The sequence below is a fragment of the Arvicanthis niloticus genome, chromosome 7, assembly GCF_011762505.2.
Source record: "Arvicanthis niloticus isolate mArvNil1 chromosome 7, mArvNil1.pat.X, whole genome shotgun sequence".
NCBI lineage: Eukaryota > Metazoa > Chordata > Mammalia > Rodentia > Muridae > Arvicanthis > Arvicanthis niloticus.
The window spans coordinates 75,712,093-75,856,271 of NC_047664.1; the positions used below are offsets into that span (position 1 = coordinate 75,712,093).

Consider the following 144,179-nt stretch of genomic DNA (forward strand, 5'->3'; position numbering starts at 1 on the left):
GAGTCTGTAAAAGTCACTTCTTTCCCTATACAAAACCTAGCTATTCGGGAGGCTTCCGTTTTGGTGCGGTGTTTTTTTTTGTTTTTGTTTTTGTTTTTTTTTGTTTTTGTTTTTGTTTTTTTTGTTTTTTTTTGTTTTTTTTTGGTCTGCTTAGCTAAATTTCTCAGAGAACTAAAGAGAAATGTGTAATATTGTCAAACCATCACAAGTCTGATGGGTGGATCCTTTAGTTGAAACCATTCGTTTTGCAGATGGGGCCCAGATTTCTCCATGTATCATCCGTTTTGCTTTGTGCTAAGATTTTATCGATATGGAAGGAGGGAAAGGCAGGCGGATTTCCCTACAGAAGGTATTTAGAGAATTTGCAGTCATTTCAAAGTAAGACACACACACACACACACACACACACACACACACACACACACGAGGTTGTAGCATGAGAATCCTATCCTGAGCGCTGCACGTCATGAAACTGGGAGAGATTTGATCCATGTTCTTTGGGAGAAACTATCTGGAGGTGTCATGGTAGCCGATGAAAAACTGACACTCTAGCAGCTAAAGGTGCCCAGGCTGCCAAGGTAGCTGTCCATTCTCAGCTGAAGTCTTCTCTGTTGACAAGGAAGAATGCTTACTTCTACAGAGAAATTTCTTCCTACAAATATGTTTGAGCCCAGCTATGTATAAGGTTACTTTGTTTTGGGAGGGTTGTTTATTTGTTTTGTTCGAGATAGTATTTAATAGTTACTGTAGCCCAGAATTAACCTCAAACTCCTGGGAGTCCTCCTGCCTCCACTTCCCAAGTGCCAGGATTACGGGTGTCAGTCACCAAACCTGGCTCAATATATAAGGTTCTATTGTAAACCACAAAAAGATGCTGACAAGGACATAGAGTTAGCTTTTAAGAAAGGAAGCACCAAATAAAACATAGGGCTGGGTTGTAACTCATAGGTAGAACTCAAGGCCTTGGGTTCTAGCCCAAGCACAGCCAAGAGCTTCTTAAAAGAAGAGCCAAGCAAAACTATTAATAGTCATAACACAAGACAGAGCAGAGTCCACAGGGAAAAAGTATTAATTGCAAAAGTAGCAACTGTTTGCATCTAGACTAGAGGATGAAGGAAGGGAGACACATGGGAGAGAGACTTGTGTTTGAGCTCTGAAGAGCCAGTGGGCTTTAAGAGACTCACAGGTGTTGAGAAGGAGGCTCTGAGGATGAGAGAAAGCCAGGCTTCAAGAGCCAAGCACTGTGAGAAGGAAGGAAGGAGGGAGGGAGAGAGGGAGGGCGGGGAGGGAGGGAGGGGAGGGAGGGAAGGAAGGAAGGACGGAAGGAAGGAAGGAAGGACGGAAGGCAGGAAGGCAGGAAGGAAGGCAGGCAGGCAGGCGAAGGAAGATGAGGTTCAGACTTCAGTAATTGTCATTGGAAGTAAAATGGGACCTTAGGCAGAACTGTGGGATGTTGGAAAGATCAGGAAGGAAGCTTGAATCCTGCCGTACTTTAATAACCTGTGTGAGCACGGATCTGTCACTTCACTATTCTGAGCCACAGTTTTCATGTCTGTACAAGGAAGTGATAGAATGTTCTGTCTAACGTGCTCTTATGGCCGGGGAACTTAGGGCACACTGCTCTACATGGTTCTCAGCACAGAGCAGCTTAATGACGTCACTGCTTTCCCTACTGTGTGCCACTCTGGCCCTCTACAGTCTCTTTTGAACCACTCCTCTTTGTCCCCTGCCCTTGATATCATACTGTGAGTGGCATGGGGTCCCCATGTTCATAGGTCCTGATCTGTTTTCAGGGTTCTGCGCTTTGCCCGTGTTATTTATCCACATAACATCTTGGCCATCAGAAAAGGGCTCTGCCCCTTAACTAGAAGACAAGCATTTCAGATTTCAGCCAGGCTCACTTGCCTCCAGGGTATTCTGAGTCCCAAAGAAGGACCCGTTCTTCTTCCCAGCATCCCAGAACCAGAAGGTGTCATCCCTGGCTCAGACCCTCCTGGCTATAGGGAAATGGCACACAGTTCTCCAATAATGACATCACTGAGCTCAGTCCATCTGTGTATCACGCCTCCCTGCCCTCCATCGTAAAGTGTGCATTTATAACACTTCCTTCCATCCCCACGCCCAGGACAAAGCTTTGGGGAACCGAGAAGGCAGTTCCAGGCACTGGCAAAGTAGCTCCACATCTCAGCTCCATCACTAACAATGACAGCTAGACAATGACTCAGTCGGTCCCTCTGTGCCTCAGGTGCTTCCTCTGCAAAATGGGGCAGCAGCTCCGGCTTTCCAAAAAGTGCTCACAGAGCTTGCTTGAGATAATGGAACAGTGAGAGTGAGAGCTCTAAGAACCTGATGGGGAACAAATGCTTCTATTTTACTGGAAATGGAACCTGAGCCTTGTGCATACTAAGCACACAGTCCATCACTGGGCCTCATCCTCACCCCAGTCCATAGGCAATGCTTTAAATGTCCTCTACCTATGCATTCTCTTCAAATGGGCACACTGAGGCCCAAAACAATGAGCTTCAAGGCATGCCTCTGAAAAGACAGAGCAACAGCTTAAATGGGGAACTAGATCCATGGCCAGGTTACACATAATTAGATCAAGACAGCCTCTCTTTCCTTCTATTTTACACACACACACATACACACACACACACACACACACACACACACACACACACACACACACATCCCAGTGAAGAGCACCTCTATCTGGTTCAGTCCTCTTTTTCCCTTCACCTCCCAAAAGTTCAGGTGTGTCCAAAAAAAGTTGTGGATTGGGTCAGGCTGGGGTTTCCTACCCTCCCCTGCTGAATCCCTGAGCTGACACATTCACCTTCCCTTGAGTGCCCTGATCTCCTTAGCAAACAGCGGTGAGTGGACATCCAATTAATAACTAGATGAAAAGATAAGCCCACACCTCCCCTGGGACATCATTTGCCAGCTCAGCTTCCCAAGAGTAAGGAAGTTACCAAAGGAAATTACAACTCTTCTTTTGAAAAACAGGACTGTTTCTTAATCCTTGTCTGTCTGTCTGTCTAACTTACCTGCAAAACAAGTGAGGTGTGAGACTCCATCTGGCCTGGAGAGGAGGAAGCTGAGAAGTTCCAACCTCCACCCAGATAAAGTAACACGCAGCAAGACAGGGCAGAGCCCAGGTCAGCAGCCCCACTCTGCCCCATGGAGGGTGCAAAGTGGATAATGTCCTTAGAACTCTCAGCATTTGCAGACTTACAAAGGAGACAGGCCCTTCATTGTGCCTGTATAATACAGTTAGGAATACAAGGCTTAGACCCAGCCCTTCTTTAACTTTTTAAACTGATTTGAGATGGTTATCCTGTGAGTTAAGGGACTATAGCAAATTCATGGCTTTGAGTTTATTGCTAGGGTGCTTTCTATATTTTATTTAGAAATAGCTGAGAGGAGTGAACAGACAACAGTCCAGGTTACCTTACATGGATGGTTGGTTTTCAAAACGTCAGAAGTCCACAGAAATGACGTTACAAACACTTCTATATTAATGTTCATTTTGATTAGAGACCTGTCTGCTCCTGACAGCTTCCTGTCTTGGATTCTAAGAAGAAATTGAGCATCTTTGGAGTTATTCCAGCAGTGGGGAGACAGCCATTAGGCAAGAATTGCCTCTTTCCATCTACAGACAAATTACTGTCCAGAAAAGGACACACTTGCAGAATAGTCGACTGATTTTACCTGCCTAGACAGAGTAGTCAGCCCTTAATAATTCTGCATCACTAAGGTCTGTCAGATGATCCTGGGCCAGAAGGCTGAATACTTGATGCTCCAATGTTCTGTAGTATAGAGACTGTCCAGTGTTCAGCAGTCTCTATATATTGGCTAAGTTTTAGAAGCTATGCTTTGTGCTTCCCATAATTTCAGTTAACTCAGTCATTCTGGATTTCTGACGGGGTTGAAAACCTATAGTCTCATAGCCAATCCTGGCTATTCACTTTGAGAGAAAAGATCTGAGTGGATGGTTTTCAGCTGAAATTCATTCTAAAGCCAAGAAAAAAGCCAGGTTCAGAACTAAGTGTGTTAGTTAGGAGAGATGACAGAGGTTCTGGTTAGTCAACAAAATGATGGACTGGGTATTAGGACTATCTTGTATCTCACTGATACAAATAGGCATAATTAAGCTCTAATTGTATTTAGAGAGAAAAGTTTTATTTTAACAGGAAGGGTGATATGTAGGAGGAGCTAAGGGGAAAGGAGTACCGAGAGGAAGAGATGGAGTAAGGAAAGGAGAAGAAGAAGGAGAGGAGAAGCTAGATGATGAGAGAGAGAAAGAGAGAGAAAGAGGAGGGGGCATGGAGGCAGATGCTCACTTGTCTCCACCAGTCAAAGATAGTTTACATATCTAGGTTGGGTATTGGGTTACACTTCTGATTGAGCAATACCAAACTTATAAAGCCTTTGATTAACATTTCAAAAAAATCGTATAAAAGCAAAATGGAAAAGGGGGCATGAGATAGGGGTTTTCTAGGGAGGGGAAATGGGGAAAGGGGATGGCATCTGAAATGTAAATAAAATATCCAATAATTTTTAAAAAAAAAAAAAGGGGGGGGGGGAGACAGGCCCTTGATGTGGAGTTCCACCTGTAGAAGATGCTGAAGGCCAGATTGGAGGGGACTTAGCCCAGTCCAATAGCAGACACTACTCCCTAACATCAGAGACTTCCTCTAGGACCTAAAAGTAACTGGGGAGTACTCCAGCAGACCCCACCCTCCTAGCCTGTTCTAAGTGACCTCTGATGTGCTGAGGCACAGTTCCAAGAAATTGGACCCAAGCTGGCAGTGCCCTCAAGTCATTTTCACAAACTTTCTGCCCTGCTGATTTTACCTTTGACCCCTATTGTCCGGTCCTCATACCATATCCAAAGAGGAAATCAGGCGGCTGACATCCTTAGTCCTGTGAATCTTAATAATAGCTCATCCTCACAGAATAAGCAAAAACTGTTTCATTTAAAAGGGAACTTGTGCACTTAGAAACAGGCTCCCTCTCTAAGCAGATGAAATTCTGCATCCAGAATGCAACACTTGCTGAGTGCCAACATCCTGAGCACCAGCATCCCTGTGCGGGGAGCACCAGCATCCCTACGTGGGGAGCACCAGCATCCCTGTGCAGGGAGTAGTCCACTCAACTGGAACCTCCTACGCAGCCACCTCATCTCTTCCTGCATCTGCATGTCTTCACTGAACCCACTCTACTGAATGGGGTCATTCTGTTACCTCTGTGGGAGCTTTCACCCCAGGGCCTTTCCTCCTGACACCCCTTGTCTGGAAGTCTCGTCCCCAGATTTCCTCTTCTTTTCTCTCCCCCCTCCCATTTCCTTACCTATCTTGCTATTGTGTTTGAGTAACGTTCTCACCCATCTCTCAGTATGTCTCATGGATTTGGCCATGTTGTTTTTCAGTCCTAGAAATGGAGCTCAGAGCTTTACACGAGCTTAGGTAAGAGGGCTGTCTATGGTCAAGGCAGCCCATCAGTCTTACTTCACGCCCTCCACACCACTTACTAGCACAACACCCTGCGTGCACACACTGTGCTTATCGTACAATCTGCAAGCAGCAGAAGGCAGGGAAAGTGTCCTGTTGCTCCTGGCCACAGTAGCTGAGGATGGACTTGATGGATTAGAGGATTCCAGCAGTCACAGATACCCTCTGTCCAGTAGCTGCAGATGCCCTTGGGTATAAAACCATGCTCATTTGACAGCTGCTGTGGAACACAAAGGAGATAACAACATGCTATGACACTGAGACTCAAACATAAACCTAGCATTCCCCAGAAGCACGGGGCCAGAGAGGCAGTACCTGGTTAGCAGGGCCCCAGCAGGACCTGGCACATGGCAGGAAGTGAGGAGCAGACAGTGGACTTGAAGCCGTGCCTTCTGCTGCCATGATGCAGGAGACCCTCTTCCTCCTTCTCCTCCTTCTTCTCCTCCTCCTCCTCTTCCTCCTCCTCTTCCTTCTCCTCCTCCTCCTTCTTCTTCCTCCTCCTCCTTTTCTTCCTTCTCCTCTTCCTCCTTCTCCTATTCCTCCTTCTCCTCTTCCTCCTCCTCCTCTTCCTCCTCCTCCTCTTCCTCCTTCTCCTCCTGCTGCTCTTCCTCCTTCTTCCTTCTCCTCCTCCTCTTCCTCCTTCTCCTTCTTCTTTCTCCTCCTTCTCCTCTTCCTCCTTCTCCTCCTCCTCCTCCTTCTCCTCCTTCTCCTCTTCCTCCTTCTCCTCTTCCTCCTTCTCCTCCTCCTCCTCCTTCTCCTCCTCCTTCTCCTCCTGCTGCTCTTCCTCCTTCTTCCTTCTCCTCCTCCTCTTCCTCCTTCTCCTTCTTCTTTCTCCTCCTTCTCCTCTTCCTCCTTCTCCTCCTCCTCCTCCTTCTCCTCCTCCTTCTTCCTTCTCCTCCTCCTCTTCCTCCTTCTCCTTCTTCTTTCTCCTCCTTCTCCTCTTCCTCCTTCTCCTCCTCCTCCTCCTTCTCCTCCTCCTTCTTCCTTCTCCTCCTCCTTTTCCTCCTTCTCCCCCTCTTCCTCCTTCTCCTTCCTCCTCCTCCTCTTTCTCCTTCTCCTCTTCCTCCTTCTCCTTCTTTTCCTCCTCCTCCCCCTCCTGCTGAGAAACATCCAAACATCCTGGGGGTAGGGGGTAGTCACCATGACTGATGACGGCTCTCTTCTGACCTGCTCTCATGTCCATCCGTGTACTCCAGACTCTACCCACACTGACTTTCAGACCACAGGGCCTTTGCATCAGACCTGCCTCTGTCCTCCACACAAACCACCCTTCCTCCAGTATCTGCATCAGTGCAGTGGGGTCCTGAGCAGTTCCTATGAAATGATCTGTAATGGCTCAGGACACAAAGATCAAGTTCTCAGCACAAAGGAGAGTTATTTGCCCCAGAGGGACCGGAGGACCGGGAATAAGGCACAAAGGTGGGAGATAGAGGATGAGGTAAAGGGAACAAGGGAAAGGGGGCAGGGGTATTTGTCCTGGGGAGGAAGGGCTGCCTCTGGATAGCGAGGAGACAGTCTTGGCCTATAGGAAAATGGCCATTTATAAAGATACAAGGGGAACCCCTGCATTAGGATGAGGAGTTTAATTTTAATTGGGCCTGTTTATTAGGTAAACCAAAGAGGGCTTTTGATTGCTGGAGTTCAATATTTTGGTAGCTGGACCTTGGTAGTCAACCTCAGGAGGAGAAATTGATCAAATAAGGGAATAGGCTTTGGCGAGTAGCTTTAAAAATGTAGTGTAATGGTTTAGCAAGGCAGAGGCAGTGGAGGAAAAGGGCCACACTGTCACATCTGCCACATCTGCCACATCTGCCACACTGGAGCAAGTCAGAGTCCCTTTACCCCAGGCTTCGCAAGACCACCTAGTCCAACACAGGTGCTTGGTCCAGAAAACCCATCACTCTGTAGCTTCTAGAGCCTGTCACAAATTATTTTACTTTTAGGTACAAAGATGAATCATTGACTTCTCTGTTTACGTAAATGTTTATGCTAAATAAAAACTACGGGAAACGATTGTTCTTGGACTGAGTTCCTGCACCAGATCCCAGCAAACCATACTAAAAACCAAAATGGAGTTGCTCATGCTAACTGCATCACCAAACTGAAGAAACTAAGTTGTTGGTGGACCTGCCAAGCAACCAGCCAATGGAAAGCTGACAAGAATGTCCCTGAAATGACCAACTTTAGATGCAGGATAGTGATGTTTCCTCTTCGATTTTCATTTATTTAGTTGTTTATTTTATTTGGGGAAGGAGTTGAGACAGGGTCTCTCTCAGACTACACTCAGTTCTACACTAACTTCATTATGTATTCCAAACTGGCGTCAAGATCAAGGCAATCCTTTTTTCCTCAATTTCCTGGGTGCTGGGGTTGCAGCTGGGCCCAGTTACTTATCTTTTATCTGTTTCCTGACCTGATTTTACAGGGAAAGTGATCCTTTGTTCTCTCTCTCTGCTCTCAGCAGGTCATCCACCCTGGCCCATTCTTTGTGCTATTTAATGGAACAAGCATTGCCTAACCCTTTCGTCAAGATAAAACCAACCAAGAGCTTTAGCAGAGCAGGGCATGGTAGCACACTTCTGTAGCACCCAGGAGGCTGAGGCAGGAGGATTGCTGCCAAACTAGAGGCCATCTTGCAATAGTACAGCGATTTTATTTTGAAAGGCTATAGGCCTGTCCTCTGAGACCTGAGAAAATGGCAATGGGTGTTTGGCTTGTCTAGACTGGGGCTGGGATCCAGGGCTGGGGTTTCAACAAGATGGGGGTTTGGGGAAACCAAGGTACTTTGGATTCCCTTCCTGTATTCTAGGAAGCTTCTGGAAGCCTCTGCCACTCCCTCCCAGCTGTTTAGCCATTCCCTCTACAGCCCAAGTTATAGCTACCAGAGACTCTCAGGCTTCGCCAGGGAGGCTCTTCTTGCTCTCCTGTGGTGCTCCTGCCACTTCACAATACTTCCACCTCACACCCACCTGGGAGTGGTCCACTGCCTGCTCACAACTCAGCATCCATGTGACTCCATTTGCCTTCTCCAATTTGAGGGTTAATGTCACTCTTTGCAGAAAAATCCATCCTGGCCACCTACTCTTCGGACAATAGCAAACTCCTACCTCCACACACCACTGTGTTTACCAAACCCTACTGCACCAGCATCTCCAGTTCATTTACATACGGTCGTCTCTCCTTCCTCAAAGTCATGTCACATCTGCTTTGTTTGCTGTTGGATTCCAAGAGACTAGCACATAGTAGTTGCTTGATAAATGCACTTTAAGGGAAGTTGGATGTATTTTGCTCTTTCGGTCAGAGGGTTGCTGTTAGCAGCAATCAGTTTCAGTATGAAGAAAAGGAAACCTATGTTCTCTGCATTAATCTGATTGACAGGTGACCCAGGAACAGAGGACAGTGAGTCACTTCATTTGACCACTTAGAAAACAGTCTTTGTAAGAGCCCAAGATTCAGTGAGGCTTTGTAGTGTCCTGGTTTTCCTAGAGAGAATGTGGGACAGACAGAAAAACTCACCTACTTAGTCACCCAGCCAAACTAGTTGGGTAGGGCAAAGCCCACTGTGCTTGTCTCATCTGTGCATGGGGGCTGGACCCTAGGTGAACACAGATCTGGGAAACTGAATCATCCTGAGAATGTAACATCTGCATGGGTTCCTGTGGGGGCAGGGAAACGTCTAGTCATCAGTATAGGATCCCAAGCCTCGCCTTATTTCCTTCATGTTTAAGTATGTACACCATACTGCTCACAATAGCCACCAGGCTGATGCAGCCCAAATACCCCTCAACAGATGGACAACCTACAGCATGTGCATATACTATATACTATATACTATATATTATATTCATATAAAGCAATATGTATATAATATATATATAATCTGTATGTGTATAATGTCATATCATATAATAATATAGCATCAGCTATAAAATGAGAAGAACCCAAGAGTTGGTTGCAATGGATACCTGTATTTAGGGAAATAGAGGAAGGAAGTTCAAGGCCAGCCCTGACTAAATAGTAGTTTGAGGTCAGCCTGGGCTACATGAGGCACTGTCTCCAAAAGTGGTGGCAGGGAGGCAGGATAAAACCCAGTTAGCTTCATGAGTCTCCTGAGTCTTAACGACCTCCTTCCAGAATGGACTATTTCAATTCTGAGGAAATGTCTGTACAGTGTTACCTACTTGGTTGCATTAGAGATCAAACCTGCAGCCCTCCTCATGGCAGGCCCGTGCTCTATGACCAGCTGGCACCCCCAGCGCAAGTGTTTACTTCATCTGTCTGTTGATTGTTAGGGGTCTTTCTGGGGAAGGTGTTTCAAACCCTTACCTCTCAAGTGGTGGGGCCTACTGGCATGTTCTGTCTTATAAGATAGCATCTCACAGTGTAACCCAGGCTGGCCAGAAACTCACTGTGTAGTTTAGGCTAGCCTCAAACCCTCAGCAATCCTCCCACCTTAGCCTCCCAAGTACTGAGATTATAGGTGTGTAGTACTCTGCCTGGCTAGTTGTTTGCTTTATTTTTTTTTAAGATTTTATTTTATTCATATGAGCACACTGTAGCTGTCAGACACACCAGAAGAGGACATCAGATCCCAGATGATTGTGAGATTCCCACCACATGGTTGCTGAGAATTGAATTCAGAACCTCTGGAAGAGCAGTCAGTGCTCTAACCACTGAGCCATCTCTCCAGCCCTGGTTGTTTGCTTTAAACTGGCTCGTTTTTATAGCAGGTGAAGTTCATCTTAGTTTCTCTTTTAAAGTCCATGCACATGTTTGTCCATGTGAACGTCACATGAATGTGTAACATTGTCTGTTTTCGGGTAACTGAGCCCAAGCTGCCAATGGCCTGGTCAAAGCCACAAGGTAGGCTCAGGTTGACTCCATGGCCTTGCTGTCCCTGAGCCACCATCCACTGAGCTCTAGAAGTCGGGTCTGGAGAACCTCGGAGTGTCTTAGGGAATGGGGGGGGCGGGTAATGTGTTTGGAGTGGTGGAAAAGCCAAAGCAGAAGTGTTTGGGTGTTTTCCATCTCAGTGTGAACACAGCTCAATCTTCAGCCTCTGAGCTGGTCCTTCAGCCTCCACTGGGACAAGCCTCTCCATCCCTTCTCTCTGAGAACAAACCAAGACATAGATGAGGGATGAGGGTGAAAAGTAGGCTTGAAAAGAGAGTTGGTGGGTGTGCAGTATGTACTTTAATCCCAGCACTTGGGAGGCACTGGCAGATGGATCTCTGAGTTTGAGGTCAGCCTAGTCTATAGAGCAAGTTCCAGGACAGTCAGAATTACACAGTGCAATCCTGGGGTGGGGGGGTGGGGGCAGAGACAGAGAGACAGAGAGAGGGACAGAGAACAACAGAGAGAGACAAATACAGAGAGACAGAGAGAGACAGGAACAGAGAATGACAAAGAGAGGGACAGAGAACAACAGAGAAACATACAGAAACAGAGGGAGACAGAGAGACAGAGAGAGGCAGAGAGAGACAGAGACAGAAGTAAGGGGAACAAGAAGGGGAAGAGAGAGATGGGGAAGGGAATGGGAGGGAAAAAAAGAACAGGAAAGAGAGTTGGAAGACCTCAAGACACTGGCTCACAGTCTGGCCCGCACTCTTCTTTTGTGGACGGGGCTGGGGGGTGGGGCGGGAGGTGTGCAGTGAGACAGGATTTCTCTGTGCAATCTTGACTGTCCTGGAAATGACTCTGTAAACTAGGCTAGCCTCAGAGAACCGCCTTCCTCTGCCTTCCCAGAGGCCTCTGCCCACCCCGCCCCATACGCTTCTAAGTCATCGAAACCCTGAGTGACTCGGATGAAAACATGTTTTGAAGGAAGAGCCTATTCAGGGGCGTGTCTCTGTAGAAGATCTCAAGGTGTCGTCATTCAACTCGAGTGCTGGTGGGCAGACAGTGACAGAGAAGGATGAGAGCGAGGGTGGTAGGATGACACGGGAACAGAGTGAGCATTCAACATTTCAAACGCTCAGCGGCTCCCGGGGAGACAGGCTACAGTGAGAGGAATACGCCATTCATCCATGTCTGCGCTTGCGCGGCTTCTCATCTTTCCTTCAAAGCTTAACACCTCTGGGAGATGTCGCCACCTTAGCAGGGACATGAGACCTGACTTCAGGGGACAGAGATGCCAGCAGTACACTGGACTCCAGGCAGCTGTCTAGAGGGTGCCCGCAGTGTTGATGAGAAAGCATCCCCAGATCGACACAGCACGGAGGGGCTGCACCCAAATGCTGCCACTCCCTTCCTGTCTGGCTGCTGCCTAGGTGAACACACGTGGAAGCCATTCAGAGCTGTCCTCACTTCTTACCCACCGAGGACCAAGCCTGTACTTCTAGCCCAAACATGGGGAGCATTCATTCCCAGTCAGATAGGGAAGGCTGGGCAAGGTAAAGACGCTAGGCAGAGGTCCCAGGCTCAGTAAGTTCCCAGGGTCATCAAAGGTGAAAGCATCCATAGAGACTAGGAACAAATGTGTCACTCCCCATACCAGCAGGGTCCAAAGTCATCTCTGAAGGCGCCAAAGCCTCTGGTCTTAGTGAAGTTTCAACCAGCTCTGAACCTCTAAGGATCCACACTCTCGAAGGCACGAAAGCAACTGACATCTGGGGGAAATTGTATTCAGCTGTGAGATAAAGCGCGCTGTATTGACGTTTGCTTCAGAAGTGTTCAGAGCTTAGCCTTTGAAGGGCTTTCCGTGGCCTTTCTGGTGTTTTAAACACAATATTAAATACGAGTAAAATATTTATTGGAGACAAAGATAAAAAGAGTTGGGATTACGTGGAACAGCCGAAGACGTGCATGGGAGAAAGGTTGAGGCGTCTGGGGTGTGCATAGTAAAGGAGGGGAAGGGTCGCTTGGTGCTGTGATGTCTCCACAATCCTTCCTCCTGCTTCCTGTGAGCCATTTCCAGAGCACTGGTTAAAAGTTCAGGCAGCAGAGACACAAGATTCAAGTTCCTGTTCTGTCCTCTGGCTGAGAAACAGAGGACAAAGACAGAGCCTCTCTGAGCCTTACTCACTCCTCAGTGAAAAGCAGATATTATAACTGCATTTGACTACTCGCCTTGAAGGTTGGGCATAGACTTTGGCCAAGAAAAGTGGCTTAGGCAGTCTAGAGCTCTCCAAGGGCTGTTGTGCTGAGTTTTTATTGTTTAAAAATTTATCATCATCATCATCCCAACCAGCCTTGGTACACATGCATGTAAACTCAACACCCAAAAATGGCTGAGGTCGGAGGATCAGGAGCTCAAGGCCTGGCTACATATCTAAAAGAAAAGAAAAGAGATGGTATAAATAATAAAATGATATAAATAAATAATAAAGCACTTCTCTAGAGGAAGGCTATTTTATGCCCTAAATTCCTAAACATCTGTTTAGGCAGGTCTGCTCACAGACACGCTGACTGTTCCCCTACAGAAACAGCTGGCTACTTCCACTTCTTTGAGCTGCAGTACAAAGGTAGTCATGGAGGCAAGCATGGTGTTCCAGGCCTGCAACCCTACCACTTGACAGGTCATGAGTTCTAAGCCAGCTTGGACTCCATACTGAGTCCCTGTCCTAAAAAGAAAAGCATCCATGGCATTGCCCTTCTGTTTTCTATGACCGTTTACAGGCAATCGATTTTCATGCAATTACATGTTTAGTCCCAAATACTGACTAAGGAAACCCTGTTCACGTCTGCACAGCAGTGATAGAGTCTGAAACCTCTTGCTAGCTCACTCCTCTCGGTGGGAAGGCACCACACATTCTCTGAGATGAATCACAAGAGACAGTATGGCTGTTCTTCTCTAGGCCCGATTCATCACAGGCTCCATGTTACATTGCTTTACATAAGTACACACATACACACACACACTACACACACACACACACACACACACACACACACACACACCTCTACTCCCAGCATCCCTGGAGGCACCTCTGCAGCCTGTATCCATCTAGTCACAGGGTAGCCATTCCTTCTAGACCACAGGCTGTCCAAATGGCTCCCGTTCCTCTTTCCTGTCATTTATGAGACCTGCAGCAATGCTTTTGGGAACCTAACCATTTGCCAGAAAGTTCTCGATAGTTCTAAATCTCAGCTGCTGCACCTCACGCCCCTCCCTGCACACGGGACACTTCCCACTACCACTGGGATTGGTCCCATATGCTCTTCGCCCCGATCCACTGGGGTTTAAATGTGTTTCCTAAAGAACCGGAAGTGAGGAGACAGAGCTCCGTGGGCCTGCGTTCACTGGACACGCCGTGCCTGCGTTGTGTGTAGAGTGGCAGAGCCTGCCAGGGTCTGTGTCTTTGAGCTACGTGGCATATACAAATCTCACCATGTGCTGAGAAGAAAGGGGGAAGAGCCCATCAAGCAGCCAGACGTGAAGCCATCTTAGTGCAGATTGCCTAGTGACCTCTTCCTGAAATGCCACCGCTGCTCAAATGGTTCAGAAAAGTCATTCTCAAATGACAGAGGTCACCCCTCCAAAGGGCCACTTCCAGAACACAGCACAAGCGATGCCCTTTGACAAGATATCTAGAGAATGCCTGAAGTGTAGCTTATGCCCAGGACTCAGGTAATCAGTCCTGAGACCCCAGGATTTGTACGGAGAGAACTGCCTGTCCACTCCGCACCTGAAGGCAGCCGGGAGGCTACCCACAGGACTATGCTCTGGATACCTTGCGATGCTGCACTCCCGGAGGGAGGACCCATAGCAGGCCTCTGTGTCTTCTTTTAAAGTGCAGTGGTGGGACATGGGTCAAAATCCTGAGCTCAGGAACTTAGAGTAGACACCCAACCGCATGCAGCCTTTTCTCATTGGTAAAGTTAACACAGTAACATGGGATATGATGTTTCTGAGGAGGGTTAAACAAACTTCTGTATCCAAAAAGCTGTCAATAATACCTTCCATTGGAATTAGCGAGAACTGTTATCACTTTTAAATTAATTAATTTAAATGCATTTGTTTATATGTTTTATGTATATGGGTGTTATGTCTGCATGTACATCTGCACACCAGAAGACGGCATCAGATCCTGTAGTGGTTGTGAACCACCATGTGCATGCTGGGCACTGAACTAAGGACCTCTGAGAGAGTGGCCAGTGCTCCTAACCGCTGACCCATCTCTCCAGATCTGTTGTTACTTTTTTTTTTTTTTTTTTTTTTTTGAGTTAAAGACAGATCTTTATTTCAAACTCTGATCCACCAAATTAGCATTTCCCAGAGACCTTTACAGGCTTCACTCTTTTTTGTTTAGGTGCTACCTTTGTGGGGGCCTTGGCAGCAGCCATTGCTGTCTTCTTTGATGCCTGCTTAGCCTTTTTTGCTTCCTTGGCAGCCCTTATAGCCAGCTCTCACTGAGCTTTCCTGACTTCTGGTTTCTGATTCCTCTTGGCCATTATATCAGCAAGAGATGCACCAGTGATGGCTTGCTGGAATTTGACTGCACCGCGGGTTCTTTTCTTTTGAATTTCTTCCGACTGTCCTTTCTTGTGTTTTCTTCTGTAGAGGACAGTCCAGTTTATCTGCCAAGGATCCCCTTTGGAAAGGAATGCGGACTCACATTTTGCATTAAGAAACTAGAAAACCTTCCCGTTGGTCCTGGCGTAGCGCCCGTGTCCCGGGTAGATCTTGTACCCGCTGATACTGCACAGCTCGACCTTCATGGTGATAGATGTCGGCCTGCCGGGGGAAAGATGGCGAAGAGCCAGATCTGTTATTACTTTTAATGTGTTTGTGTGTGTGTGTGTGTGTGTGTGTGTGTGTGTCTGTCTGTCTGTCTGTCTGTCTGTGTATGTGTGTGAGTATATGAATGTGTGTATGTCTCTGTGTGTGTGTCTGTTCAGTCTGTGTGTGCATCTGTGTGTCTGTCTGTTCAGTCTGTCTACGTGTGTGTGTGTCTGTGTGTGTCTGTGTGTTCAGTCTGTCTATGTGTGTGTGTGTGTCTGTGTGTTCAGCCTGTCTATGTGTGTGTGTCTGTGTGTTCAGTCTGTGTGTGTGTGTGTGTGTGTGTGTGTGTGTGTAAGAACAGGCACACATGTGCCGCAGCACACACGTGGGGACCAGGATAACTTTCAGGAGTCAGTGTTCTCCTTCTACTGTGTGGTTCCTAGACATTGATTTCAGATCCTCAAGTGGGTTGAGGATCACCTGCACTCACCTGCTCAGCAGTCTGAAATTGTGCCATTATGACTAAAGTAGCACTGGATCGACATATCATAGAAACTCCAGAACTATGAATTAGGAACTGGGGATGTCACTCAGTCGGTAGAGTGCAGAAAGAAAAAGAAGGGGAAAGGAGAAGGGAGGTGGGGGAATTAACATGACTAGGCCCTAAGTTAGACCTGAAATTTTCCGTGATCTTATGAAACTCAAGATGCTGAGAGTTCTCTTGCTTTGTCTGCTTGGGCTGGGGTGCAGCTCAGTGCTAAAGCACATGCTTGACCCATGACAGGACAGCTCCATCCTCAGCACCAAAACAAGAAAATGAAAACAGCAAAGGCTCTCTCTCTCTCTCTCTCTCTCTCTCTCTCTCTCTCTCTCTCTCTCCCTTGTATCTGGGCATGGGATGGGAGCACTTTCTGTAGAGGCCAGAAAGGGGCACTGGATCTCCTGGAGCTGGAGTTCCAAACAGTTGCAACACACCTAATGTGGGTTCTGGAAAGTAACTAATGTCCTTTGGAAGAGCGGCAAGCATTCTTAACCACTGAGCCATCTCTCCAGCCCCGAGCAAAGGTTTTATGCAGCTACTAACGAAAAGAGCCAAGAGGAAAAGTCAAATGTTCCTCTTTTCAAAACGAGTGATAAGTATTGATTCAGCACCTACTATTTGCAAGACATTTAAAATTCCCTAGTCTTGTTCTCTGTGTCAGTAGAGGTTTTGGAGGCACACATCCCCTTTGGAAATGCAAACGCATTGCATTAGCCAGTTGATGGCGAAATCAAGATGGGGAATCCCAGTTTGGAACAATGTTGTTGCTGGACTCCGGTTACATTGTATTCATCTGGGCTGTGACAGCAAGACAGTCTGGGTATGAAGCATAAGCATCATCTGCCTTGGCAGCCACACCCCACACAGGGATGGTTTCTAGCAGTGAGCAAAGGAAGCTGCCGAGCTATTAGAGCTGCTGAACTCCCAGGAAGATTTCCACAGGCAAAGGAGAAAGAGCGGCGCCTTGTTTCTGCCTGAGTGGATGGTAGAAGGGACAGCAAAGGTAGCGAGATGAGACACAAACCCATCGGTAGGGGCATGGTCTCCTCCCTGCCTGTGAGCCTCTCTGTTTGGCCAAGCTTTTCCATCTTACCCCTGGCTGAGTGGAGAGCAGAGGGTGCCAGAGACTGAGGCAGACGCTCACCGCCACCTCACCAAACCAGCCTTCCTTTCAGCGTCTGTCTCTTCTCCCTTTGGTTTTTTTGATCATCTTGCCCTGGGTTTTGTTCCAGCCACTCTTCTGTTGATAGGCAGCTGGTGATCTGCGTCATCCCAGAGGGTCGTCCATCTCTCCGGCCTTCTTTCACGTTCTCAGGGAAGGGGGGCCTTCCTTAATGACCACCCTTTTAAGATCACCTCCCTGCTGCTTCACAAGACACAGGTATTTGCTTCGTGCTTCCTGCAGCTGTGTTCCAGTTTTAAACTGTCCCTTTGCCCGCAGACTTCCGTCCCTTTGTATTTTTGAAGACACCCAACCTTTCCTATGGAGCTCTGACTTTCAGTGGGTGTCTTTTGGACACAGTCCTTCTGAGTTTCTCTCCTGCCTGCACAGAGTCAGAGAGCTGTTCTGCTTCGCCTGACAGATCAAAGGACATTTTCCCGGGCCTGTTCAGACTTTCTGCCCGGTGTTCATAGGACTACCCAGAGCACAGCTAGATGGCGCTCATGCCCACACATTTCTGAGGAACGCTGTGCCAAGGAAGAAGTTTTCCATTAGTCTCCCATCTTGAGCTTACAGCTTTGGGGGGGAGGGGAACTCGAGCACATGAAATAACTGCAACGAAGCTGTAATGTGTGCATTTTATAATCAAACTGATGCCTAATGAGTCGGATGCAGTTCTAAATCCCCAGTGCCCTGCCACACACACCTCGACCCAAGACACTGATACAGAAAAGGCACTTATAGACTTGGTAAACTTGCCCAAGGCAGAAGGTGGTCAGAGATGGAAGTCAACAGGCATTTAGCACCAAAACCAGACTTAATAGCAAGGGACTGGTGGGAGGATGAGACCAAGAGAGGACACTGAAAGAACAGTTGCACCGCGAGTATTGGGAAGGCACAATACTGACCTTCTACACAAAGCTTTGTTCTGCCTAAAATTATTTCACAGCCATAAACTACTATGTGTATTTCAAATATGCAATAATTTTTCTAAAAGCCCTAAGTATAGCTTGATGGTAAAGCACTGGCCCACTGAGTAAGGTCCATGGTACATGTTCAAATCCCTGAGTTACAACAGTAATAATAGCTGAGTGTGGCAGTGAACACCTTCAATCCCAGCACTCAAGAGTCCAGAGTTCAAGGTCCACTTGGACTATGGAGGGAGACAGTATCTCAAAACAACAATAGCGATAATTTTTATGAGACTGAGTATATAGAACTCAGCTCAACCATGATCAAAGGTGGATCTGGCACACATGGGTCTCGAACTTTATATAGCAAGAGAGGAGAGCTAAGAAAAAGACATCAAAGTAGCAATGTAAGAGTACAAAGTCAAACATGCCCTCAAATTGTTTTGTTTACTTCTCTGCCCAGCTTGTCCTCAAACTCCTGGGCTCCAATGGGCTCTTGTCTCAGCCCCCTAGGTACCAGAGACTACAGCTGTATGTCACTGTGCCCAGCTAGTGGATATTATTTAGACTTAAAATGAAATCACAACAGATTACACCTTTTTTAAAATGTGGTAAGTACCATGGACATAAAATCCTAGAAATTGACATATTAGGTCTGGACTGTCTGATTTTTGTTTGCGTAATTTTTATGTGCATCATTTCTTTCTACGACAACAATTTCACAATATAATTTTCACGGAGCGAAAAGAGAGCAATCTAGGCGTGTTTTTAAATCTATGTTAAAAATAACAAGCAGCGCAATAGTAAGAAAAATGATCTCCTATTGGCTGGAGCAGTACAATCGTTCAATGGAATTACTCTCTATTGATAGTAACTTGGCAATGTGTGTTTTGTCACGTTCACTATCTTTGAATGCCACTTTTTCTGCTATCACCAGATTTCATCAGGAGGTGTAGCAGACATACTGAGAAGACATAAGAAGGTAGTCTGGCCTGCACAAGAACAATACTTCACAATCTATGGATTACACCAGCTGTGTGCTCCACAAACACAAGAATTCCAGTCAATTCTATTTCTGCTTTGATACCCATTTTAAAAGTGTGGTGTGTGATGGTTGTACATATTTGCATGTTAAGCGAACTAGGCCAGATTCAGAAGACAAATATCACTTTTTTTCTCATATGAAGAATTTGCATTAAAAACAGAAAGAATTAAAAACAGAAAGGAAGCAAGCAGGAGGAGGAGAAGATGGGTATAAGCAGTGCAAACTATATACGTGCGTCAGAGCATAATAATGAAGTCCATTCTTTTATATAACTAATATGTGCTAATAAAAATTAAAAAAATAATTTTATGCATCAAATAGTGGATATTTTTCTGAAGATAATTTCCATCCTGACGAGACATCAATGAGAGTTAAGTACTGTGCTTGTAATTTCATACAGTTGATAACCGAAAGAGCATTTGGCTAGTGCTTCTTCTCCGTTCTCTTCTCTGCTCATTTCCAGACTCAAGCTTTGTGGGACACACTGAACTTATAACAGGACCCAAGACTCTCCTGAGGATGCACTGAGCATGAGTGCTGCTGAGTCCACTTCTACCCTCAAAAGATCAGCAACGTTTTTACTCTGAATGAAGGTCAATATGGACAACACATGACGGCCCTGTCGATCTCAAATAAATGAATCTCCAATTCTATTCCCCCTGGCTCCCCTGAAGGCCTCATAGCCTCTCCATCACCCCCTGCCTCCCTAAGGAGTGATGCTAGAGAGGGAACCCAGTGGAAAGAGGTAACATGCCTACTGTATCACAGGTGAAACCTTACTTCTCATTGTTGGTAGACATTTGCAGGTTAGGTGATCACTTATAAAGCCCCTTCTGGAGTCTTGGAGGTTGTTCATAGCCACTGATGGTTCCTGTCATTTGCTCTTCTTGATTGGAATACTCTGGCTGCAGTAAAGGTGACCAATTGCCACATGGCATTGTCTGATAAAACTCCACATAGGAGACAAGCAATGGGCTGGACCATGAGGCGTTGTAAGATCTAGCACACAGAGATTTGTGAAAGGCCAAAGCCACCGTGTTTCTGCAGTCTGCCAAAAAGTAGACATATACGTGTGTATATGGATGTTGAATGTGTTCTCCTGCCAACAAAAACATGTCTCCATCCGTAGCTTAGCCACTACTTCATGTGAGCCAACTACGAGGCATTTACACATCACTGAAGAATGAGAAGGGAACTTTCTTCCTAGCCCCTTCCTCGAAGCCCAATCAGCAGACAGTCATTCCTGAGACTGGAGTGAGCAGAGCCACAGGCATTTGGCACACATGTGTGCACTGCCTGCTTCTTTCCAACCTGCGGTTCCAAGAATCAGACACAGGGGCTGGGAGGGTCAAGAAGTGGTCTGAGACGTATTTGTAGACCAGGAAGTATAACCCCGGAGAAAGGCTGGTCAGCTGGGTGCCTGGAGGAGATCCACACTCCGTTTCCAGCCCCTTTTCTGTTGCATTGAGGAAAGAGAAAGAAATTCCTGCCCCACACTTTCTGGAAGCCTTAAAGTTGATCTTGGCTGTTTCATTGGCTGGTGTCTGACAAGCTCCATTTGATCTTCAGTGTTCTGGATTATCAGAGAAAGTCTCCCCTAGAGTGAAAGGACCTTAGAGGCCACTTGAAGGAACTCCAGGATCAGGCCAGTGTCATTATCAGTCATGGGCCGTCATGGGCACCCATGTAGAGTCACTTAGCCCTCCAGACTTTATCAAGAACATTCTTAGAGACAGAATAACACGGATCCTTAAGGTTCCCAAATGTCCAGACCACTGATGTGTGTGTTTCCCTTTTGATTTCCAGTAAATTTATATCTAACTTATGATAATCTATTGCTTACACAAATTTCACACCAACTCTACATCTCAGCCATGCCGGTTCTACGTGATTAGATACACCAGAGGCTACACCTGTCCACACTTGTCACTAGGCCAGCCTCCTGCTGAAGGAACATCTGTGTGGTCCTGAGCAGGACCTTGAGGGTGTGCAGGTGGAGAGGAGCCACTAAGACTGGCCAGAGTGCATCCCTCTCAGGCTATGGGTTAAAGGTTTAGCTGCCAGCAGTTTCCTGGATCATAATTGTTGCAGCAACACCACTGGTTAACTAGCTCTTACTTTCCTTTTGGGGTGCTCACATGATCCCATGTGATTACTGTTCAGAGGTGGGACTGTAATTTAGTGTTGGAGCATTTGTCTGTAATGTGTGAGACCCTGGGCCATGCCAAATAATGCTACTGTCTCCGAAGAGCTAGATCCTCAATCCCACCTTGGTCTCTCTCCAATTGAGCTTCTTCTCTGAAAGACAAGAGGACATGATCCCCACACTTCCTTGAGGATTCATATTTTCATATTCTTCAGCAGCAAGCACCATTTATTCTCTTGGAATAAGTAAAAAGTTCCCAGATAGAACTCTAAGTGACTTGTTACAATAACAAGTTCAAATAAAATGGAAAAAGTGTTACTTACCAAATTTTATACAAATGCCCCTGTTCTATTAAAATGGCTTCAGTGTTTCCAGTGCGAGAGAGACAGACAGATACATACGTAGGGTGCGAGGGATGAGGTATTGCATGAGCTTCCTCTTCACTTCAAGTTGGCCTAATTCAAACTGTGCCCAAGTAGAACTCAACATTGGGGTCTAAAGGGACAACTGAGCAGTTAAGAGCACTGGCTGTTCTTGCAGAGACCCAAGTCTAACCACGTTACTAAGTGCTGAGATGTAGTGCGTGTTAGCTTCACGCATGCCAGCTAAGTATTGTCACTGAGCTGCACCCCAGCCTTAACTCGATCACCTATGAGCTTGCTATACTGGTCATGTCCAGAAATGTAGCAGTTTGATTTGAGAAAAGGAAGGCTTCTATCAACCTATGTGTGTTGGCAGATAAGATAGAACCCCTAAACTTCGCGGGAGGGGGGTGTTCTAATTAACCTTTTGAACATTAAAAACTCTAAAACAAATACATTTCCCAATGATCCTATGTTAATTCTGTGCCCACCCCAACATATTGACAAGAAATCTGGTTGTCAGTCAGCTACAATCTAAGCAAGTCTGTTGTCTGGCCTAGCCTGTCTATACTACACTACCTCCTCTAGAGTAGAGGGCTACAGGGGCATCGCTGAGCCTCTGGTAGGTTCTTTAAGGCTGTGCCTAGGGTAAAAGTAGAAATGGTTCTTAGCCTACCCGGGTCTTGAATGTTGACTTTTTTTTTTTTCTTTTTGAGGTAGCCCACAAAGCCTGGAACTCACTCTGTAACTCTGACTGCCTCAAACTCAAGGTGTTTCCACCTTCTGGGTGCTGGGATTGGCCATGAGCCACTGTGTCCAGGTTGAGAATGACTCCCCCTCCTCTTCTACCTCCTCCTCCTTCTCTATCTCCTCTTCCTCCTCCTCCTCTTCTTCCTCCTCCTCCTCTTCATCCTCTTCCTCTTCTTCTTCTTTCTCCTCCTCCTCTTCCTCCTCCTCCTCTTCTTCTTCTTCCTCCTCCTCTTCCTCCTCCTCCTCTTTTTCCTCCTCTTCTTCCTCCTCCTCCTCTTCCTCCTCCTCCTTCTTTGTGTATTTGTGTTCCCTGTGTATTGTATGCATAGGTGTTTGCATACGTGTGTAGAGGCCTGGCATGAACATTGGGACCCTTCCTTAATTGCTCTTCACCTTGCTTTCAAAGTCAAAAAGAAGGAAAAAGTGTGACAATCATTATTGCTACAAACCCTATGTACTGTCAAGATCATTAAAAACAACATTCATTCATGCCACCTAAAGCAAAAGCACTTCACCCTGTTTCACGAGTCAGGGTGGCGGGGTAGGGAGGTCAGTTTCGACAGTAAGTGGACTACGTGATATGATACTGAAAATAAGATCCAACATGCCGCTGTCTCTATCACACAGGTCTTTCGTCTCCCTTTCTTCTCCCTGCACCTTCTCTTCCGTGGATCTCCTTCTCCTGCTTGTCTGGCTCAGTCACCTTCCAGTATCATCCTTTCTCATGAGGAATGAAGAATTGAAAGAGCACGAGTGGACTTTGGGAAGGATGTGTTAAGGATGGTTGACAGAGTAGAGAAGACAGATCTGGGGCAGCTCTTGAGGGACCCAAGCTTGGCGCGGACTGGCTGGAGCTTTGAGAGGTGTTGATGGGGGGCTCCTCCAAGAGCCATTTGTAAACATCGGTGCTTCCTGACTGCTTCCCAAGTGCCTTGCCACGATTCTCTGCTGTAAAATGAATTATTTCAAAGATAAATGTAAATAGTGAATTAAACTGGCAGCTCCTGGATCCTCTCTTACCCATTGAGCCACTTCCCCAGCCCCTTACAATTCCTAATCCCTTCTGCTACCCTAGAAAGAAACCGAAGCATGCAAGACATGTTACCATTGTTTTTAGCACACATATAAAATCCCACTGAACTGCAGAAAAAAAGCATTTCCCTGCTGGCCCTCCTCAAACCCTACTGGACGACTCACCAAAAAACAGAGACAGTGCCCTAGAGACACGCACAGGAGCACAGGACACGCTGGCTAACTTAGCCTACCTGGTAACAAGAATTCTCAGGGACCTGGCAAAGTCTCTTCCTGCATTCCTACAGATACCCTCCAGAAACTTCTGCTTTCTAGCTAACATTTTTTTTTTTTTTATCAAAATGAGCTTGGCACTAATGAATCCATTTGTCAAGCAATATATAACTTAAACTTCCTACCTGGTAGATGTCATGCTGATTTTTTTTTCCCCTCTACATTGGGTATAATGATGGGCAAGCGTTTCTGGGTCTCCGTATATGATTTAAGAGGCCAGATTCCTCAGAAGCATGGTGGCGAGCTAAAGAAACGCTCTGCAGACTTGGATGGTGTCCAAGATCTTAACACAGATCTCCCCCTCTTTCTTGGGATGCCATCGTCTTAGAGGAGCTTTGGAATGTGTTAATAATTCTGTAGAGAAATCGTCCAGGATTACCTACTCATGACTAATGAAGCTGTCAACCTCTATTCCTTCCCGCTGTTTAATAAAGTCTCCCAAGGACTAGCTTATGAAGATGGATAGCACCGGAGCGCCATCCCCAAAACTGGCACAGCATCAACCTAAGCAGAGGCCAGCTTGCTTCGCACACCACTTTAGTTTTCATTATGCTTCAGAATAACATGTTATTAAATGGAAATGAATTTGCCATTAAGGAGCAAGGAGCAGATACTACTTAATAACCATTCAGTAATGGTCCGTGGGTTTTTTTGTTTTTTTGTGTTTTTTGTTTGTTTGTTTGTTTGTTTTTTGTTTTTCCTTTCTAACTTCCAGCAGCAAAGGGAGTACATGTCATTCTGGATTCAGAGAGTTGGATTTTCTAGAACAACCTTAAGTGGAATTTTACTCACCAACACATGATGTGTCCTAAAGCTCAATTTGCAAAATTCTGACTTTGAATTTATCAGTTAAAATATGGAAAATTAGGGACTGGGGAGAGGGCGCCCTTGATAGGCTAACTGATCATGCAGGAGGACTTGAGTCAGGCTCCAGTGTCACAGAAACGTGTGGCGGCACACACTGGTAATCCCAACACTTAGGAGGAGGTAGCAGGAGGATCCAGAGTTCAAGGTCATATTTTATACACAATGAGGTCAGCCTGGGATAATAAGATTCAGTCCCAAAAACTAAATTTAGTAAAATTGAACTAGCCTTTTTTTTTTTTTTTTTTTTTTTTTTTTTTTTTTTTTTTTTTTTTTCTTAAACTAAAGAATTACACGAAATGGGAATTACAGGGTGACTTGGGGTTGCTATTGATTTGTTCTTAAAGATGTATTTTACCTTTACTTATGTGTGTGTACCTATGTGTATAGGTGCCCTTGGAGGCCAGAAGATGGACCTTCAGTTACAGGTGGTGATGAGTTGCCTAATATAGGTGCTGGGACCCGAACTCCAGACCTCTGTAAGAGCCACAAGCGCTATTAACGGCTGAGTCCTCTCGCCAGTCCCAGTTGGTTTATTTTTGTTTTAGTTTTTGAAAATGTATTCCTTTTTTATGTGCACGGGTGTTTTGCATGCATGTCTGTCTGTGCACCATGTGTGTGCCTGGCATTCTCAGAGGCCAGAAATGTGGGGTTTCCTAAGACTGGAGGGAGTTACAGATGGTTGTGAGCAGCCATGTGGAGGCTGGGGAATTGAATCTGGGTCCTCTGCAAGAGCCCCCCATGCTCTGTACCAATGAACTAACTCCCCGAGACAAGGTCTAGCTGGTCTCAAACTCACCTAGCCGGGATTGCAGGCGTGATACTCAACTCAGCTGCTCTGGGGATTACTAATAATTCAAAATATCCTGGACTCCCTCTCCTCATCTCTCGCCCCGTTCTTATGAAATAAAATAAAACTAAATATAAAAGAACTCCAGAAAGATGACACAGAACCATGTAACCCTACCTCCCACACTTGTCACTGTTACTCAGTGTGGACATTGTAACATGGTTGCCTCAGATTGCAAGCAATGTAACAGATTGATGTCAAGTCTCCAGTTCCAGCACCAGCATGAATTTAACATGGAGACTTCCAGGATCCATTTTAAAACCCTGCTTCATCTGTGGCTGTCTATAAATAATGTCTGGGTTTTCAGTCTTTTCACGCCACTTATTATTCTTACAGATGAATTCTGAATCATCTTGTCCAGATCCCTGGAGTCCTTTCTCAGATTTTTATTGGAGACGGATTAAAGAACTGCATTACTTTGGGAAAGACTGACATCTTTATACTATTCGTTGTTCCCTCCAGGGACAAAGTATGTTTTTCATTTATTCAGGCTTCCATTATACTATGTCCCTTTATAAAATATTGTTATTCCTTCTTGTAGGTCCAGCACAAACTTTGCTAAATTATTTCTAGATAACTTATGGTTTGCATTGACGTCGAAAAAAGGATTTTACCTTTGTATTGTATTATAATTTCTTGTATTGTTGTTGTTGTTACTTTTTGTTTGCTTTTTAAGATGGTCTTACATAGCATAGGCAGCCTCAAAGCCACTATGTAGCCGAGGATAACCCTGAATTTCTGATCCTCCTTCCATTGCCCAGTGCTAGGATAATAGGTGTGTGCCACTGTCCCCAGCTCTTTATTATAACTTGTGACTCATTATTATTGATATGACAAAAAGACAGCAAAATTTTAAAATATGTATTCTGCATCTGATCATATCACACTCGTTTTATGTCTGAAACTACCATTTTTCAATTGCTTCCTTTCTATTCTCTTTCTAGACAGTTATGTGTTATGTATAACACTAAAGATTTGCAAATAATGATTTCTTCTGCTTCCTACTGGCTCCACTCCTATCAGGCCTCAGTTTTCTCATCTATAGAATGGGAAAGCTGATTTTACTGACTTCATAGCATTGTTATAAGTAATGATTAGGTTGTATTGCAAGCAAAGTGTTGTTTTTAGTACATCATAAATATTCAATAGGCAGTAACTGATGTTTTTAGCCGGATGGAAGACACCCAGAGGCCTGACTGCCACCAAGCAGCATGGGGGCGGGTGGCTCCCAGCCATTTGTAGTTTCAAGAGATCCAGAGCCATAGTCTGATTACTGCATGCACATGGTTCACAGATATTTATGCAGGCAAAATACTCTCACACAGAGAATAATTAAAACATTTTTTAAAAACCACATTTTTTGATATTTTTCAGTGAGTCAAGGCACACACCATGTCATGCAGAGAGAAGACCTGAGTCAATTCCTAGACCTACATAAAGGTCTAAGTAGAGCATTGACTCTACTCTGACCTCCACTCAAGTGTCACTGCATCTGTGCCCCACCCCCATCATATACATACATGAATAATAAGATAAAATAATAAATTTTTAAAAAACAAAACATGCACGCACAAACAGACTTTACCTGTGAACTTCAGGCTGGTCTCACAGTCTTGAGGCTTTTTTTTCACTTCGTATTCCCCGTGCACTGGATCTGAGTTTCCAGTTGGGTTTTTGTTGCTGCTTTTTTGAAACAAGGTCTCACTGTGTAGCTGTGGATGGCCTGGAACTTGCATGTGGAGGCAGGCTGACCTTGAACTCTGACTCTTCCAGCGTTGGCCTCTGAAGCACTGGGATTAAAGGCATGTGCCACCAGCCTAGGCTTCAACTTAAGCTTTCAACCATCTTCAGCCCTGTCTAGTGATTAGATGCATTTGACTTTGTGAAACAAACAAATACGGCTAGGTGTGGTGTGCATGCCTTTCATCTCGGCTCTCAGGAGGCAGAGGCAGTTGGAGGGGAAAAAAAGGTAGAATGATTTAGTCTTAACAAATCAAACTGGTTTTTAAGAATAATCTCTCTCTTTTTTTTTTTTTTACTTTTTTTTAAGTCTGCATGTGTGTGTTTGTGTGCACATGCACAGGCTCGTGTACATACATGCAGGTGCCACAGAAGTCCCCTGAGTTAGCCCAGACGTGATTTGGGAGTTTTTGTTTCTGAGATGAGCTCTTAATATGGAACCCAGGCTAGCCCTGACTTTGCATGGAACCTAGGCTAATCTTGACCTTGCATGGAGCCCAGGTTAGCCTTGACCTTGCATGGAGCCCAGGTTAGCCTTGACCTTGCATGGAGCCCAGGTTAGCCTTGACCTTGCATGGAGACCGGAAAGCCCAGAACCTGTGACTCTTCTACCTTAACTGCTCAGGACTGAGAGCAAAGGCATACACTCCCACTTTTCTGCTTATGTTTTGAACATAGTGCCATTTGCCATGTTGCCCAGGCTGGAAGCAGGGGATCATTATGCCTTAGTCTTCCGAGTAGCTGCAACTGAGGCGTACTACTGTACTCAGCTGGGAACCGTGACTGAGAAACGGGACCCAGGCAAGACATGGGCAACTTTCAGGGAGAGGAAAGCCTGCGAGAAGACCTGGGTTCTTGCCTGTTCCCTCCCCTGTTATTTAATAGCTGTGTGGCTTTTACAAGTTTCTTTACTTTTATGGGCTCCATTTTCTATTGTGTTTAGAGTGTGTGTGTGTGTGTGTGTGTGTGTGTGTGTGTGTGTGTGTGTTCTATTGCATGTGTATGGCTGTTAGAGGAAAAATTGCAGGAGGCAGTTCTGTCCTTCTACCATGTGGGTCCTGGGGATTGAACTCAGGTCGTTGGGCTTGGCAGCAGGCGCCTTTACTCACTGAGTCACCATACCAACCCCCATTCTCTACCTTTATCAGGAAAGAATACATTGTCTCTTCTAGCTCTAACACTCTATGATTACCACTGAGCCAGAAGAAACTTAAATTTCCCCCATGAAAATCACCATTCAGTCATTCATAGCCAGTTACAAGCTTAAATTAGGAGTACCAAGTCTTGGCTTTCCCTTGGTTTAGTCCTCTTGTTAGGGAGTTCTGTGGTTGGCATGGAATCCAGACCCTCGATAGATAAGACTTAAACCTGTGCAGCCTCTTGCAAACAATGAGTCTGGGGATGTCGTTGGGGTGTGTCCTCACGTTAGGGGTAGGTAACAGCAGCCCTATTCAACACCAGGAAGAAGTTGCTAAGCAAGCAAACTGAAGGTTACAAAGCCTGCAGCTGCCACAGATCAAGCCAAGCATGAGGTCAGAACACTGGAAAATTAGGGTGGGCCCATGGAGAATTCTGAGAGCAGAGGTCAGCCACAAGCTGAACATAGAGTCAGACTGAATGCCCAGAGGCTAAGGAACCTACCATTCCCAAAGCCTCGATGGGAAGGTGAATGTCTGACAACCTCCCTGGTGAAGAGAAAGGGAGGAAGGGTCCAGTCAGTTAAACCGAGCTCCTCACCCACTCGCCCTGCCTGCTTATTCTCACCTAACTCCAGCACCGGGCTGGAGACCTTGCCCTGTGTGAGAGGAAATAGTTGTTGCCTCAAACTGACCTTGGCGAGTTAAAACCTCAGGGGTCATCACACAGAATAAACCTAGTCTCAGAACAGATGTTTCCCACCCCTGGGGTGAGCAGAAAGTGTCTCCAGAAAAGAGCAGAAGAACAGTGTTCATAGGAGCAGCTTTGGCTTAGTGGGATGGTGATGAGCAGTAAAGATGCCAGCAGCCAATGGCTGGGCAAAAGGAGATGAGGCGGGACCTTTAGATTAGCGGGAGCAAGGAACTGAGAGGGGAGAGAAGAAATGACCATGAAGCAGTGGAGACGGATGGATGTAGGAGCTGCAGGAGATATCAACCAGCCATGTGAAAATTTGGATGGGTGGCCACTGGCCACTTCTCCCACTAGGCCTGGGGTAACAGGGGAAGGTTTAGGAGTGCCAAGGCTCTGAGCTAGCCAAGGCGTTTCAAAAATAAGCTAGTGTGTGTGTGCGTGTGTGTGCGTGTGTGTGCGTGCGTGTGTGTGTGTGTGTGTGTGTGTGTGTGTTTGTGTGTTTCATTTGAGGATCTAAAGAGTTCCTGGGCAGGTGGCTGGAAGTGCAACCTGTGGGGAGCACAAAGTGGTACAGCCAAAACTCCATGCTACAGGGAGTACTGGTGTCCAGTTGGCTTTCTCCATTTTAGTCAATCTGTGGGATAGAGTCACCACATTCAGGGTGAGCCTTTCCTCCTCAGTTCCCTTTCTGGAGATATATAGACACACCCAGAGGTGTGTCTCTAAAAATTCCAAAGCCTCTCAGTTGACAATAAAGATTGACCACCACAAATAGAGAGTAAAAGGTAATTCCAACTGCAATGCCTGACAAGGACTTCATGGTCATTCAAAGACCTACACAGAGTAGATATTATTATTATTATTATTATTATTATTATTATTATCATTATTATTCAGCCATTGGTACTTTCTTAGCAGAGAGTGAGTAAGTGGCACTCTTCCATCTCGGTTTCCTCTCCCGGTCTCCGAACGAGCAACCCTTCTTCTATCTATACAGAGTCAGATCTTTGCATTTCTGTGTTCTCACTGTGTAAATGGCTCCCCAGCAACACACAGAGTCACAACCATCTTTGATCCCAGCAATCAGGATGCAGATTACAAGTGTGAAGCCAGGCTGGGATACATAGTGCAACCTTGTCTCGAAACAGTAGCAAGAGTTAATAATGAAATTGACAAAAGTTTAAAAAAAAAATAAGTTACTAGTTAATAAAATAAAATGTAGCAAGGGTAGCATCCCATAATGCCATAATAAGTCACAATGGGTTTTAAATAAATGTCTTTAAGTAGAAACACATCTAAAGTTAGGTTATGTTCTGACTGATGGGTGAAAACTGAGACCAGAGGCTGGAGGAAGAGAATCTCCATGATTTCCTGGAGGAGTGAATATTGTCTACTGCCTGTGCCTCTATACCACGTGACTACCTGAATACTAACGAGGATGGACTGGCCTGGGCCTGTATCCAGACCCTGACTTGTTCTAACATTATTTCTAGGAAATGTTTTAGGGGGCTATTGAATGACTGTTGCAAAGAAAAATAAAAAAAAAAAATCTGGAAACATTTTCAGAATTTTTATTTCTTTTTTATAGGCATAGTCATCCTAGTTCACTTAGGACCGGATGTTCTGTTACCAAAACAGATGAAAGGCGGCAGCTGTGCAGCAACAACACTGCCTCGCCATTGTTCATACTGCACATCCCACTGTGGATTGCCTCTGCAGACGCCTCTGCAGAACACCAGGCCCAGGGCAGAGGCGAGTGGTCAGAGGGTCACAGAGGGGTCGTCAGCCTCACTCAAGAATGTAGGGAGTCCCTCAGGTCATAACAGAACAGGACTTTTCCTTGGCGTTTAGTGTGGACGGTTTCTGACCCTGTGGCGACATCATCCTGACTGGACTTAGAACCTAACAACGCTATGACAAGGTTAGAGTCAAGCAACAGCAGGGGAAGGAGATGGGTGCCGGGCAAAGGCTCCTGCTGACTCTGAACAGTCGCAGCCTGTACACTAAGCCTGTGTGTGTGGGAGCACCTGGGCCTCTTCTCAAACTTCTCATGTTGTGAGGATCTGAGGTCAAAGGTTAGCTGTTCTCTCCTGGGTCCTACTCAGGCTTCAGTCACCTGGAACTCATTCCTCACAGATATAGGCTTTTGGGTTGTTTTTTGTTTGGTTGGTTTTTGTCTTTGCTTTTTTTTTGTTTTGATTTTTCATGACAGGCCTGGAACTCACTCTGTAGACCAGGTTGGCCTCGAACTCAGAAATCTGCCTGCCTCTGACTGGCAGCTATAGGCTTTTGATCGCTAGGCATTCCAAGCCACAGTGTTTTTCTTTTCAGTTCAGTTGAAGTACATTTCTTTTCTTTGTGTTTAAATTCGTAGGATAAATAACTGTTTTCTTCCCTACTCCCTAGACTTTTAAATACCACACGTTCTAAAGGCCCAGATACTCCTCTCTCTTAGAGAAAAGAGCTTCAAGGCCAGCCAGCAAAGCCTTCCTGTGAGAGAAGCTTGCGACCTGCCTCCATTTGGGCCTCCCAAGCGTTCCTCAAGTCCAGCTAGAGAGTTTGTGTGGCCAGTCCCAGGAGGAACTCACAACTGGGGACCAGACTCGTGTCACAGTTTCCTACTTGGAGACACCCTTTCGCACACAGGGGTCAAGAGTAAGAGCCTCACACATGCGGGCTTGAGAGGAGCCTCTGGAAATAATTTCTTAACAAGTCTTTTCTCTCCCCTGAGGCCGAGAGAGTTTGATCCCCAGACCTTTCAATCCTTTAGCAGATGTCATAAACCACAGATATATCCCATTTTAAAGGACATCTAAGTGACTAACCCTGTCCACTGGCCCCAGCTGGCCTGGGCAGTCTGCCAGGGCGGGTGGGAAGTGCATGGGGAGAGCGCTGCCTCCACCCCTGAGAGACTGTGTGAGCAGAGGTCCTTCCTGGCTTGCAGCCCCGGCTCATGCTCACAGCACGAAGGCCCTCCAGGCTCAGCCTTGTGCTGAACTCCGGAGCCAACAGGAGGAGGCACATGCAAAATAACAATCCAGTTTTCCTTCTTTCTTCTTCTCAAGTTATTGTCTTTGCAAGCATTTCCAGGATATATTCAAGTGCGTGTGTGAGGTGGGGGTTGGGGGGCAGGGTGGATTTTGCAAGAAGGTAGGTGGACGAGGCTGGGCACTCAGGAAGCTTCCTGTCATCTACGTCAAAAACTCACTGCAGCTTCCTCCCAGTCAGTGATGGACATAGATGGATGTCTAAGACCATTGAGGGCCTGAACAGAAAGCGTCACCATGTTTGAGGGCCTTCTCTCCGTGACCACCAGCATTACTGCACACTTGAATATTTCCCAGTACAACCTAGGCATGCAGGGTAAGGGCTCTCTGATCACACAGGGGCCACACATGCAGCCAGATGATAGGAAAGGGTCATCATCTGTGTGCTGGAGTCCCCAGCACTGAGAGGCCCTGCTTTCTCCTGTATCCTGCTCAGCCTTGGGCTACCTAAAGGTCACCTCTCAGCTTCTCCTTTTGACTCTAAATTAGCAAGATTTGCTTTCTCACAAAATACAAATGCTTTCAGTGCAAGAGAGTATTTCTAAAGTGCTTACTATGTGGCCCGAGAGATGGCTCAATAGTTGTCTTAGGGGCTCCTGTGTGCACACTGCGTGTGCATGTGTATACACACGGCTACTTTAACAAAGACAGCACAGCTCTCCACATACCGTGTGCTGCTCGCTGGCTATCTATCCTCTGTCTTAGAAATCTCTCTTCTTATGGAACTTGTCTTAGTCTGTCTATATTAGCCTGAGTTTCATAAGTTAAATTTAATTGGCTAGTCAGGGTGGTGACTAGCCAGGAATCCCAGTACTTGAAAGACATAGACAGGAGGATTGAGGAGAGTTTAAAGTCAGTCTTAAGCTACCTAGCAGGATGATGTTTCAAAACAAACAAACAAGTTGGCTTAAATGCCAACTGAAGCAGGTAGGGGTGACAGCTGTCTTTTGTACTGGAGAAAGTGTTTCTAGATATTTCAGACTGAGTAGATTGCCTGTTACTACAAGGGGTAATGGAGACTCTGAAACCAGACTTTTGAACCCTGCAATTCCTTCCATTTTTGAGTTTCGTTACTTTGGGCCAGTTATTCAAACTGCCTGAGGCTCACTTTGCTGATCTGTCCGGTGAGAATAATAACAGACATACTTTACTTGGTTGTTTAGAGGAGTCAGTGAGTTAGCATCTGTAAGACAATTGAACTGGGACTTGAGTACACAGCAGGTGCTTAGTCTCTGTTAGAAAGTAATTTATTTGTAGCAGGGCACAGTGGCACACACCTTTGATTCCAGCATTCTGAGTTTGAGGCCAGCCTGGTCTATAGAGCTAGTTTCAGGATGACCAGGGCTACACAGGGAAAAACTGTCTCAAAAAAACAAAACAAAACAAAACAAAAACAACAACAGAGAGAGAGAGAGAGCACAAGTGCTGCTGAGAGGGGAGGAGACTGGAGGGAAGACTGTTGACTTGAATGAAGGGACCTTTATTATTTCTTCAGCAAATGAAGAATATTCAGCAAATGAAGGGTCCTGAATGATGACAAGAGCCTCTCCATCTCATTTAAACCTTACCTTGGCCAATAGTCCCAAGGACGAGGAAAGAACAGGCAGGTGACCAAGCAGTGTTCCTGCCTCTTTACTTCTCCCTCCCTGGAGGATGCAGGTCCCCTTAAGTCCAGGTCCAGCCTGGTTCCCGGGCAGGACAAAGGCTTCAGGACACCCTTTCCTCACCCTACAGCAGACCACAGGCATGGTGCTCCCAGACCTCAGAGCCACCCCTATGGTGAAACTGTTTTAAGGCTAGCTCCAGTAAAGATGACACAGAATGGAGCAGGAGCAGGAGCAGGAGCAGGAGCAGGAGCAGGAGCAGGAGCAGGAGCAGGAGCAGGAGCAGGAGCAGGAGCAGGAGCAGGAGCAGGAGCAGGAGCCCTCTTCCCAGAGAACAGTCAACTCATGCAACCAATCCAGGAAATGTAGCAGACATTTTTCTTGGGAGCCCTGTATGCATTTCCTGAGTCTATCAGGCCACCCACCCATGCTGCACTGAGACCTGGAGCCTGGAGTATGTATAGTGGGTTTCTAAGACACTAAGATTGGCCACATACCTTTTTTTAAAAAAGATTTATTATATATATACATACATATATATACTGTAGCTGTCCTCAGCCATGCCAAAAGAGGGCATCAGATCCCATTACAGATGGTTGTGAGCCACCATGTGGTTGCTGGGAATTGAACTCAGTCAGTTGAAAAGAACAGTCAGTGCTCTTAACCACCGAGCCATCTCTCCAGCCCTGGCCACAGCTCTTGGCTTACTCCTCTCTATCTTTTGCCTGTGAGTGGTTCCTGGGGAATGATTGACAGGCATTGAGTGGATCCTTGAATATTCATCTTCTTCTTTCTTTTTAAATTTATTTTCATTTATATGTATGACAGTTTTCCCTGCATGTATGCAAGCTCACTGCATGCATGCTTGGTACCCAGAGGTAAGGAGAGGGCGCTGGCTCCCCTAGAACTGGAGTTCCATGGTTGTGAGCTCCCGAGTAGGTGCTAGAAACAGAACCCTTAGTTCCTACAAGAGCAACGAGTGCTTGTAACTGTGGAGCCCTCTCTCCAGCTTCAGATGCATGTTCCAACTGACACGCCCTAAGCACATTAAGCTGCTTCACGTGTACAAACAGGATTAATTCATTTATTTGGTTTTGCAGTGCTGGGAATAGAACCCAAGCGCTCATTCATGTTAGGCAAGCACTCTACCGCATAGAGCTATAAACCCTCAGACTGGGATCAAGATTTACATTAGAGCAGGGGTTCTCAATCTTCCTGTGACCCTTTGACACAGATCCTCATGCTGTGGTGACCCCCATCCACAAAATTATTTTCACTGTTACTTCATAATTGTAACTTTGCTACTGTTGTGAATTATAATATGTTATAAATTGATATACAGGATAGCTGATGCATGACCCCTGTGAAAGGGTGGGTTGATCCCAAAGGGTCAGTGACCCACAGGTTGAGAATCTCCGCATTAGGGGAACCTGGAACAGATCAGAGAAAGTGCCCAGCAGTGCATGTTGTCTCCGGAAAAGGCACTGACGTCACCCCTGGCCATCAAGACAAGCCCCTACCTTCAATTCCAAGCTCCAGTGTGAGGCTTGACTTCCTTTACTGTTTCAAGAGGCCCACTTTGGATCTCCAGGAACCTGGAAGCATGCCTACTGCCCGCCACCCTGGGATCTCGCAGTTACATGACACCTTTTAGCCAGTTGCAATTTCCCAGCTAGGAGGTCTCCAGACAGCCTATTTTCCTAGATTGCAAGACACGGTTGCTCTTCCTGCAGCTTCCAGAAAGGCCTGCTGACAGAAAGGTCCTGAGCAGTCATAGTCCTCAGAGCCAAACCCATCCCGCAGGCCCTCAGGACAGTTCTGATCACCTCTGTTGCCTTTGAGTGGGGATTTCCTTTCAAGGACCCCATTCAGAGGCTCTCTGGAAGCCTTCTGTCCTGGTGCAGTGAAGCAGAGCTGCTTTTTTTTTTTTTTCCTACCAAATGTCCCAAAGGGAAATGACATTCACCAAGAATTTGGACAAACTTTTTTTTTTTTTTTTTTTTTTTTTTTTTGAAAAAGAAATAGTGCGAAATTGCCCGGACCCTTGTTCCTCAAAGCATCTCAGAAGCAAACTGCAGGAAGTGGTGGATTCCGACATAAAGGACATCGTTTGCCTGCCTTATTATCTCATTCTCCAGCGGGGCTGACAGGACAGCTGCCTGTTATTACGGAGCACACCAGGAAGTGATTTGCTGCCAAATAGAAGAAGAGGGAGAGAGGGATTAGTGTGCTCACGCCACACAAACGGACCTCTTGCACCTGGTAGGCACGCAGTTCTGTTCGTCATCTTCATAGGGTATGTTTCTTAAATCCCATTTACAGAGAAACAAAAACAACCCCAAAAGGCGCCTTAATGTCATTGTAATTATGATAAGCACTAGCAACCATTTTTTGGTGGTTTTGGTCTAGGCTAAATGGACTGGCGGTAGCCCTCTGGTCTCATCACACACTAATCTCTTCCTTGGGTTCTGTGATGTGAGGAATTTTTACCCTTCCAAGTCGCAGACCTAACGGGTTCTGCAAGATCAGTAACGGCTTAACCCTCCTCCATGGGCAGTGTCTCCAGGCAATAGAGATCTCCCTGCAAGGTGGCAGAGCACCAACTGAAGTGACATTTCAAAGAAAAGAAGTAATTTCCTCCTCTGTTTCTCAATTTCTAATACAAGGTGGGGGGAGGGGACAAGCTCCTTGTGCGGTATCAGACATCAGGAGCCCACAGCCAGGGAAGACACAAAAGGGTGACAGAAGGCCTTAAATGGCCTTCTTGTTCACAGCAAAAGTGAATTCAGTTCCCTCAGGCTGATCCCCAGGGAAGACTCCGATAAGCACGAGGCTGAGCTCCTTTAAGATGGCTGATAAATTTCATGAAATGACTCTTTGAATTACTAAAAAGGAAAACGTTGGGGGCTGGGATGTAGCTCAGTCGGTCGAGTGCTCACCTAGCATGCACAAGGTTTGGTCTCCAACACCAAATAAACCTGGTGTGGTGAATCTTGCCTTTAGTCCCAGCATTCAGTAGTTAGAAGCAGGAGAATCAGAAATTCAAGGTCTTCTGTAGCTGGCCCTGTAGCAATCAAATAGGCCTATTTATTGAAACAGAATTTAGGTTCCAGCCCTTTTACACTTGTGAAAAACTGATTAGTAAAACAATTTACTTTTTCAAAGTCTGGCAAAGGGCATGGAAATATCAGGAAACACTGGGCAGAGAGAGGTGCACAAATAGTTCCAGAGCCCCCCACCCCCTAACATCCAGAGTCCTGAAGGTAACACCTCAGTTCACAAGGCTCCATGTGAGGGCGTCTCAAGCGCACCCTCTTTTTTCCATTCTCAAACAGGGCTTTCCCCCTGGTGTGGGCACGGAGAACCGAGGACCAAACCTATGTTGTGAGGATTGGCTAGGAGCTCTCCCATTGCACCTTTAAAATTTGTATTCTGAGGCAAAGTCTTGCCAAATTGTCTAGGCTAGCCTCAAATCTGCTGGATAATCCAGACAGGCCTTGACCCTCTCCTTTCAGTTCCCCAAGTAGCTGGAATTACAGGCGTGCAACACAACACCCAGCTTTCAAGTATTTTCAAACACCCATGGTGTTCATCTTTGTTTTTGTTTCGTTTAACATTCAGTATTTACTTGGGAGGAGGGGGTTCGCGTCTGTACAATGACATTGTCCTGGAGGTCAGAGGACATCTGAGAGTCAGTTCTTCCTTCATTCCATCATTTGGACCTTGAGAATTGAACTCGTCTGGTGCGAAGGGAGGCACCTTTACCCACCAGCCCTCAGTTTTGAAATTTAGAGCCAGAACTTCTCAAATACCAGAGCCCAGGCTGCATCTAATGAGGTACTGCATCTACTTCATAGGGACATTATATGTTCAGAGGAAGATGAGTTAATGTATTTGAGTATAATAGAGGGCATAAGGAGATGTGCTGGAGCATGAGCATGCGCGCGCACACACACACACACACACACACACACACACACACACGTGTGGCTCTCCCATAACCTGAATTACCCTGGCACCTGGTTTCAGGGAGTTTATATAAACCATTGAATCTCTCACAACTACCACTAGCTGCTGGACATTCATGAGAGCCACCCTCCCACCACGCCCACCCACTCCTCTCTGACCCACCCCCATTCTTTCCTCCCCCTGATGGCTCCAATCCTCCTTCACCATGGGATTGTCTTCTCTTGTCCATTTCCCCTTTCCACAGGAACTCCCCGCTTCTCTCCTACCTGGCTTCTGGCCGTTCTTATACTGGAACCTCTTAAATGTCCTTGCTATCCTCACACCCTGTCACCCTGAAAAGGTTCATCTTATTCTGAGTTTCTGATCACAGGCCCTCACGACGCTACCCGACATCTCGCCCTAAATATTTGCACCACAAATGTTTCATTTTTTTTACTTATCTTTTTAATATTTGTAGAGTCTGTCCTCATGGAAGACTCCCTAATATAAAAATCTAAAACCAGAGCTTCTTGTGCGAGTGGAAAGGTTTTGGATTTCAGGGATATTCAGCTCATACATTCTTGTCCACCCCTCTCCCATTAGGCCACAGTAGACGGTCACACTGTCTTCTTTCTCCCTAGACTCCGAACACTCTCTTCTCTTTACTTTACTACCCTGACCTCTCTCTGTGTCTGAGACAGGGAGAAACTTTCTCAGGCTCCCACAACTACACACGCCCACTTACCTATCATTCCTGTCTTCCCAACCAGTGTGTGTTGGAGTCTTCCAGTCAGTCTGTGTCGTAGTGGACTGTGCATCCTCTCATCTGTTCGTGGTCATCCCCCAGCAGCGGTCTCTCTTCTTCCTGCGACACCAATTATCACTCACCAGCGCCTTCACACACCCGGACCATCAGCAAAAGAAGCCACCTGGACTCTCTCTTACAGCCACGTAGTGCCCTTCAGAACTCCTCTGCTACAGGCTTGCCTCTCTCACCCCATGCTCTGGAGGCCGAGTCCCTGCTGTTCCTTAGCTTTGGCCACTCTGTGTCTAGAACCCCACACTGCTTGTCTGTTCTTGCATCTCAAATGGTTGCTCAGGCATCAGCCTTTATCCCACTGTGGATGCCTCCGGCCTCTGATAGCCTTTTACGTTGTAACTCGAATCTGGCACTGCTGTTTTTCTTATGTCTTTCCCCCCTCCCCCCTAATTATCGTTGGTGCTTAGCCTGCATGTATGTCTGTGTGAGACGGTCAGAAATCCTGGAACTGGAATTACAGACAGGTGTGAGCTGCCACGTGGGTGATGGGAATTGAACTCACGGCCTCTGGAAGAGCAGTCCGTGCTCTAAACTACTGAGCCATCTCTCCAGACCCTTGTTAAGTCTTTTAATGAATTAAGTTAGCAGTGTTGAGGATCAAAGCCAGAGCTCTGCACATGCTAGGCAAGTGTTCCACCCTGAGCTACATCCCCAGCTCTGCTCCCCATCCCTGCTCCCTATCCGTGCTCCCTATCCGTGCTCCCTATCCCTCCTCTCCAGCTCTGCCCCTAGCAAACTTGTTCTTTCATTTCTGTCATTTGTTTGTTTGTATCTTCACCCTCTTGCCCTCACTGAACTTTGTCACAATACAGGAAGGGCCTGTATTGTGTATCCTGTTCATCCCAAACACCCAGACCAGTGTTCAGAGCACTGCAAGCTCTCAAGTCAAGATAAAATCACACACACACACACACACACACACACACACACACACACACACACCTACCTATGCATTGGGCTTTATATTGTTCTTATTTTATACAGGGAAAAAAAAAAAAAAACCTGAGGCAGAAAGTCATTTAAAACCATGCCAGTACAGTAATCAAGTCACAAGCTAGGGAGAGCCCAGCAAGCCATCTTCCTGACTCCACAGGCTGCTGCCTCAACAGCCATTCTATGCGGCCTCCCTGAGGTGCTGCCTTGTGGTTTGGAATAAGCATGTTGAATTAGATTCACCATAACTAAGCCACCATTCAATGCAACCATGCCTTACCATGGCCCCTTGGGAGACACAATAGCCTGGTAGTTTTTATCTAACATCAAATGCTGCTCAATTTGCTTACTCCACAAAATAATAGACCCCCAAACCCTGCCTGTTTGCGAAGGGGTGGCTTTTCACTCAGTGATCCACTCATTCACCACTTTAGGGAGCACCAGGCTGCAGAGGCTATGGTTGTGGGCTTCCGAAAGGGATGCAGCCCAAAGGCAGAGTTCTCTTTAAAATCGCCATGAAGTAAGAAGATGGCCCCATCATTTTTGGAACAAAACCTAGATCTTTCCTTCAACACATCAGACTTTTAAATGCCATTTGCCCAGCTTGCTGCCCCTGGGACCACATTCCGCCAGAAGGAGGTGTTGGAATTGAGGCTCCTTAGCCTGTTAATTCTAAACAGCTCTGCACAGGAATTTAGAAGGAATGTGTGCAGTGCTCAATACAAAGCTCACTTGGCTTCAGGGACCACTTTAATTAAATTAATTATCTCTAAAAGAAACACTTAGAGCTTCTTAGGGCTAAACAATAGGTACTTGTTCTCAGTTCTAATACAAGTCCGTTGTTCAGAGAATCCTCTTGTGAGCTGAGGACAATAGCTGACCAGATACTTTAAAAACACACACCCTGAATCTACCTTCAGTGTCTCCTTCTCTGTCCTGCACACAGTAGAGAGAGATTTATAGACAGCTTATAGCCTGGCAGAAAAATGCCCATGCAAACCTACAAACTCCCTCCCACCCTTTTCTGTTGGTCTGTATTGTATTCCCAATAGTTTCCTAGGCTACCTTCTGCCAGAAGAAGAAAGAAGGGGGAGGAGGAGGAGAAGAAGGAAGAGAAGGAATAAAAAGGAGGAGGAGGAAAAAGGAAGAGGGGGAGGAGAAGAGGAGAACGAGGAAGAGGAGGAGGAAGAGGAAAGGGAGGAGGCCCCACCCAACATGCCAACGTAGTATCCCTGAAGATTTAGAGAGCATAGTCTTTGTGGTCTAGGCTGCTCACACCACCTCCTCATCAAGAGCACCAGGAGTTTAAAAAATATTGTTTGCATCCTGGACCAAGGCAAAAGAAAGTAGTGACAAGGCTGACTCGTGCCATCCTGTAATCTTTTCACAACGGCAAAGCAAGGAAGTGAAATAAACTGACACCCTTCCTCCTACAACCTTTGATCCTTGCAGCTGAGCCAGCAGAAGAGCCCTCCTGATGCTGAGGCCCACTTGGCAGAGCCATGCACTGTCTGGCAGAGTTCATTGTGCTTCTATGAGGGCTTCATGTTAATTCCCCCAGATGAAGCTTTACGGTGTATCTCCATCCCTGTTCCTCAGCTCCCCAGTTGGCTGGGATCATAGGCATGTCATTAGAAGCCGGGCTTGTGCTGTTCTTGATGATGTAGCAGCTTACTATGGGCTGGAACTCAGGATCTCCCTGTCGCAGTCTCCCAAGTTTGGGAATGACAGGAAAAAAGCCATCTCTCTAAATTGCATATTATTAAGTTCTCCTTGAAGAGAGAGTGGGATACACCCTGCTTCCTGCCTGGGCCCTGTCTCTTTGATACAGAAACTGCATCAAGCTCTCTGGACTCCTTAGCAGAGTCGTGAATGGCCATGCGGGGCAGAGACCTTTTGCCTCTGTTCTCTGGAGTCTTTTTTAATGAGTGAGCAGCAGGCAAGAGATACAGGCATAGGACAGTGAAGAGAGTCAATAAATATTGTGGATTGATGGATCACAGCAGAATTGGGTTTACCAAAGTGAGGACAACAGTAAAGGGTAGAGCTTGTCCAATCATCAGTACATAGTAATATTGTGCCTGGTGTTGAGGGTGATGGCCAAAGGCCAGGCAGGTCCCTTCTAGTTTCTGCTGCTCATGGTTATCACTGAACAAGTAGGATACAGTCTGCAGCATAAGAGTACCTCTGAGACTCTCTAACTAACGCAGTAAATAATAACAACAATGATCAGAATTGTTTTAATTTACTCTTGATATATTTTAATTCATTAATAGAAGACAGATGTGTGAGTCAAAATCTTGTCACAGGGACAGAATGTCTAACATACACAACTGGAGGGGACAGGTTTATTTTGGGTCCATCTAGCATGGAAGGCACAGTGTATCAATGGCTTCTCTGCTCCTGTGATAAAAACACCATTACCAAAAGCCACTTATGACAGAAAGAGTTTATTGGGCTGCCAGTTCTGGAGGGAATGAGTTCATCACAGCTGGAGGCACGGCAGCCAGAGCATCCCTTGGCCACATCTGAGAGATTACATCTCCATATGCAAACATAAAACAGAGAAAACAGGAAATAGGGTGAGTCTGTCATCTCTCAAAGCCTGCCTTCAGTGACATCTTCCAGCAAGGCCACAGTTAGCCTCTCCAGATAGCCCCACCAATGAGGGGACCAGGTGTTCAAATGCCTAAGCCTTTCTCATTTAAAGTATCACAGGGAAGAATAGAAGACCAGTAAGGAAGTGTTGGACCAAAGAAGTACCAAACCCAGTAGGACAGGGGCTCATGGAGCTTGCAGTCCTGTGACTGAGCTACAACAGGTTTGAGCAAGCACTTCTATAGCCTCGCTGTTCAGCCTATCTGGCCCTCTTCATGCATGGCTCCCCTCCTTGTCTGTGGCCTATCTTGACAGACAGCTCATGTACCTGGCATCTTAACACCCTGGGGTCTTAATTCCCAATTAGGTTTCACCTTCACACCTTCTCTGACCTTTCTCTTGGGGGCTAGGGTTTCTGACTCCATCACACACCACTAGGCCTCCAAGGCTTTCCTCTGGAATCTGGTTGGAAGTCCCTGATTTTGTAACTCTTGCATTCTGTATGCCTGCAACACTAGCAATCGTTACAATGTGGATAATGCCCAAGTCTGTTACCAGGTGCAACACTATCCAGACTCCTTGGGGGTTTCGGTCCTGACGGTGGCAGTGATGGTAGAGGTGGTGGAGGTGAAGTAGAATGCTGTGCTGGTTCTGAAACACAACCTTCTCATGAAGCACTGGCTGGCCTGGAACTCACTATGGAGGCCAGGCTGACTGTAGAACTCACAGAGATCCATCTGCCTTTGCCTCCTGAGTGCTGGTATCAAAGGTGTCCATCACTACACATGGCTTTCCAGACCACCTTGAAACACACAGAAGCTGTAGCAGCCTCTGAGAGCAGAGCTAAGCATGAGTCCTGAGGCCTGTACAAACAGGCCACCTTGTATGTATTCTCTTTTCAAGGGCAAGCCTGCTATACAGGGGGTCTGGCTGGTCCCTGAATGCTCCAGTCTCCAGTTATCTTTCCTACTTTCCAAATGCAAAGCATTTCCCTTCTGTTTAGTAGTGCTAATAATCTCTCCAGAAACCATACCACCCTTTGTCCTTAATGGACACAAGCATTTCTGAAAATCTGTGTTACAAACCTAGTTTTATTTAGTTCCTTTTTTCCCCCCACTGTAAACCCGGCTAAGAGAAACTAGAAATAACCACACCACAGCCTTACTTTGAAATGTCCATTGGGAGAACTTGCTTAATAATTTAAACTTAGTGTGGTACACCCCACCCTGGCCCACCCCGTCTTCACTCTTTTTCCTTGTTGTAGTAGAGCTTGAACCTGGCCAGGGCCTTGAGCAAACACTCTAAAGCGCATCCTTTTCTGCTGGCCTATATCCCATCTTCTACTCAGCTTTCCCCCATGGCTCTGTGTGTTTGTTACATTTTACCTCATTTTTTAACCCCATACCACACTCCTTTGTTGCAGACCGAGCTGCCCCACGTTTGAGGGCCAAAATGTCTTGGACCTGTTTTGTCAATGTTGGGACCCGCACTGCCAAAGCCTTGGGGGCTAAACTGTTAGAGCCTGCACTGCCCCAAGCTGCTCCGGTCTGCGGGTCGGGGTTCAGCAAGAGAGAGAGTGAGGACAGACACGAGGAATGGAGACCAGACAGAGTGTGATTCAATCCCGTTTATTCTTCAGTCTCTCTTCTTAGTCCAAGTCCCATGTCTTGAGTTCCTAGTCCCTAGTTCCTAGTCCCTACTGCCTCCAAGTTCCAAGTTTCTTCTTCCAATTGCTGAGTGCCTAATACCTCTGCCTAATTCCAACTTCCAAGTTGTACTCCAAGTTGTATTGCCTAGAGCCAAGTGTCTTCTACCTAATGTCAAGTAATCTGTTGCTCCTCCAAGTTGTACTCTCTAACCTAATTCCTAGTTCCAAGTTGTACTCTCTGAAGTGTCTGATTCTCTGTTCCTCTCTTCTGTCTGCCTCTCGCCTTTTATATGTCTCACTTCTAAGCCACGCCTCTAAGTCACGCCTTTAATCATGCCCTTGGGTCTTGTCTCTAAATCAGATCTCTAAGTCACACAACTTTAAGTCTCACACACCCAAGGGAAAATCCTGGGTATCTAAAGCAAGATGTTATCAGAGTGTGCTCAGCTGTTGTAGGCTATTGTAATACAAGTCTTTTATCAGGGTATATGGCTCAAGATGGCTGAAAGGATGATAGCTGCTTTTCGTCGGCTCCCCACACTCCTTAGTCATTGTTCACTGGAAGAAGGTGTGAAGCCTGGCATAGTGACTTAAGCTTATCACCCCAGTGTTTGGAGACTAAGGCAAGAGCATCACCTGAACTACAAAATCTCAAAGTCAATAATAGGAATAGGAATTGTCTCCAAACATCATCAAAGCCGCCTCAGGGTGCATTCTGCTTACACAAGGCCCTAGGTTCAATCCTCAGCGCCAGTTTTTAAAAGCCAATTTTTTTCAGGGTAAAAAAAGAGTGAGGGGTTGATTGTCAGTAACTCATCACCAGAGGCAAAAAGGAAAGACACAGATAATGCCTTGCTATTAAAACCTCCTCCTTCACACTGAGCATCTGATTTGACCCTTGATTTAAATGAACAAGTGTATTTCTCTCATGTGGCCAATACAATGGTGGGCAAAGCACACACAGGATATAAAGGGAGGTGAGATGAGGCTGGAGTCCACGGGCCATGCACATGTGGAGATCTCTGACCAACCAGGTCACCTCAGTGCACAGTCTCTAACTGTCCCGTGAGGAAAATGTCTAAAATCTAAGTGTTATTCTAGGACAAGATGCAACTGACTTTCTATTTCTGAACCACTCCTTGTTATTCAAAGCCAAGTCATCTTTTGCCCTTCCTTCTAATCTATTTAAAAGATGGCAGCCTCTACATAGAACTCAAGCACAGCTTCCCATTGTGTTGCAGGGAATATTTAAAGAGTCATTTTTTTAATCAGTCATATCAATAAATCCTCAATTCACAAGATGCACACACAATAATTTCAGAGCCAATTAATAATTTTACAAGCTGTCCACCTAGATTAGACCAGTTACTCCAATTATTCTATCCCTATATGATATTACAGCTACCTGTGGCTATTTAAAGCCACACAGAATCAGAAGCATCCTGTTCTTCCTCCATCCTGCTTCCTTCCTCTTCTGCAGAGTCGTTGCAACTCTTAGCTTCGCCTCCCTTTTCCCTGTCCAATCACAGGTTTCTTGTTGTATTAATATTTAAATGAATTGGACAGGGAAAATTCTGCTACAACATTCTATTCAAGAAAACAGGTTTCTTTCTGGGCAGCTCCTTTACTCCAGGTCATTTTCTATTTGACTAATTAAAACCCATTTGAATTTCAATTGTGACCTTGATTCGATCCTGATGAGAAATGAGTCTTCGTGGACATACTACAAAATCCACCAATAGGGAAAACAAAGGGAATAAGCAAGACACTGTTCACATCACCTATTCATGAGGCATGCAAAGGCACAGGGACAACCGTGTGCTGGAACATAGTGGCAAGAGGACTTCCCAGAGTCCAGCCATCCTACAATATCAAAAAATTAACTTACTAAAAACAAAACAAAAAAACCCATAGCCATAAAGGTCTTTACAACGCTGATTTTATAGTATACGGTACTGGCTACATTTATATATTAACTTGATAAAAAGCTAGGGTAATCTCAGAAGAGGGAAACTTAAGGAAATGACCCCAGGTTGTCCTATGTACAAAACTATGGTGCAATGCTTTGGTTGCTGATATCAAGGGCCCAGCTCATGGTGGATGGTCCTGGGTGCTACAAGAAAGCAAGCTGTGCAAGCCATGGGGAATAATCCAGTCAGCAGCACTTCCCAATGACTTTTGCATCAGTTTCTGCCTCCAGGTTCCTGCCCTGAGTTCCTGCTTTGTTCAATGGACTGTGACCCTGAATATTCAAGCCAAATGAACCCTTTCATACCCAAGCTGCATAGGTTGTGGTATTTTATCATAACAATAGATACCCAAACTAAGACATAAATTGGTACTAGAAGTGGGGTATTGCTCTGACAGACTTGACCCTGTTTGGAAAATGTTGTGGAAAGACTTTGAAATTGGGGGGGGGGGGGGTGTCAGGGAGAGCCATTGTGTTAAGAGCCCACTGGGCTATTCTATTGCAGCTTGAGGGATAAGAATTTGAGGACAATGCAGGTGGCTTCTTGAATTTCGAATTTTCAAAGGAAAGTAAAGATTTAACAGGACTGTATGTATTTATCAATTACCTTCAAATGGCAGCCTACTACACAAGTGGCTCCCTATGGGTTAGTGTCCATTCTTCCAACACTTGAGACCCTTCCCTTACTCAGTCACTATGCCACTCCACGACACTCTCAAGGGCTCTTTGTACTTTCACAGAACTTCCTCAAATAGCTTGAGAATTACAAGGTAGAACAGAATAATTCCAGCACAATACCCAGTGAGTGTGAATATCCAGTGTTCCACATGATACTGATGCTGTTCTCAGAATATTTCATTTCTATCCATGTGGATACAAAACCAGAGGGCAAGTCTGTAGAGTGCCAGTCTAGTACCTGCCTGAGTGACAATGCTCACAATACCCTTCATTACTACCAAGTCCTTACACATGGGATGTCTCATGGGAGTTCATGTGCATATATCACTAGTGTGGTTCACTGGAATTAATGTTTCAGTTAGCTTATACTGTAAAATAAAAAGCAAATTCAATAAGGTAAAGAAACAAAGGACATAGTTAATACCACATTACTCACTTGGGAAACTCAATGAGCAAACACACACACACACACACACACACACACACACACACATACACACACACCAGTATCTGTGGATCTGTCTTTGTCATTTAAAATGTTAATGAAATGTAAATTTTTGGTACAAGATTCATGAATGTTCATCCTTCAGCTGCATTGTGCCCAATGTTGTAGGTGTCCCTTTCATCATTTTTGTTAATCCCCAGTCTCTCTCCTGTGTCTTTTCCTTCGGTCTCAGCATCTCCAAAGAAGATACACTTGACACCTACCATCAGAACAAGAGCAAGAAAACACAATTTCAATTTGGAAAACAAAACACCCTTTGCATTTTTTAAATAATGAACTCATGGTTTTTTTTTGGGGGGGGGGGTGTTTTGTTTTGTTTTTTGGTTCCAAGCTATTCATAGTGAAAAGAATGTGTTTAATCTGATGTGAAGCTGGTTACCCAGCCTCTAGTTGGACTGCGGAATGTTTAACTCTGGGTCTGGTAGGTTGCCAGCCATTCGGAATGTTTTCACACCACGAGCAAGAATTAATTAAATCTCTAAGTCACAGCTGATAGGGCTGTACAGAGGGCTGATCTCACCACTCACAGAGCCAAGCAGTCTTCAGAGGGAAAAGCTACTCTACCTCAGGTTGTTCCTGGGATAAAATGGCCTTTCAGCCAACTGTATAAGGCTTCTTTATAAATGAATGAATGAGAAAAAAAAAAAAAAAAAAAAAAAAAAAAAAGTAAGGAAGGAAGGAAGGAAGGAAGAGAAGAGAAAAAAGAAAAGGGGCCAGCAGGGAAAAACAAAAAAATGGATAAGCAGGTAAAGGTGCTTGCCACCAGCCTGACAACCAGAGTTTGGTCCCTGGGGTTCACATGGTGGATGAAGGAAGTGATCCTCTGATTTCTGGCCTTCACTGCTATGCTCATATATACACACAAATCAATGTAACTTAAATTATAAAATACGTGAAGGCATATACCTCCCTGCACATAAGGAAATTAGAAACATAGTTCTCTTCCACCTCTACTTCTGGAGATCAAACTCACTGTTAAGCTTCTGAGGCAACTATCTTCACCCACCCAGCCATCTTGTAGTCCCCAAAGAAAAGATATGGCTCAGGCTGACCTCAGACTTGCAATCCTCCTGTCTCTGCCTTCCCAGCATAACCTACCACCATGCGACACCAAAACTGGCAAGGCTGTAAACTGTTTTTGTTGTTTTAAGGTTGTATGGGGATTGGACCACTCACTCTCGCCAACTTTGTAGAGTCAGTTCTCTCCTACTACCTTTATGAGGTTCTAGGGACCAACTCAGGTCACCAGGTACTAAGCACCCTACCCAATAAGCCATCTCACTGACCCAAGGCTCTGCATGCACTCCAAGAGAGAGTTTTTGTTATTTTTATCGTTCCATTTGAGGAAAAGGAGATTCTCCATACGGTAAGTACCACAGATACCTCTAGGACCCGTGTGTGTGACCTAGTCAGATTCCTGGTTTTAGGCCTGGTACAATCGCTAACAACTGACAGCCTGACCCAGTTCTGGGTCTAACTAGGTCAGAATGGGAGAGAAAAAATTATCATACCTAAGAAAAATATACGCGCTGTCCTTCCTCCTCCTTTAAGTTCTCATGGGGTAGATGTGATAAGCATGAGCATTCAAGAGCAAACATGAGTGAATAAACACTTCCTAGCTGGGCGTCGTCTTTCCCCCCTTTCCTTTTTCTTGGCTGAAGTGATGTCTTGTCATGTAGCCCATGACAATGTCTAGCTGTGGCCTTCTTCCTCCTTCCTCCCAAGCTCTAGGCACAAACAACTACCACCAGCTATTTAAAATGTAGTTCTGTGTGTATCACAAGGGCACATGAGTAGATGCTATACTGCACTGGTGTGACAGCCTTCAAGGGTGGTCCTCGTTCCTCTGTGCATTCTGTGAATAGAATTGTGGGGTGTCAGGCTTGATGGCAGGTACCTTTACCCACTCAACTATCTGACACTTAAAATTTTTTTTATGTATTTGAGTATACTGTTGCTCTCTTCAGACACACCAGAAGAGGGCACTGGATCCCATTACAGATGGTTGTGAGCCACCATGTGGTCGCTGGGAATTAAACTCTGGACCTCTGAAAGGGCAGTCAGTGCTCTTAACTGTAGAGCCATCTCTCCAGTCCTCACTTTTTAAAAATGAGGACTATGGCTAAAGATGCTGACAGAACTGGGCAAAAAGATAATGCTTTTCAGGGTGCTAATTATTGACCGTTCTGACAAAAGTGATCATTTGTGCTTTCTGATGGTCTACCTCATCCTTGCCCTGTATAAGGGAATGCTATCTTTGGTCTCCTGAGCATCCCACAAAGGCCCACATGTGGGCATGTTCCCAGAGTGGTACTATCCTGAGAGGTAGAAGACAGCAGACTTTGAAGCAGTGAGAGGGATTTTCCAGTCACTGAGGGCATCACTTACAGAGGACCATGGGGCTCTGGTTTCTTCTTCTTCTTTTTTTTTTTCCAGCCATAAGCAAGTGGCTCTGCTCCACCATGTACTCTCTCCCAGCATGTATTTTCTCACCATAGATACAATGGAGCCAACCCATTGTAGACTGGAGCCTTCCAACTCTGTGCCAAATAATTCTTTTCTTAGGGTATCTGCTATAGTGACATATGGCAAACAGACACAGAAAAAAAAAAAAAAAAAAAAAAAAAAAACCTTGCAAGACAATCAAGACAGAGTGGTAGATTTCTTATTCTTAGTTTAGTTCAGAAAATTTTCACCCAACAGGATCAGGGTATACAGCTCAGTGGTGGAGAACTTGCTTAGTCAGCAAGCATAAAGCTTAGGCTTGATCCCTGGGGGCAGCCTCTACCCAGAAGAATTATCAGGAGTATGTTGCACACAGAAAGATGGAAAAGCTGGCTTTGCAGAGCTCGAAAACCCTTGGAATCTGTCTGTTAGACTCGACACATCTCTGTGAAGTGAGTGGGTTTGTTTCATTTGCTGTGCACGTGAAGCCCATGCCATTCATATTTCATGATCCTGGAGACAGATGTCTCCCTGTGCAGGCTAGACTCTTTCAGTATAATTTTAAAGTAAAATGTCAGTAATTTTTTAATGTTTTTAACACACATATCCTCATCATCTTAAGGTTCACCTATAATCCTTAGCTGTCATTTCATCCTTAGAATCCTTAACTTTAGCTTTGACTCTGAGCCCCGTGCAGCCAAGGATGACGCTGAGCTTGTGGTCGTCCTATCTCCACTTCCGGAGTGCTCCGGGTACCATCGTGCCTGTTTTATGCAGTGCTGAGGACTGAACCCAAGGCCCTGTACTTGGTAAGCAAGAATACTGAGCTACATTCCCCAGCCTCCATTTTAGCTTTATGCAACAGAAGAATGGTCCTGTAACTATACAAACCATTGGCAGATATTACCAGAACTACCATGTTAGAAAACAAAGTCAATGTAAAATATTACAAGGGGAAGAGGCTAAACCACAGTATTTTTTGACAATCGACAAAACTCGTCCAATTTTGTCTAGAAAGTTAGATTTTAGGTAGTGGTCAACAAGCATCTTGGATGTAGGAAAATGCGCTAAAAAGACATGGTGAAGAAAGGAATTTCTATTTCCCAGTGACAACAGGATACCTCTAATTATCTTGTCAGATTACTTGTGATTAAAGAACCAATAATTTATGCCTTTCTTTTGCTAAATTAACAAACTATTAGAATTTTTATCTCCAAATAACTCAGAAAACACTTGAAGCGCTTCCTTCGTGATCAATGGCTATAGCAATTTTTTTTCACGTTGTTTCCATTACTTTTGACGTTGGTCTCATGAATCGCAGGCTGGCCTTGAACACACAATACAGTTGTGTAATACCTTGAACTTCTGGTCCTCCTGTCTCCACCTGCCCTGTGCGGGGATTACAAACATCATTTGTATGGTGCTGAAAATTGAGCTCAGGGCCTAGTGCATCCTAGGCAAGCACTCTTACCAACTGAGCTACAAACCTAAACATTCCTCTAGTTACACAGGTATGGTTAACACAGGATTTGTGTTAACATCTTAACAGGTTTGAACAAGTCTGTGTAAACATGTGTCCCACGGAAGTCCTCTGGACTTTCATGCACTGTGATTCACCAGCCCGGAGTCACCTCCCCACAGAGCTCCTGACTGCTGTAGTCATGAAAGGGTTTTGGTATCTGGGGTGGGATACAAAGGAATATAAGACTAAACCAAACATCAGCTAAAGTCTTTTTTCCAAGGTGATTTGAGTATGTAGGTCCTGAGGACCAGAATTCACTCATGAGGACTTCATTAGCCACTTAAGGTCAAAAGGTGCATGAAGGAGGCCTGGTCTATGCAAGCTCAGGACTCAAAGGACTGAGAACCATCTCTTGCCTGCTTGGGAGCCTTGCTCAATTTTAAGTGGTCCTGTATGGTGAGGTAATCTATGGTGTGTCAGTCTGGGCTCCAAAAGTGGGTGGTCTTTGCAGAGGGAGGTGCTCCCGCACTCTACCTCTGGCGGGAGCCAGTTCCTGCAGCTGGCCTGAAGGCAGCCCAGACTGCACTGGTGCATTTCTTCATTTCTCACTTGAGTGCCCTTCTTTGGGTCCCTTTCAACTGCCCACTTTAGATCGGCTTCATTACACCACCGCTCCGTTTGTCATGTAAATTGGGGGACTCGGGGAAGTTTTTCTTTTGGCCTTGTCTACTGAAGAATACCAAGAGGTATTCAAAACGTATTAACACAAATCAATGGCACCAATAAAAGCGAAATCTCCTTAGCAACATAGTCTTGATTGCAAAAGGAGAACGGAGAGCATTTAGCAGAACACTGGCCCACATGGAAGACGCATTTGTCTGGAAGAATCCAGCACAAAGCCTAAAAGAGAGATTTTGAAAAAATCCAAAATTAACTCACAGGGAACAGTTACTCTTTTTTTCAAAAGTCCACAATTGGCTACATTAAATCTATCGTGTGCTTTTGGCTCAGCAACATTGTATCTCAGCGCTTTGCAAACTGAAATTACCACACCCTGCATGCTTCACATGAGTTACAGGGTGTTTTTTGTTTGTTTTGTTTTTTGGGTTTTTTTCCTCGGTTGATTTCTTTGGGAGAGCAAACAAAAAGTCTTAAGAAATATTCATCTCACACACAATGTGAAGAAAACTGAATGGCTATTTAACAATACCTAAGACTGTAGGTACAAAGGTTGGGCTATCTTAAGCTTTCTGCAGTGGGTTCTAAGACACTAACCACACTGCAGGCAGCAATGGCATTTTGCTGCAGTCTCCATTTGTGGAAAAAAAAAAGTGGAATACAGTTCTGAGAATGCTCTTACTTTTGTTAGGATGAAAACAGTAAAAAGAACAGAAATTCAGAAAATAAGTATCAATTAAAAAAAAAAAAAACAGACCCCAAAAACCTCTCTAATATAGATGATTCAGCAAAACAAACCAAAAATTCTCTCTTAAAATGTTTCATGTAGCATTTTCATTTTGTATCTTAAGTAAAACAATTCAGGCACTGGAGATAAAAACATCTTCAGTGCATACTACAAACTCTTGAAGTAAATGGAGATGAGTATTTCTGTCTGAACCACACCTCTATGTGGCTTACCCTGTGTCTACACAAACCTGTGCAGCTGAAAACGCAGACTGACTTTCTTATGGCTGTTAACTGACTATATATTGGGGGGGGGGGGGGGGTGTCAGAGACTAATTACAATTTCTCTTGGGCTCCCTATATCATTAGCCACTCAGTGGCCATCTCACACCCTTATAACAGGTAGGACCTTTCAAGTGTACTAACTAACATACCACTGGCTTCCACCAATTAAAAGGCTAAAAATGTCATCAGACAGCATCTGAGACCCACAGCTGACTGCTGTATTCCACCTACCTGGTATTTCCACCAATGTGTTTGATGACTTTGTTTTGTTACTTGTAAAATGATGAGACAGCTTCCATATTAAAACACACACTTTGCAAGCCATGGTTGCTTACATCTGGCTACAGAGGAAACTTACTCCCTTTGAGGTGAAAAGTTGCTTTTGCATCGAATGTAGGTATGTATATGTACTGGGATCTGGGTCACATGGAACAAACCCTGTGTGCTAAGTCACTTGGCACAATGTAACATACAGGCACTGCTAACTGTGTGCTTACAGGGGTAGTGGCTGGACTTATTGTTGACTTCACTTAAAAACCTGAGAGCCCAAACAGGGTAACTAACAATGTAAGGACAGCTCAGAGACCTCTGCAGCAAGGGGTAAGATACAAATGATACTGTTCCATTTTTTCCTTCCTTTCATAGCAGAAGCCAGGGCCTCAAGCATGCTAGTCAACTGTCTCACCACTAAGTGGAAAGTTCACAAACATATACTGCAAAACTTTCAAGCTCACCACGCCAAGTCCTGAACTCAAATTCACATGGATGTCAACCTATGTTATTCCCAGACATCTGTGAGAGTGCTGTCCACTATGGGTGTATGCATGGATGTAGAATCCACTCAGTCATGACATGACCATATACCTGCTCAGACCATGAGCTTCCTTTGAAATGATTTGGATGAACGCATCGTTTTACTTCATCTACTATGTAAGTTCTGCATGGATAAACGCTGTGCTTTAGTTTAATCTGGCCAGAGCATTGCCTGTTGAAACCACATGCTAAAGTGATTCTGCTAAAAACAGCACCCTTACACCAGGCATGGCAGTACATGTTCACAACCCCCTAACTTAGGAGGCTGAGGAGGGAAGAGCATGAGTTTGTGGCCAGTTTGGACGACAGAGTGAGCCTGTCTCAGAAAAAAACAAACAAAACCTTCAGATGACCAGTCAAAGCAAGCAAACCAACACAGCATAAATTTATAATTCTCCAGTTCATACTAGATTTCTGTTCGCATGAGTCTTGTTATTTAGTTATTTAGTCTTATTATTTAGTCCAGAACTCGCTTTGTAGCCAAGCCCGGGCTAGCTTTGAACTTGAAATCCTCATGGCTTAGCCTTCCAAATGTGGGCATGACAGGTGTGCATTCCCACATCCGATTTGAAGAGTTAATTTTATAAGAAAAGTTTGTAGTTTATGATGTTTAATTTTATTAAAATTTTTATACATTTTACTATAACCTATAAGAGATCACAAACCATGCCACCATAACTACAATCCAGCAACATAACCCATCTAACATGACTTCTTAATTATGGATCAAAGCCTTAACTAATCAAAAAGAAAGTTTCAGAAGAAAAACAGACCATGTTTATTTGCAATGGCTTTGTCAGGAAGATCTACATGCGTTTGAAATGCACCTTTGTACTTTGTCGACTTGGCAGCTGGAGTCAGCCAAATGCTCAAGCAGGAAGGGCCGCTCTGCTCTACTCCGAAGAACTGCCCGCTCAGCAGGAGTTCTGAAAACTATCTAATGCTCAGTTAAACATCTAGAAAGAGTTCCCTACAATCTACTAGAAGGGTTTTTTTGTTTTTTGTTTTTGTTTTTGTGTAAATTACCACATTAAAAAAAAAAAAAAAACAATAAAAAGAAGTATTCTGTTTCCAAGATGGCCTCCTGCTACGCTCTCAAATGCCATCAACAGCGGAGGGAAGCTCCACCTGCATCAGTGTAATTTCAAATAACTCTTGTTATAAGACTGTATGAAAGAACGCAAAAGGCTCTGTGCACTCCTGGCCAACCTTGTAAGTTAGCCCAGGTTAACAGTGCAGTAACTTCTCTGCACTGGTGGGAAGGGGGATTTTAGCATCTTGTCTTCTAGAGTTTTTTGTTTTGTGTTTGAGATAGACCCCACTATGTGGATGAGGATGGTCTGGAACTCCTTAACCTCCTGCCTAAGTCAACCTACTCAATGCTGGGACTCTAGATATTTGTCATCATGCCTGGCAATGGTTAGCTCTTCTGAGAAGCCATAACACTGTGAGTTTCAGCAAATGAAAAGAAACAGAATGAAAAGGGTTTGATAATGTGAGAGAAGGCAAGTTCTTTTTAAGAAGACTCTATTCACAGCAATATTATTACCTAGTTAAATCAACTCTTCAATGGAGGGAATGATCCTATCAATTTAGTGTCTTCTAGATTTTTTTTAATGGGGGTAGTAAGAACCAAAAGACAGGTTCTCACTCTAGAGCCTTGGCTGGCTTGGATAGAGCTCATTAGGTAGACCAAGCTGGCCTCCAAATCACAATTTCCTGCTTCTGCCTGCTGAGCTATGGCATTAAAAGGCATGCACCACCATACCCAGCTTTTTCTTCTAGACTTTTAAGTCTGTTACTTCAAGAGAAAAAACTGGACACGTTTTACTAAACTAAGAACCAGGAGGAAGCAACTCATGCCTCTCCAGCACTCGGCTCTCCCGTGCTGCTGTGAGACTGTCTAGCCTCACACATACCAACTAGCCACAACCTCCAGAGTGCTGGTCTCCCAGGCCTGGGGGAGAAAGTCTTCTGGTGGAGGTTGGTTGATACTGTTTCTTTACACAGCAGTAACAGAGAAAAAGATAGCTAATTCAACAAAACCAAAATACTTGGTGTTCAGTTCATTAAAATATTGAGATACAAAGCTAAGAAGACGTTATTTTTCAAAAACAGGAAAAAAAAAAAACAAAACAGTTAACTCTCAAATTAAGAACATTGTGTTTAAGAATGGAAAGGGAGAACACAGTCTGTGTATCTCAGATGCACCTACATTTTAAAGGATCATGTACAATTTTCTTTCAATATTATAGCCAATACTTTCCCAATCTTTAAACACAAAAATCATTTTAAGTACATATGGGAAGTATCCCACTTCTAATTTTAACACATTTTAACAATAGTATGCCAACACTGTTAAGTACATCCAAATCATTACCATTGAATGTCTAGGTAAGTACTCACAAACAAAACTTAATAAAAAGAAAAAAAAATAAGCAAAGAGCTGAACAAAGATAACACCATGAGGTAGTCATAGCACTGTCCTGTTCTGGCAAAGAAAGTAAAAATAAAGAAGCCAAATAATTTGATGACCTTGTAAGACATCAGAAATGTCCTGAAATCAAGATGGGCATATTGCTGGCGTCATGGCTAATAGCTATAATCCTCAGTTGCAAAACAGGTTTCAGGCCACCCTGAACTATATGAGAGCCCATTTCAAAACAAAACAGAACACAAAAACAAGATCAGCATCTTGAAATCTGCTTCCAGTGCTATCAGAATAATGGAAATATCAGCCTGGCACAAACCTGTGATCTCAGTACCTGGTAGGGTAGAAAAGGGGACTGAGAGGTAAGGGCTAGCCTGGGTTACACAGTAAGATGCTATCTGAGAACAGAACAAGAGTAAAAAAGAATTAACATTTTCAGTGTTTTCAGGAATGAAGATAAAAGGCTATTCTCAACTATTCCCAGGTCTAGGTGGAAATTCTAGATCACCAAGAGGGCAGCAGTGCTTGAGAATATAGTTCAGTAACACAGTGCTACAGATCACCAACCAGGCCTTAGAAACACACCCAGCACCACAAGCTTTATGAGGACAGAAGGGCCACGCCTGGATGCTGGTGTACTGTCAATAGCAAATCTGTACACTGAAGTATCAGGTATGCAGCTGACCTTCACAGGGTCAACTGTGAATCCAAATACCATGGAAAGTCAAAGGGTCTGATTATGTACAGAGCCACATATAACCCAGTGTAACTGAACTCATGCAGATAGAGGCCCAACTGCATATCTCACCACTGAGCATCTTACACACTGTGACTGAAGCGGAAGCTCTCCAAAGCCTAGGTGGCTAGCTTGTGTCTACAAGGAAACAATCAGATACACTCCATGACGACCACGAAAACAACCATAGGGAAAGCTTTGGTTCCAACTGACTGAAAAGTGTTTAGAAACTTTTCATGTTTTAAAAGTTTTAAAACATGTTTTCATGTTTTCTAAGTCATAGAAACATGACTTAGAAAACTATGCTAATAATTAATGAAAATTATTATTTACTACTATTCAAGGTTTTGTTAAATTTATTTTGTGGATTTTAAGATAAAATTACATGGTTTATATTCTAAATGACTGGAATCTAGCCATTAAAGAGTGTTGGTATAGATATGCTGGTAATTTGAATAGAAACAGTGAAGCCTTCATGAGGGAAGGGCAAAGTTACCTCAAAGCTAAAAACATCACATCCGTTTTTCCATTGCTACTGGACTCTGAAATAGCTATTTTAATCCAAATATCCACAGTTGTGTGCAAAATAGTTTATAAAATACATTGTCTGAGAAAAGAGTATATGCAGTAATAGTGACTACCTGTAAAAAGCCAGTGAGATACCAAAAAAAAAAAAAAAAAAAAAGAAAAGAAAAAAAAGATCATAGGTAATTTATTAGCTTATAAATAAACATTTGAATTTCTGGCCATTTTTTTGGCCAATCTAAAAACTACCTATGGTTCATAACTTATAAACCTAAAATCAGAAAACAGAAGCTAAGGAACATTTTAAATATTTCCTTGGACATGTAACAAGGTTCACTGTGACAAGTGCGCCTCGGACATGTACTTTCCAGTACATGGGCACTTAGATTCATGATTTAAGAAGTGATAACGCTGTAAGCTATTAACTAGAATTCTAAATGCTCGGAGCATGACTGGTGTATGGTAATGCACATACAACGCACCCTAGGTTTTCTCTGTGTGTTTGTGAAGTGTGGGGATGCACATTTCTAAGAAATTTTTTCAGCACTGAAGACATTTTTAATTACAGTTACAAAAGTTTTTAAAGCCCTATACTTTATATTGTGAAAATATTCTTACAATTTTGAAACTATAATTGGCCAACAGTAAGAGGAAAATGGCCTCTAACTAGGTCCATCTCCTCTCAAGCCCACGGCTGTGGCATTGTACAGAGTGACAGCTGTATACAGAACACTTGCATAGTCTGTGTAGTCATCCTGGATTTATGCTCTTTCTGAAGCCTGAGGCTAATTCAGCACTGTGTGACTATACAATCATTCCACACTGAAACACAGAGGATACTGCATTTTGGAACCACATTACTTTGAACTGCACTAATTATGGTGGCAGGACATACCTACCCTGGCTAGACAAATGTTAAATAAAGGTGTGAAACCATTAAAATCCTTTATACAGTGAGTGCTTCACAAGAAAGTTTTCTATGGATTCAAGCTGCTAGGTTCCTGTGGTGGGGGAAGAAGTTGGGGGGGGGTGGGCACAGACAGGGGACTGCCTTAAGTCAGTTTTAAAGACAATTCCTAAAGTCCCAAATAGGATATGAGATATTGGCATTTAGCTATTAAAGTGTGTGTGCTCTCAGTGTGTGTGTGTGTGTGTGCACGCTCAGTGTGTGTGCTCTCAGTGTGCGTGTGTGTGTGTGCACAGTACTTCAGAGAAGTACAAAGCAATATTTTTTTTAAAAATAGGTATATAAATTAACAAAATTGGTATTTAAAAGGTTTAATACAAGGGGGAGTACCAATTATTTTTACAAATTATTAAGCATAGTTTATATAATTTCAAACATTATTCACATTATTGCTCTATACCACAACTGTATGGAACAAGTTCTTGACACACATTAAAATGTGTATAATTTTAGGCTTATAAAAAACAAAGTCTACACATAGGTCATCCAGAAATCTATAGTGTGGAGATATGTACAACCAAACAGAAAAAAAAAAAAATACATGTAAGTGTATATTTAAAAGCAACAAGCTAACCTGATCTGAACTTAAATATCCAATTTTCAATCAAAAAAGTACATAGCTAGATGAGAGTAAATGGGAGACTGAAATAGTATTAGATGTGGCCTCCGTTTCTTAGTGACTATCTCTACATACATAACTATATACCAGTGGGGTATTAAATCTCAGGTGATTTTTTAATTCTAGAACTTTGTTTTCTTTCCAAACTATTCAGAAGCACACCCATTCTACAATTATGTTAGACTGGGACCTCTGTTTTACTTTTAACTTTAAAAGGGACAACTCTCTACTTCTGTGGGTAAGATGTGCTGAGCAGTCGACAATAACTGGAGCACAGCCTGCTCACTGCCCTGTGCACTGAGCTCGGGAGACTGAGCAGCCTGACTCTCGCAACCGTAGGTGCACGCACAGCCTCTGGGATGTGTCTACTCTAGAGAAATCACCAAGGCATTTTCAAAACCACTGCTAGTTCTTCATAAGGCTAAGTTGTATCTACTGAGACAAAGCATCGGGAACCATGAGGTTCCTGGGAAAGGTCAGCTCAGGGCCCAAAAGAATATATGAGAAAACTTATAGTTTTCTAATAACTAGTGTGGCAAATTCTAAAGGGAAGAAAAAAAAAAGTACATGAGCATGTCATAACAGATAATAATATGTTTTTCTATGTTAAGGAATTGACTAGTAAAGGACTATTATGTGAACCTTGTTGACAAAATAACAAAGGCTGGCCATTTTTATGCTAAGTTCGAATGTATTTTTTTGAGAATACAAAAAGTAATCCTTGAAAATCAGAATATATAACAGAAAAGAGCACAATAACTTAAGTATTAAACATCTGTATGAAATAACTTGCAAAGTTTGACAAATATGCACACATAGAACATGCGGTTATTTAAAAAACAAAACAAACAAAAACACCACCCGACTCTGTAGAACCAGCATCATTTCACCAGCAGGAGAGCACCAAGCAAGGCACCATTGGAAAGACAACACACTTGGAAAGTCTCTATAAATAAAGCAAATGCTAATCTGGTCGAAAAATCGGTGTCTTTGGTAAAAATTCTATGAGGATGACCTGTAAAAGGAGAAGAAAAAGGTATTAAACAACTTAAAACAGATTTTTTTTTTAACCTTAAAACATCAGTGGCACAGCCAAATCCCTTGGAAAGGGTGAGCACACCAGTCATGTTCTTAAATCAACCAACCAATCAAACAAACAAACAAAAAATGACCTAAGACTAGAGGGAGCCCCTGGGAAAAGAAGGGAGGCTGCAGTGGGAGCAGGGCAGGGACAAGATGGTAACAGAGGAGTGCATACAGACCAGACAGATACACTATATACTATGGAGATGTCAATGACAGATCACTATGTGGCCCTGGCTAGCCTGTAGCCTCTATGTAGATCAAGTTGTTTGCTTCCCCATGTGCAGCACATCCACCCTGATTTTATCATTATTAAAACAGACATTTATCTGATAACCCAGAACCTCACCAATGATTTCTGGAGGCAGAGGGGCAGAGGGGCAGAGGGGCAGAGGGGCAGAGGGGCAGAGGGGCAGAGGGGCAGAGGGGCAGAGGGGCAGAGGGGCAGAGGGGCAGAGGGGCAGGCAGGCATTTCTTTGAGTTTGAGGCCAGTTTGATCTGCATAACCAGCTCCAGGACAGTCAGGGGTATAGAGTCTCACCCCACCCCCAATCCCTTTGACAAACAGATAAAACATTTTTATTGTTAAAATTTTATTTGACGTGAATAATTTCTGAAGTTGGAGACTCATTTTTCTCACAAACACTGTCTTTACAAGCGTGGATCTGATCACGTGCTTAGCTAACCTCTTGGGTCAGGAACATTCACTTTCTACTGTCCTGTTAATTTGCCTCAGGAACGAATACTTCCATTTTTGATTTAAAACACCTTTCCTTCTCTAGTTTCCCTACAGGAAACCTTAGGTGTCAGCAGTGCCACTTTCCCGGCCTATGATTTACTTGGAAGATGCTCACTGGTGTCCTAGCAAACAGTTCTCACTGAGAGTGAGTGCCTGTGGAGAGCTCAGCCCTAAGCAGTATCTATTACTCAACCCACAACAAAGGCCTGGCTAACGCTAAGGAAGAGGGGGAGAGAAGAGTGTAAAAGCCCTGTCTTCTGGATACCATGCTCACTGCACACTGGAATTCACACAAGTTACCTGCACTAGATTTTACAGGTCAAGATTCCAGGGCACATGTGGAAAAGGGATCACACAGCCTCACCCCTTACCGAGGAGTTACTGGCAATTAATTCATACATAGCTACTGGGAGAGGGAGAGTCATGGAGGCACTGCTAAGTTGCCCAGGATCTAGTAAATAATCCTTTACCAATGCACAAGCCAGCAACCCTGATTAAACCCAGCAGGTTATTTTTAAAAACAAAGGAATGATAAGTAACCATGAACAGGAGGAAGCTGTGCTGGGAAGAAGGTTCCAGAGGAGTTGGGAGTGGAAGAGAGAAACAGGGAGAAGGGCGACAAACACATCATCGTATGCATATTTGAAACTGTACAAGTATAAGGAAAACTGATGTTTAACATTGTTCTCAGGGTTGGAAAGAAAGCTTAGTAGTTGAGAGCACTGACTGCTCTTACAGAGGACCTGGGTTAGGCTCCCAGCACCCACATGGTAGCTCACAACTCTTAACTCCAGTCCCAGCATACCCAATGCCCTCTTTAGACTTTCAATGGCGCCAGGTGTGAATCTGGTGCATAGACACACACTCATACACATAAAATAAAAATACATCTTTTCTGAAAGTACTTTTTCCTCCACCCTGCTTCTTTCTTTGTGTTCTTTGTTTTTCCCTGTTTCTCATGGTCTTCACCTATAAACAGATTGGACCAGATGAAAGGTGCTTTGTAGCTCTAAAAGTTAATGACGCAATATTTAAATGACTTGCGAGTTCATACTGAATTAATACTCTGGTAATCAAACACATCTTCTACTGCAGTGTTTTTAAATTTCAGGCTCCAGGGGTGAGCATACCATTTTACAGTATAAATTTTAAAAAATGTAAAACAGTGACTATTTTTTATTTTATTATTTTATGTGCATTTGTGTTTTGCCGGCATGGACACCATGGACACATGGACAGACAGACGGAGACAGACACAGACACAGACACAGACACAGACACAGACACAGACACACACACACACACACACACACACACACACACACACACACGTATCCCTGGTGCCCTAAGGGGTTAGAAAAGAATGTCAGATCACCTGGGCTGAAGTTACAGATAGTTATGCATTGACATGGAGCTGCTGATAATTGAACCTGGGTTTTCTGTAAATGTAACAAGTGCTCTTAACTGAGGAGCCAATTCTCCAGTCCAGCGTGGCTATTTTTGAATCTATCTGAGTTTGCCTTCATTTTTTAAGAACAGTCTCCTGAAATAAGATTTTGTTCACACACCCCACAAGTACTTCATACCCAAACAACAACAAAAATAATAGTTTTTCATAGGTATTTTTTGTAGATTATTTCTAACAGTCAAAATATAATCAAGAGGAAGTGCTTTAACAAAAAAGTTGTATAAGCTACAGGCAAAAGTGTATGCACAGTAGAAAAGTTCCCATAACTGACTGAGGAGGCATTTTCTTCTCACTAGCCTCTGTGTGATTATGATGTTCCGATGCTCTCAAGGGCTTGGCAAGCTTTCTTTATCCCCATTTTCAAGTACCACAAATATATTCTAATATCTTTTTAAAAATCACTTTAAAATCAATTTTAAGCCAGGCATGATGGCGCACACCTTTAATCCCATATTTGGGAGGCAGAGGCAGGAGAATCTCTGTGAGTTCAAGGCTAACCTGGTCTACAGAGCAAGTTCCTGGGCAGCCAGGGCTACAAAGTGAGACACTGACTCAGAAGAAAAAAAAAAGGAGAAAGAAAAAATTACTTTTTGTATACTATCTATGATTTTGTGAAATAAAATTCATTTAAAAGTGCTTAATTATATAAAAATTCAAGGCAAATTAAAAATCTTCACAAACAGTTCAGAATGTTTTAAAGAGCTACTAATTTAATTGTAATGAAAGAATTTCTTAAAGATAAAAGAAAGACCAGTGCATATACTGTATGAATGAACATTTTTCATACAGCTCCACTTGGAAATCACAGAATTTAGATTTTTCTTTTCCCAATTCAAGAGATCCAACCCCTTGTGTGGTAGGCACATGCTCTACCATTGGACTATATCCAGTTTGGGATTAGCTTTTTTTTCCCCCCTTTCCAAAGTAAATTTAGAAACATCAAAAAGTAATTAAAGCTTCACATTTAAGCTTGGTATTTTGATTTATGAATGCATAATAGCAAATTATTATTTCATGAAACCCCTGAAATGTCCCGAATAGCTACTGCTGTTCTCTCAATAGGTAACAGACCTCTTACCATCAATGGTGAGATGACAGCACCTGCCAGGTCAAGCTAACAGGAGTCGCTCAGCTATTCCCTTTTTATGGTTATAAAGAAGCAGCATGTGTCTTTCTCAATCTCAAAAAATTAATGTGATGTCATATAAGTAAAACCTAAATTACTTAGTTTGTGAACAAGCTGAGGAGGTTGCTGAGAAAATGCATAAAATATCTCTAATGTTCAAGAGGAGAAAGATTTGGCTACTTGATAATGAAAGAACCAGAAAATAGTTTATTATCATTTCCAACTATTTAAACACTTTTAAAATCAATCTTTTACATACATACACACACACACACACACACACACACACACACACACAGAGAGAGAGAGAGAGAGAGAGAGAGAGAGAGAGAGAGAGAGAGAGAGAGAAAGAGAGAGTGTGAGTTATTTTCAAAGAACAGAGAAAATTCCTCAAAAATATAACAGCAGGCTTTCACAAAGACTGGTTTTAGTTTAAACAATTAACTCCTTTCTTAAATACTCAAGCTCAAGAGAGAATTAATAAACTCATAATTTCTTATACTATTCTGTTTCAAAATAAGAACAATTATTCAAATAAGTCAGGGCATTAATAAATTAAATTTCTAGAATAATTGTGTGTATATACATGTAAGTATGTGTAGGCAAAATTAGCCATCTTTTAAAGGACAAGACGGGTTGGCCAACATCTGTTTACATTTAAGGTAACTGTACAAAGCAATGCTCGAGTAACACTTTGGAAAACCCACTACAGCCTCGAGGAACACAGACAGCCAGTCTATAAAGGCGCCTCAGGCTCCAGCAGCTTGGCTGAAAGGTTCTCTTCCATACTTGGAAACTCATTAGCATTATATAAAACGCCATATCTGACGTGCTGCGTAACCAAGGTTGTGGTTATTCTTTATACAGCATCTAAAATTTCACACTCCATCAACACATGTTCAGGCCATTTTATCTTGGCAATTAATTTATTATTTTTCAGAACACAGTGAAGCCTTGTTTTCAAGTCATTCATAACTTTATAAATCAGTCCTGCACATGAAACCCAGGCATCTGTGAACCGTAGAAAATCCTTGCACTGGGGAGATTAAGCTCCTGACACCTTTGCTGATTAATAATCATGGAAAGAATAAGATCAGAAACAAAATAAATGATCATTTAATAGAGAAACTCACAAAACAGCCCTTTAACTTACATATTCCATCATGTTGTTCGTTTCACATTTCCTTTTGCTCAGTCTCCAGTGCAAGCACAGCTAGACGTGAGGATGGCAAAAGAAGAGAAATGAGCTCCATTTTCTTGGGCACAAGGCTCGCCCATTCGTCCACTTTTCATATTTTCAGTCCAACAAAAGCATCTGTTTCCATACTGTGCAATTCAGACCCAACAGTACGAAGCTGCTCCCCACAGGACTCACCTTGTGGTATAACCTATTGTTTTCCCATTCTAATAACTTCTCAATCGATCTTCGTGTCTGGAAGACAAATGAGGGGAGAGTTTACTCTTGACTGGTTTTAGAAAAGCTGTTTTGCAGCTGCTTTTCGTGTGAAAAGGAAGAAGTGTAAACCCAGGACAAGGCAGGAGTGGTCTGTACTCTCCATGGTCTAGCGCTAAGTAGCAACCACATCACAAACGGCTGTTTGTGAATAAACATGAATTTTCTTTTAAATATATATCAAATATTTTTAAAGTATTTTGCACTTACTAGCTTCTGATTTAAAACTATTAGCCTTAAAAGCAAATGTCATTTGCCAAATTTAAACTTAAACCCCCACTTCTTTAGGAAACATTTTGCAGTATTTAAATAGTAATGAACATTTCTTAATCTCTATTTTAAAACAATAATAATTTAAATATTAGCTAACAAAAACCAAATGGCCTTCAGGGTAAGTCTTTAAAAACTAGTAATCAGAGGTTAATAAAGGAGGAAGCAAGCTACAGAACCAAACTGATTTTAGGACTAGACAAGAAAAGCAGTGTGCTGGTCAGTGTAGTTTTCAAACAGAGCCAAGTTTTTATTAAAAGCAACATAAAAGTAGTATCTGAGAGTAAAATCCAATTCTTAATCCAATAGTGCTGTTTCAAAAATCAGCTGAGCAACTGACTTCCCTAGGTTGCTGCAATGTAGACTACACAGCGTGTCTGGACAACTCTTGCTTAGAAGTGAGAATAAGGAGCTAATATGTGGAGCCAGGTGACTAACAGGATGAGACTAACACTCTGCAGGTGTGTAAGTGACAGCACTGCCATGTGAGCAACTGCACCATGATACAGCTGTGGCTGGAAGGAAGAGATGGCACTGATTTTTGAATGTAAATAAGTAAATAATAATATATTATATATTTGTATATTATAAATAAATAAGTAAGTAAATAGGTAAGTAAATAAGTACTGAGAATCACATAAAAACTTGCATGCCAACCAAGAATGTGTGAGGTGAAAAACTGGTAGGAACAAGCTGGTTTTGCAGACTGTTACATAAAAACATTAGGATTTATTTAAGCACTCTACTTAGTCCAGTTCCAACATTACATATGCTTCAGCATGCTGAACAGCTATAGACACTGAAGTCACAGAGATGCCGTGCCAATTATAATTCATAGCTACCAACAAATTACCACGAGTGCTTATATTTTCCAATTTTATGTCACAAAAATAAGAGAATCAACTACTTTCTGACAATAATATGTCAATGACTAATTTATTACAGTTTTTCGAACAGTCTTTTTGGCAAGAATTTTGAAGAAAAAGTGCCCTTGTTAGCAATGATCAGCGGCCCTCACTTGTTTCTTTGTAAGATAGCCTTTTAGAGGCAGCTCTCCTTTTAAATGAAAATAGGGCAGCAGTTATGGTCACACTTTTTGTTAATTTAGTTGCCAGTCAGCCCCAAATCAAAAGAAAATAAGGCTGCAGAGTGTAATTAACATTCAGTTCAGTCGTTGTGTCCCTTGTCTAGCCCCCAAGCTTTGTTAAAATTGCCATCTGAATGCTGAAGGCTGTAGGGAAATCGATTTGATTCTAATCGCACCATGAAAAGAACATGATCTAACTGCTTTCAGCCCTCCGTAAATCTGTACTAGGTCTTTAGCACAATGCAACTTCCAATTTAAAAAGCACTGAATGTCTCGTCAATGACTTTGTGAAGAAAAAAGAACAAGGAGCAGACATAAAAATTCCAATAGTTGTTTAAGCATTAAGGTTCATTTGCATCACAGGGAACCTGAAAAGGGCTGACCTCTCAAACCGCCTCTCAGGTCTATGAAGTTGTAGCCTTGACAAGCTCACATTGACAGAGCTCATTGACTCTGAAAGGCTACTCTATCAATGGTGAAAAATGGCAATAGGTTCTCCTATGAGCAGGCATCTGCCTGCCCACCCGCTGCTAAACCAATGGTAAAACCATTTCAAAACCTGAATCCACCTTGTAATCTTCCTTCCTAGGATCCTTTAATAATAGATTAAGATTACTATACAATTTGAGGTTTTACTTTTACTGATGGTTTAAAAGGGGATGTGGGAAGTTCAAGAAATAGGATAGGAAGAAGTAGCTTTTGAAGTCTGTTGTTTAATATTAAAATTATACAAAAATAGTTCCTAAAAAATTAACTACATTCTGCAAATATTTATTACTCTGAATGGCTTTTTACCACACCATCAAGTTATCAGAAATTTAAGTGATGCTATAGAGTTGAGAACATCCCATTACCATACTTACATACATACATATACACGCACACATGGCATTTACCAATTTAAAAATATTAACTTTTACTTATATCAACTATTGTACCAATGTTTGTGCAAAATATAATTACAAAGTATGAATCTGAAATTTTAAAATATTTTTGTAGGAACTTTGAATTTATTCTTTGGCTCTAATCAGGAATTTAATGATACGGTTGGATATAAATAATTGTAACCAACAACAATACCAATTCTAAAGCAAACAACATGTTATGCCTTATTCTGTATGATCATGTAAATCTTCAACACTTGTAGACTGCCTAAGTGTGCCGCGAAGCTGTGAATGAGCGCTTCTGTGAGACTTCTCTCCTGCCTGCCTGACAGGTGCCGACGGCCGCTGCACGTGCAGTTCAATCCATCACTGCACTTGACATGTCCGTGACTTACAGTGAGGAGCAGGTGAGAACACACAAAGCCAGAAAGGACCCCTGATCTGAGTACAACAGTTCTAGCACACGAAGGTGACAAGCAGAGTGATTCTAGTAATGATTTTTTAAAAAGTAAAAAAGAAATTGCCACAAATTATTTGTTAGTAACAACAAAAGATTAAATTAAATGGAAGAAAAAAGGTTTAACCACAGAGAATGTTTCATACTAAGCAATTATTTTTAGTTCACAAAATCAAAATATATTTTCAGGATGAAGTACAATACCAATTTGGCAGATAGTGGGGAAAATATGACATTTCAGCATTATGAAAGCTATTTCAAAGCTTTTAAAACTTCAGTAAGAAGAAAGCACATTTTAATTACAGTCATCTAGAAATAAAAGTTAAGAGTTTATGTCCACAGGGTTGTCAGATAGCTATTCTAATGAAATATAAAATTCAACACAGCCAAACCTGTTATCTATTAACTAGACCAGCAAATCTAATCATATAAATACTTGTCATTTAGTTTTAAGTGATTATACTGCTTTGTAAATTCAAAATATTTTAAGTTAATATGGATCAGAAAAAATATACAAATCATAAAAAAATAAAATACCAACAAAACATTATCCTTCTAAGCCATCTTCTAAAAATAAGTCATATTAGCTTTCTTATAAGAACATAGTGCTTGAGAAAAACACCAGCTTGATAGCCATGGGAACTAAAAAATCTTCTGTTTAGCTGAAAGAACAGGAGAAAGGGCAGTGCAGGCAGGCTGCAGTACAAGTTCCCTACGGTGGCCTTAATCCTTTTCAGTCCTCACACCCTGGGGTAGAAAGACAGGTTAGTAGTTCTTTACCATGAATCCCCAGTCCTTTTTGCTTAGGCTGCCAACAAGAACCCTACTTTTATCACATGGAGTCTTGAGTTAAAAGGACCAAGACCACCAGCTTACACCATGTAAGCAAAACAAGTCTGCAAGATGCTCTCATGCAGTGACCTGACTGAGAAGGCCAGCTCCAAGCATCTAGACCCCATCAACCTTCCTCATCAGAGCAATCATCTTTAGTTATATTTTTCTCACTGTTAGCTAGTTCTAATATAATTGTTTGGCTATACAAGAGTGATTAAAATTCAAAAATATTTCAATTACTGAACAGGCCATGTAGACTTAAGCTAAGCATTTGGCTTTATTTTTGTTGCCTTTGGTACCGATTTTTGATAGAACCAGTCAGAGCATAAAAATTACAAAGAAAATGAAAAGATCAGAATTCATAAAATGGCTAAGATGATTAATTAACAATAGTAAATATGGCATACAGTTTTAACATCTAAAGAAGAATCAGAAGTAATTTAAAGCCTAAAATAGTAAAACATAAACCACAAAAAAAACCTAACTACTAAGATAGAAAATTAAAATTTCTTCAAAATTAAATTTTGATTTACTGTAAGTCCTTTTTGTAATTGTCCCTAAACACTCTACCTTCCTAAGGAATAAAGTATTACTGCCATATATAAGTTCACATTCTGATCCACTAAACATAAGTTTTCCAAGACACAGAGTTAGTTAGACACACTCACAATCAGTTGTTTTATTTTAAAAAATGGTTTTTCAAATTTTTACAACCATTTACAAAAGTCCAACAACTTAAACCTGCAATTGAAATTTATTTGAACTAGATTTGTTCATTGTATTAAACAATGTCAAGGCAAATTTCAAATGTTCGAGTAATTATTTAAAACATTTTGAAATTCAAACTGCTAAGTTTGAATTAATTGAATTCATCAATTAAGATTTAATTAGAATAGTACCTCTAAAGCATTTGTGGTTTTATTTTTAACCCTTACATGTTTTTCAAATAAAGATCTGTGCTTATGCATTTATACAAATGGAAACTGTAGAAATAAATGAGACAACAATGGTTTTGAGGCTTTCCGAAGGAGACTGTATATAACCTGGAGTGAATTATTTCAACTTAAAGAGTCAAGTGATTCACTTCCGTTTGTTCTGGATTAATGTTAAATCCCACATTCCAGTGATGAGCTGAAAATCCAAAAGTGTTATCTCGGTATAATTACACAGACAAACCCTGAAATTTGCCAAGGTAAACAAAAGTATGAACTGATTCCTCAAAGGAGATTCTTTCCCATCTGTAAAAACTCCTCTAAAAAATCTATACATGAACACTGACTTTCAAATAGTGTATCCACAGTAAGTAGGGCAGCCTTGACCAGCATCTGGAGTGTGGGAAACCCCAACAACTAAAGACATGTGCCCAGCAGGAACGCTCAGTGATGCACAGCTGCATGACATTTCATCAGGTTAGCAAGCGAATCTTAATTGTTTAAGTACACTGGTACTTTATGAATAATCAAAGTTTTGAACTTTTTCCAGAAAATGGCACATGAACACATATATCAAATGCTGCACAAAACTGTAAGAAAATTGGTATTTGAAAATAATATTTGAAAAAAAATTCCTTGGTAAGATTTTTTTAAACTAAAATTTAATTTCAGTAACAGCAGAAAATTAGAAAAACTTCCTAAGTCAAATAAGTTTCATTAAGATAAAAATGCCATTAAGGAGTTCTAGGTTTTGTTTTGTCTCAGAACTAACTGATAGTGAGGAAAGACCGACAAACTAGAGGGCACCTGCTGGCTGGCTGACTGACTGACTGACTGACTGACTGCAATAAACAACAGGAGAAACAAGAATGATAGCAACAAGCGTGTGGCCTGTCACTCAGAGCCCGACCACGCTAGGTGCTTCCCTCCCAACAGGACTATTAGGCAGTTTGAATGACTTCCATTTTACATACACAAATGCAATCTTTTAGGACAAGCTACAGTAGAACACAGTGGTGCTGTGATCTGAAACCAAGGTTATATTCTAGAGCTGCCAACCTCAAGTCTTTTCCACCATAGGCCAGAACTATGAATATGTAAAGGATATGTTTCTGAAGCTATCCTAACAGAAATGTCAACTATTACATGCAAGTTACCTAAGTAAGCTACTAACCAGGTTGTCTGCCTTAAATAACCAACTCAAACTAAAAGTATGATTAATATAGTAAAAAATAGAAGAGAAAAATGAATGAAGATAGAACTTCAGAAGGAGAATAGAAATGTATAAAAAACATATGGCCATCCTAGGACTGAAAATACACTATCTGATAGTAAAAATGTACTAGTTATCAGCCAGCAAAACACAACAGAGAGCCCACATCTTTCTATAAGCTACCACATCAACCATACCATGCTGAGACACATGTTAAAATTGTAAATGTTGAGTTTTAAGATTCAGTGGTGTTACTGCACCTTTCAGACGAATTTGAACCTGAGAGGTAGGAAAACGGTTCAATCAGTAAAGTGCTGTAAGATCCCAATAATGCTATTAAACATATGCAATATTTTTATTTAATTAAAAACAGATGATCAAACTGGACGTGGTAATGAGTACTAAAAATTCCAGAACTGAAGGCCTAGGCCAGCCTGGGCTCTAACATAAAACCCTATCACAAAACATCAGTACTACCCACATGAATACATTAATTTATGTAAGAGCCACTTCCTTTAAAATGAAGAAATAGTAACTATACTGTTCAGATATAAGAAGTCTTTTATGAGAGCAATTTTCTGGAGTTATAAATTCAAGACTTCAAAAAAAATCTCAAGTAAGATTTTTAAAACTACTGTTTTCCTCGTGTTTTCAGTTGAGGAGACAGTAAGGAAAGAGCAGACACCCCAGATCCACACCCAGAATAAGGAAAGAGCAGACACCCCAGATCCACACCCAGAATGAGACACAGAGCACCACTTCCTTCACTCTGGTCTCCCTCTTTTCTCTTGCAGTGCAGCAACGTTCCACGGCACTCGCGATCTCTGCTTTCTCTTTGAGATGATTTTTATTATTTTTAATTGTGTGTGGATGCATGTATCTGTATCTGGGTATGTGCATGTGGAGTGCAGGTATCTGAAGAAACCAGAGTCATTGGTTCCCCTAGGACTAGAGTTACACCGGCTCCCCTAATGGGTGGTGGGAACTGAACTGAAGTCAAGTCCTTTGGAAGAGCACAAGTGCTTTTAATGGCTGAGCCATCTCTCCAGCCCATACTCACCTCTGTGTGAGTAAATCCCCAAGGTTTGTTTTGTTTTTTAAGATTTTTAAAAAGACAGAATTGGGGATAAAAGGGGACTTCACTAGAAACCATGTATAATTACCACTGGTAAGTGACCTGGACCCTCCCATATCAATCACCAATAAAGAAAATGCCCTTACAGACTTGCCAACAGGCAAATCTTATAGAGATATCCTCAGTTGGGTCCCACTTCCCAAATGACTCTAGTTTGTGTCAAGTTGACATAAAACCAACCAACATAAAGCAAAAATTGTCTCAAAAATAAAATATCTGTAGGTTGCTATCACCACTCCAGGTAGAAGCTAATGGGAGAGGACCCAGGAATAAACTTTCTGCCTGAAAGACAGAGGTAGAAACCAGGAAAAAAAGGGGGGTGGGGTGGGGGGAGAACTACAGGCATGCTTTTGTCTTCCTGTTTTAACAGCATACTAGTCTGTGGGTTTGAGTGTGCTTTATTTCTTCCTCTGTTATTCAAACATCATCTTTTCTAGCACACCTACTCTTTCCAGACTCCACTACTATCAAATCTCCAAGTCTTTGGTTGTGGTTACTAGTTTCTCCTTGGAGACTGTGCACAAAATATCCAGTGTTGAATTTGAGTATTGGCCAGTGACACAAGAGAAGAAGGAGGGAGAACACATGGAGTTGGGTGAGTAGAGAGATAGGGAGAAAATAAAAGGGCTAGGGGAGGGTAAAAACATGATCAAAATACATTGTATAAAAAATTTAAGTAAGAAATCTTTTAAAAATTTGTTTTTAATTATGAGGAAGGTGGCACATGAATGTGTGCCCACTGAGTGTAGGTGCCAGTGAAGGCCACAAAGAGGCCATCAGATTCCCTGGAGATGGAGTTACAAGTAGCTGTGAGCTGCCTGACATAGGTGCTAGGAACCAAATTCAAGTCCTCTGCTCTTAAACACTGAACCATCTCTCTAGCTCCTAAAAGCCTTTCTTCCTCAATGAAAAATGGACCTATGCTACTCTAGTCCACAATTAGGCTTTAATATGTAATTTCTGTCTTCACATTGAGGACCCCAGTTCTACACTGAACTAGTCTCCAAGTATCAATAAGGTTCAAGATCTTCACAGGATCGAGAGTACTGACACTGTTGCAGGGGAGACTTCTCTTTATAGGACATGATATATAGACATACATGCAGGCAAACTTTACTCATACACATAAAACCTCAAAAAAGTCAGTAGTCGTTGCAGCTGTTAACAAGCTAAACTTAAAGTTTGTATAGAAAACTAATCATCAAGAACACCTTGAAAAAGAAAAAATCCAGTCCCTAATAAATACATGCCTGCAATTCCTGCACTTGGGAAGCAGAGGCAAGAAGATCAGAGGAATTTGGTCACCTTCTGCTACATAGAAAGCTCAAGATTAGTCTGGGCTACATGAGACCCCAGCTGGGGGGAGGGGCACGACATAAATCTGCTGCCGTGCAAGACTCACACCACTGAACATAGCTATAGTAAATAAGACAGTGTGACAGTAAGGTCAGGATCAACACCAATGGAACAATGAAATCCAGAAAGGGATTCATACAAATAGGACTTATAAAGCCTAGAGAGTCATCCGTCAAAACATGAACTTTGACCTCCTCTCCTTGTCATACCTGTATGGGAAAGATAAAATCTTCACAACTTTGCTTTAGGCAAACTAATGGACATGATAGTAAAGGCACTAATTTTTTTTTTTTCTTTCTGGAAACAAAGTTTCACTATGAAGCCCTGGCTGCCTTTAATCCCATGTGTGGCATGAGAGTTGAATCAAAGCAGGTAGATCTTTCTGAGTCTGAGGCCAGCCAGAGTGACACCGTGAGACGCCATGTTAAAAACAGGGGGAGAGGGCAATTTGTTTCAACTCTTTCATTTCTTACTTTGTTTTGTTTTTGTGGTGTTACAGGTGTTATATGTAACACATATAGGAAGGTACTCTACCACTGAGAAACATTTCACAGCCCTCAAATACTAAAAAGGAAGATGTACAAGTAGCAAATAAACACAGTGTCATTACTTATAAGGGCAAGGCAACTAGAAGTACCATGACATATCCATCAGAACAACTGCCACTTGTAAACACTACCAAGCCCTGGCAAGGACACTGAGCAACTGCAACTCCACACAAGGCTTGTATGAATGCAAAATTACTTGCCACTTTGGAAAAGGTTTTTCTACAACTTTCTCTTAAAGCACACAATTACTACATGACCCAGTAATCCCACTTTTATATTCACATGAATATAAAGCAAGCCTTACTCAGAATCACTAAACCCACACACAATCCAATGTCTCCCAATAGACCATGGATAAACAAACTATGAAAGGCTCATCTACACACTGGAGAAGATATAGCAAAAACTGCTCACAATAAAAAAGGAATAAACACTAATATATAAAACAAAATAGATACATTTCAAATGTGCTGAGCTAAAACAAAGAAATCAGGATCGAAAGGCTATATAAACTAGATAACTTCACTGATACAATACTCTAGAAAAGACAAAACTATATGGACAGAGATCAGTGACCATCAATCCATGGAAGGCTTTTGGGGGAAAAAAGTGCTATGTACCTTGATTATGAGTAGTTTTGTAATGTTGCATTCATAAAAATTATAAAGCATTACACTGAAAAGTTACTTTTTTAAATTATAAAAGATAATTCTCAAAAACTAAGGAAGTATTAAAAGAAAGGCAATCTAAAAGGCATAAAAATAATAACTGATAATAACAGATTGTTGACAGACTCTCTGGAACAAGATCTATGTATAAGAGGGGAACCAAGTTGGAGACAGGGCTTTTTTGGGGGGTGTTTGGGGGGGGGGGGGGTTGTTGTTGTTCTGTTTGAGACAAAGTCTCACATTATAGCCCTAGCTGACCCCTTTCTGTGTAGGCTGAGCTGGCCTCAAACTCAGAGTTCTAGCTGCTTCTGCCTCCTGAGTGCTGGGATAAGATCAGTGCCCTTAAGAACTCAGCCATCTCTCCAACCCTGCATCTTGATTTTTAACCTCTAGTTGAAATGCATCTTCTTCAGCTATCAATATGAATGCTAACTGTAGTGACCAAACAGGAATGGTGCTTTGATCACGTGTAGAAATCATATATTCTTTCCATCAGCCCAGATCATCATGGATCTGTTATTTTATTTCATATATGTTAATAAAGAACAATTTGATAAATTTGTTTCTAAGTATTTTAGAGGTTTCTTGGTTGTTCTGTGGCACTTTCTTTTGTTTTAGAACAAACAAAGTCTATTTTACCTGGCAGAAAAGTACACATTTAGAGTAAAGCATAGAGTAAGCCAAGATGGAGGGACAAGTCCCTCAAAGCTAGACCTGTAGTTTTGGTCTACCATTTGTCCTCCTGTTGCCTACACTGTCGGGTAGTCACTTTCCTAGAATCGGTAGAGGTTTCATAGACATCATCCTTACCCACAATTCATTCTGTTACAATAGATGCGTTAGATCTAGGACTTCATACAAAAGTGTAACTGCTACAAAGTTGAACTTGCTTGGGGGAAGGGCAATAAATAGTTCCTTATTATATTCTTTAGGAAGGCTGTGGTGGCGCACGCCTTTAATCCCAGCACTTGGGAGGCAGAGGCAGACAGATTTCTGAGTTCAAGGCCAGCCTGGTCTACAGAGTGAGGTCCAGGACAGCCAGGACTACTCAGAGAAACCCTGTCTTGAAAAACCAAACAAACAAACAAAAAAAAACCCAAACAAACAAATATATATATATATTCTTTAGGAAGGGGCTCTACAGAAGCTGATGGAACCTGCTGAGACCAGGTTTCCACAGACCCCTGTCCTTCCTCTACTTTGGTTACTTTGGTGTCTCATATCTCACCTGTAGTTACTCTTACTTATTCTTTCCTAGCACTAGTTTTAACCCTATCATTTCCCCTCCAAAACCCAAGGATTTGAGATTCGACTGACTAGCTGCTTCTGCTATAAGGGGGGTCGTCACTTAGTTAGGTTCTCCCTGACTCTTGTTATAAGAAGAGACAGGTAAATGGGACATCCGGTATGGATGGACCTGAAGTGTACTGAGGCTTTTGTCTTCTTTTACAAAATCCTCCTTTCCTAGTTCTCAGTGAAGTCATTCGCAGCTTGTTTATTATCAGTGTGCTGTCACTGCAATCACTGAACAGCATTTCCACATGTCTTCAAATAGTTTCCAGTTTCTTATTTTTGTTGTTTGATATGTAATTGGGTTTTTGTAATCTAAACTATTGTTGAATGTAGCATTTATAATATATTAAATGTTATACTAAGATAGCATTTATAAGCTATAGACTACCAGATGGTCCATGACAACAAAGGGCTGGAAATTCCTGATATCCTGCCTCCATCTTACAAAGCTGCCCACTGCTCTCGATCCATTCATGACATGGTACAGAGAAGTTTATATTCAAGACAGGAAAATGCACAGACAACTATAAGGTGGTCACTTTTGTTTTTTAAATATACCATCCACATATTAAAATATCTTGTATTATTAATTTAAAAAGTAAAAGAGAAGAAGGGGGAAGGAGGGAGGGAGGGGGGAGGAAGGAAAGAAAAGATCAGATCAGATCTCAAAATCAGGGCCAGAGCCAAAAGGCAAAGCCCACCACAGTAACCACATGAGCTGAATAGCCGCTCAGACAACAGCAAGGCCTGAACTGAGGAAGGCAGTGAGAGAGACGGCCTAAAGAAGATCACAAGATCCAACTGTGGATCCAAAGACTGTCACACAATTTTTTATGGCCTAGAGACAATGTGGCAAGAATTGTGGGGTAAAAAGTCTTAAAGAAAGTAGAGCCAGCAAAAAACTTCAGCCACACAAGCTAGTGGTGACCTGAGACCCACTCTGAAACCCACTTAAAGGCAGAAGAGAACTGACTCCACGATGTTGTCTTCTGACCTTTATACACTCGCTGTGGTACCTGCACCTTCCCAGCTCAACACACAAATAAAACATTTCAAGAGAAATATAAATATTATACATATTATAAAAATAATACACAATTCTATTTAAAAGGTATCACGTTCTTTCTAGCAATAAATCAGCTCAAAAATTTTCAGTAGAATATAACTCTAACTTTATAACGGAAATCAAGTAACAAATTACATGTGGTTTCCTTCATTTCCTTGCTATTATTTAGCACAAAAATTAAATGTTTCCATAGAAAAACATTCAAGCCAACTTGGTTGACACCTGTCCCCTTCCTTTGGTTTTCCAGGCTGGCCATAACTTACTATGTAGTAGACTCACAATCCTCCTGTCTCAGCCTGATTGCTAGGATTTCATCCCTGAGTTACCACACATGGCTGAATATATTACATCAATTTCACACATGTAAGTATAATATTTAAGATAACAGAAACAATGGTGCTGTGTTGGGCATGGTGGCACATGCCTAGAGCATTTGGGAGGCAGAGGCAGACAGATCTCTTAGTTCAAGGCTAACCTAATACATACAGTGAGTTTCAGACCAATCAAGGCCAAGGAGTAAGACAATGTCTTCAAAAAACAAGCAAACAAAAAAACCAATTTTTGATTTATATTATTTTGGCATATCTATAACTAATATCTTGGAAATTTTTCATTATAAGCAGTGAAAATTAGGTCTTCGGATTATTTTTCCTAATCAGAATCAGTATACATTCATTATAGAGAATCTATAACATACAAAAATAAAATAACCCATATTATTTTACTATAAGCATTTTATCTCCTCTATGGATACTCTCATAGTACTAGTAATAATATTAGTCACTCCTTACTGACAACTTTTGTTACGGGTTGGATTTGAAGTACCCCCTCCAAAAGCTTATATGTTAGGGGATGGAGAAGTGACTCAGTGGTTGGGAATACTGACTGCTCTTGCAGAGAACTAGGGTTCAATTCCCAGCACCCACATGGTAGCTCACTAGCATCTGTAACTACTTCCAGGAAACCTGACACCCTCTTCTAATCTGGATAAGACAACAGAGATTGGTGTAATGAACGTGAATGCACACAGAACACTGGCGTACATAATATGACATTTAAAAGTAAAAGGAGAGCTGTAAGATAGCTTAGCTGACAACAGAGCCCTTGCTGGGAGATTCTGTACACTAGAAGGTGATTTGGATCACAACCTACTCAACAGACTAAATCACTCATAGATTCCTAATATGAAGGCGTTTTGAAAAGTGGTTCAAATGTCTAGACATAGGTCCTAATGAAATAGGTAAGGAGGACTCTGTTCTCAGGGGCTACATCTTGTTCCAATCTCCTCCTTCCCTCTCTGATACCTGGTGACTATGAGGCACGCAGCTCTGCTCACCCATCATGATGTTTTTGCTTGGTCAGGCAAAGAAGTAATGGATAACAGTCCATGGGACTAAAATCTCTAAAACCATGAGCCAAAGTACGGAGTTGTTCCTTTAAATTGTTTCTCTTGTACTTAGAACAGCATTGAAGCTGACAGAATTTCTCATAAACTGTTCAGCCAAGAGCTTTATAAATACTAGGTTTTTGTATCCTTACAACAATTCTATTCAAATCATAGGTGAATATTATCATTTTATAACTGTATCAATCAGATTTAAAGAGGTTAAGAATTATGTACAAGGACACAGAAATAAATGGTACCATTCTAGTCCATAATTAATGCATACAGACACAGTGCTACACTCTCTGACTACAATTTCCTTATGCATAAAAATTATGAATAGTGTTATATAGCTGTTTTATAATATTTGAATATATAATTACTCAATTAATCTTCTTTACTATATCAGATTGTTTCTATATAATATTCAGAACAGTGTGGTTCATTCAACAGAAAAAAAGGTACAAGTAAGACTTGTTTCACACTTCTAAATATAAATTAAGATATAATTCAACTTACTCTTTTACTGAGGCAGATAACTGGCCACATGCTGCACCCTAACGTGCAGCAGCAGCACAGGCAGCCACAGAGCAACCACCGCACGTTGACAGGAAGGTTCTTCCTAAGACAGCTGTTAACTCTGTTGATGCTGGCTTTAAATTCTTCAGGAGCTACCTAAATGAAGGTAAAAAACGTTAACACTGAGATGCTGAGTGACAACAAATGGGTCTCAGCACACATTTTTCTCATTTCTAGAAGAAACTAATTTGAGATATATAAACAGTAGATCAATAAGAGAGCCACTCACTTTTCCAGTTAATGAAGAAGGAAATTCTGATTCAAATTTGTTGCTCAGTCCAAATCTGTTTTCAAAAAGGAAAAAATATATTATTATATGTCACTGTGCCAACAGCACAGAAGCTCAAACTATTTAACTTAAAGGTAGTAGAGTGAACAGAATATGGATCCTTCCACAGAGTGACTGAGACAGAATGAAGGTCTAAGACACAGCGAACCATAATGAGCAACTACAAAATGTAGCACAGAAAGAGTTCCCCGGCAGAGCCAAAACTTTTATAGAATGATGAAGCAAAATGTTAAAAAAAAAATAAAAAAATAAAAAAATATAAAAAAAACCAGTATGTGAGTAAAATGATGGTTTATTTCATGAGCTCCCAGAGCATCAGAGCATAATATTTTAACCAGAGAGCAAATTTTCTAGCTTTCAGTTTTGAATTCCTCCTACATTTTGTCTTTTAAATACCAAATCAATGGTATCCACTTGCTTCAATTGATTTCACTCTGAACCAAAAATATTTGTTCAATGTTTATTTTTCTTGCTTCTGAGTTGTAGTGCTATTTTTAAGAATGAAAATTTTAAAATAGAAACATTTTGCAACGATATTAATTACAACATATATAATAATGCATTACAGCTAAAACCACATACACTACACAAGAAAGCCCATTAACCCATTACCTGAATAACTAACTAGGACCTCTCTACTCTGGATAGTGAGCCCACACTTAATCACAGGACTGACTAGCAACACAGAAGGTGGCAGGACCCAACAAGGCTGCTCAGCTCAGACACAGGTTTTGTTTTGTTTTTCTCTTGACATATATGAATATAAGGTATTAATAAAGAGATGATATTATGGATAAAGGCTGGAATATACAAAAAGGGTTTAAATTCAAGTCAAGATACAGTAAAATTGCCAAGCCTAAAAGTCAAAAATTGAGAGAGCATACACTAGCAGCTTAACAGCACATCTGAAAGCTCCAGAACAAAAAGAAGCAAATACACTCAAGAGGAGTAGAAGGCAGAAAATAATCAAACTCATGGCTGAAATCAACTTAAGTAGAAACAAAAAGAACTACACAAAGAATCAACAAAACCAGGAGCTGGTTCTTTGAGAAAATCAACAAGATAGACAAACCCTTAGCCAGACTAACCAGAGGGCACAGAGACAATATTCAAATTAACAAAATCAGAACTGAAAAAGGAGACATAATAACAGAAACCAAGGAAATTCAAAAAAATCATCAGATCCTACTACAAAAGCCTATATTCAACAAAACTGGAAAATCTGGATGAAATGGACAATTTTCTAAACAGATACCAAACGTCAAAGTTAAATCAGGATCAGATAAACCATCATTTATTTTATTTTATAAATAAATATATTTATTTATATTTTATAAATTATTTTTGATGACTTAAAAAAAAAGGCAAAATGAACAGCAGACAGTAGGAAGCAGAAACTGTCAAGTGAAGGAGAGGTAGTCAACAGTTCCCACTGTAACAGCAGAAGCTGGGAAGACCAAGTAGGCCGATCACCATGAGAAGCATTAGACCAGAGAGCAGAGAAATATATCAGATCTGCTGAAGTGCAGCTGTACGATGGTAGAGTCCTGTCTCTTAAACCCCCTTGAGTACTTCTGTTCTTTATAAGCTAATAGAGTCTCACTATTCACATTTTTAAGATCTCATAATGATAATGGTGAATGCTCCCAATATAACCCTTAATGAAAAATGCAAAAAGCTAAAATATTATTACCTAAATTTTAATGTAATTATTTACATATGAAAACAAAAATCAAATCCATCCAATAGTTAATCATAGAGAATAAAGACTACGGATGACATTTCTTATTTTCATGTTTTCAATGACTTCTCTAATAAAATCCATTAGTATTTAAGACTACTTTTAAAGACTAAGGGTAGACTATGGAGATTAGCCTGAGCCTGCATTTGGATCCTCAGAACACACATTAAAAAGCCAGGCACAGCACCCACAAACCCGGCACTGGGGGAGACAGACAGGAGAAAGAATATGTAACTGTGAGTTACATCTCAGAAAATAAAGGTAGAGTGACAGCGATACAGGAAAAGACAACCCAGTCTACCACACGCAAGCGCACACACACACACCGTTAAAAAGAGCATATAATACACATGCATGCACACATACACTCAAATCAATTGTATACATTTTAAAAGTACATATAACACACAACACATACATGCACATAAAAAAATTAAACTAGGAACAATTACACAAAAAACATGAGCCCTTTTGTATCTTAGTGATCCTAAGTTTCATTTTTTACTTCATTGGGAAATACAACTTCCCAATTTGTAAGTAGTCTTTATGCCTTTCTTTATAATTATAAAAAGAATTAAAATATGAAGAAAAATGAGTTTTGTTTTTAAGACAATAAGGAAATGTATGTACAAGAGACATACTAATATTTAGAGACAACTCTACTAGCTTTAGAGTGTACTTCAGGGCTGGGAATGTGGTTCGGTCAGTAACACTCATAACATTGCCTAGCATACATTAAGCCCTGGGTTCAGTCCCGAGGCCTACAGAACTAGGTGTGGGGCATACATCCATAATGCCAAAACTCAAAAGTGGCAGCAGGAAGATCAGGAATTCAAGGTCAGCCCAAGCTACATGAAAACCTGTTGCAAACAACAAAACACCAACCAAAATCAAGCAAAAGAGGGCCTTTTAAAGCACTTCTGTCACCTTGGTTTGGGGTTTTTATATGTATTTGTCTAAGTGTCTCTGCGTATGCACACACATGGAGGCTGAAACAGGAGGTCAGTTGTCCTCCTCCACTACTCTCTACCTCATCTTTCGACACAGGGTCTTTCTTCCTGAACTTGGGGTTGGCTATCTCTGCTAGCCCAGTACCAGAAGTTCCCACTGCTGCTCAGTCTCTGCTCCCCTTGCAGCCTGAGGCACAGCATGTTCCTAGGTGCCGAGATCCCATCTGTATCTATTCCATACTTCTCCACTGCTTTGTTTTTAAAAAATAAAACATTTTTATTCTACGTACATTGGTGTTTTGACTGCATGTATGTGTGAGGGTGTCAGATCCCCTAAAACAGGAGTTAGAGAGTTACTTATAGACAGCTATGAGCTCTCATTGAGCTTCGAATTGAACCTGGGTCCTCTGAGCGAGCAGTCAGTGTTCTTAACCACTGAGCCATCTCTCAGTGGTTTTGTGTTTTTATAAGATTTACTTATTTTATGTTTCTGAGTGTTTTGTCTGCATACATGTCTGCACACCGTGTGTGTACACGGTATCCAAGAGGTTCTGAAAAGGGTGTCAGATCACCTGGACCTAGAGCTAGGGATGGTTGTGAGCCACCAGGTAGGTGTTGGCAACTGAACCCAGGTGGTTTATAAGAGTAACAAGTCCTCTTAACTGATGAGCCCTTCCTTCCCCTCCATCTCTCATGCACCTCGAAATTTCCAACTTTTTAACCAACCAAGGTCATGAGGTAGAATGTAGAAAACAAGGTATGGAAACATGTCGATTTCAAGAAAGCTAAGCAGTAACAGCAGGCTTCAATTGAAATGGCAAGCTTGCAGCCAGCAATCCAATTAGGTAAAACAAGAATTGGCAAGTACAGAACACTAATGTGGTGCAATTGGAAGAGCAATATAATGCAGAAAGACTGCCTGAATTCTAATCCTGGTTTAAATATCAATGCAATATATTATCAGAAAAGTAAGTCTTCCCTTCAGTTTTATCTGTCTCTGATAAGACAGCAGACTAAAGAGCAAATGCTGTGCTGTCCTAAGCTTCTGCTGTCTACAGTGCTAGGAGCACATCCGGAGCGCTGGCAATCGCTCTCATGAAGGCTCCATCCCAGTGCCAGCTCTATCTGTTTACTTATTTTGGAGGCATGGTCTTACTGTATAGGCCAGTGTGGCACAGAACTAGTAAGCCTCCTGTCTCAATCCCTCAGCCTCATTTTTAAACTTTATTTGTGTGTGTGTGTGTGTGCGTGTGTGTGTGTGTGCGTGTGCGTGTGTGTGCGTGTGCGTGTGCGTGTGCGTGCGTGTGCGTGTGCGTGTGCGTGTGCGCGCAAGCGTGCGTGTGTATGCTTTTGGTATGGTGTTTGTGCTGGCTGAATACAAACTAGAATTATCTAAAAGGAAGGAATCTCGTTTGAGAAAATGCCTCCATAAAGATCTGGCTGTAGGGAATTTTCTTAGTGAATGAATGATGGAGGAAGGCCAGCCTGCTGGAGTGGTGGTCTTGGGTCCTATGAGAAAGCAGGCTGAGGAAAACATGATGAGCAAGTCAGTTAGCAGCACCCCTTCATGACCTCTGCATCAGCTCCTGCCTCCAGGTTCCTGCCCTCCTGAGTTCCTGTCCTAACTTCTGTCGATGATGATGATATGGATATCACAATGAGATAGAAGTGTAAGCTGAATAAACCTTTCCTCCCTAGATTGCTTTGCTCATAGTGTTTCAACAGAACAACAAAACTCAAACTAAGACTGTGCATTCTTGAACACATCTGTGCTGTAGAGTTCACATGGAGGTCAAGGGACACCTTGGTGGAATTGGGTCTCTCCTTTCACCTTTACATGGGTTCTAGGGATCAAAGTGAGGTTGCTAGGCTTGGGTAACAATCATGTTTATACACTGAGCCATCTCATGAGCCCAGCTTTCCCCAGTGTGTTTTGTTTTTTGAGAGAGAGTCTCTCTGGATAGGCTTGGTTGTCTTGGAGTTTGCTATGTAGACCAGGCAGGCTTTAAACTCAAAGATTCTCCTGCCTCTGCCTCCCAAGTGCTGAAATTAAAGGAATACCTCACCATACCCAGCTCCTCAAATTAAAAAACATAAAACAAAACCCTACAAGATTTGGGCTTCACTTTACACATAGGACAGTTGCTATACAACAGTAAATGTTTTAAGAATTTATTTATTCTTATTTTTAAAAGTTTACTGAGGTCTCTCTTTTTATAAGAAGTTTGTCTGAAGTTTATATTCTATAATAAGATGCAAAGGTGTATGCCTACTGTACACCCAGGAATAAGAAGGATGAAGAGAATTTGAAGTTTAAGGCCAGCCACAGCTACAGAGTAAATCCTAATTGCATATAAATAAATAAGTAAATAAATAAATAAGAGTTTGGGCTCTAACATGTCTGGCTAATTCATGTTCTGACAGAATACAATTATGAAAAAGAAAGATGTTGTACATGGTAAGAAGAAGATGGAAAGTTCTGACTTTAAGTAGGAGGATAAGCTTCTCACTGACAGAGGTCTGAAGATAAGGACCTGGCTTCTGGATGTTGGTAACAAGCATTCATAAAAAGGGGCCAATACAAAGGGCCTAGGTCAGAAGTATGCCTAGAATAATTCAGAAATGGAAAAGAAGCTAGTACAACTAGAAGCAAAAATAAGAAAGAGGTCAGAGACATGTTTACACAGTAGATAGGCCAGGTCAGGGAGAGTGCTGCAGGCTACTCAAAGGACTCTGGGAGATGTGGTTCCAGGAAGCTGATACAGAAGAGACAGAGCTGAATTACACTTCATAAGCGTTTTCATGGTGGATGTGCCAGTGAGGCTGTAAAGGGAAAGCAGCAGAGTGTAAATGAAAAAGTACTAAGTCTCAGGCAAAAGAAACAAACCTTGTTAGGTTTCAAAGACAACTAATGGGTTGCTTGACACATTGGATACAGAAAGCCTATAAGATGTGTCAAATTTTCTGCTCTGTAGGGCACTGTACTGGCTAGTTTTCTGTAAATTTGACACAAGCTAGTGTCATCTGGGAATGTAGGAGGTTCCAGCTCCCTGTGGGTAATGTGGGTGGTGGCATGCCTAGGCAGATGGTCCTGGGGTGTGTAAGAAAGCAGGCTGAGCAAGTCATGGGGAGCAAGCCAGTAAACAGCATTCCTCCATGGTCTCTGCTTCAGTTCCTGCCTCACCTCCCCTAGAAGACAGACTGTAACCTGTAAAACAAATAAATCTTTTCCCTACAAGATGCTCTGGCCATGGTTTTTACCCAACAACAGAGACAAACTAGGACAAGTGGCTACACCAGTGGCTAGTAACTGCCAATCCAGGGAGTCCACCAACAGCTTCTAACCTTTTCGGGCACACACACATTCATAGAGACACTCATACATACACAAATATACACTAAAAAAAAACCTTTCAAAAAAATTTTTTAGTCTAAATAATACTAGGTCTACCATCAACTAAACACAAAGAAAGCTATACTTGAAGCTGCTTTAAACAGAAGATTATGTATTCAGTTTTGAATAGAAGAAGCTCCAGCCTAGCATTCCTCTCACTCAGCCATACTCACAGAATTTTACCGTCCATCACTATGACAAGACCTATCTACGCACAAATGAACTAAAAATTTCAGACTCAAACTAAACACATGTGTTATACAGACAGTAAGTGAAGAAAAAAAAACATATTTCCTAATGTTGGACTTTAAGCTTAATGGAATCAGATTTTTTTGGCTATTTTTGGAGATAAAATCATAACCATGGAAGAAATTAACAGATTTTGATGTTTATCAACCATGCTTTAAACACCAGCCATCTCATATGTGTTTGAATATCAATACAGCTCAACAAGGACTGAAAGAAGATACAAACCCCCTGTAGTTGGATAGACACTGACACAACACGTGCGCATACACACACACACACATACACACACACATAAACACACACACACACACACACACACACTGCTCTCTACCAGAAGACACAGCCTCTGCAGTTGTAACTAGTCTCATTTTAACTTTGAGACCACATTCTGAACCATGTTTACACTCATCTAAGACATCAGATCCTCTGAGACCAGAGTTACAGCAGTGTGAGCTGCCCTGTGGGTGTTGGAAATCCAGCCCATGTCCTCTGGAAAGCAGTAAGAGGACTGCTGGTAGAAAGGACACTTTTAGTGTCACTCCTCCTTCACTCTCTCCACCCCATGTGTAAGCCAAAATATAACTAAGTTAATTACTCTGTTACAGTAATGGAAAGCTTACTAGCACAATGAACCACCAAAATCAGTAACTACAAATAACATTTGCTACTATAAAAAGGCAAAGAAGGCTGAATATATAAAAATTCCTTCACTGAACAAACCCAGAAGTGACTTCATCATAAACACAATGCAAGATCAAAGAAAAAACAGAAGGCTTTGCCAGTCAGTATGGTACACACCTACAATTCCAGCACTCAGGAGGAGGCAGAGACAGAGGCAGGAGGAATCCTCAAGTTTAAGGCCAGCTGGAACTATAATGAATTACAAGTCAGGGGAACTTTGATACATACTTGTGATCAACAAAAGGGGAAAAAAAGGAAATTATATCAAAGTCTAGCCATCTCTACCATAAGCTACATGAAAGAACTTAAAAAAATAAGAAAAAGGGGGGGGGGGAGGGCTGGAGAGATAGCTCCGAAGTTAACAGCACTGGCTACTCTTCCAGAGGACCTGAGTTCAATTCCTAGCACCCATATGGCAGCTCATACCTGTAACTCCAGTTCCAGGAATTCTGACACCCTCACACAGACATACAAGCAAGCAAAAATAAAAAGGGAAAATGCACAAAAAATGCAAATAAATAAATATTTTTTCCGGGACACATCAAGACCATTTCAGCCCTTGGGACTCCAAATCAGCTTTAAATGTAGATCTTTCCTTGAAATCTAAGAAACAAATAGCCATCAAACACCACACATACTGCAGTGAAGAATGTCATTCCACACACATCCTCACTTCAGGATTATGAGGAAGCTCCTCTGGCATTATTAGCTGCTCTCTTTGCACATTAGCAACCACAGCAACAGGAGATCCAAATATGTCATTAAAAATGATCCCAAATCAGATTAAGGGCAGACCCAGTTCTTTGACTTCATCCACCACAGAGCCAAAACCAAAAAAATCACGTATACACAAATGGGAAAGTAGTCGCTAGTATGTTTTTCTCTATTTTATGGACAAGCTTCCTAAAATTTGATGGTTTCTACCTAAAACTGCAATACCTCCTTTACCTATTAACCACAGACCCAGTCAGGCAACTGTCATGTTTCACCCAGACTGCTGCAGCAGCCTCTTCAATTTAACGCTAACATTCTCCTCAGTAGTGGAGCCACTACAGTACAGAGTGTGCTCTTATAGATGGCCTTTCATTCATAGCTCTGGAAGTAACCCTAAGTCTGCCTCTGTCTCTCTCTGGCACTGACACACACACACACACACACACACACACACACACACACACACACACACACAAATGGCAGAGGAACCTTTCAAACCATTTTATATCATCTCTGGCCCATACTGAACTCTCCAATCTGGTTTCCAGTCACAATCCTGTTTTCTGTAAGTCCTAGCTATAATGTAACTCTTCTTCAGACTTCCTGGGTTTCCATCGCAGCATCTTCTAGACTCAGCGTGCTCTTCATAAGACTGTTTTATCCTCTCTTAACACCATTCTCCCCAACTACATTACTTCCCATCACAGCACCTTTCACTGGTCATCTTCACAGAAATCTTTATTTATCACTGACCTACTAACTGTAAACCACATGACAGGAAAATCTTCATGTCTTTTGAAAGTTTGTACAACACCTGGCATGAAATGGGAATTTAAGGAATACCTGTGGGGCTGGAGACCAGCTCTATCCGTAGTACTTGTCTATGGCACTAGTTTTATGGTAGTCCTTGTCTAGAGTAAATGAAGCCCAGGGCCTGCTCCCCAACACCACATACAGGTTTGGAAACAACAACAAACCAAACAAAACACATATGCTAAATATAAGGTGGTGATAAAGAATTAGAGCCATCCTTGGTGGTATACACCTTTAACCCCAACACTTGGGAGGCAGAGGCAGGTGGGTCAATGAGTTCAAGGCCAGCCTGGTCTACAAAGCTAGTTCCAGCTAGAGATACACACAGAGAAGCCCTGTTTAGAAAAACAAAATAAACAAACAAAAAATTTTAGTTCTTAAACCCTGTAAAATGGGTTGTTTCACTGGCAAACACAGCAAGTTTAGCTAGTGGAAGGAAGCAAAGCAGCAGCCCACACAGGCCAACAGTGACACTAAAAAGGGCAGTCTCAAACACACCCTCCAGGTACCCTCTGATAAGGTTGTCTTTGGATTAAATATCCCTTTAGTTGATCTGGTCATCTGCTTTTATGTTCAAGATCTTGTTTTAAAGTAGAAAACACAGAAACTACCTAAATTCCGGGGGGGGGGGGGCGGGGGGGGGGATCTCATCTACAACCAGAACTAAACAGAGATCCTGTCTCAAAAAAGAGAGAGAAAGAAAGAAGGAAGAGAAAAAAGTGAAAATAAAGCAGGAAAGAAAGAAAGAAGAGGAAAAAGGTGAAAATAAAGCAGGAAAGAAAGAAAGAAAGAAAAGAGAAAGAAGAGAAAAAAGTAAAAATAAAGCAGGAAAGTAATATGTTGGATGATTTATTTCCAAATGATTAAAAATAATAAAATCATGTATACACGGGGATAAAATACAAATAATAAAAAATAATTTGCTGAATCCCTATGATGAGTCCAGGTCATAAAATGGCAATTCTAGCCTGATTCTCATACCTACGCTCCAAAGTAGGGATTATCCCCTTTGCAGCTGAGCAAACTCAAGTTCAGGAAAGTTCATCTGTGGTCAGTTAGGACACACCCAAGGATCAAAACCATTATGGTATCTTTCCAGGGCATCACCCATTATGTATAAAGTATGTCTGATACAAGAAACACCTAGAGTCTCATTACACACAAAACACTTAGAAAAGAGCATAGTAAGAGAGGTATGTCTACAGTCCCAACGACTCAGAAGGCCAAACTACCATAACCAGCTCAGGAGTTCAAGAGCAGCCTCTCAAGATCCTGCCTCATAAATACACATATCCTAGACTTAGCCTGATGATTCTGGCTCAGTCAAGCGAGCAAAATAATCTTCCACAGAAAACAGTAGTATACAGATACTCAGGAGCATCAGTTGTTCACGTTATATTTAAAGCTTAACCTTTCTGAGAACAAAATCTAATACAGCTATCTAATGAGTCAAAAACCTGCCAGAAGTGGTGGCTCAGGCAGCCTGCCAGAGGCTACAGCAGGAGGATAGCTTGAGCTTCAAGTCAGGGTTCGATACAAAAAGATACACGGAGACAGACAGACAACAGACACAGAGAGAGGCAGAGACAGACAGAGATAGATAAAGAGACACAGAGAGAGAAAAACAGAGGCAAGCAAGCAGGCAGGCAGGCAGGCAGGCAGGCAGCCAGCCAGCCAGGCCCTCTAGTCGAGGCCAGATCCATGCTCTCAGTGGTCTCCCTACCTCCACTGGGATTACATACACCAGTCACTACACCTGAATTCAAAGATTCCTGAGCTGATCTCTTACTCAAGTTCAAGGCCTGTAACATAGTAACAATATGAAATCAAGGTGTCTCTCAAAATTTTAGAGCAGTATTATTTAAGTTATTGTTTGGAGTACTGTTTATCAACATAAATAAGTATGCACAATTTACTTTTCACTACTTAGTCCCTGTACTCTACTTAGCCAGTCATATAAAAATTAAAGTATTTGTCAATTTCACATCTCTAGATAATCTCAAATCTAACTAAAACTAAAACTCTGAATTCAAACCATATGTAAATTTTCAAGTTCAAATGCAGTATAACTTTGAAACCTCAGCTCACTACCATATATCTCCTTTATTTCATTTTTACAGGGGGAGTGTATACCACAGTGCACGTGGGGTCAATTCTTCCCCTCCACATTTGCATGGTTCCAGGGATCAGGGACACACTCTGGTCACCAGGCCTGTGCAATAAGGGCTTTCACCCATTGAGTCACTAGCTGGCTCTGTTGTTCTCATTTCTTCAACAAAGTTCACTCATTAAAATTTAGTAGTTGTCCTACTAAAACTCATGCATAGCTTGTCTTCCTTCAGATTCTTCATCAAATTAACTGCCTCTATAATTTATTTTGCTTATATTTATTTACTTACTTTTTTTCTTTTTTCATAAGCTAGGATTTCTCTTTGAACCACAGCTGGTCTAGAACTCACTAAAATAGACCAATCTGGCCTCAAGTGCACAGAAATCTGCCTGCCTTTGCCTGAGTGCTGGGATTAAAGGCATTTTAATTCTACTTAACAAATTAATGAGAAGACTTAAGTTAAAAATCAAAGATGATGCCCACTCTAGGAGAGCCTCAAGTTTGTTTCAGATATGGGATAAGTCTGAAATAAGATAACAATGACTATTATACAGTCAACAATGGTAGGTTACCCAGCTAACACAAGCTTTGAATTACTTTTAAATTCATTTCCTCAACTTTTAAAAATTCTTTTATACTAACACATTCCTTAAGAGTTATCATCCAGGCAGGGCAGTGGTGGCACACGCCTTTAATCTCCGCACTTGGGAGGCAGAGGCAGGCGGATTTCTGAGTTCGAGGGCAGCCTGGTCTACAGAGTGAGTTCCAGGACAACCAGGGCTACACAGAGAAATCCTGTCTCGAAAAAACAAAAACAAACAAACAAAACAAATAAACAAAAAGAGTCATCATCCTTCTGATATATCACAGTAGGGTTGGAAAGATGGTTCAGTAGGCAAAGGTGCTTGCTGCCAAGCCTGACAAGAATCCATAAGATGCCCTCACCTCCACAAGATCACATGCCCCCACACACATACACAAAGTAAATAATGTGGTTTAAAAAAACCTTGAAATCTGAGATAAAGATCTATAAAAATTAAAATTATAAACCAGTACCATCCAGCAAACCATTTGCATGTCCTTTTCACAGTTTCTGGGCCTGGCCCCTGGCAGGCTAAACTGTTCTTCAACATGGTCAGAGTGGCCACCAACTACTGAACCTAACTGGCTAGAGGCTGGCTGACCTTGGGCACCATGGCTTTCCTGTGGTTCTATCTCATCAAGCAACATAAGAAAGGTGGTTTAGAGAATAAAAGAAATGGGTTGGAGTAAACTTAGTAAGTACTGACATGTGATATGTTTTGTAATAATCACACTGGTTCCTCTAGACTCAGCAATCTGTTGAGCTGTGACTGGCTGTTACATCAGTATGTTTTACATTATTATTTACACACTTACAATAAAAAGAGTATTAATCAGTTTGATCAACAGTATCTAGTACATTTGTCACTTTTTTCTTCTACCAGTCTTCCAAGTTACATGTATGTGCATAGTATGAAACCATGGGAATTTATCATTTTCTTTTTTTATACATGATTTTTCTTCAATATGTTTCTACAAAGGATTTCTCCTATTATATGCAAATCAAAAATAAAAAATATGCCAGGCGGTGGTGGCACACACCTTTAATCCCAGCACTTGGGAGGCAGAGGCAGGCGGATTTCTGAGTTCGAGGCCAGGCTGGTCTACAGAGTGAGTTCCAGGACAGCCCAGGGCTACACAGAGAAACCCTGTCTCAAAACAACAACAACAACAAAAATAATAATAATAAATAAAATGAAAATAAAAAATATTACTCATCTAGAATATCAAGAAAGAACAAATCATAAAAAAATAATGATTTCTCAAACTAGAGTAATAGTGAGCTTATTAAGAAAAATCAGAAATACTCAACTGCAAAAGCAAGCATACAGGTAGACCTGAATCTTTTCAGTCTGACCTGGGTTAGAGACGATACTATAACTGTTTATAATATCACTTCTTTCAAAGTGACAAGGGAAGAATGCTTTAACCCTTAGCTAAAAGGGAAGTAAGCTTACATGATTTACTCTAATTTTAATTTCTTAAAGATTATTTTACCTTTGTGTATGAGTGTTTTATTGGACCTGCTGTAATCTGAGTTACGGATGGTTGTAAACTACCATATGGGTGCTGAGAACCGAACCTGGTCCTCTGTAGGAGCAACAAATGCTCTTAACTACTGAGCCATCTCTCCAGCCCATGATTTACTATAATTATTAATCGCTTTTCCTGTTTATACTTAAGGAAAATAAAATACAATTATAACAACATATGAGCACAAATTTCAAAATCTTTTGCAGGTGCAAACTTTGCTATACAGTCTAGTATGCCTAACATTATTCATGATGGCCATATATAAGCTTTACATTATTATATAAATCTACATCACCACAAAACAGGATCGGGCTTTCACCTGATCAAAGATTCATGTATATACAAATTGGTTCAGAATAAAAAAGAAAGTGAGCTAAATGAATCAGTTTGGTCTGAAAACGGCAATGCTGAATTCTTCATCCATATCTTACCCAAATGTTTCTCAAAGTGGAGCACCACCTGAGGAGGGTGGTAACTAATAAAGGCTGAGGACAGCAACACACATTCGTGTTCTCTGCATACATTAGCTCACTCCCTAATATGGAAACATATGAACTAAAGCGGTCATCCTGTGAACTGAGGAGACACAGATGAGTAATTTATATAAAAGTGGCAGAGGAAGGTTACTACCTATCAGAAGTGTCTAAGGAAGATCACAAACATATGAAGGCTTCCTGCTAAGGTGACAAACACCACCATCACCATGGTGGTGATTCTGTCTGCAGCAGAATCCTCCTCCAACCCCATCAAAGCCTACTCATGAACCAGAGCTTCATTCACATGGACCCCTGGCCTGGAGAGGGGTTGAAACAAAAGCTGGGGACCCCCAATGATGTTAATGGGAGATAACTAGACTAAGTGACTGTTAGTCCTGCAAATGGAAGTACTTAGTTCTAATGCTGGTAATAATAAAGGCTAGTATTTCCTGAGCACAAGCCAGATGATTCTGACAGACAAGACAGAACCACTAATAACTACTTCACACTCTGTTAATCAATAGTCAACTACAATCAAACTTTCTATCTGAACACTCTGACTACTCTATTTCCCAACAAAGTGTTTAGCTTTTCTTCCTCTTGAACAGAAGAGACATTACAACTGCCCTTGAACCTTTTTATTTGGCTTCTCTGAACCCAGGACAAGCACTCTACCACTGAGCTACATCTCCAGCCCTAGCTGAGCCTCTGTAAATAAAATTCTGACAGCTTTGACTCGACAGAAGTTGTTTAAGGAAGACCACAGACAACATGAAAAAGTTTGGAAATCCTGCTGGGCGTGGTGGTGCACACCTCTAATCCCAGCACTTGGGAGGCAGAGGCAGGCGGATTTCTGAGTTCGAGGCCAGCCTGGTCTACAGAGTGAGTTCCAGGACAGCCAGGGCTACTCAGAGAAACCCTGTCTCAAAAAATCGAAAAAAAAAAAAAAAAAAAGTTTGGAAATCCTTTATGTAGCCCTGAAACCAGGGGAGCCTGCAACTCACAGATCCACTTGCCTCTGACTTCTGAGTTCTGGGATTAAAGATACATACCACTGTGTCCTTTTTCTTGTTTGTTTGTAATTGCTTTTAAAAGCACCCATAGTCCTTACGTTTAAAAGAAAAAGAAAAAAGTCCTAAGAGTTAAACTAAAAGCATTATGATATACATTTAAACTATATTATTCATAATTGGCAATATTCCTTAATTAAGTTTGTGTTGACAGTTAAAACAGAGCTGTTATTATGGTAAAGTCCCACCTCCGTAAACAGGTACTGGGACAATGATTATGCAGTGTTTTTACCCTGTTAAGTCACCTAAATACACACCGTTAACAGGTGCAAGGAGACCAAAGCATTACATAAGCATACCCAAACAACAACATGGCCAGTCAGGATGACTGCTCTCAACAACACAGACAATCTTATGAGGAGCCTGACTGTTTCACTGCCTTGCTCACAGCAAACCCCACTCACCCTATAACAAAACACAATTTAAAAAACCGCTCCAGACGTCTTCAGACTCGCTGCCTTTTTATATCAGTGATAAAATGATATGCAAGTACAGGAAGTTTGAGCTATGACTTTCTAACTGGAGATAACAGCTGCAAAAGAGTATCAATACCCTAAGTTGTACCAACTCCGTACCAACTCCGGATTTTATCAGGGAAATGTTACAAAACTTCCTTCTTCCGGACAGCTCATTATTTGCCTCAAGTCTACATTCCTTTATTAGTCATGACCTTTCAGAATGCTTTCATCCCTTATTGTTTGAATAATATTGGACTTTTGATGTTGCTAATAAACCTTACAGGAGCCCTTATCAAAGAAGCCAACCTAGGTCCGTGGCCCCAGAGCAGAAGGATTACAGGAAACTCAGTACTTGTAATCCGTTGTAAACGAATGTATCTCCCTACTTTTCACGTCCACCTGTATATTTCTATCATCCATAATTGACAGGAACTTGAATCCGTTTTGCAGAAATTTACTCTTGAGGAACTGGGAAGTCCTGTGTGTTATGTGTGACAGACACACGACAGTGAACCTCATTTACCAATTGCCACTGGGATACTACACCTCAGATCTGACCTCTGAGCCATATGTCAATAGGCTGTAAGTCAGACAGAGTCCCAAAGAATAACAGGGGTGGGTGGGTGGGGGGGTAATAACAAAGATGGATCCCATTAAGATATATGAGCACTTCTAGCCTGGAAGGATGGCCCATAAAGCAGACCCTAAAGAGCCATCTTCCCGGCTGGGATCCCACACATCCCGCGGGCCGTGGGGCCTGCTCCGGGGCTGTGGGAGGGAGGGGAGGCAGTGTCTGTCCCCACTTGGGAGTCCTAAACAAATGGAAACAGAGCAAGTTCTCACTTCCTGATCGCCGGAGCTTCTCGAAGGCCCCTGTCCCGCTCCAGACACCGGGGACTGGCGGTTCAAGGAAGGAGGACCCCGAAGGGTCCTGGGGCCCACCCAGCCCACGCCTCCCGTCCTCGTCCTAGCCCTCGCAGGGCCTTACACGGTGACGTGACCGGAGCCGCGGACCACCACCGGGTCGGGCGAGTACTTGAGCAGCTGCTCCTCCAGGGCCCGCTCCTCGTCCTCCTCCTCCTCGTAGATTTCATCGAAATCCGCCATCCCGCGCCTGCGAGCCCCCCGCCCGGGGCCCTGGCTCTGGGGCGGCCGCGGGGAACGGCTGGTGAGGCGGCGGGCGCGGAGGCCGCGGAGCTGGCGCTCGGCAGTGTCGGCTCTGGCTACTGAGGAGACCTGGTCCCGGCCGCCGCCGCTGCTGCCGCCGCCGCCATTACCGTGGGCAGGAACAACAACACAATGTCAACATCCGCCGGGGCCGCCACCCCCGCCAGCGCCGCCGCCGCCAGCGCTGCCGCCGTCGCCGCCGCAACTCCGGCAACCACAGCAACAGCCGGAGCCACCCGCAGCAGGAGCAGCCGGCTACCGCATCGCGAGACTTCCCGGGAGCGCGGGCGGGCGCGGGCGTGGGCGCGCGGGCGGGCGGGCGCGAGGGTGGGCGGGCGCGCGCACGCGGAAGGCCTCGCGCGCTCCCGGGACGCCGGCCTCTTCCTCCGCTTCCACCCGGCGCGGCCCCGCCCTCCGGCTCCAGGGTCACCGACCCGGAAGGCGGCGTCTGTGAGGACCCGGGCGCTGACCCCGACTCGACTCCGAAAGCCAAGCTGAAGTAATCTCTAGCCCAGACAACGACAGCGGACGAAGCCCCTGGCTGGACGAGAGAATCCGTCCGGAGAGAATCTGACTTCCCCGGTTTAATAATCCGTTTTTAGTTCACGATGCAAAGCAGAGTTGGTTGACTTTGCCAACTGGAGACCAACTAAAGCAGTGCGTTCTCGTCTGCGGTTCTACCTGATTTTCCAAAATATATCCACAGCCAAATATCATGTCCTTTTAGCCTCTCAAGTACAGTCCCAGGTTTTATTGTTTGTTTGTTTATTTGTTTAAACAAGAACTCTCACCATCATACTATCAGAGTTGACAAGTTCTCTGGATGCCAATTGAGAAGTTACAGTTGTATCCTTCACCTCCCTAATGAAAGATCATTTGTTTTCTCCCATAAACCTTACCAGTTTCCTCCACAAGAGAGGTGGGGGGAAAGAGAGGAGGGAGAAGCAGTGGACTTAATGGATGGGTCACCTTGGACTTGGTTTCATAATCAAGAGTCTGCCTGGCATCCAAACAGCATAGGAACAGGGCCGGACTCCTAAGGACAATCTGGACAATGGGGTAGCAAGAGTTCTTCATTGTACTGGGAAGGATCCAGTGTCCCACAGACAATTCTCCACATAGTGGTTACACATTCATGGGTCTTTGTCCAGGCAGAAAATGTACAAAGGTTCGTTCATGTGCGGGTGGGAAATTCCGGACTTGATCCTGGGAAGAGCTGAAGAAAACGGGCTGTGAGCTAGGAAGGGAAAAATAGTCCATGTGTCAGACTTATCCCTTCCCAGATTTATTCATTCAATAAACATTGAGCCTGCTATGTGGTAAGCTCGTGTGTGTGTGTGTGTGTGTGTGTGTGTGTGTGTGTGTTACAGTCTCTGGCAGTAACTTATCTGTCATTAAGGCAAGCAATGGTAATTCTCTGTCAGGGGTTCAGAGGGTCTGCCAAAGGCTTCAATGGAGCATACACACAGTAGGCAGCTTAGCTTCGGCAGTTCTGAAGGCTGACTTTGAATCCCTCTCTGTCACTTCCTATGGGACCCTGGACAAGTCCTTTAACCTCTTGGTCTTTGACATGTAACAGGAAGACAAAAGTGGGACATAGTGGCACCCATCTAAAAAACCCTAGCACGTGGGAGATGGAAGCGGGAAAATCAGGAATTGAAAGTCACTCTATATAGCCAGTTTGAGCTATAATGGGCCCTTGTATCTAAAATAAAATAAGGATAATAGTACCTATCCCCTGGGCTACTTGACAGATTGTCTTGATGTATGTGGAGTGCTTAGAAGAGGGCCTGGCACACGGTGAATATATAGTCACAACAGGAAATATTCCTGATTCTCCCCAGCTTCTCCACCATGAAGATCACCACATTCCTTTGGCATTGTGTGATGTTTTGGTGTCTGTGAAGTGTCATTAGTTTCAGAGACCCTATGTAAACTTGTTCTTGGTCCCATGTGTATGTGTGTTTTTAATACTCTCATTCAGGACTTCAACTTCAACACATTGGTTGCAGAAAGCTCCTGAGACTCTTCCTTGACAGTCATCAAGAGACCAGTGGCCACATTCCAAGAGTGGCTTGGTAAAGAAAGGGGGGGGGGGCGGGATGATGATGAGGAAAATGGGCCTGTTCCGGTCACGGGCCACACCCTGCATGCTGTGTGTGACCCAGAATTCACCTTTCAGGAAACACAGCCAATGATCATCAGATAGCTGAAAACAACTTTCCAAGGATGGAGGAAACTGGAAGAGCCCCTTCCTTCTCCAGCACCCCACCACACACACACACAGACCCAGCTTCAGAGGAGGGCCTCCAAGAATGTTTTCTGAATGGAGATGGACCGTGGCTGGCACTGCTTGCAGAACATTGGGAGTTAATCAGGCATCGGAGGACTTTCAAGAACCTCACTCTGAACACTGACCTGTAGGAGAAGCATTCTGGTCAGACAGCGAGATCATTCTAACTCCCACTGCTGAGGTGGAAAGAGGAGTCGTTGTTTTCTTTTTTCTTTTTTTTTTTTTTTTCCTTTTGACTCTTCTTCCTGTTTCAGAAAACCTGCTGGTGTCAGTAAAGGGGCATGAGGCCTGGGAATGAGGCCAAGAGGGTGAGGAAAGATGAGTCAAGCATTTCTCTATAATAGTTGACATCATAATTCCAAACTCCACCCCCAAACGCTCCAGGATTGTTTCCTGCCAGACGACTTCCTCCACCTTTCCTGAGGATGAACCAACCTTTTCCAAAATTGTCCCCCTCTCCTGTCATCACAGTACACACCCCTGCAAACATGTCTCTTCTTTGCGTACCTCTTCATGCCCCTCACATTCACATGTTCCTTCAGGGCAACAGGCTTCAAACAAACAGGACATCTCAGTAACCCCAGGAGGCAAGACTTTAGTTGTTATTAGAGGCAGGGAGGAGGCAGGGGGCATGAAGCAGTAACTCACTTCATAGCCCAGGCTGGCCTAGAACCTGTCATGTAGCCCAGATTGGCCTCAAACTTGTGGCAATCTTCCTGTCTCATCCTTCTGAGTGATGAGGAGTTCATCATTCATAGATTTAAAGACCTCCAACTAGTCAGACAGTGGTGGCACACGCCTTTAATCCTAGCACTCATGAGGCAGAGGTAGCCGATCTCTGTGAGTTCAAGGCCAGGTTGATGTACAGTTCCAGAGCAGCCAAGGGTAAACAAAGTAACCCTGTCTCAAAACAACCTCCCCAATACATTGATTTGTTTGTTTGTTTGTTTGTTTGTTTGTTTTGGTTTTTCGAGACAGGGTTTCCCTGTGTAGCCCTGGCTGTCCTGGAACTCACTCTGTAGACCAAGCTGGCCTTGAACTCAGAAATCCGCCTGTCTCTGCCTCCCAAGTGCTGGGATTAAAGGCATGTGCCACCACCGCCCGGTGATTTGTTTATTTATTTATTTATTTAGCTATCTGTTTATCTATCTGTTTGTTTATTTATGCCTTGGTGTTTTGCCTGTATGTATGCTTGTGTGAGGGTGTTGGATCCCCTGGAGTTACAGACAACTCTGAGCTGCCCTATGGGTGTTGGGTATTGAACCCAGGTCCTCTGGAAGAACAGCCAGCACTTTTAACTGCTGTCTCTCCAGCCCCATATCTATCTTTCTAAGCTTCTTCATCCTCACTGAAACCTTTGCCAGGGAGTTATGAGGGATCACATGAGATAGCGCATGTACTGTGGCCTTAACTAAGCCCTTCCCTAAAATTCATACGTCAGCTTTAACACTCAATGTTATGACAGTCTTTGGACATGGGGCTTTGGGGTAGCTAAATGGGTTTAAAAATATAACAGCAAAGGTTTCAGAAGAACATTCATCCCTTGATACAGACAGCAGAGACCCTGCACTCTTCCTGTCTGCCATGGAAGAAGTCAGCAAGAGGAAAGCTACCTGAGAATCAGGCGAATGTCTTCAACAGGCTGGTCCCTGGGTCTTTGACTTCCTCTCTCCAGACTCTAAGATAACTTCCTCTTATTTGAGCCACACGCAATTCAGGCGGGCAGCCTCCTGACCCCTCCCACAATATAGAGCCTCAGGATTTCCCCCACACCCACTCTGGGCCTCACCAGCAATCACTGGTGACTAGGAAGCAGCCTTCTACTCGGTAGAAGACCATGATCAATGAGGAGTACAAAAGGTGGAGAAGAAACACTCCTTCCTTTATAATGTTGTGGTGACTCACGGCCTGGAGTAGGCCCGCTTAACCACCCAGTGACTTCCAGATGTAACCTCAGCAGACATGAAGGGGATGATTTCAACATTCGTTGATGTGTCCTGGGGACACATACATCAGATGAACAATGTGATCACATTTTAATTGCCAGTGTCTAGCTCCCCAATGCTGATGCTCAGTTTGATGCATCACACCGTGATAGTAAGGCAGGAGAATTTGGAAGTTTGGGCTCTGTCAGTGAGAAACTGAAATAGAAATCAGGATTGACCATGAAGAATCATATTGCTATATTCCCCAGAGACCCTTGCGTGAATCATTGCAACAAAGACCATCCAGTGACGTTCTTGATTTTGATTGAACAAGCATCCTTCTAAACCAGACACCCTTGGCGAGTGGAACATCTGAAGGGAGGCAAATTTTAGCAGGTACTTAGTTCTCCAGATGGCGGTAGCATCTGTCTAAGGGACAGCAATTCAGCTTCAAAGGAAGGAAAGGGGATGAATGTAGAGCCTATCTTGACCAGACACACAGCTCTAATCCACGTTTCCTGGCAGCTGTCTTGGTCAGTTGTGGGTGATCATAAGCATAAGACTCATGATAGACTTTCAAAGAATACTTCCAAACCAAGCCACTCAGATGATGCTCACACTGCTGAGGTAGGTTTTTCCATCTCATGGTGAGCTCATTCTTGCCATGGGATCTTCGGACAAGACTGATGCTTTGTGGGATCTGAGAAATCTGAAACTCAAGTCGTAATCACATAAGGATGAAATAGTCCAAGTTCAGTCGTCACCTCACAATGAGACTACTTTGGCTTCTGGTGGTACTGATCGTAGGTGGGATACCCAGGGTTTAAGTAAAACTGGAGAGGAACAGGCCACAAGATGCAGAAGATGGCCCACCATGGAGGTCACACAGCCAAGATCTCTGAATTCTCCTGGAATCCTGGTGAAACTAGGTTGATTTGGTTTGTAGCACGAAATAATATCATGCAAGTGAGGTCGATGACCGAGAACATTTATATCGATGGACCCCTGAAGCATCATGGATCCAGAAGACAAGGATCCTAGACATGTCTTCATTTGTGATTTTTACATTCCTCCCTTTCTTTTGAACCGTAAGATCAATTTAGCACTGGTTTTTGAGAATCAGACTTTGTTCAGTTCTCCCTTTAATATTAGTGTCACCAAAAATTATTAACCCAAACTGAATGTTCTCTAACTTTTTCTCAAATTGCTTTTAGATTTTATTTATTTTATATATGTGAATGTTTTTCTGCATGTTTATCTGTGCACCACGTGTATACAGTGCTCTCAGAGAGCAAAGAAGACATCAGATCCTGGAAGACTAGAGTTAGACTGTTGTGGACCACCATGTGGGTGCTGGGAACTGAACCCCGGTCCTCTGTCTGGACTGAGCCATCTCTTCAGGCCCTGTTTTCTAGCTCTCACCTTTAAATATAAGCCACAGACTTAAATTTTCTGAGGAATTTTCTAGTAACAAAGTCAGGTCTAAAGTAGCTTCAGAAATGGGACATATTATGTGTGATTATTTTTCTTCTTAGGCTAAATAAATGCTCAAGTTTTCAGGCCTTTCAGCAAAGGCTAGAATGAATGAGGAGTGGAGTCAAGTAAGGTAGGTTTGCAAGTTGTGGTTTTTTAATTCATGAACGAGGGGAGATTCGAGTTATATAGATGCTTGCTTCAAGGTCCTTCAGTTGACTCCCCCAGAAGCACTTTCTTGTGCATATCAGTCTTCACTTGGTTTCTTCACTAAAACCACATGGTTTTCCCTCCCTAGGGATTTTTTTTTTTTTTTGCCCCTTCATGTATTCCTTGAGCTGTTTTCATATCATTTCTTCTTTTCTGTGGATTGTTGTTGTTGTGCTTTTTATTTATTTATTTTTTTAATTTGGGACTACCAAGTTTTAAAGATGCATGCTTTTACCTGGCAGTTGTTCCATGGGTAAGCTGTCATTGAGAAAAGTCAACTGATAGTTGTATGTTTTAAATTAGCTTGATCCTTGATAAGAGTTTATTTCTCTTGGCAGGAGGTGTCTTTGACCATTATAGTTTGATACCATCCCCATGTTGGTTAGCTTGTCTCACCATCAGGCCTGTTGTTCCCAGTGACTAACTGTGTAGTGCTTATAATGAGAATAAATTGCTTTTCTACATTAAAAAAAAAAGTCACTAATCTCAAGGACTACATGTTTATATCCACACAAAACTTATATAGGTCCAGATGTGGTGGCTCTCACCTGTAATCCCAGAATTTGGGAAGCTGAGCCAGGAGGATGAGTGGTTCCAAACCATCCTGGGTTACATAGTGAGACTGTCTCAAAAGCAAAACAGGAGTTGCAGCTACAGCAAGCCTGTACCCTAAATCCACACCTCAAAAACTGTGCCCTAGCAGCAGCAAGCTTGTATCTGGGAACCCCAAGTCAAAAGGTGTGCCCTTAGGTCACAGCCCCCAGAGAACTGCCCTGTCCTTCTATTGCAGGAGGACACAGCTGTCTACAAATAAGGAAGGAACCAACTCAAGAATTTGAAGCAGGCTGAACAACATAGGAAAATATCATACCTACTTATTATATAGTTGTTTACATGTGATACATTTTAAAAATAAGATTTGGAGCTTCATGAAAGCAGAACATTTAATAAACATTTTATTACACTTACTCGTGTATTTGTATTCTCGTGTGCATGTGTGTGAGTCCATGGGTGGAGCCTAAGGAGACTTTCTGGAGTTTTCCTTCTACCACAGGGACTCCAAGGACAGAAATCAGGTCACCAGGCTTCAAAAGGACCTTTACCTGATGAGCCATCTCAACAGCCCCAGAACTTATTTAGGTGGACAAAAGTAAATGCTTACAGAAAATATTCTAGACATTGTTCTTTTTTCTCCTTTTAAAAACTTTTTAATTTTTAAATGAGCAAAGTATTATGTTTCATTGTGACATTTTCAAATACAATTTGTTTTTCTTGCAGGTTTTTTATTGATTTGTTCAAGACGTTTTATTATTATGTTTTTAATTTACTTATGTGCCTGTGTTTGTGTGGCTGTATGCAGCATGCCTACAGGTACCACAGAGGCCAGAGTAAGGCATAAGATCCCCTGGAGCTGGAATTAGTGCAGTTGTGAGCCACCCCACACAGGTGCTGTGTATTGAACTATGGTCTTCTAGAAGGCCAGCAAGCCCTTTTACTACTGAACCAGCTCTCTCGTCCTACTGAATTGTATTTTTAAGGTAAGAACTCATATAGCTGGGACTAGTTTTGAACTTTCCGTGTAGTCAGTGATAACCTCAATCCCCCTGCCTCGGCTTCCCAAATACAGAATTATAGTTATAAACCACTAAAACCATAGCAGGAAGGCACTGTTTTAAGCCCTTTACCCATTATACATTACCAGAACTATTGGTTCCATTACCCTAGCATGCATGAAGTTGGTGGGTCTGTTTTTGAAGTATAGCATAAGCCCCAACAGGATGGTCTCAGTGTTTCAAGATGTAGGGAGAAGTGGCTCTGGAAATCACAGTCATCCTTGGCTGCATAGTAGCTTCAAGGCTAGCTTAGGCTACAAAAGACTACCTAAAGAAAAGGTGGTGGTGGAGGTGATGGTGGTGTTGATGATGATGGTGGTGGTGGTGGTGATGATGGTCGTGATGGTGGTGGTGATGGTGGTGGTGATGGTGGTGGTGATGATGATCATGATGGTGGTGGTGGTATGTTAGAACCAGGACTTGGATCTAAGGAGTATGTTTCCTCATCATATGGTTTAGATACCAGTAGAATCCAGGTGTAGGGGTACACATGTGTAGTTCTAGTACTTGGAAGATAGGGGCCAGAGGACAGCAGCAAGTTCCAGGCCAGACTGGGAACGATAGCAAGTTCCAGGTCAGCCAGGAATGCACAGCAAGACTGTCTCAAAATAACAAACAAGTGAAACACCAGACAAATATGTGGGTTACTGACACCTCAATCTTCCCAACAGCAGCAGGATAATTAACTAGATTAATAAAATAAAAGGTGGCGATGTGTATGAAGCCATTTGCTTCCCTTTTTTCTAGGTCATCTCACACTATGAATACATATTTAATTCAGATCCTGTCTCCAAGATATTCTCGTCGTAAATCCAATAAAACCCAAAGGGTTCTCTTACAGTCTTTCAATACTGTGTGATTAGTTATTATCTGATTTAAATTCAACCCTATAAGCATAAAATACAAGCTGTTTTCAGCTTTCTTCTCTGCAGTCTTTTAAGTTCACAGAATAGTTTCTCATAAAGCAGAATGGAGCCAGAGCCATTTGGTTACCACTGACCTTGCAAAAACTATCAGAGCTAGATGTAGCTACATCAGAGGTGGAGGCAGGAGGATCCCTCCTTTGAGGCTAGGCTGAACTACAGAGCAAGACTCCCTAATTCACAAGAGAAAACAAAAGAGGGAGCTGAGTCTGTAGCTCACCCACTGGCCTAGTGGGTCTGACCTCCAGCAACACAGCAGGCAGTCCCAGCATTCCAGAGATGGAGGCAGGGGGCTTAATTCAAGGTAATCCATAGCAAGTTTGAGGCCAGCCTCAGCTACAAGAAACTTTAAGAAACAGAATGAGGAAAAGAAGAAAACTAAGCATAAATTTATTAGTCTGTATAATTCTTTTGAAACTATACACTTTAATTCTGATGTTAAACATCATGTCTAGTTGAGTATATACAAAAGCAAGTGGTTGTTCTGCCACAAGAAAAGCTAGATTCTAGATTCTTGACGATGAAGACTATTATTATTATTATCATCAGCCTTTGAATACTCCCTGGATCTAGGGTCACTCAGTACTTGTTCATTTGTCACTTCTCATTATTCTCTCTGAGATACAAAACTATTGTATTTCTACATGAGCTCAACTCCGCGAAGATACCCCATCCAAAATCTTCATTCTCTGAGCCAAATATGCCCATATATTTCAACCAGATTTCCTCCAAGTAAGTAGATTGATATGTCTGCCTCTTTGCAGAGGCTGCATCTGATTCCCTTCAGCCTGCATGGTCTATATCCTTCAGCATGTTTGGACTACCAAGCAAGACACGCCTTGATTTAAGGAGTTTGATGGGCAGCCTCCAAAATGGTCCCTAATGACGTCTTCCCAAGTGATGGGGCTGTAGGCCTGTGACAGCTGGCCCAATTCTTAAGCATGACTTAAAGAAGTGGGGACAAGTGAGAGCTCAGCTGGTAAAGGTGCTTGCTGCCAAGCCTGATAACCCTTGACCCCCACATGATAGAGAATCAACTCTCCTCTGACCTACACACACACACACACACACACTCACAGAGAGGCAGGAGTCTGAAGTACAAATAAAATCCAACTGCTACTGTTTCTATGGTTGAAAATTTCCATGAAACGGAGAGAAAAGATAGAAAGGAAAAATATATGCACTTAGTGAAAAGAGGAAGTCACCCATTTGCCTCCATATAATGAAACATTGTTACATGGTTATAATAGAATTCAAGTCCCTTTCTTCCCATTGAGGTTTTGTTTTAAAAAAAAAAAATTGTTTTTTTAAAAAAACTTGATATCCAGGTGTAACAGAGCACTCCTTTAATCCCAGCACTTCGGGAGACCAATGAAGGTAGATTTCTGAGTTCGAGGTCAGCCTTGTCTACAAATCAAGTTGCAGGACATCCAGGGCTACACAGAGAAACCTTATCTTATACTAAATAACCAACCAACCAACAAACAAAGTAAAATTTAAAAATATGTGAAAAAAAAAGAAAACTTGGAGAATAGTTGAGTCGCCTCCCATTGTCTTCAGCGGTGCTTAGAGCTAAGTACAAAGTCCTCACTCAGAGTTGTTGCAAGGGTGGGATGAGATGATCCGTGTACGGAATGGGAAGCTCTCAGTACATGTTAATTCTCACTGATGGCGTTGTTTTTAATCTGAGAGACAGGGAGACATAGGTGTTTCCATGGCGATCTTCTGACTCTGAGTTCCTTTCCTTTGGTTTTCTCATCTAAACAGTAAAGACAATGTTACCAACTCTTCCTTTGCAGAAACGCAGAAGCGACTCACCCTGGTGATAGGTCCTCCCCCAACTCCTCCTTCCCAGAAATGACTCATGTGATAGGACCTCCTCCAAGCACCTACAGAGCTTTGTAGAAATGCAAGATGTCCTGCCAAGGTGATGGCTCAGCAGTTGAAAGCTCTTGCTACACTTGTGGTGAAGCCAGGTTCAGTGCCCAGCACCTGCATGATGGCTTTAACTGTCATGTAACTTGAGCTTCAGGGGGTCTGATGCCCTCTTCTGACTTCTGTGGGTACCATGGTGTACATACATATATGTAAGCGAAACATTCGTACACATAAAATGATAAGAGAAAAGACCTGTATTTTAAAAAGGAAAAAGTAAGTTCCTGCAACATTGTCTCCCTTCCAGCTTTTTCTCTTCCTGTGCTGAGCAGAACCACCACGCTGTGGGGCAGTGGGAGGGTGGAGGAGCAGCCACCAATTCAGACGTGTGCAGTAAGTAGTCTGACAGTCCTGAACAGGAAAGAATAATGAACCTGGTTTTATCATTTTCCACGACTCAAGTAAGCAGTTCAAATTGTCTATGATAGCTTCACTCGGGTAACAAAGTCCTGGTCATCTGAGAAATGTCTGGGGTATTATTTAGCTGCTGGTTACCATGGTGATTAGCCTATAAGAGTTCTCCAAAAAAAACCACTCTCCAAATGTATTCTTTAAGTCTGAGGAGGATGGTGCACACCCTACCTATGATCCCAATGTGGCCCAAAGATCCCACTCCACCAGATGTTTATCGTACTGGAATTCCCCTTGACACCCTACTGCTAACACAAGGGCCAGAGCTTCAAGGGTATGTCATGAGTAGCTGGTTATTTGTGCTGAGAATATGATTCGAGCTAAATCAGATACCACTGGGACCCACTATACCTTGTGACATCAGAATGTGGCTCTATCCGGACCTATCTGGTTTAAGATGTTTTAGGAATAACGTTATTTAGCAAGTGAATCCTAAATCAAAACATTTTTGGATGATAATCTGGGATTAACTCAATCCTAGTTTTTCAAGCCAATCTGTTTTTCCACATTGATTCATTTAGAGGATTATTTTTTTTGTTTTGTTTTACTGTTGTTTTCTTTTTAAAATTCCCATATTACTGCAATTTGTTGATAGACCTACATCATCCAGGGCCCTATCACAGACAGGACTGAACTGTCTGGTTGACGGACACCAGTGCTGAAGAGCACACACTAATTTCTATTTTCATTGCAGGGTGATCAAACCCACATTTTGATGGCCTGATAAGGACAGCTGAGTCCAATTTAATTCAGTCAGATTAGTTTGTGCCATTAGGGGTAATTCTATGATGACTCTAAATCCCTCATTTGTTTTGGGATTATAATGAGAATAATACAGGAGGAATCTTATTAACAGTTTGAAATATTTATCTATATTGAGATTTACATTTTACTTTCCATTAAATCTTGTTCCTTATTTAAATAAAGAGCCTCGTGTCACCTCAGCTGGCTTTAAATTACTTAGCAGCTAAAGATGTCCTTGAACTCCTGCCTCTGCAGTGCTGGAATTACCGGTGTGTCCCCAGACTCACTTATCCACTCAAAAGTAAGAGAACATTTGTGACTTATTATTGTTTTTATATTTTTCTTATATGACATCACAGGTTTCATGCTCTACCAAATGAGCTAGGGGTAATACCCTTGTGACATCCAATTATACAATCTTGGAATTTTTACTGTATACTTTCTTTCCCAGGTAGGGGTTAAAACTTCCCCTTGACTTATTTTTTTTTAATCATTTTTTTCTTTCTTTTCTCTGACCTAGTTCTTCCCTTTGACTGTTATCATGAAGCCTTTTTACTGTCTCTTCTTTTCCTTTACTGATAACGCCAAAGGGTGTTTTAATTGCTCACAGAAAATTATCTTAAAATTTTAAACCACATGCCATTTTTGAGGATTAATATTTGAGAAGATTTCTTTTGCACAATAATAGATATTAAAATATTTATTAAAAACGGGATAAAAAAGATCCTGGTCAATTTGAGTACCTTTTATCTTTTGGGGGCTATTGGTTAGTAGTCATCAACTGACAAAATTAATGTGCATGGGGTGATAAATGTGTTAACTAGCTTTACTGTGGTGATCATTTCATTCATGTACACAGATGTCAAATCAGTAGTGTTGTTTAAATATGCCGTTTCTACCAGAGAGGCAGGTGGCAGAATCCTGACCCCTATCTGATGGGATAGTCTACCTTCAGAGGTGGCATTGCTACTCTTGGAAGATAATGAATATAATTAATGTAATTCTCCTGGAACCCTGGAGACCACCTCACATACCTGGCCCTCCTGCGCACAGCTGGTTTGCTTCCTGCTTTTCAGCATGCTATAATTCAGTGTATTGATGTCAGTGCCCAAACATGCATGTCAAAAGAAGCCTCTTTTGGTTGTTTTTGAGATGAGGTCTCACCATGTAGCCCTGGCTGGCCTAGAACTCTCTATGCAGACCAGGCTGGCCTCAGACTCAGAGATTCCCCCAAAGGTGCATGCCACCACACCCAGCTCTAACTAAGCTTCTTCATTTGATCTGCAATCGTATGCTCCACCCTGAACAACCTCTCCTCCTTATGATGCTTAGTCACAAACATTCTGTTTTGTTTCACTTATTACATTTGTATTTATTGGCAATGATGGGGGGCAGGTGGAAGTCAGTGGACAGCTTTTAAGAGTCTGTTGACTCTTCCCACCTGAGTCCGGGAGATTGAACTCAGATCAGCAGGCTTGGCAACAATGACCTTTACCCTCTCAGCCATGGAGCTGGCCCAGCCTTGGGTATTTTGATATGGCAACATTAAATGAATACGCAGAACTTAAACACATACCATTTGTGTCATTTGTACCTCAATAAAGCTAGAAAAAGGGACACACACTCTAGTCACTGCTTCGTAAACAAAGTATCTCTTTCAACAGCTGTTTCCTCATCTGGGAAACAGAGGTAAGAGCTTCCTCAGTCTTGATGGTGGCAATCAAACGTAATAACATAAACAAATGCTTAGTGCAGTGTTTATCAGTGCCAGTCTCCTCTTCGAATTGATTTGGCATAGTCAAATGGTCCATTCGCCTTATCCATCTCTGTAAGTAAAGCTGAGGACCAGTCTCAAAGGTATGTCCTAGGCACATTCAAGTGTATCCCACTCAAGTGTACCCCACTCAGGAAACGAGCAATTGAGACCTCCAGGTGTACTATAGAGAGAGAGAGAGAGACTTTACGGTAGCTGATATAACCACAGAAGAGTGTGGAATGATGGGAGGTTTCAGCACTAGAGAAAAAACTGCAGAGAAGGTACAGTTTGGGGGTAATACCTCCAAGATTTAAAATGTAAGAGTAAAGAGAAGGCAGACGCATGGTAAGTGGAAAAGATAGCGATGAGGTCACATATGGGAAGACAGTGTGCTGCAAGTACCACGGCCTAGCGGAAGTGAGGGTTGACCTACACTTGACTTCCCTAAAGGTTATGACGGGGTAGAAAGATGATCCAGAATCCCAGGAGCTGCAGCCAGTTACCCAGATGGCTATGGACAGAGTCAACAGCTACAGCTGAGGGTAGTGACACACTATTTAATCTTTCCACTTCTCCTTCCTCTCCTCATCCACATGGGATCTCAAAGATGGCTGAGTTTCTCTCTGGAGGTGGACAGGCCAGGCCATTTTGCAAGCACTTCAGCTTCCTCAGGAAATGAGAGCAAACATCCCATGACCTTGAATGGCCACTGAAGAAGTGACTCAGCCCCGGTAATGTGATGATAATTAGCCAGGGGAAGCCCTGGCATGCTCAGTTGATAACAGGTGCGGCAGATATAAAGTTAACCTAGTCAGAAAATGAGTAAAGAACACATGGACAAGGAATCCTTTGGGTAGAGAAAGAGGCAAGGAATCTGAACAATATACTAGGTTTTCCCTTCCCTGTGCTCTTTTTATAGGATGGGATGAGAAGGATGCTCTGGGGGGGGGGGGGGGGCTGTTAGTAATTAATCAGTTGGCACCAGGGTGCTCCCGCTCCAATCCCACATTCACACTGAACTGTCTTACAATTTGCTTGGTATCCCAGTCTATTCCAGCCCCCCCTCCCCCGTCAAGTAGTAAACACTGGGTTAACCCTAGACAGACTCACCAAAAGATCACACAATTCCTGGAATCAAGAAAGTAAAATCAGAACAGATTCAATATCCTCCCCCCCCCCTTTTTTAAACTAAAAATGAATAGCACACAAAACAGTGGGTCTCAATGTGATATTTTCATATAAATATAATTGTACCACATTCATATTCAGCCCCAAACCCAGTTCTCAATAAATATATTATATACTATGTGTCAACTACTGAATAGGTAGTGAGCCATGTAACTTTAAGGCCTTTCTTAATCATTCCAACCCTGGGTAAATTTACCTTACCATTTCCAATATCACATATCATTCAAGCACTGTAGGCTGCTGTCATATTTATTGCCAAACCCCAATTTCCCTTAAAGTCAAATTTCTATTTCCAACTGCTAACGTATAAATTAAAATTATCCTAAGCTCTTCTTTTAAGAAAATTGTTATTTTTGTAATTAATTGTATGTGTGTATGTTTCTGAGAGAGTTCATATACATGACTGCAGAGGCTTAAGGCCTTGGATCCCTCAGGAGCTGGAATTACAAATGGTTGTGAGCTTCCTAGTGTGGGTACTAGGGATAAAACTTGCGTCTTTTGCAAAAGCAATATGCTTTCTTAACCAGTGAGCCATCTTTCCAGCCCTATCCTTAGCTACTCTTAAATTCCCAAATACTTAAAACCAAATACTTTGGGGCCAGCAAGGTGATTCAGGAGGTAAAGATACTTGTCACCAAGTCTTACAAACCTAAATTCAATCCCTGGGACTCATATGACAGAAAGACAGAACTAAGTCTTCTGGGTTGTCCTTCGATGTCCACACTCCTGCCGTGACACACACATGCTCTCCCATAAGTAAAATCAATCAATCAATCAAACCCCAATACTTTACCTTCTTCCTGTCCTACCAGCTCTACCACAACCTCATCTGAAATGAAGAAAACATGCTCACCTTCCGTGCATAACCAGAATGTTTAACACCAGCGTTATCTGAGCTAGAAACCCCAACGCCCACTGCACACATGCATACACCCTTCTCTGTACTCCTGTTCCATCCGATTAGCAGCCAACACACACTGATTCATACAAAGGACCATTGAATTTATCCTCTCCTCTTCATGTCCCCACCACTGATGAATGGACATCTTACCTTCTCAGGTCTAGACTTCTGCATTGTCTCCATCCTTTACTATGACAAAGGTATACAGACATGCTTCAAGTTTAATGGTCTGATTTACCTTTGAATTTTTGATTTATTGATTATAGATGTACACATTGGCCACAGAGCCCATGCAGGAGTCAGGAGAACTTGTGGAATCATTGTTCTCTCTGTACTTTTCTTTAATGTGGGTTCCGACGATTAAACTCATGTCATCAGGCTCGCTCCTTTAAATGAACTTTTAAAGACTGTCTCATGTAGCCCCAGTGAGATTCAAATACATTATGTAGCTGTGGATGGCCTTGAACTTATGATTCTCCTGCTTCTACCTCCTAAGTGCTGGCATTACAGGTATGCAGCACACCCAGCTTGCTTTCAAGTACTTTCCACTTACTATGGAAATCCTTTATATCCCAGTCAAATGTTTTGCCTCAACAAACAACTCTTACTTCTTCCCCATCTGGCATGCAAATACAGTCATCCTCTGGGTCTGTGCTCACTCTAGACCTTTGGCCTAGGATCTTCTCCTGTTTCTCATTGGTTTCAATCTGGGCATTTCTTGTTCAAAACCCAGTGTGAAAATCCCCAATGCTCGCAGGAAGAAGAAATGGTACTTACTCCCTTGGTTCCACAAATTGTTTCCTTCCACTATTATAGCCTGTTAGAACCCACCGATAACTAAAATTGAGCTGTAATCATCTGGCAAAGCTGATTCCAGCTAAGGCTGGGAGATCTCATGTCGAAGACCTACCTAGGCTACAGGGGAAGTTCAAGGCCAGCCTGCTACATAGGGAGACCCTGTCTTGAAATAAACAAAGCAAAGGGGGCGCTTGGAGATGTAGTTCAGTGGTCAAGGACTTGCCTTACTCACAGTAAGGATAAGTTAGAAAAAAGCATTAGTCACCTGTGCAGTCCCATGTGTAGGAACTTCCAGATAATACTGACTAAAGTTGAACTGAATTTCAGTAACAGCTGCCTTCCACTTCCATTTCCTCAGACAATAGGAGTCCACTATTTATAGGAGACCACTCTTTATAGTGACAACCAATCACCAAGCACTGAATAAAATGTCAATAAATACCGATCAACAAACAACTGTCTTAAAATTTCTAAGTGTTGTACATCCTGGTTGATATAAAAGTGTACTCACTTGAGCAAGGGCTGTGGCTCAATGATAGAGCCCAGGGAGACAATTTGTCATTTAGATGATAACAACAATGTAACTGTTTTGTTTTACCGCATATATATTTCCTTGAGCAAAAAGATAGCACCTTGAAAACTTGTTCAGAGGCCAGTGTAGGTGGATTAGGTAAAGGTGCTACTGCATGAACCTGACCTGAGTTAAGATCTACAGAACCCCTGTAAAGGTGGATGGTGTGAACTGACCCACAAAAGTTGTTCTCTGACCTACACACACACACACACACACACACACACACACACACACCTGTATACACAATAAATCTTTTAAACAATTCAGAATTATTTTAAATTTACATTAACTTCTAATGTACTTAAAAATTGTTATTTTTAAGATGTGTGTGTATGTGTGTGTGTGTGTGTAGTGTGTGAATGCAGGTGTCTTGGAGGCCGTAGGTATTAGATTTCCTGCATCTGGAGTGAGAGATGGTTGTGAGCGCCCACCTTGGAGGACCAAATTTGGGTCCTCTGCAAAAGCAGTCTAAGTTCTCAAAGGCCCTCTTTCCAGCCCCCTGACTTACTTCTTAAAACTCCTTTTGTAGTTTACTATGATAAAAATTCTGCTCTGTCAACAGCTATTGACTGAAGTCTATTGAGACACCAGTGTTCTCTGAAGGGATGCCAATGATTACCACGCATCTGCAGAAGACAATGCTGCTGTGTGTGTGCCCAGAGAATCAGGGCCATTGTCTTGCTCAATCAGTTTGCAGTCACTGAGCTCATCAGCTAAATCCAATGGACTGACAGAGAGCTCAGACATGAGGAAGGAATGGTAATGTCCGAAGGGAGGAGGCAGGGACTGGTTTGCCTAGAGCAGTCAGAGTCAGGAAGGCATCCAGCAAAGTTACCACATTCAGGGCCGACTCCAAGTCAGCTCTAGAAAACAAAACAACAGCTCTTGTTGTCAATCTAGTGTAAATTATAGAAACAAGAAGATGTGGCTACCACAATGTTGTCCTTCCTAGGCATCGGCCATCTAGCTTAAGCAGACAGACGACCCCCACCAAGATCCCAGGGGCAGCAGGCCTAGGAACCTAGCAGGTCTCTTCATTAGCCAAGAGGCCTAAAATGATGCTCAGACTCTGAACTCTGGTTCAGGATCAAGACAAGTCCTCTAACTTCTCAATTCCTCATTGTAGGAGTAACCATTCTAAGAAGTGTACTGTCACGAGTACGAATGTACAATCGGGACTCCAAGTGGGAAGGGGTTCAAAGTTGGGGAGAGGAACAACAGGTAACAGGAGGGAAAAGACAAAATGTTACATATTTTCCTCACATTTGCAATCTAAAAATAGACATATATGAGTATGCTCTGTGACAAAACTTTTCTAGGGAGATGTAACTACACATCTACTAACCTGAGATAGGGAACCCACAACAGACCAAAGTAGAGATACCACCAAAGTCCAACTTGGTGAACCAATAAGTTTAATTGGGGTTACTTATAGGAGTATGGGTAAAGAGTTACCTACAAAAGCAGAAATGGCTCAAAGACAGCTGCATCACCAAGGCTCACCCCAGCCTGGGTGACAGCTCACAAAATCTGGGGACCTGGAGCACACTGCACAGCCTGCAGGCAGCTGACAGATTAGAGAGTGTCCTTTCCAAATTCTGCTGCTTCTAGGTCTCAGAGTCTTCTTTGCAACTCAGCTTCCTTCTCTGAGAAGGACTCTCAGCTTTTATTGCTCACTCTGGCAGAGAGGGGAGCCTAGTGGATCTGGTCAGTTTCAGGGACTTCCTGAATGTATTTTGAGTTATTTATCTTCTTGCTTAAGGAGCTTCTTTGCAGGATGGAATGTTTCAGTCTCAGAGGAAACTGTTGTGCAAGACTGTGAGTCTCTCTGTGTGTTGTGTGTGTGTGTGGTGTGTAGCATCCCCTCTGGGGAATGCCAATTATTACTACACATCTTCAGAAAGCAATGTTGCTGTTTGTGCCTGGACTATTGGGTTGTCATACACATGCAATCCAAGGCATGAAAGCATAAGCAGACTATTTGGCGGAAGTGACCAAATAGTACAGAGGAGACAGGTGATAATTTTTTGTTTCCTTTTGAGATTGTATTTTAATTACATTACTCCCCTTCCCCTTCCTCCCTCCAAATAATCTCTCCTGCTCTGATTTTATATTGTTAATACTGTTTTTCTTTTATGATGGAAAGTCTCTGTCTACCAAAGTACAGACTGCTGCTGTTGTGCCTAGCCACTAAAATTTGAGAGCATTTGGAACTAGCAGGAAGTAGAAAGAAAGTCTGTGGGAGAACAGCAGAGGGAGAGACAATAAGACGCACTGATATGTGTCTGAAAATATTATGATGAAATCTATTATTTTGTACACTACATCAGTCTAATGTAACTGTACTTCTGGCTACTTTATTGGGTTCTTATATCTACCATCCTTCTTTACGGGATCCCTTCCAACGCCCCCAAAACTAGGTAGGCAAGAAAGGTTAGAGGGGAAAGAGGGGGTAGGCCTCTTTAGACTATTTCAATTCCTTGGAGCAAGGTTGATCTTCACCGACCAGATGTGCAATTTCTTATTCCCATTGCTTTGAGCACAACCACTTGACAAAGGGTGACAACAGGAACCACCAGCAGCAGGGGAAGCAGAAGGCTTCTCTTCTCTAGGGGCTGTGGCACTTATATACCCTCTGAAAAGCCCCCAGAATTCCAAATGCAAACTACCTTCAGCCAGCCAAATCACGCCCCTGCCAGAGCACGAGATAAATCACAGTCAGCTGCTGTGAACAATCTGAAGCAGCCCCATATCCCACTCCTGGGATTTAAAACAAACAAAAAAATATATTCCCATAACATAACTTATTTTTTATTGGATATTATATTTACATTTCAGATTTTATCCCCTTACTCCATAACCCAGGAACCCCCTATCCTATCCTGCCTCCTCCTGCTTCTATGAGGCTGTGCCCCCACATATCCCCCACTCCCACCTCCCCACCCTCGAATTCCCCCACACTCGGTGTTCAGCCTTCATGGGACCAAGGATCTCCTCTCCCACCTATGCCCGATGAGGCCATCCTCCCCTACATATACAGCTGGAATCATGGGTCCCTTCCTATGTGCTCCCAGGCTGGTGGTTTAGACCCTGGGGAGCTCTGGTTGGTTGGTATTGTTGCTCTCCTCATGGGCCCACGAACCCTTTGAGCTCCTTCAGTCTTCTCTCTAACTTCTCCATTGGGAACCCCTTGATCAGATCAGTGGTTAGCTCTGAGCATCTGCCTCTGAATATGTCAGACTCTGGCAGACCTCTAAGGAGACAGCTATATCAGGCTCTTGTCAGCATGTGCTTCCTGACATCCACATCAGCGTCTACCTTTGGTGACTGCACATGGGATGGATACCCAAGTGGAATGGTCTCCAGGCGGCCCCTCCTTCAGTTTCTGTCCCACACTTTGTCTCCATATTTGTTCCCTTGAGTATTTTGTTACTCCTTCTAAGTAGGACCGAGGCATCCACACTTGGTCTTCCTTCTTCATGAGCTTCATGTGGTCTGTGAACATAACTGGGTTTTAAAGAAGCTAAGTTGTCACTACAGTTTAAGGGGCTGGGGAGACAGCCCGGTGGTTAAGAGTACTTGATGCTTGCAGATGACCTGAGCTTGACAGCCAGCACCCACAGTGGCTCACAGCCATCAGTAATACTGCCAGGGGATCCGACACCCTCTTCTGGCCTTGAAGAACACTGCACCCATGTGGTACACAGGAACTCATGTAAAAACACATCTAAGAATCCATTAAAATTTGTAATGTAAAAGTCAAAAACAAAGAGAGCTGTAGCAAATTTAAAAATCTCAGCAGAGTACCATGACTTAATTCCATAACCTCAGCCCTTGGAAGGTAGAAGCAAGAGAACCAGGGGTTCAAGGGCAGCCTCAAGTACAGAGCAATCTCCAGGCCAGGATGGAGTACATGAAACTGTTGAAAATAAGAAGTCCTGAGCTGGAGAGATGGCTTAACAATTAAGAGCACCAGTTGTTCTTCCAGGGGACTGGGGTTCAATTCCTAGCACCCAGAGTTCCAGGGGCTCTGACCCCTTCACACAGACACATGAAACACCAATGCACATTTAAAAAGAAAAAAGAAAAAAGGTCCTACATAATTTATATAATTGTGTGGGTTGAATAATATAACTTTTTTGAGAGTCTCTGTACACTGCAAAGTGCTATACAGAGGTAAGGTAGAACTGTGCCTCAGGAGCTGTGGAGAACCCCCTTCTCCTGCCTGTCTCTTCTCCATGATGCCCACCGGCCCCAGTGGACCTTCATCCCGCAGGAGGATTCACACAATAAACAAACCTACTCAGCACATAGTATGGAGTAGAAAGGGATAACTGTCTTAAGAGAAAAAAAGACTACCTGGTATGGTAAGAGTATAGTTCAGAGGGTAGAGTAAGGATTTTGATTAAAAAAAAAAAAAGGGGGGGGGGGAGTCTGAGGCAAGACCTGAAGCTGAGGAAGAGAGGAAATGGCCATGCCGAGAGGAAAGCTGAGGGGCCAGTAGACCTACAGTTGAAATGATCGGAAAGGTTGACAAGGTCGTGTCATGGAGAGCCTTTATGTGTAAAGTCTCTGGTCTAATTATCTACTTCATGCTCCTTTATTGACAGGCAGAGGACAACCTTTCTGCATCTCACTGACGTCTTGCAAAGCAGTCACACAGAAACAGGAAACCCAAAATTTCCAGTGTATGCAGATGATGCATGAGATGTAAGCTATTTAATTCTGATTCCCCCCCACCCCCCAGCGCCTAATGCAGACAGTCTGGCATTCATTGGCACACCATCAAAGCACATCATGTAAATGAATGGAAAGACGATCTGCCAGACAAAGAGCAAACCTGGGGCGATGAAAGAGGTGAGACCAAGGCGGTAGTACCTAGTCTCTTTTCCGTGTCGTGTATCCGGGCTCTGACTGGAGGGGGACTTCCTTTAGATGCCAAAGTTACCAGCCTCCAAGGCTCAGCTCATACGTACGTCCGTCTGTCCTTCTCCCCCTCCCCCCGACCCCCGCCCCGGACCACCCGCGCTCACAGCGTCTGACTCGCACTGGCGTGCTCACAAACTCGCATAGCATATAGCGCAGCGGTCCCCACGCACTCCACACAGTGAGGACACGCACACTCCCCTCACACACACTGTCTCACCTTCACACTGATTCTCAAGTCCGTGCATTCACTCCTACCCATCCCCTCCCCCAACACACTCCACTGTAAACACGCACTTGCCAACAAGCTCAAGTTCTCCCGCCCCACACTCACGCATGCGCTTGGACTCGGGGATGGTGGGGAGCATGCGCAGCCGTGGTGGCTCTGCCGCGCGGGACAGTCGATCGGGTGGGTTTGGGATTGATGGTGACTTCTTTGGGGGGCTATGGGTCGGTGCAACCTTGTGGATTCACTTGTTTTATCCATCGTGACTAGGAAGATGGGAAGACAGGGAAGGGCGCAGCGAGAGCACGGAGCAAGGGGAATCTGCCGCTGGCAGGGGCAAATGCGTGGACTTGGGACCAGTCCAGCCGCACAGCCTAGGTGGCCAGGCTCTGTCCATTTTGATCTGGGGACGACACCGTCCGCTGAGAGCTGTGAATTGCGTGAGAAGAGAAGAGGGACTTAGCTTGAAAGTGTAGCACTTGGGAAGCTGAGGCTGGAGGATCGCAAGTTGAGTCCATTCTTGGCTCCTGTGTGAGATCCTCTCTCAGAAGAGGGAAGAAGAAAACGACTGTGGTTAGATGCTCTGGCTCTGCCATTTTCAGGTGTTTTGCAGCCTCATTTTCTCTGTCTGTGAAACGAGGAGCCAGGCTTTCAGAGCACGTATAAACTCTCATCTATGAGGACTATGGACTGGATGTCAGATAAACACTGGGAATAAACACAACAGACCCAGTTTCTGCTTAGGTGCAGTTTAAAGTCATCTGGGAAATATACCCAATCAGAAATTAAACCTACAGAAATTCAGAGTGATTCTAGTGAGCTTCTGAAATAAAATAATGAGGTTTTGGTTTCATTCAGAGCTTCCTGTGTTCTGGGCACCGGTGCATAAAACCAGTCTGTCCTTTTGTTCACGTGAGCCTTTTGGTTGAGCCTTGGAACTTTTAGTATGTTGGAAAACCACACGGATCAAGGGTTGGACTATAAAAAAAAATGAGTACATAATAAAAGTACCTACCTCACAACGTCATTATGAAAGATAAATAGTGTCAAGTGTTGGCCTACTGCTAGACCCACAGCGATGCTCTGTACATCTGTGATATTATTTGCTGGCAGAAATGTCTAGAACTCCACCTTAGAGAGATGAGATCTGAATCCTGGCCCTGACATCTCTAGCTGACCTAAGTTAAGCCTTTGACCTTCCAAAGGCTAGGGACTCTGCTCCACAAATAGCCATAATAATGGCACCTTTTCTAGGAGGGCTGCTGGGATTAAATGTGTTATGCGGGCAAGGGTACTTTGTCTGCCTGACAGAGAAAGCTCTTGGAGATGGTCGGTGTGCAGACTATTATACCCTCAAATGGACCCCCACCCCCCCCATAAGTGGGTGAGCATACAGCAAACAGCTATTTTCTTGGGGGAAAGTTTTGAAATTTAGGATACAGCCCCAAGTAAGGAAGGCAGGAGTGGGACTTTGGACTGAGTGGGGAGTGAGATGTGGTGTGGTATCCCTCCCTGGCACACCTCAGACCCAAGAGGCTGCTGCCCAGAAGTGGAAACTTGAAGGAGCCAGGGAGTGGGGCTCTCCAGGGTGAGTGCAAAAGCCTTAAAGCCTGAAGATGGCAGGTCTGGGAGTACTTAGCCCTGAGCTTAAACCACAGCCAGAGCCTCTGATAGCTTCTGCTCCAAGGACTCAGAAAGCTGCAGGTGCTGAACAGCAACTGTAGTCATAGTCAGACTTTAGACATGGTGAGCAGTCCTTAACTCCTCACAAACCATCAAGGATGGTGGCGGGTTTTCCGTATTCCACAAGTATAAAAACTGAATTTCTTGTTTCACTGTCTCTGGCTTCTTCTTAGCTCTCTCAAGAAGAGAGAGACTCTTCAGGGCTCTTGTGTCCTGTCCCTAAGTTCATTGAAGGTCTGAAACTTATTCCTCATGGTCCTGGCAGGTCTCATTTTAAATGTCCTTTCAGGCATCAATGTTTTGCCAGCCTCCAGAGTTTTCTTTCATATTCCCGCCTTCCATAACCTACCAGCTCTAAGTTGATTTGTTGATTGATTTAGTAATGCATTGGACACTCCCAAGGGGCTGGCTTTGTGTGCTACTGAATTCTCAGCTCTGAGCCTGGCTTGCAGTAAGACACACTTACTCTTTCCATTCCCTAGGCGCTTCCCGTTTGTCAAAGGACTGAATGAGGTTGGTGAGATGGTGTTAAGTCAATCTTCAGGTTCCTGGATGGGAGGAGGAAGGAATAGGCCTTTCTCGGTATTTGTTCAGGCTGCCCAGTCATGAACATGTGTAGTATCTTAGTGGGGTTTTTGTTTGTTTGTTTTCTGAGATAAGGTTTCACTGTGTAGATCAGTCTGACCTGGAACTGATAGACTCACCTGCCTTAAAGGTGTGCACCACCATGACCAGCAAAACTGGGTAACTTTGGATGCTTTGGTGAAAGCTCTCTAGGTGTTTTGGTAGAGGACCAAGGTTGAAAATAAGTGAGAAGGCTGAAGAGCTTTGGGTAGAATGAAAAACAAACGTGACAGGTCCAGGGACTTGGCCCCATGGTAGACTCCTCATCTGGCACCCAGGAAGGAAAAGAAAACCCGAAAGTGAGGAGAGAAGGGGGAAGGAAAGAAAGAAAAGTGTTTTGATCCCCATAATTAAGCAGCTGTATCAGCCCAATGCTTGTGGCAGCAAATTTAGGCTGAGGGGAATAGGGAGTTGGTGTTCTGTGAAAAACTACCCCCTGCCTTTGCCTCTCCCCCCCCCTCCCCCACCTCCTGCTCCCCCGCCCCTTTTTGAAGGCACCCTTGCTGAAAAGAGTGGCGAGGCTGAGGCTGGGAAGTGCCAGAGGCACTGGAGCTGGAGGGAGGGAGGTGGGGCATTTGCTTCAATTATCCGGATAATTGTCCCCCACCTCAGGCCATTGTTACTAGAACGAAACAATATTCTATTGGATACTGTCTCGGCCTTTTTCTCTGGCTCCCCGTGGTGCCTCGCACACGCTGGGCACAGAGTAGGCACTCAATAAATTTTATTCCAATGACAGACGAGCGCTTTGAGAGTGGGAGAGGGCTGCCTGGTTAGAATCTTGGAGGTAGGCAAACCGTAGTTAAGGTGAACGGGGGGGGGGGGGGGGGGGGGGAGCGCAGGGGGTATTTGCTGCCGTCAAAATTCTGTTCCTAGGGCTAGAAGGCCGGGAGACAGGCAGGCAGTTTTTCCTGAAATTCTGAGCTAAACCCCTGACTCTTTTCTCAGAAGACACCCCCCCCCCTCCCTTTCTCAGAGGGCTCGATTGAACTCCTGCAACTGTGGCGAGCACAAAGGGGAATTCAGGTCTCTCAAAGGCCCATCTACTCTGAATAAACACCAGGCAGAAGCAAAAGCACTTTGGGTACTGCCTCAGCATAGGGTCTGCAACCTGTTACCTCTCTGGATTGGGCCATGTCCTGATTTACATTAAAAGCAACATCACTAGGGCCTTTCAGTAGCCTCTCACCAGCCAGTGCAGGAATGTGGGGACTGGGACCCACTGCTTTCAAGGTGGGGAGGGGGAGAGAGAAGGCTTTTGCTAATTGCACCCTTGCCTTTAATGAGCTTCTTTTACTCCCTACTAACCCGTTTGCAGGTTACAGCCTTATCTGGGGACCCACGTTTTCCACTGTGGCTACACATCCTGGGAACAATCACCACTCCAGAGCCTGAATGGAAAGCGAGCGCCCCATTTCTGCTGAATGGCTGTCTCAGTTCATCTGAGGCTGGAGGGCTTTTGATGGCCACAATACAAGTTACGCCCAAAGAGTGTCTCTTTGGTCAGATCGACAACGCTTGGTTTCACGTTTGCAAGTTAAACGGGCCAAAACCCAGCTGAAACTCCCACGCCAGACGCCAGGGACATTTCCCTCCACCCTGCACAGAGCAAAACTCGGGAAAGGGACTGGGCAGGGGGAGGAAAGGGGGGTCCTGGCAGGGAGGAAGAGTGAAGGAAAGTGGTCCTGATTCTGAGCAGCAGTCTAGGAGTAGGTAGGGGGGTGGTGGCATTTTTCTTGTATTTTATTTTATTTTTTTAATTTTGCTTTGCTGATAGCTTTTACCCAAACAAACAAACAAAAAAATAAACCGAGAGCATTTTCTCCTTGTCTTCACCTAGGTAGCTGCTTTCCTCCAGCCTCTGAAAACGTGACTCCTTCATAAAATCAAAATTTATGATTATTCAAATGTTGAGGACTGTGAAAAGAGAGGAAGAAAGAGAGAAAATTAATATTGCAGCTGTTCTTCTGATTAATGAGAGATAATTGCTCATGAAAAGTCACCCCTGTGGCATTTTGTTGTCTCCTGGATCTTTGTTCTTTTCCACTATTATTGAGGACTTTCTTGAAGACTAAGCGGTTCTTTTCAATTTTTGGGTATTCAGAAAGGGTTGCCTGGTTACAGAGAATGGGGAAATCTCGGGCTATATCGGGTAAGATGTGCCACAGACAGCAATACCACAATGCCACTTGGAGAAAAGGATGGATACAAGTTAACGATGCACTTTCAATAAAACATTCATAGACTTGTTCACGCTTTGATAATGACCTCATTAAAGGGAGCTGGGGGCAAGTAAGTCCTGTCTCCTGTTTGTGTTCGGCTAACAAAACCCAGCTTTGAGATCATTCATCGCTTTGGAAACTAATATGAAATCAATGTAACAGGAGCAAATAAATCCGAGGCAGCCCAGCCGACTCCCTGGCTGTCCGGTCCTGCTCGCAGCTACTGTTGGTAACTGAAGAACTATAGAGGCCAATGCTAAACCAGGAGTGGGGGGTGGGGGTGGGGGTGTCTGAGGATTGGAGGGGGGAGTACTTTGAAGGGGACACAGAGGGGGCGCAAAGTGGGAGTTATGCCTGAAAATAAAAAGCGAATGGTTAAGCACATCAACAGGTCAGAACACTGGGGCTTGATGAAAAAGCCATGCCACTTTGCCCATGAAAGGAAGTTGAAAAGAAAGAAAATTGAGAGAGGAATGTGAGGTTTGTGTCAGGTTCCATCACAGGCGGTGGGGCAGGCAGGGGGTGGGGTGTTACTATAAAACCATTTGAAACCTAGAATCCAAGTGTTCAAGTCTTAAGGCTGAGCTGGAAGGAACCCAACCTCAGAGCCCGGTGGCAGGAAGGCACTGTTGTTCTTTTTACAGCTGCTTGGATTTTTTTTTTTTACTTTTCTAACTGGAAGGCAGGATGAAGATGCTCTCTGCCTTGGAACAGGGAAACGCAATTTTGTTACCTTTGCGTTTGTGACACTTACTGATACCTCAAGGAAGAGGAGGCCAGCCCTGACCATCCGAAAGCAAAAGAGAAGGAAGCAAAGGACTCCTTCTCCCCTTAAAAGAACTAATTTTCTCCTTGAATTATGAAAGTAATGGCTAAGGTAACAGCCTGTACTCTGTACCGACTGCTTAATACCAAATAAATCCTTCCACGTGGCTCCCCGAGTCCTGGCAATTAGAGCTCATTATAGGCTCATGAGAACCCTCATTTTAGGGCTTACTTAATGGACAATGAAATTTTATCAGACAGAATCACTGAGAAATTAAATTGTGCGCTGGGGCAAGCGCTGTGGGCATGTGTTGCCAGACTACCGGCCTGCTTGGGAGAAAGCACAACAGGGTCCTCCTTTGCTCTGAGCAGTTTGCAGTGCTGCTTTGGGAACAAGGGTCACAACTCTGCCCAGGCTGTGGAGGGTGGGCTGGCTTGGGGAGTGGGTAGGTGGCAGGGGTGGAGCTGACTTCTGGAAGAAAAGGGAGGGAGAAGACTGACTAGAGGAGTGGAGAAAAGAAAGCACAGAGGTGATGGGAGGGGATACAGCCCCTAATATTTGTTCTTGGAGGGTCTAAGCAATTAGTGAAGGACTTTGGTGAACAAACCTCAGACACAGCCTGACCTGGCTGAAGTGTCCCCCTGAAGGCAGCCATTGGCACCCTCTCCTTCCAAGCCCCCACCCCCACCTCTCTCAAGATCCCTTGACTGTGGACATTGAATGCATCCACAGTCCAACCTATAAGCCAAATAAGATGTAAGCTGTCTGACCCTAAAATGAATGAGTGGGTTTGTATAGAAGCTATAGAAGCACTGTTTCCAGAACAGTAACAGAACAATTTTTGGGAGAGCACCAGAAGCCACAGAGAGTACTGTCATGCAAGCACTGGCCCCAGAAGACTGTAGATAACCTACCTAGCCAGAGAAAGAAAGAGTAAAAGGTTAGTTTCTCAAGGCATCAACGTATTGAACCCATTGAGCAATATAGGCCTTACATATCCTTTGGCTGGAGAAATAGCTCAACTAAGGGCACTTGTTGCTCTCTTGAAGAGGACCTGGGTTTGGTTCCCAGTACCCATATGATGTCTCACAACCAAGTTCTAGGGGATCTGATGCCCTCTGGCCTCTGATGACACAAGATACAAATGTGTCCACATACATAGATACATACATAGAAACAAACAAACAAAACCCTCATTACTTAAATAAATCTTTAAAAATAGATAATACCCTGACACAAGCCTCTCTGGGTTGTTGAGCTCCAGAGACTTTTCCTGGTGTTAGGAAAGAATTGTAAGGAATGCAGGAGCTGCCTGATCTTCTCCAGTCGAAGGAGAGAGACGGTTGTTTAGAGCTGGGCTGGACTATGTGGGCTGGGTGAAAACGAACATCTTCGAAGGCTGTCTAGGCAAACCTTGCAATGCAAAAGTAGTTACAAGTGAGCGGACCCCGTGCTCAGCCCCGAGACTCCTTAATTGTTGTCACAAGATGTTGGATTAGCACATTTCTGGAATAGCTGTCTGTTTACACTCTGGAGACCCACCGTCCACTAACCACTTTCTAATTGAATTCTAATCACATTCAAATAGCTCAATAACCAGCCCCAGCTGCAATTCATAAAACTTTAATTGCCATCCATAAATCCTGGACTCCCTAGAGCGGGGACGTCCCTACAACCCAATTATACACTTCCAGCAGGCAAGAGAGGGGTGGCCACAGAGATGGGAAGGGGAAGAGAAAGACAGGACAGAGAACCCCCAGCCTCAAGCTGGTGTTCCCTGCCCTTGGTCTTCAAGTTAACCGGCACTGTTGTAAATTCACATTTGAAGTTAGCCATTTTGGTAAAAGGACCGGGGAGAGACTGCAGTCACCTCTCTGTTGCCCTGATTTACCCCAAAGCCATCTAGATGGTGGCCAACTAGCAGGTAGGTGCACAAGTCTTTCTTCCTGAGCCACCAAAGGTAGTTCTGCTCCCAAAACCACTCCTTACAAGTACAAGCAGGATTCTGCCACTTAGCTGTATCCTTCTTTCACTTTAGGACGGAGGTTCGGATGCAAAAAGCATCCATATTGAGAAGGGTGAGGTAGCGTTAGCAGGAAATCACTTAGACCAAAGGCCTCCTCCAGCTCCTACCCCAGTCTCTGGGAGAGCTGGTATATGGTCTTCTCCAAAAGGTTCCCGGTGGAGTTTAGCAGAGGTTGGGCTTGGAAACTATGTAACTGCTAGAAATAAGAAAGGGGTGACTCTTGAGTCCTTCTTTGCAGAAGGCGGAGGTGGTGATTAGAAAGATGCACGAGGAAGTCTCATTGCTCTGAGTGACCTCAAGAGAACCCCAAATACAAAGGCATTTGAGAACGATGTAGCCTGGAGCGCTTGATTTCTAAACTGGATAGTTACCTGCCAGATTCATCCAGTACGGACCACCAGAATGACCGTGACCAAGTCTAAAGCCTGGGGAGAAAGGGCAGATCTGAACGTGGTGAGCTTTTAGACCCGGCCGACCTCCACTCCAAAGCCACATCCCCTGGTCCAGAGCAGAAGTCTCAAGCTTTACTACGCAGCCAGGGTTGCCTCTGAGGAGCTTGGCGGCATTAGTTACCTCAATTTAAATGGCTTGGAAGTCCCCACCTGGTGCCGCGTATCACAGTGAAGCGTTGGACAGAGGCCCAAGCAAAGGAGGAAGGTAGGCACAGGCTGGATCACTGAGATTTTCTGCCCAAAGAGTGAAGAAGGGAGAAGAGGTCGATCCCCTAGCAAAATTAACAGACCCTACACTTAGCGAAGTCTCCCCCTCCCCCTCGCTCTTCCCTGTCTCTCCCCCACCACCACCCCTCCTCCGCTTCTGTTGTGACTCGGGCAGCCTATCCCGAGGGTGGGGAGCTGCCGAGGAGCCTGAGCAGAGCGGTACTCCGCAGCATCACGTGCTGGGGTGGGGGCTATAAAATCCTGGAGCCGGGGCTCCGGGCGGGGGACGTGAGGACCAACCCTCTCCAGGGACCCCTTTGTTCGAGTCCCAGACATCTCAGCATCCCCAAGGGCTTGACCGCTCGCATTCTCCCAGCTCTAAGGACAGACAGAGCTCAGATCACAGAAGGAGAGGAGGGGGACGCAGCGGCCCGCAGGACAAACCATTCATCCCCTGTCGACATGTCGCGCTCTTTCTATGTGGACTCACTCATCATCAAGGACTCCTCGCGGCCCGCACCCTCGCTGCCGGAATCGCACCCAGGGCCGGATTTCTTCATCCCGCTGGGCATGCCGTCCCCGTTGGTGATGTCAGTGTCCGGGCCCGGCTGTCCCTCCCGCAAAAGCGGCGCTTTCTGCGTGTGCCCGCTTTGCGTCACCTCGCACCTGCATTCCTCTCGCCCACCCGCAGGAGCCGGTGGCGGAGCTACGGGGACCGCAGGGCCTGCGGTGGCGGGCGGCGGGATGGCTGGAGGCACTGGCGCCTTACCTTTGCTCAAGAGCCAGTTCTCTCCGGGTCCTGGGGACGCGCAGTTTTGCCCACGGGTGAGCCACGCACACCATCACCACCACCCGCCTCAGCACCACCATCACCATCACCAGCCCCAGCAGCCCAGCTCGGCTGCAGCGGCGGCCGCTGCCGCTGCGGCGGCTGCGGCGGCGGCAGCAGCCCTGGGACACCCGCAGCACCACGCACCTGTCTGCGCCGCCACTACGTACAACGTGTCCGACCCACGGAGATTCCACTGCCTCACCATGGGTAGGGCAGGGTCCCTGCGCGCCTCCGGGGAAACAAACTTTGCGCTGTCAGGGAAGGAGGTGGGAGCCCAGGAGCGGAGTGTGCAGGGAGGTGGGATCTTTTGTGGAACTGTTGAGATCTTCCCCAGAAATTCCACGGAGGTGGAAGTTAAGGAATCAACCTCTTGGCAAGACCTTGTGCACTTAGCTCTACAGGTGCACAAATGTCGTGTGTTATCTGGGCTTTAGGAACCTGGATCAGGACTTCAGAGAAATAGGAGGTTAAACTGACTGAGGCTTGGCGTGGATGTGTTTGAACCTCTGTATGGCATCTTAGCTTCTCGGTTGGGTAAAGGGTGTCTATCTATGCCTTTGGCTGAAGCTGCTAGCTGGTTCGCTTTGCTAGGCTGACGGAAGACAGCGACAAGTGGACAGAGAAAGCAGCAGGTGCAAGTTCCACTGAAGTCCTTTAACTTAAAATCCAGGTCATTAAAGGCCTTAATTCTCATGAACGCCTGTCTCACTCCCAGACAGGCCGCGGAACGTGAACCAGGGACGAGCATGGATGTGTTGGGTTAGACTGGGTTCTGGAGACCCTTTCTTTCCAAGGGTTGTCAAGTAGGGTGGAGTCTCTTTTTCTGCGTCTAACCTCTCTGCTCTCTTTTGGGTCCGCAGGAGGCTCCGATACCAGCCAGGTACCCAATGGCAAAAGGATGAGGACAGCATTTACCAGCACTCAGCTCCTGGAGCTAGAGCGAGAATTCTCTTCCAATATGTACCTGTCCCGACTCCGGAGAATCGAGATCGCGACCTACCTGAACCTGTCAGAGAAGCAGGTGAAAATCTGGTTTCAGAACCGTCGCGTGAAGCACAAGAAGGAGGGGAAAGGCGCTTCAAGGAACAACCACGCAAGCTGCAAGTGCGTGGGTAGTCAGGCTCACTATGCGCGCTCGGAGGACGAGGACTCCTTGTCCCCAGCCTCGGCTAACGAAGACAAGGAGATTTCCCCCTTGTAAAGGCGGAGGCTCCTCCTTCAGTACCTGCTCTCAGTACTCTGGCCCCCTCTTCCCCGTCAGCATAGGGACCAAAGTTCTAGTTCATTGCCCTTAACCCATCCGGAAAAGAAACTCTGAAAAGTCCAGGGAGTTCAATGCTGGGCCGACTTTGAAGCTAACTTCTCTTTATCCGGGACTCTACTCAGTTACGGATTGGTTTTTGGCTTGTTTGCTTTTTTTGAAAATGTAAATAATCTAGAATTTTAATCAGTCTCATAACAGGAAAAAACAGGGTTGATTTAAGTTTAACACTGTATGGGGTGGGGGGGGGGCGTTGGTTGAAGCCGAGTGTCATTTGCCACCCTGTCCTTTCAGAACTTGATGAGGACAGGGGTTTTTCATTGTTTTGTTGTTGTTTTAAAATGAAATAATTGAAGTTGCCATTAATATAGAGAGTTAAACTCCGTAGGTCTTGTTTTCTGAAAATTTTCGTGGAGGAGAGTTTTCAATCCAAGTCTCTGGAAGTCCCTTTGTATGTGAATAGTTTTATATAAAATACATATTTATATTTATTTAAATAAATGAAAAGAAATAAATGTTTTAAATTCGTGGTACTTGTCCTTACCCCCTTACCCCCACCCCCTCACACCATATCTAGAGACAGTCACAGTCACGGAGTAAGGACTTAGAGTTTGAATACTGACTGCAATTTAATGGGGGTCACTCAGCTGATGGAACTTGGAATTAAAGGTTTTATGGGTAAGAGAAACTTCTTACCAAAAAAAAAAAAAAATCAATCCTCATTTGAGGTGACCCACCAGCTAGTGCCCCTTTCAAAAAAACAGGTGACAGCCCGGCTGGCATAACAGAGAACTGTTGGAAGAACACCCAAGAAACCTCATATGTAATAGAGGGAAAAATCCCACACCCACAATGTTTTCGTTTTATTTGTTTGAAACTGGGTCACACTCTGTAGCCCAAGGTTGCCTTCTACTCAGACATTCACCTGCCTTTGCCGTCCATGCCAAGCCTACAGCCAGTGTTTACTTGCACTCGATCTTAGCCCCAAACCCACCATTTATTTCTCTGGCACTTTGTCCTCCTCCTTTCTGGTCTCTCACCTTGCTCAGTACGTGGGGGGAAAACCTGAATCCTGTGAAGCAATTCACATACTAGGAATAGTTTTTAGCCCACCAAACAAGTCAGGGTGAGGAAACTTACAGATGACTTCTACACAGGACTACTGGAAACTTCAATGGGCTTCCCTAACTCAGAGTTAGCTGGATGTCCTCAGTGCCCAGGTCACACAAAGCCAGGAACAGAGACATGACTTTTCTAAACATTTACAATCTCATACATATATCCAAAACAGCCCAACGGGTATCTTAGAGTAATGCTCTCCTCTGGGAGCAGACTTTATTGTTTCTGCTGTTGTTAGTTAGTCTACTTAACCTCACTGTGCTCAGGAGTTCATTCCTGTCAGCTGATCACCCTTCTCTCAGCAAGATCACCTGGGATAGGTGTCTCAGTCTGGATCTGTGTCTGTGGGAGAGAAGTGAAGAGGAAGAGGAGTCTCTGAGTACCAACAACACCCACCAGTGGGGTTCCCGGACTATTTATATAAAGATTTCACCCAATAGGCTCAAGTCACAGTGTTAGCACTTCTCAGAACTTCGGGAACAGGATCATTTTCAAACTCCTTTAGGGCACCAAGCTGAGGCAGGCAGGAGGAAGGACCACAGTGTCCTGGCCAATGGAGACCTGTGAGCTGCTTTGTATGGAGGGTTGGTCCTGCTTTTGTACTGTTGCCCCAAGCCTGGATCTCTGTGACTCTCATACCAGGGGAAAGAGGCAAGGGTGGAGGGGGGGGGAGGGTGTTCTATTGGCTGGGAGAGGATCGAGCTTGCTGCATTTCTTATTTCCTAAAAAACAATCTCCCCCTTTCCTAAGCAACAGCAGCAATGGCCAAAGGCCAGTGGGAGGAAAGATGCTTGCAGGGACTAGAAACGGACATTTAAAGAGAGTACTTCCTTTACAAGTAAGCAGGTGGCCTCGCTGCCCACTCCAGCCCAAAGCAAAGCCTCTTCTGAGGCACGGGCAGACTATTGCCTGTCTATGCACACCCTTGTAGACTCCCACTGCCCTGTGCTTGAGTCTGCCTCACACCTAGGTCTGTGGCCTGTATGGATCTCAGCCCCTAGCCTTGCTAGGCCTCTGGGGTCGCAGACCTTGTGGCCAGATCTGAGTCATGTGCTTGCCACTCTCGCAGCTGTGCAGAGCCTGGCTCCCCACTGGTGAGAGGAGAGTGAGCTATCTCTGCTGTCCTGACTGGGGACCTACCTCCTAAGATGTGGTCAATCTCTCCAGTTTCCATCTTCAAGGAAATTCCAGAGGTTGCTCTCCCAGAGACAAAAAGATTTGGCCAAAGATACTTAAGTAGACCTTGGATGTTCTCTGATTAAAATAAAGGTTCTCTAAAACTCTCAAAGAAGTCTGCAGCTTCTGTCACTTTAGCAAGGGAACACCAGTTCTAACCAATTAGGATAGGTTTGATATCCTCTTCAACCCTTACCTACCCCACACTCAGACTCCCCCCAACCCACTCAAGTTAAGATATTTTTCATGTTTCAGAATAACACTTCCAGAATCTAGCATCTGGCTGTCCATATTAGATTAAGAACCTTTAAGTCAATTCTCAGACACTAGATTCAAGCACAAAAATAGTCTACCAATAATCTTCAGATCAAGATCAAGTCATGTCCCTTGGGTGCACTGGAGACAGTTTAAGACATTGGGAACCAATGTGGACAATGTGTGCTGGGCAGTCTTGGACTTTCCTTATGTCCCACTTGAAACTCACCAAACACTCTTTATCTAGAGCACTGCCAATCATAATCCTTAGACACAGCTAGGAAGAGAGATGAAAACGGGTAGTAGAAACTGGAAACTTTTTTGACTAAAAAGGTGTCAGTGAAAACCATTGAAGGTGTTGTGTCTAACCTGGAGAACCCTAGGCAGCTGGGAGTTTCAGAGTAAAAGGAAGATGACCTTTCACCTTGTGCCCTGGCTCAAGGACACAAGGTCAGGCAAGGATGAGCATAGACCTTCCCCCTTCTACTCTCCCACCCAGTAACCAACACTTGCTCTAGGCCAAGTGGCTGATAGGGATTGTATCCCCAGGCAAAGCTTCTCAATTGCAATCCCTGGCAAAAGGAACCCAACAGCTTATTCTTGGAGTATCGGAGGCCCAGGTAATGGAGACACTGGTGCCAATAGACCTGTCTTCTCTAATTCTAAACTGGCTTGGTTTGAATTATCCATCAAAGTCCTGTTTCTTGCTATTTCTTTTCCCAAATAGAAACGAAATTCAGGGAAGGGTAATCTTCCACTTCTGGCCTTCTCTGCTCGCCACCCCACCCCCACCCCGCCCCAACCCACTTCTTGAGCCCACTTCTATCGAATTATATGAATTATATATGACTAGAATTGTGTTCATTTGCTCAGGTCACACTGACTGGTCAGACAATTGCTAGAAAGGTGGTAGGGCAAAATGAAACTGGTCATGGTGAAGGGAGGTCTGTGTTCACATATATACAGTAATGCAGGTATCATACATGTGTGCTTATGTGCCAGGCACGCGCGCGCGCGCACACACACACACACACACACACACACACACACACACACGGCCAGGTTGGGGGAGACTGAGTAGTAGTGGTATTGTAAATGGAAAGTCAAGACTAATAAATAGAACAATACTGGGTTTTTAAAGCTTTCTCTTTCTTTCCCCTTTAAACACAGCATCTCTAGTTTATGCTGACTACAAACTATCTTTGTAGCTAAGGACCATCTTTTCCCTCATCTTCACCTGGGTTCTACCTTGCTGACATCACCTGGGTTATACCTTGCTGGGGCTAGAACCCTGAGCTCCAAATCTAGCTCTTTGAAAATCTGTTTTTGTCCCTTTTTTTTTTTTTTTTTTTTTTTTTTTTTTGCAGGCCTTGCTCCTTGAGAGATGCCCTTGAGGAAGGCTAGGACTTGAGGGAAAGACTGAGGTGAGAGGGAGGAGAATTCTGGGACAGGAGCGCCAGCCAGCCCACCCTTAATGGGAGGGAGAGAATGACACTTGCAATTGAACCCATTTGCTAGAGGAAATTGGGTTTAAAGGAGCAATCACTTCTCTAAAAGGAGTTCCTCCCACCTTCCCCAAACAGAAGGCTGTCCCAGAGGATGAATGCAGCTCTGTGCATCAAAGCAATTGTTCCAATTTTCATTATTCACAGAGAATCTTTGAATGTACCTGTTAAGGTGACAGACCTTTTAAGAGGGAACATTTTTTTCCGTGTGCAATTAATTGGTGCATTTACTAGGTTTCTATTAACATAATTTAATATAAATCTATTTTATAAATCTTTAGGCTCACATTACTGAAATCGAGCTCTTTTTAGAAAAAAAAAATGCCCACAGATGCCTCTTTCTTAAATTAGATAGAATGAAATCCGAAAACTTGCTATTCTAAGACAGCTGGAAATAATAAAGGCAATGGAGTCTTTTGTATTGTCTTTGTTAATGGGGGAGGTTTGGAGAAATTCAGGAGCTCGCATCACAGGAGAAATTCGAGCACAGCCAGAAGCTCTGGATCCCCATCTGATACTTGCAGGGCAAGCTGCATTTGGGCCAGGCAGAAGCGTGAGAACTTGGACCTACGTTTTAGGAACAGAGTTGAATGAACCCTCAGATGAGAGACAAAAAGAAACAGCAACAATCCAACTTCCAAAGAAGCCTGAAAGTAAGTTTCCTCTACCTAGAGAAAGGAAACACAAGGCCTGTGAAACCTCACAGTCCCTAATGGCGCTCTATGGTAGATGTATAACCCGGGCTTTTTAGGTTCAAGTGCATTCTCCAAAATTCTGGGGGCCCCATCATCTCTAAAAACAGACTTTTGTTCTTCTTTGATGTACTGATGTCAGTAAGTCTCCCACCTGAGCGTTGTTTTCTTGAACCCAGTTGTATCTTTGTTGAGCTTTCCCAGCGCCAAACACAGAAAGGGGGCAAGGGCTCCCCTCAGAGACTGGACAGATCGGAAGTGTGAGCTGTGTGCTCAGGAAAGTAACTAGTTTCAGATTAATGAAGCAGTGACAATTTCAATCTGCTTGAAGGCGGAGGTTGGCACTGCCCAGGCCCAGCGTGGGGAGCTCGCCAGGCCTGGCTTTATATTGTCCTCATTTCTGAAGAGCAGACAAAGATGGATAGAGAGACATTGAAAAGGAGGGAGAGTATTTAAAACAGCTCCATAAAGCAAGCTGTCACTTTAAGACAAGAACCATGGTGCTTTGATGACTTTGTATTAGTGGCACCATTTCAAATAGGGGACTTCAGTCTGTAAAGAGAGGGAGAAACTGAGAGGGGAGAGAGGGAGAGGAGGAAAGGAAAGAGAGAGGCAGAGAAGAAGAGAGGAGGAAGAGGAAAGAGTGAGGGTGGTGGTCAAAGAGAAAAACAGACTGACAGAGATGCACACACACCCACAGTCAGACAGATAGAAGGACAAGAAACAGAGAAAGAATGAGAGAGAGAGAGAGAGAGAGAGAGAGAGAGAGAGAGAGAGAGAGAGAGAGAGAGAGATTCTTTAACTCTTGGGCACCGTAGCGAAACTAATTCCTGGGTAGCTACATGATTTCTGAAGTTCTGGGAGAAACAACCCACAGCAGGTGCAGGGACAGGGGTGGGGGGTGACAGGTGGGAGTTGTCGTGATGGGAAAGAGCTCCGGGCCCAAGTGCAGCCGGCGACTCTGAGAGCTGCGGCCAGCTTGGCCTCAGTTTGCTGGGAAGTGCGAGGGAGAGCACACAGCACCGCCCGCCCCGCACCGTTGGGGATTATAATGGAAATTTTTGAGAGCTCGCAGGAAAAAGAATAGGAAGGAGGGGGGAGGGCTGCTTTAAGAGACCACCTTCACAAAGCCTAATTTAAATTATTTGGGGTCAAGCAGCAGCAAGCCACCTCCCCTTTTCCTTCCTAATTAATGACCACGATTAGTTATTATAGGCATCTTGAGGCTTCAACTGGCTTTGAGTAGTTTAAACTAGGAACTAGTTTTAACTTGGGAGAAGGGAGCTGGAGTTAGGTTTGTTGTTGTGTTAAGAGAGGGTGTCGTTCTGAGGCCCAGGGCTGACCTGAAATTATCAGTGTGGCCCAGGCCAGAGTAATCCTGAGTGAATGATCGTCCTTATTACACTGGAAGGAGGGAGTTTAGACAGGACTGTGTGTTTATTGTCTGTCTGTAGGTCTGCTTCTCTTTTAACTTGCTTTTCGCTGTTTTCTCCTCCTCCTCTTCCTCCTCCTCCTCCTCCTCCTCCTCCTCCTCCTCCTCCTCCTCCTCCTCCTCCTCCTCCTCCTCCTCCTCCTCCATCTCTGTCTCCCTGTGTTTCTATCCCTGTGTTTTTGTATGTCTCTCTCTGTATCTCTCTTCTCTTCCCCCTCTTCCTTTTCTCTTTCTCTCCCCACTATTTCTCTCTCCCCTCCCCCGTTCCTCTCTTTTCTTCCTATTGAATCCATCCTGGCTTTAGCTCAAGTTTTCTAACTGGTACCCAGTTCTCTATCGATGGCCTGAAAGCAAAGACGCAGGTGCTGCGGACCTCATTTGAGTCGGAGGCATTTCGGAATCCCGCTAGGTCCCTGGCCTGGCAATAGGTGGGGCGTTTCACTGTCTGGATCCTTGGATCGAGAGTTACTGGGAGTTTAAATATTTTTGTCGTTTTGTTTCTGCCAAGGGATTTTTTTTTAACTTTCTATTTTATTGTTAAGACGTAGAAACCGAGACTGGAGACCGGGTGGGCTTTGAAGGCCGGCGAAAGGGCTCCTCGGTCCGTGGCGCTGGAGGGAGAAGCGTTTAGTCACTGTTTCATTAGGCACTATTTGAACCTTGCAACATGTGGTACTTTCTGGGCAAGCTGAAAAGGGAGGATTATGTAGGAGGGACACAAGGAAATTAGCGAACGGTTAATTTAACTCGTTTTCTGCTAGACTTTTCGATACATTCCTAATTGACTGAGGGGCAGGTGAAGCTCCCGCCCCATGCAGGCTCATTCACGGTGGGAATAAATGGCTTTTTCCAACTCACACTGCTCACAATATATCATCGGGGAAAAGACATGCAATGAATATGTTGATTTTTTTATTAATGGAATTACACCCTGCCATGCAGGTGTGAGGGTAAAAACCTATACTGAAATGAAATAAGATTAACAATGAAATTAGAATTGTATTAGCTTTCTATGTCACGTAGACCTGGATTTGAAGTGTCAAAACAAGCAATGAGAAAAGATAGTCTGTAGGCAGTCCTGCCAATCAACCAAGAGAACTGCCTGGTCTCTAACTCTAGATCGGCTTCCAGTTCCTTCGGCATCTCCTCTGGGTTGTAGGCAGGAGCCAAGTGCTAGAGGACTCCGCCTCCAGGGAAATCTTGGGACCTGTAGGAAGAACTCTTGGGTTTGAAAGGCTGAGTCTAGAATAGGCGCAGGGGAGGCTCCTAGGGCTTAGGGTGGCCCGAGGCCGCTCAGAGGTCAGCCGCGCCCTGCTGGCCTCCAGCTTCGCGTCCTTCAGATCAGCTGCTGGGGCTGGCAGTGACCCCTGGGAATTGAGAGAAAAGCCCGGGGTGGGGGGAAGCGGGGCGCGAGGCCCGCGGGGCGCCCCTTGGAAACGGCGGGCAGTTTTGTTATCTCGGGCCCCCGGAGCGTCAGCGCAGCTACCTGGGTCTGGCAGGCGCAGAGGTGCCCTATGCAAATGACTCACTATTAGACCAGAAAGAAACACTTCAAATGGCCCTTTGTAACCTTCTATAGAAAATCGAGGTACTCTGCATGACAAAGCACAATTAAGCTTTCTATTCAGGAGTTCTGCAGCTGGTAGCCCATTGGGAAAGTGGGAGGAAACCAGAATATATTAATAGTGTGGCAAAAGTTTTTTTGTGTCTGTGTCCTTTTCGGGGTTGGGACTGGGGAGGGGCGATGGGTGGACCCCGAGGGGAAGAAGGCTCCGCCTTGGATCCTTGCCACCTGAACGACAGCGCCTCTGCCCACGTGGAAAACCCCTCTTGCCTGGAGACCAGTCTTCTGAATGGTGTTGACAACTCCAGGAGAGTTGAGCCAGGCCAGGCAAATCCCAAGTCCCGGATGGGCAGGACGCCTGTCGGTGCCCAGCTTCCAAGTCCGCAGCTAGCTCCTGAGCAGGAACCAGGCGTCTCAGGCCTCTCCAGGGCACCGGGACAGAGTTGGCTGTTGTTGCGCACCAGCTCCCACGAAGATACTGAGGAGGGACGTTTCACATCACACGTCCTGTTGGTTCATTTTGCCAACCTCCCTTCACAGAAGAGAAATGTTTGTTTCTAAATAAGTAAGGTTCTTAGCCTATTTTAGCATTGGCCGATTACCCATCTAGACTGCCTCCCACCCCTCTCTTCACTTGTTGGGTCCTAAGACCCTACCTTAGTAGATTGCATTGATTTTATGCTGCAACATCTTGCAGGCTTTTGCCACTGCCTTCCTTCTCGGCTGAAAGAATAAGTGGCACCTGAGAGGGCGGGGCGAGGCGGAGCGGTGGTGGGGTGGGGAGGTGCTTATTGGAAATGCCTTTGTGTCTCATTTGCTGCTTCTCTCTAGAAATTCTTCTTTCAGAGACTTTCCCCAAGATTCCAACTTCTAACCAGCCTTCCCTGTAGCCTTCAGACACGAGTGGAAATCCCTACAGCTTCTGCTAATTTGAGAGTCTCTGCAAACAGTCCCCTTTTCTTCTAAATTTGACTGCACTAGGGACCTAACTCAGAGTCTCCACAGGGGAGAGGTAAATGTTCTGCCACTAGGCTGCATTCCCAGCTCTCCTCCCCACTTTTAAACCTTAATTACTTTGAAACACTTTGAAACAAAGCCGCTAGACCTATGTAGTCAAGGATGACCTTGAACTTCTGATTGTCCAGCCTCCTGTTCAAGGCCTCAATCATCCCTTTATACAGTGCTGGAGACCAAACCCTGGTCCTCGTGCCAAGCACGAGGTAGCCAAGCACTCCACTAGCTTAGAGACAGCTACAGCTCATTTTGCTTAAAAAATTTGTTGCCGTTGTTTTGTTTTTCTGTTTTTCAAGACTGTGTTTCTCTGTGTAGCCCTGACTGTCCTGAAACTTACTCTGTAGACCAGGCTGGCCTCGAACTCGGAAATCCGCCTGCCCCTGCCTCTCCAGTGCTTGGATTAAAAGTGCAGACCACCACCACCTGGCACATTTAAAATTGATTAATTAAGGGAGGCAGATATGTGTCTGCCATGACACAAGTGAGGAGGCGTCTGTTCTCTGACACATTAGTCCTGGGGCACCAGCTCCGGTCACCAGTCTTTAATCCCCTGAGGTATCTCACCAGCCCCTCATTTTACTTTAAATTTTAAGACAGCTCTCACTAAGTCACCTAAACTGGCCTTGGACTGCCTCAGTAGCTAGTTCATAGATCTCGTGTTGTTCACTGTGATGTCAGTGTTAGTGGTCACTCTGGTGGTTTTTTGTAGTATTCACTGTGATGGTCAATCATAGTGGCCACCATGTGGTCACTGTGGTGGTCATGGATGTGGTCAGCCATTGTGGTCACTGTGGTGGTCAGTTGTAGTTCACTGACAACTTGAATGTGTTATCCTCCTGTCTCAACCTCCAAAGTAGCTGGGATTACAGATCTAGCCCTGGCAAACAATCACTTTAAAAAAAAAAAAAAAAGATTTTCAAGACTCATGAAGTACCAATATGGAGCATCTGTATATATCATCCTGAAAGAAGGGACAAAGGCAATATGAGACCGGTCATCCCGATGACATGACAGAGAGATTGCACCCTAGAACTCTTAGCAGCCATGGTTACCTGCACAACATCTTCACAAGACTGAACTGGAGGGGAGACACCTTGTCATGGAACCAGACGGAGCTCACCAGGCCCTCCCCTTCCCTAATGATTTATTCCCAGTTGAAGTTTGCTGGGGAAAGGGAGAGACATTTTCTTCAGTGGTGCAGCCACTGCCACAGTGCCCATCTTCCTTCAAGCAGTCTGATGAAGCCCATCGAGTCATCTTTATTTTTTAAAAAAGAAAAGAGGGACTTGAAAACGGAAGGGGCGTTAATTGGAAAGAGAAAGGGGACCTGCAGCAGTGCGAAGGGTACAGATGGGAGTAACAGGACTGACTATTATTTAAATACAGTATGTATGCAGGTATGAAAATTTCATAGCAAAAATATCATTTATCATCAACATATGCCTCAAGAAAACAAATGATAAAAACCAGTTTCTTCAGCAACCTTGGCTCAAAGGCTGGGGACGTGTAACTCAGTAACAGATCTGAAAGCTCTGGGTTCAATTTCCAGCACTGATAGATAGATAGATAGATAGATAGATAGATAGATAGATAGATAGATAGATAGAATAGACAAACAGACAGACAGACAGACAGACAGACAGACAATAGATGAATGATGGGTTGTAGAGAGATGGATAGGTAGGTGGACCAATGATCAATAGATGGGAGATAGGTAGATTATAGATTAAAAATAGGGAGATATGTAGGTAGATAAATGGAAGAATGTATTGATGGGTATCTGGACCAATGCATAGATAGACAAACAGATAGATGAAAGCAAGATGAATGATAAATAAATAATCAGGCTTAGTGGTTGTCTGGCTACTCGTCAGGTTTTCCACAGTTGACTCAATTCCTTCTATAAAAGCCATGTCGATTGACATCCATTTTTCTTTTCTTTTTTTCTCTTTCTTTCTTTAATTTTTTCTTTCTCTATTTATTCTTATTCTTTTTTTTTTTTTTTTTTTTTTTTTTTGAAACAAGGTCTCACTACGTTCCCCTGGAAGACCTAGAACTCATGTGAACCAGGCTGGCCCCCGACTGTCTAGAATTGAAGGCATGTGCTACCATACCCCGCCTGTTCACTGCTGTGTATCCGTTGGTTCTACCCAGTCTTTTCTCCCCATTGAGAGGCTGTTGTCTGATTCCCCCAGGTGTTCAACCGTGACACCCGTTATGACACAACCGCTGGAAAGATTTCCTTCCCACTGATCAGAATGAAAGATTTCCTGTAAGTCCTTTTCTTCCATTCAGATGGAGTACTCATGGGGCATCTGCTCTGTATGGAGGCAAAATTAGCTGCTTGCCTATCAAAGTTTAAACACAGCCTCAACAGTATAAATACACCAAGCTGGGCCTGATGCATGCCTTTAATTCCAGCACTCAGGAGACAGAGGCAGGAGGATCTCTGGGGTTCTAGGCCAGCTTGGTTTACACAGGGAATTCTAGGCCAGTTAGGGTTATACTGTAAGAATCTCTCTATATATATAAAAATAAAAGGAAGGAAAGAAAAAAAAAGAATATGGGGCTGGAAAGATGGCTCAGTTGTTAGGAGCATTAGCTGCTCCTGCAGAGAACCTGGATTAGATTCACAGCACCCACAGGGGAACTCACAACCATCTGTAACTCTAGTTTCAGAGGACCTACCACCTTCTTCTGTCTTCAGAGGGTGCTGTATGCATATGGTACACAGACATACATGCAGGCAAAAAAATTAGTTAATTGATTGATTGGTTAATTAATTAAAGAAACAAATTCAGTGAGATTGTGGAAGTGGTATGGGGCAAGGTCTGAATGTTTGTGCACCTTTCCTATCTGTAATGTTGAAATCTTGAAATCCCTTAGGTTAGGGAGTAGGGCTTCTAGGAAGTGACTGGTCATAGGGTTGGTGTGCTGAGAATAAGATTTTTGTCCTTATAAAAGAGGCCTGAGTGGCAGTGAGGAGATGGTTTGTGGGAAAAGGTCCTTGCTGACAAGCCGGAGTTTGATCCTCTGGTTTCGCATGGTAGAGGGAGGGCTGAGTTCTGAATGTTGTCCTCAGATCTCCTTATGCTGGCTGATAAATAAATTCAAATAAGTAACATCATCACAATAAATGATATATGCAATTTAAAGAAATTAAAAGTGTCCTGGGAAAGTCTGAGTCCCTCCTACTCGAGGACACATAGAAAGAACTTCTCTGAGGAATGAGGCTTTCAAGCAGACAGAATCTGCCCAGAACTGTGAGAACAGTTACTCAGTTCACAGTATTTTGTCATAGCAGGCTGGTGGGATGAAGACAGGACAGTCTGGAAAGACTGATGCCTATGCCCGTGGACATGAACTGCAGCACAGCTAAGTTAACTGAATTTTCTTCTTGGTTGTCCAGACTACTGGACTGTTCAGTGAAAGCATGGAGAGAGAAAGAGAAAGAGAAAAGGAGAGAGAGAGAGAGAGAGAGAGAGAGAGAGAGAGAGAGAGAGAGAGAGAGAGAGATGATCAGAGACAGAGAGAGAAAAAGAGGAAGACAGAGAGACAGAGATAGAGAGACAGAGAGACAGAGAAATGGACAGAGAAAGACAGACACATAGAGAGAGAGACAAAGACAGTGACACAGAGAGAGGCTGGAGCGTTGTCTCACCAGTTAGGCATACTTGCTGCAGAAGTGGAGTTTTACAACGTAGCTTCAGCAGTCCTGAAACTTACTATGTAGACAGGCTGGCCTCAGACTCCAGAGGTCTTCCTGCCTCTGCCCCTGAGTACTGGAATTAAAGGCATGTATTACCATGCCTGGCTTTTTTTTTGGTGGGGGATGTTGGTTTGGTTTGGTTTTTTTGAGACAGGGTTTCTCTGTGTAGCCTTGGTTATCCTGAAACTCACTCTGTAGACTAGAGGGGCCTCAAACTTATAGAGACCCACCTGCCTCTGCCTCTCTGCCTCTCTGCCTCTCTGCCTCTCTGCCTCTCTGCCTCTCTGCCTCTCTGCCTCTCTGCCTCTCTGCCTCTCTGCCTCTCTGCCTCTCTGCCTCTCTGCCTCTCTGCCTCTCTGCCTCTCTGCCTCTCTGCCTCTCTGCCTCTCTGCCTCTCTGCCTCTCTGCCTCTCTGCCTCTCTGCCTCTCTGCCTCTCTGCCTCTCTGCCTCTGCCTCCTCTGCCTAAGTGCTGGGATTCACCACCCGGCCTTATTTATTTATTTAGCTTTTTTGAGACAGGGTTTCTCTGTGTAGCCCTGGCTGTCCTGGAACTCACTCTGTATGTAGACCAGGCTAGCCTCAAACTCATAGATCCTCCTGCCTCTTTCTGGGATTAAAGGCCATGTGCCACCACCGCCACATGGCTATTTTCATTATTTTTAATTATGTGTGTGCATTCGTGTCTGTGTGGTCTGTGTGTGTGAATGTGAGTGCCCCTCAGGGCCAGAGTTGTCTGATCTTGTGGAGTTGGAGTTACAGTTGGCTGTGAGCCTCCTGACATGAGTGACAGGGACTGAACTCAGGTTTTCGAGAAGAGCTCTTAACCACCTTTTCAGACCCGACTTTGCAGATTTGATCGATCTTGATTCTAAAATGTTCAGAAAACAAGTTGAATGTTTACTGAACATACACAGATGGTTTTCTCTTTTCATTATTCCTTGAGCTAAGCCTAATAGTTGCTTAGTCACACGGTATTAGATATTTCAAGTAATCTGCAAATGATAACGTGATAAGAGAAACATAGGTTACAGGTAAACGGTGTACCATTTTATGGAAAAGACTTCAATATTTACCTCTTTTCTTGGGTATGTACATGAACTGCAAATTAAAACTAGACCCTTGAGCACGCTACACAAGTGCTTTACCACTGAGCTATAATCTAGCTTTTATTTCTGTGAGTAAGGAAGTTATGGCATCTTGAAACCAATCTTTTGCAGATATAGAGGGAGGAAGGATTATGAGAGAGAGAGAGAGAGAGAGAGAGAGAGAGAGAGAGAGAGAGAGCACTTGTGTGAAGAACGCTAAATTTTTTCTAACACTTGGATAAAGCATCTAAACCTTTGAATTCCTAAAGCCTATCAGACCAGCAACAAAGGCAAGAGAGGTATGGTTCTCTCTTTCCTCTTCGTCTATTGGGAATTTTCCAAACCTGTAAGAAACTGTGCAGCAGAAATACGTGCCACATGAAGAGCCCAGTGTGAAGCATGTACCTTGAAAGAACATACAGTATCGTTTAACTGTATTCTGGGCAATAGCTTACTCTCAAGTGTTATTGAGTACTTGTTTTAATCTGTCAAATTTTGAGGACAGGAGAGAAGACAACACGGCTTTGGAGCTGTATTTCACAAATCTGAGAACTCTTCAGTCAGAGTTAGCCAGACGGGTTGTGTTTATAGGTGTGAGATAAGCTGGATGTGGCGGCACATGACTAACATTCCAGCAATTGGGAGGCCGAGACAAGAGGCTCTTTGTGAGTTTGAGTCCAGCTTGTACTATATAGTGAGGCGGTGTCTCAGAACGAAGAAGAAGAAAAAGAAAAAGAAAAAAAAAAAAAACCAATAAAAACTAAGTGAGTAGATGTGGCCAGAATAGATCCTGAGTTTACTAAATATCTTTACCCAGTGTGATGGTTTGTTCATGCTTGGCCCAGGGAGAGGCACTATTTGGAGGTATAGTTGGAGTAAGTGTGTCATTGTGGGTGTGGGCTTTAGTACCCATGTCCTAGCTGCATGGAACCCAGTATTCTGCTCGCAGCCTTCAGATGAAGATGTAGAACTCTCAGCTCCTCCTGCACCATGCCTGCCTGGATACTAACATGTTCCTGCCTTGATGATAATGACTGAACTTCTGAAACTGTAAGCCAGCCCCAATTAAATGTTGTCCTTGTAATAATTGCCTTGGTTCTTATTCTCTTATGCTCTCTGTTCCTTCTCACCCTGCCTCTTCTCCCTATACCCCTTCCCTCTCTCTCCATGTGTTCCTGGCCTGCCTTCCCTCTCCTCTCCCCTCCCCTCCCCTCTCCTCTTTTTCCCTTCTCTCTCTCCCTCCCTCCCTCCCTCCCTTCCTTCCTCCCTCTTTCTCTTCCCTTCCCAACCCCCTTTCCCATGTCTTAAATAAACCCTATTCCATAATACAAACAAACAAACACTTGCCTTGGTCATGGTTTCTGTTCACAGTAAGCCTGCACTACTGAAGATGAAGAGATGAGTAACGCCTTTTCCTCTGCCTTTCTTCTGAAGCAATGTAAGTGAAACAATATCTTCCTCAGCGCTCCTTCAGGCTGTACAAACTCAAGGTCATCTTTGAAAATCTGCCTCCTTTTCAGTTTTATCAAGAACGCTGACAATGTTCCACTTTGAAGTGGAGTTAAAGACGAGAAAGGAATGCTGAAATTGACGATAAAGAGCCTGGTGGGCTGCAGCCTGGTCTTCTTTTGTGCAAGCTGAATGTCACTGGGTGATTGTTTTCCTTCTTTGATCTGCACTTTCCCTTGTCCATAAAACTGATAGGGTTGTAAAGATGAGATGTGATATCCTGTGGTCAGTGTCCTTGGCTATGAAAACACTGGGGTTGCCCAGATCCCAACAATGTCAAGAAGACGGAAAGTAAAAGATAAGAGGTGTGTAACATCACCTCTGTGCAATGAAAGAGAAGATGACCAAGATGGAGAAGGATGTGGAGAAGGTGCCATCACAGGCGTGGCTGAGGGTACTAAAGGTCAGCTAATGTTGACCAGGGAACGTGACAGTGGGCTACAAGGACAGCTGGTATTCCAACCTGTCCTCACTGAAAATCTGCCACATGGTTTGGCCCTCACCAGTACGATAGCCAGACCTGAAGTCTACACTAGGATCAGGCTGAGGCTTGATTTGCCAGACAGCTATGTTCAGAAGTGTGACTCTTGAAAATGATTGGACCATGAGGGCTCTGAGCCCAGCAATGGAGACATCTAATTATGTTTAATATTTGATGACTATTGGGACATGAAGAAAATCTAGGAGGTGATACCTATCTCCCGGGTGTTCCCTTGGGAACTGTATCCTGTCCCTGGCTCCTTACTAAACCCACTCCTTCCTTCTTACCATATGGCCAGTAACTTCTGTTAGTCACATGCTTCTACTATCATAAGGTCCTGCTTTGCTCTGTGACCCAAAGCAGTGGACGGAAATCTCTGAAATCATGAGCCAGAGAAAACATTTTCTCCTTCAAGTTAACCTTACCTTCTTAGGTTTTTTTCAATCAGAAGCTGACCATAGTAGCCAGACTCCCTTTTTACATTTTATTTCAAGATAGTATCTTATTAATTAACTTAGGTCAACCTTGAACCCACAGCAATCCTCCTGCTTCAGCCTCCTAAGTCCTGGGGCTATAGATATGTGCCATTATGCTCAGCTGAGACTTTTAAAAAGTATTGTTTTACTCAGACACGAATAACCCCCTTTTTCTCCCCAGTTTTCATCTTAAAGTTGTCTGAATTTAGAAACCAGAATGAGTGAATGTCCATGTCTTCAGATGTCCTAGGTCTTCCCTCCCCTTTCCTCCTCTTCCTTCTGCTTCATCCTTTCTTACAGATGTGAACCACCATGCCTGGCTTCTGTAGAGTCTTCTCATAGTCAGATGACAAGGGTTTGGTGATATTCCGGAGGAAGGTCAGCATGCATCCCTTCAGAGAACCCTAATGGAAATGGGGATGTCATGAAAGAATGGCAGAGACATAAGTTTGGTCCTTGAGGCCTGTGTGGCATGGGAAGATTCTGAAGGGCAGAACTTGGTGGAATTAGAAAGTCTCAGAAGGAAATGACTGAGGCCCATGGATGAGATCACTCCCAGACGCAGACTGCTGTTTGGAACACCCATTTCCACACTCCACCTCTTAATATATTTATATTGTTCCACCAAATTAAGGCAGATGGCTGGATCATCCATTCTCAGACTTGCCACCTCTTCTCTTCTTCTCCTGAGAGAATCAGTCCTTTGACTGCTTCTCACTCAAGTAAAACACAATGAATTTATCATTTGCCTTCCCAGTTTGAAGAATAATCTGTTGATATTTCACAGGCAAGTGAAAGGAGCCACTAAAAGGGTCCTACTAAAAATTTTCATCTGGTGCACATATTTAAACCCAATACTTGGGAGGCAGAGGCAAGCAGATCTCTATGAGTTGGGTGCCAGCCTGGTCTACGTAGTGGGCTGCAGACCAGTCAAGGCTACATAGTGAGGCTCTGTTTCAAACAAACAGACAGACAGATAGATAGATAGATAGATAGATAGATAGATAGATAGATAGATAGATAACAATCAGTCTCTTCTCTTCTAAGGATCCCAAGACAGGTTCTTTTATTTTTATCTTTATTTTTTCCCTCTCAAAGCTTTGTTGTCTTTTTCTGAATTCTTTTCTGTGGATCTGTCTTTTGTGATTACCCACAGGTCTAGTAGCTCCCGTATCTGTGGGTTCTGCCAAGGTAGCCTGTTGGCTCCCATCACAGCTGTCAACCCGCAATTAAGCTGTCAGAAGTGAGCTTGTCACTTATTTTCAATATAAACAATCAGTGCTGGTATCAAAAGTATTTGTGAATGCAAGGATTAAAAGAAAACCATTTCTGTGCCTAAAACAGCATCTTTTTAAAAAGAAAACTTACAAACTAGTTGAGGTCTCATTCAAAACACAAAGGTTTGATTTGAGCTGCAGTGGCTGGCATTGTAAAGAAACAGCACAGGTCTTGAGAAACTCGTGTGACCTCACTGGATTGACAGGTATGCACATGATTGCAGTAGCATCCCTGTCTGCACAGATGTGGCTTCATTAAACATAAACACAGCCTTCATTTTCCACAACCAGAACTTTGCTGTTTGAGGTTGTTACTTCTTTCATTTGTTTGGATTTACACACATCCTGGGTAGAGGTTCGCCCTTCAAATGCAGTGGGATGGTTGTGGCTTATGGTGTGTGTGTGTGTGTGTGTGTGTGTGTGTGTGTGTGTGTGTGTACTGTTAATTTATCCAGTGTTTCAATAAAATTAGCCCCTATTCTTAGTTTTCACTAGAGGATGCAATGAGAAAGTTAATTTCAGCTATGAGGAAACATTTTCTCCTTTGACCAGGGTTGTCCCCCATCCAGGTTAGGTGGAGTCTTTGTCTTAAGTAGCAGGGCAGGGCCAGTCTTTAGTGGGAAGCACCAGGCTTCACTACTTCACTACTTTCTTCTCTAAAACTCTGCTAGTCAGGTTGGTCCTCCTGTCTGTCAGGCAGATTCCAACACGGTCCCTGCCATCTCCAAACTGCCATTGATTTGGAAGGCTCCCTGGGACTCCTGAGCTGCCCTGCTTGCTGACCAAGCTCACTCACTTGCTACAGCCCTCTCAGTAGGTGCTATTTACAAGCAAACCATGAATGGCTACCTTCTCAGAACTCACCAAATGCCTTCACTCACTGAGGTTACAGCATAGCAGAAGAGTGCCTGCCCTCTAGGAGCAAAACCCTGCTTGGATCCTGCTGTAGAAATTATTGAATCCCAATCTGGGATTTCCACCTTGCCTCTGACC

General features: G+C 43.7%; 2 protein-coding genes, 1 long non-coding RNA gene and 2 pseudogenes across 4 annotated transcripts; 2 read left to right on the forward strand and 3 right to left on the reverse strand.

Moving 5' to 3' along the window:
* Window positions 1–14,717: 14,717 nt before the first annotated feature.
* LOC117712417 (large ribosomal subunit protein eL24 pseudogene) lies at window positions 14,718–15,208 on the reverse strand (annotated as a pseudogene).
* A 42,588-nt stretch (window positions 15,209–57,796) lies between these two features.
* Chic2 (cysteine rich hydrophobic domain 2) lies at window positions 57,797–94,211 on the reverse strand. Its single transcript, XM_034509019.2, has 6 exons — window positions 93,744–94,211; window positions 77,925–77,979; window positions 77,636–77,791; window positions 63,912–63,968; window positions 63,690–63,749; window positions 57,797–59,135 (listed from the first exon to the last, which is right to left on the reverse strand). Exons 1-6 carry the CDS (start codon window positions 93,860–93,862, stop codon window positions 59,085–59,087), a joined length of 498 nt encoding a protein of 165 aa, XP_034364910.1. The 5' UTR covers window positions 93,863–94,211; the 3' UTR covers window positions 57,797–59,084.
* A 3,841-nt stretch (window positions 94,212–98,052) lies between these two features.
* Window positions 98,053–99,181, forward strand: LOC117712418 (histone-binding protein RBBP4 pseudogene; annotated as a pseudogene).
* Window positions 99,182–119,064: 19,883 nt separating this feature from the next.
* On the reverse strand, window positions 119,065–124,377 carry LOC117712836 (uncharacterized). Its single transcript, XR_004607345.2, has 4 exons — window positions 124,289–124,377; window positions 123,713–123,825; window positions 123,511–123,564; window positions 119,065–120,042 (listed from the first exon to the last, which is right to left on the reverse strand). It is a non-coding gene; the product is annotated as an uncharacterized LOC117712836 (long non-coding RNA).
* Window positions 123,709–126,382, forward strand: Gsx2 (GS homeobox 2). 2 transcript variants are annotated; one of them, XM_034509018.2, is made up of 3 exons: window positions 123,709–123,796; window positions 124,175–124,837; window positions 125,491–125,833. In XM_034509018.2, the coding sequence occupies exons 1-3, from the start codon at window positions 123,723–123,725 to the stop codon at window positions 125,744–125,746; spliced, it is 993 nt and encodes a 330-aa protein (XP_034364909.2). In that variant the 5' UTR covers window positions 123,709–123,722; the 3' UTR covers window positions 125,747–125,833. The 2 variants fall into 2 exon arrangements, with proteins under 2 accessions (XP_034364909.2, XP_076794775.1); XM_076938660.1 differs by lacking the exon at window positions 123,709–123,796 and having other exon boundaries at window positions 123,880–124,837; window positions 125,491–126,382.
* The last annotated feature ends 17,797 nt before the right edge of the window (window positions 126,383–144,179 follow it).

What these genes read in the sequence shown, in the direction of transcription:
- Gsx2 (XM_034509018.2), top strand. Translation starts at nt 123,723, where the DNA reads ATGGCTTGGAAGTCCCCACCTGGTGCCGCGTATCACAGTGAAGCGTTG. An exon ending in GGCCCAAGCAAAGGAGGAAG is followed by an intron (nt 123,797 to 124,174) that starts GTAGGCACAGGC and finishes GCATTCTCCCAG; the next exon opens with CTCTAAGGACAGACAGAGCT. An exon ending in ATTCCACTGCCTCACCATGG is followed by an intron (nt 124,838 to 125,490) that starts GTAGGGCAGGGT and finishes TTGGGTCCGCAG; the next exon opens with GAGGCTCCGATACCAGCCAG.
- Chic2 (XM_034509019.2), bottom strand. Translation starts at nt 93,862, where the DNA reads ATGGCGGATTTCGATGAAATCTACGAGGAGGAGGAGGACGAGGAGCGG. An exon ending in TTATCTGCCTCAGTAAAAGA is followed by an intron (nt 63,969 to 77,635) that starts GTAAGTTGAATT and finishes TTTGTCTTCCAG; the next exon opens with ACACGAAGATCGATTGAGAA. An exon ending in CGAACAACATGATGGAATAT is followed by an intron (nt 59,136 to 63,689) that starts GTAAGTTAAAGG and finishes CTCCTTTTACAG; the next exon opens with GTCATCCTCATAGAATTTTT.